This window comes from Misgurnus anguillicaudatus, chromosome 14 (assembly GCF_027580225.2).
Source record: "Misgurnus anguillicaudatus chromosome 14, ASM2758022v2, whole genome shotgun sequence".
Classification (NCBI taxonomy): domain Eukaryota; kingdom Metazoa; phylum Chordata; class Actinopteri; order Cypriniformes; family Cobitidae; genus Misgurnus; species Misgurnus anguillicaudatus.
In genome coordinates, this window is record NC_073350.2 from 28,287,117 (window position 1) to 28,409,012 (window position 121,896).

A 121,896-nucleotide genomic window follows, 5' to 3' on the forward strand; every position below is an offset into this window, starting at 1 on the left:
TGTCTGTAGGAGGAATGTCTGGGTGATGCAACAGGACAAAGACCCAAAACACCGGAGCAAGTCCAGAGGAGAATGGCTTCAGAAAAACAAAATCCGCCTTTTGGAGTGGCCAAGTCAAAGCCCAGACCTCAACACAATAGAGATTTTATGGATTGACTTGAAGAACGGCATACACATGAGACGTCCAAATATTGAAGCGTGAGCGCTCTTTTGCTGTTAACTGTCATATTAGCAGAAACTTTAAAAAGAGGGCGTTTACTGTGACCTTGTTTGAGGGTGAGAGGTGCACAAACACGCAGGAGAGAGTGAGAGAGTCCGGTTCTTCAAAGCACTGTAAACTTCCCTCACCACACCGTAAGGCCTGCCTCTCCCCTCATTCGATTGGAAAATGGAAAGACGCGAATGACGTCGTGCGCTTTTCCGCTCTCAGCGCTCCTTCAAAAGCGAGTGCTGCGACTGGCAGCAAAAACCGCAAGCCGTTCGGCACGCATAAACAGCACGCAAACGCTCCCTGCCCAAAAAATATCATTCAAAAAAAGGCGCCTGCAACTTCCATAAACACGTTTGATGTGGTTGGCCACTAAGTGTGTTCAATAAAGACATAAAAGATCAGAAGTTGTGTTATTTTTTTAGACACATTATGTTAGATGGAGATCAGATCACATTTTATGAAAAAATTATAAAAAAAAGTATGAAAATCTAAAAGATTCACATACTTTTTCTTGCCACCATATATAGTATAAGGAGGTATGTACTTTGATAAGTATATTGCGAATACAATTAGAAAAAAAATTATATTTAAAGGGCCCATAGCATGAAAACCTGGTAAAATGTTCGCTGCAAGCATGTCAAAAATAGGTAATATAAATGTGGCTCCCCTTGTGATATCAGAAGGGGATCTTATTATAATAATAACACTCCTTAATCTGCACTATCCAAACATGGCACTGCCATTTAGTGCAGAGAGTGAGAAAAAATAATTGACAGAACAACTGAGTTTCAATTTCAACAAACCACCATCATTGTGATCTGTGTTTGCATTTTAAAGGACACGTTTAAAGGACGCAGTTTTGCTTGGACCTACAAAGTGGCAATTTCAACTTGCTATAACAAATTATCTATATATACGATATTTTGAGCTAGAGTTTCATATATGTACTCTGGAGACACCAAAGATTTATTTTACATCTTAAAGGGGCCATTTCACAAGACCTTTTTAAGATGTCAAATAAATCTTTGGTGTCCCCAGAGCACAAATGTGAAGTTTTAGCTCAAAATACCATATAAATAATTTATTATAGCATGTTAAAATAGCGACTTTGTAGGTGTGTGCAAAAATGTGCTGTTTTGGGTGTGTCCTTTAAAATAGGGGTGCACCGAAATTTCGGTCGCCGAAATTTTCGGTCGAAAATGGCATTATCTGTTTCGGGCCGAAATAAAAAATCCAGCCGAAAAAGTCAACCGAAAATGAATGTTAACTGCGCCCCTCCCATCCGTGCACTAGCGCTTGGGTTTCACTCACAGTGATCAGTCGTCTCCCACCCCTCCCCTTCGTGCTCAAGCAGGTTTCACTCACGGTCGAGCTGTTTGCACGCGTCTGCAAAGATTAAGCATGTCTTGATGTGTAAACTTTAGAGAGAGTCGCGCTAATATGTCTCATACTGTAATCCATTAACATACATTCGGCGAATAAAGCAACGAAACACAACGTAACGTTTTTATGTGGAGCGACTGTTGCGCTGTTTGGGATCCACCCTCGTTCTCTATGTGTGCGCGCGCGTTTAATAGTGCACATACGAGAGAAACGCGTTTAAAAAAAAAAAACAAGCAAACATAAAATCTCTCTGTTATTGACAGGGCACATATAAACAAAATTATCTCCATAGTATTCTTTTTCTTATAAAAACATTTGTTTATGTCTTAAGTGTATGTATAGATTACAGTCAGATTAACCTACTTAAGTCTGTGTCATTAATGTTAATCAAACAACCCATGACAAAGAGACAAATAGCTCTAAAAATAATAATACATTTAATTTATTGTGTTATGATTCATTTAATTTGATTTCTGTACCTAATGCTAATTTCAGACCTTATTAATGTACAACTTTGTTCTTTTTTGTAAATGTTTGCAATTTCTTTATTGTTTATTAGATTTTTTCCCGCCTGCTTTTTGCTGATCCGAAAAATAATCTGATCTGTGCCTCAAAAACTGTAATGTGATCCGAACTGTGAGGTTTTTTTTATCCATCACACACCCCTAGTAAAGTTAGTACACAGTGATAGCCATAAATGCAATTGTACTTATAATTGGCATAATAATTTCTTTCGGTGTTTCGGTTTTTCGGCCTTGGTTTCCTTTTTTCGGTTTTGGCCAAGAATTTTCATTTCGGTGCATCCCTACTTTAAAATGCAAATGAGCTGATGAAATTCAAACACTGATAGCAGTGATGTTGGTTTGTTGAAGTTGAGGCTTAATTGTGCTGTGAATTTTTTTCTCTGTCTCTCCCTCTCTGCACTAAATGGCAGTGCTGTGGTTGGATAGTGCAGATTAAGGTGTGGTATTATTATAATAAGAGCTCCTTCTGACATCATAAGGAGAGCCAAATTTCAACTACCTGTTTTTTCACATGCTTGCAGAGAATGGAAGTTACTGGGTTGATCTTTTTCACATTTTCTAGGTTGATAGAAGCACTGGGGACCCAATTGTAGTACTTAAACATGGAAAAAGTCAGATTTTCATGCCATGGCCCCTTTAAAAAATTATTGAAATGGGGCCCTTAAAAGTAAATGAAAGTAAGATAATTACAAACACAGTTTTTCAATATTTTACTATGTTCTTCCATCAACTTAGCCGAATAAATACATATCTCTCTTTTCTCAATGCGTACACTTAAACTTAACTTGATATTTCGCAGAGTCTGCTCAATGTACTAACATTAGTACAGGCGTGTTGGTTATGTTGACTGTAGTTTAAGCAAGAGGGGGAGTAGTCAGGAGTGATGATGTTACTGTGCCCAAGGTCGAGTGCTACAAACTAAGTGCTCTTCCGCCATACAATATAGTTATATTTTTTACCATACTTCCTCGTGTAACTACTCATGTAACAGTCTTTGAATAGGGAAAACATGGAAGTGTTTGGTGGCTATTAAATTCATCCCTGTTTGGATCCTAATGAATGAATGGTGCTTGGCTAAATGCTAACACATTCACGCCACACTTTACAACAAATAAAGGCAGGGTGCATGAAAGCCAATGTTGATATTTGAAATCATCTAAACAAACACACCCTTACCCTAATAGAATCTGGACCTTCTTTTGATAGACCCGCCCCACACATACGCAACCCAGGCAACGATGTCATTTATTAGACATGCTGCTAATTGGCTACAAGTGTGTTTTGATAGTCGGCCTGTCTCCCTTTTCCAAAACGTTTTTTTTTTAGAAATTGTGCACCCCACCTTTAAGTGCACACATTGAGAAAAGAGAGGTCTGTATCAATTCATCCAAGTTGAGGGAAGAACACGGCAAATATTGAAAAATGATTGTGTTTTCCTTTAAGAAAAATTAAAGAACTACAACAGTTCAAATCAACAACTGTAGTTTTAACCTTTCTCAAACAGACATCCTTTTCTGCATTCTTGATGCTCTCTGTCCTCCTCTGTCCCTTGCCCCAGTAAACCATTTTGGCAGTGCCTTCTCAGCTTCTTGCTGGTTGACCTTGGACATCAGGGCGTTGTTCTTAAGAGCATCTGCAAAACCAAATACATTTTTAAGATAAAGAAATATTAAAAATGGCACATTTGTACTTTTTACAATGACAGTCTTTGGCATACAGTAGGTATTAAAGGATGGATACTCGAACCGAGCCAGCGGGACCCGACGGTACCCGACGGGCCGGGTTCGGATAGATATTTAGAAATTATGTTCGGGTTGTGCTCGGTGCAATAAGGCATTGAACATTTGAAATTTAAAACAGCTTATTATAATATGTAGGCAGCCAATGGGCCTGTTTATAGCGATAGTTCATCTTAAAATGAAACACGCGCATTCACACATCACCTTCTTATTCATCTAATGTTTAATAGCGGGTTGCAAAACAACTTCATAGGTGCATACTGCCACCTACTGTATCGGGTGCACAGAATGAGGGCGTAGGGGCTGCCGTTTCTCTGGGGATAATGTTGTATTAGAGGTAAAAAATGATATAAATACTGTTCGGTTTCTCGCACAAACCGAAGGTTTTGTGTCTTAAGTAGGACACGGATGTGTCGTCACGAGCTGCAGGGTTTTATTTGGATTTGTCTGTGCATGTTTTTTTTCTCTTTCGGTTTTTGTTACCATCCACTTATACAACTGACAGACTGAAACTGTTGGAGTTAAAAATCTACATTTGTGTTCTACTGAAGAAACAAAGTCACCTACCTCTTGGATGGCCTGGGGGTAAGCTGATAAACATAAGTTTCATTTTAAGATGAACTATCGTCATCCATCTTCATGTGTGCGGAAATGTGTTTATGTTGAATAACAGCTACTCAGGATCTGAAAAAAATCCATAAAAATGACAAAATTATATGAGTTAACAGCTACTGTTAAAGTTCACTAACCAAGTCTATACTATACAGTATGTACGCTAAAAAAAAATTCATGTAAAGGTAGGCATAGAAGTCAACAGTCTTGTTATAACGCTGCACCTAATTGCTTCCCTACATCCAAAATGACATTAAAACTTGTAATAGATATCAGTGATCAAACTGAGCAAACAAAATAGTGCTCTTACTAGATGCAGCCAAACGAAAACGTGATTTCCATAGGAGGGGACAGCAGTCAATATTTTACTTGAGTAAAAATACAGTAATTCGTGTTATCTAATATTATCAAACTAATGTGTCACAAAAAGCACTCACATCTGAACAAACATTACTTTTTAGAGCGAATCAGACGCCAATCGTCGATGGATTTTCTTCCTGCTGTGATTCAAGTGAACATTTCTGAAAGCGCGTTAACTTACTTTGTCAGCTCGCGTGCGTTTATCCGGGTCTGACGCACAGGTCGCGCGAGCATTTTCGTCTTCGAATACATTTCCCGCTTCTGTTTCAGTAGATTGATAGTTCACTTGCATCCACTCCTTGGCGTGTTTTTAAGTTTCACGTTACGAGCGAGAAGTGCTGCAGCCTGCAGATGTACAGATGATTCAGATCTTGCAGCAAACGGAACAAATCATTCAAACTGATTCAAACCGTTCAATCAATAGCTAGTTTAGAATCGACCCGGTACAAAACAGTAATTCATTTGCAATATTTTGTGAAGAACCGACTCGTTCAAAAGAGTCATTCATTCACAAATCAAATGCTTCGGCAAATTATGAAATAATAATAATAATCTGAAGTTCGCATTTCGTACTGCATCGTGCGTCGTGCAAAACTGAGGGCATGTCAATAGAAATATCATCGAGTTACGAGTAAAAGTAAAAATACCCACTATAACTGTTATCCTAAAGCGCTTCTTAAGTAAATGTTACGTTAACAGAGTAAATGTAATGTTTTAAAACTCTAACAATTTAAACACAAGGTTGATTTTCGCAACCTCGACCGTACGCATTCACCAAACGTTATCCCGGCGAGCTTCGCCACTGATTTAGAATAACATCCAAGAATATTTTAATGTTTGACTACTTGAATATACTTTTTATCAACAGTTTAATGTCATATATTGTAATAAAACAGATCTACTCACCACACTTCGAGCTTGCAGCACTCCAGTGAAGACAGCAATGTACCAGCTCTACGTTAACTGGCTCAGGAGAACAATGCGCATGTCCTTTCTTTCTTGGCGCCGTTTTTTTAAACGAATACAACATAGTGATGATGCAGGACAAATCACTTTTTAGCATTAATACTGCATTTTCTGTAGGATACACATATAATTCGAGTTTATTGCAATACACGTACACACACACACACACACACACACACAATGTCTACGGTTTAGAATTTGTATGGGCCTGTATCTGCATAAATATACCCCAAAACACAATGTGCATATAGCCCTTACGAAAATTTACCATGGTTTTATTGTGGTAAAAGTGTAAACATGTTTTTTTGGTGTATTGGTTACTAGCAAAACCATGGTTCTACTATGTTTTTTGTTTTTGTTTTAACTATAGTAAAACCATGGTTAATTTTCTACATGAAAGTATAATAGCCCATTGAAAAAAGAGACAGCATAGCTAACGAAAATTAAGCATGTTTTTTTGTGGTACAGTAAAATGTTTTTTGGTATTGATTAGGCCTACTATTGGCAAAACCATGGTTTTACTAGAGTATGTTTTTTTTTTTTTTTAAACTGTAGTAAACCATTTAATTTAATTTAATTATTTAATTTTCATAAGGGTATATTTTGGAAAACTGTAGCCCATAGACCCCAAATAAATAAAATCCAGTAGCCATTCACGCAGTGACGGCCGCGTGGTGACTTCTTTATCGAGGGCACATGATGCAAATCTCATCACAACATGTAGCCTGTCATGTGTGTGGCATGAATTTAGTGTAGTGCCTTGCAAGTATTTTGTGAGCGCCTCTTTAATTACAAATCCTTTCGATGTGTGTCCAGCAGGCACGATGCATGATGCACATGGTTCACATGACGCAACAAACACATATTTTGACATGATGAGCAACACACATGACACCCCAAACACAAATTTTTGAATCCTTCACAAGAGAAGTCACCAGCCACCCCTGCACCACACCATAGTTGGTGAAACAAACTGTAAACTTATTTCTGAAATCTGATTGGTTGATTGAAATGTTACCCCCGGGTCAACATAAAGTTGCCCTGAGGACATCAACCACTTGGCAAAATCAGGAGAGCCTAGTTGCTCAATGCTCTTCTCATGGACTTAAACTCATGGACTCAGCATGACTCAGCTTGTCTCAATGTTGGCTAAACATTCTAAACACTTTCAGTATTGAAGGTCTGGCCAGAGCATGATAGAGGCCTTTGGTGTATGGTGATAATTCACTTAGTATCTATCAAAACATAAAATCAGTTCTACATATGAACAAATCCTCTCAGTATAGCAAACATTGGAGACAATGTAAATAAAAGATTTTTGTGCAGTTTTGACTGTTTAATTTATTAAAATTACACTCAGACATCCCACCCTACAAAAACTGATTGGGAAGGAAGCTCACCAACAAGCCCCCGCAAAAAAAACATACATTTAAAATAATTAAATCATCAATATAAATTATATATTATTTTGTGTTATATTGTTTATTAGCCTACTTTAATATGGTTGCTCTTTTAACAGCTATAAAATATATGTACAATTATGAAGGACACCTTAAACTCCTTTGACCCTATATTTATAAAAAACTACACATATTTAAAATAAGATAAAAAGGAACAAATAAAGATAGGATCAAATGTTTTTGTTTTGTTTAAAAGCAGAGGGTTTACACACAGATACACTTTTATGTACTTGAAAAATAAAGTAAATATTGTATTATTTTCCAGTGTTTTTTTTGGACACTCTGTCATTTACTGTACATTGTAAATAAACTACTGTACAGTGGTTTACTGAGCTGAAGAGAGAGGTTGATTGTAAGCCTGCCCACAGTGAAAACTGATTGGTCTAGATATCAGAATACGGTGAATATGGTCTGTCACTTTCTCACTTTTGCTAATTATGTTAGATCGCTTTAGACTTGCAGGAAAATTTTAACCTGAGCCTGAACCTAACTAATTTTTGCAATGTTTTGTCATCATATTACAAATAACATTTTAAATGCACTAATACCCATGCAAGCTTTGGGTAAAAAATGCAAGGCTTCTGTTACATTGATGCAGCCGTCTTTACTTAGAAGTTATCCTGCAGTCCTTTGGGACTTCATAAACTATTAGGCTACATGTCTTGCTTTTAGCGTCACCATGGTTTGTGAAGTAAGACAGTCTGAAAACATAGGCATAAACCTTTCAGGATCCCTGTTTAAAACAGGGCATGAAATGACAATTACATATGGGGGTCCATGTCGGGAGCTTGTATGGGACTGATTGTGTTTGCCCATTTTGGTCTAATATGATTTGACAGAAAGGGTCCCATAAGTGTTTCCTTATTTAGAATCCATATACTCATGACCTATGTGGGTCCCACTTTGGGCCCATATAAGGAGTCTTTATAGGAATTATTGTGTTTGCCCATGTTTTACCCATATGGCTTGGCCCAAAGGGTCCCATATGTGTTTCCTTATTCAAAACACATATACAGGTGTCCTATGTGGGTCCCACTTCTAAACCATATAAGAAGCCTATATGGGAATAATTGTGTTTGCCCATGTTGTACCCATATGGTTTGGCCAAAAGGGCCCCATATGCGTTTTCTTATTCAAAAGACATATACAGGTGACCTATGTGGGTCCCACTTTCGGGCCATATAAGGAGCCTATATGGGAATAATTGTGTTTGCCCATGTTGTACCCATATGGTTTAGCCAAAAGGGCCCCATATGTGTTTCCTTATTCAAAAGACATATACAGGTGACCTATGTGGGTCCCACTTTCGGGCCATATAAGGAGCCTGTATGGGAATAATTGTGTTTGCCCATGTTGTACCCATATGGTTTGGCCAAAAGGGCCCCATATGCGTTTCCTTATTCAAAAGACATATACAGGTGACCTATGTGGGTCCCACTTTCGGCCCATATAAGGAGCCTATATGGGAATAATTGTGTTTGCCCATGTTGTACCCATATGGTTTGGCCAAAAGGGCCCCATATGTGTTTCCTTATTCAAAAGACATATACAGGTGACCTATGTGGGTCCCACTTTCGGGCCATATAAGGAGCCTGTATGGGAATAATTGTGTTTGCCCATGTTGTACCCATATGTTTGGCCAAAAGGGCCCCATATGCGTTTTCTTATTCAAAAGACATATACAGGTGACCTATGTGGGTCCCACTTTCGGCCCATATAAGGAGCCTATATGGGAATTATTGTGTTTGCCCATGTTGTACCCATATGGTTTAGCCAAAAGGGCCCCATATGTGTTTCCTTATTCAAAAGACATATACAGGTGACCTATGTGGGTCCCACTTTCGGCCCATGTAAGGAGCCTATGGGAATATTTGTGTTTGTCCATGTTGTAACCATATGGTTTGGCCAATAGGGTTCCATATGTGTTTCCTTATTCAAAACACATATACAGGTGACCTAGTATGTGGGTCCCACTTTCAGCCCATATAAGGAGCCTATATGGGAATAATTGTGTTTGCCCATGTTGTACCCATATGGTTTGGCCAAAAGGGCCCCATATGTGTTTCCTTATTCAAAACACATATACAGGTGACCTACGTGGGTCCCACTTTCGGCCCATATAAGGAGCCTATATGGGAATTATTGTGTTTGACCATGTTGGACACATATGGTTTGGCCAAAAGGGTCCCATATGTGTTTCCTTATTCAAAACACATATACAGGTGACCTATGTGGGTCCCACTTTGGACCCATATAAGGAACCTATATGGGAATAATTGTGTTTGACCATGTTGGACACATATGGTTTGGCCAAAAGGGTCCCATATGTGTTTCCTTATTCAAAACACATATACAGGTGACCTATGTGGGTCCCACTTTGGACCCATATTAGGAATCTATATGGGGATAATTGTGTTTGCCCATGTTGTACCCATATGGTTTGGTTAAAAGGGTCCCATATGTGTTTCCTTATTCAAAACACATATACAGGTGACCTATGTGGGTCCCACTTTCAGCCCATATAAGGAGCCTGTATGGGAATAATTGTGTTTGCCCATGTTGTACCCATATGGTTTGGTTAAAAGGGTCCCATATGTGTTTCCTTATTCAAAACACATATACAGGTGACCTATGTGGGTCCCACTTTCAGCCCATATAAGGAGCCTATATGGGGATAATTGTGTTTGCCCATGTTGTACCCATATGGTTTGGTTAAAAGGGTCCCATATGTGCTTCCTTATTCAAAACACATATACAGGTGACCTATGTGGGTCCCACTTTCAGCCCATATAAGGAGCCTGTATGGGAATAATTGTGTTTGCCCATGTTGTAACCATATGGTTTGGCCAAAAGTGTCCCATATGTGTTTCCTTATTCAAAAGACATATACAGGTGACCTATGTGGGTCCCACTTTTAGCCCATATAAGGAGCCTGTATGGGAATAATTGTGTTTGCCCATGTTGTAACCATATGGTTTGGCCAAAAGTGTCCCATATGTGTTTCCTTATTCAAAAGACATATACAGGTGACCTATGTTGGTCCCACTTTTGGCCCATATAAGGAGCCTATATGGGAATATTTGTGTTTGCCCATGATGTATCCATATGGTTTGTCCAATAGGGTCCCATGTGGGTTTCCTTATTCAAAACACATATACAGGTGACCTATGTGGGTCCCACTTTCGGCCCATATAAAGAGCCTATATGGGAATAATTGTGTTTCCCCATGTTGAACCCATATGGTTTGGCCAAAAGGGTCCCATATGTGTTTCCTTATTCAAAACACATATACAGGTGACCTATGTGGGTCCCACTTTGGACCCATATAAGGAATCTATATGGGGATAATTGTGTTTGCCCATGTTGTACCCATATGGTTTGGTTAAAAGGGTCCCATATGTGCTTCCTTATTCAAAACACATATACAGGTGACCTATGTGGGTCCCACTTATAAGGAGCCTGTATGGGAATAATTGTGTTTGCCCATGTTGTAACCATATGGTTTGGCCAAAAGTGTCCCATATGTGTTTCCTTATTCAAAAGACATATACAGGTGACCTATGTGGGTCCCACTTTTAGCCCATATAAGGAGCCTGTATGGGAATAATTGTGTTTGCCCATGTTGTAACCATATGGTTTGGCCAAAAGTGTCCCATATGTGTTTCCTTATTCAAAAGACATATACAGGTGACCTATGTGGGTCCCACTTTTGGCCCATATAAGGAGCCTATATGGGAATATTTGTGTTTGCCCATGATGTATCCATATGGTTTGTCCAATAGGGTCCCATGTGGGTTTCCTTATTCAAAACACATATACAGGTGACCTATGTGGGTCCCACTTTCAGCCCATATAAAGAGCCTATATGGGGATAATTGTGTTTGCCCATGTTGTACCCATATGGTTTGGCCAAAAGGGTCCCATATGTGTTTCCTTATTCAAAACACATATACAGGTGACCTATGTGGGTCCCACTTTGGGCCCATATAAGGAGCCTATTTGGGAATAATTGTGTTTGCCCATGTTGTACCCATATGGTTCGGCCAAAAGGGTCCCATATGTGTTTCTTATTCAAATACATATACAGGTGACCTATGTGGGTCCCACTTCGGGCCCATATAAGGAGCCTATATGGGAATAATTGTGTTTGCCCATGTTGTACCCATATGGTTTGGCCAAAAGGGCCCCATATGAGTTTCCTTATTCAAAACACAGACATGTGACCTACGTGGGTCCCACTTTCGGCCCATATAAGGAGCCTATATGGGAATAATTGTGTTTGCCCATGTTGTACCCATATGGTTTGGCCAAAAGGGTCCCATATGTGTTTCCTTATTCAAAACACATATATAGGTGACCTATGTGGGTCCCACTTTGGACCCATATAAGGAACCTATATGGGAATAATTGTGTTTGCCCATGTTGGACCCATATGGTTTGGCCAAAAGGGTCCCATTTGTGTTTCCTTATTCAAATCACATATACTCATAACCTATGTGGGTCCCACTTTGGACCCATATAAGGAACCTATATGGGAATTATTGTGTTAGCCCATTTAAGACCCATATTGGTTGCCCAAGAGGGCCCCATATGTGTTTCCTATTATGAGCCCATGCCCTCATTTCCCATTAACATCCCAACTAGGACCCATATAGGGAGCCTATGTTTTTTAACCCATGTGGGGCCTACTACACTAACCCAAGTGAGTCCCATATAAGATGCCCATAATAGGACCATGCCCACTTGGTACCCATGTAGCCCAAGTAAAACCCATGTGGGGCCCACATATACATGTTGGCTGGGAACTAGGATTCATTCATTTTAATACTGACCTAATACAATACGGATTTTGGCGGTAACGTTTTTTTAATGCCGTTTATCACGTTTTGGAAACAAACTCTTCATTTGTATCTGTCAGATATCTGGTGTGAAACAGCTTTTGAAAAGAAAAATGTGTGTTTCTGATCTCCTGTTTATTTCTCACTGCTGATTCAATGTCTGCATTCAAACAGCAGTGCTCCCTTTGAGCTTTTATTACATTTAAATAAGTCAAATTGAAGCTATTCTGAAGATCTCTTTCATCCACAGCCTCATGCTTCAGTTACAATCACGGTGTTGTACAATAAATACTCTGGTCTAGTCTGTACCTTTCCTTTGGATACAATTTTTTAATCTAACTTGATTTCAGCTTTGATCTGTGGATGGCAGGTGGATGACTGAGTTCATTGTGTCAATGTTTGAAAATGGGAATGCAACGATACAAAATTTCTGTACCTGTACAATATTTAATTATTTAGAAGGAAATCTAATACTGAATACAGGCCGATATATCGGTGCATCCAGTTAAAACCAAGCAGATTAAACTAGCCTCAACAATGACGTTTGATCCACTGTTACTGTTTTTATTTAAATGGACTTTCACAATCTTAAAGGGATAGTTAACCATAAAGAAAAAAAATGAATTTATTCACTACCATGTTGTTTTCTTTGTTCTGACGAACAGAAAGGAAGATATTTTGAGGAATGTAACCAATCCGATCAGAACCCCATTGACTTATATAGTAGAAAAAAAGGATACTATGGAAGTCAATTGGGCTTCTGATCAGTTTAGTGACAAGAAAGCTTTAAGACTGACCAAAACAAAAAAGTTTAATGATCTCTATGATATTCATGTTCATAGACAATAAAAAATCTCTTTAAAAATGTACAACACACCTCGATATGAATTTAGTAAAAGCAAAAGTATTTATAAAGCTCAAAATGACATCAGGAAGACAGATAGGTTAATACTCTACTCAAGGTTAAGGGCTTAGAAAATGTCTTTGCAAACAAAAAAGGTAGTTATGAGGTAGTGTGTACATTAGCACAGTAATCAGTAAGCAAAAATCAGTAATCAATAACTAGTTTTACATCAAATAAAACCTACCCTACTTCCTTAAAATGTCATTGGGTCCAAAAACATTTAATAACTGACAAGATATTACCTTGCATGCTCTTTAAACTTTATGACCTGAAAAAACAGCAAGAGATTCAGATTAATGTGTATCTTCAGCCCACATGTGTCCAGCATTCACATTTATCCAGGAAATTTGACGATAAATCTGTTTCTGATTATTCGGCCGAGCTATTGTTACAGCGAATATCACACGCCAGACAAACAGCTTCTATTCTTAACTACAAAAAGATAAAACGGCAGGCTTTTGCCGTGACAGTTTACAGCATTTGATACGCGTTTCTTCAATTGTTATTTCAGATCTGCATATAATTTCTTCTGTTTATATGATCACAAAACTGTGCATGGTTCTTTACAACTTTCTGATTAGGCACTGATTTCTTTTTCCACAAGTGCTCACCGTAATGTCATGCAATGCAATGGCAATGGCAGACGCTACAAGAGCACCCAAGCGCTTTGGAAAGGAGGCAGCAGTGTGGTCGCTTTCAGGTGTGAAATGTAAAGCGCCCCTTATTCAGGATTGTATATTTAACACCTTGCAAAATTCACCAATCAGAGAGGCTCACGAATTTCGAAAGCATTTTTGATTAAAATTAATTGAGCCTGATCTGGTGTTTTTCCGTGGGTGTTTGGCCATTTCCTTGAGTGCTTGAGCCTCGGAGCATAGGAGCGGGATCTATGACTAAGAATATGAAAAATATAAAACTGCTTTAAGAGATCAGTTAAAAAGTGAAATCTGAATGTCCTGGAAGAACATAATGTGAGAATTTATCTAGGTCATCGATTGAGAAGTGTGTGTCAGTGGATGATATGAAAGTGAGAGAGCAGTCCAGTAGACCCTGGGGACGTGAAGAGGAAAGAAATGAGTTGCGAGAGAAAGAGAGAGTCACAGAGATAGAGCAAGTGTTTATACTAATCAGCATTTTGTTCTAGACTAGAAATCACTTTATGATCATGGGTGATTCTCGTGAAATTAGACTCATGAAAAATTTTGATAAAAAAAGTAAATGCAAAGTAAGGGTATCAAAATAAAAAGCATACAGTTACAAACATCTCTTCACGTATTATTTTGCACATGATTTCAAATGACATCATACAAACCAGTTTTGTTGTTTTTCCACATTTAAGGGGAAAAAAAATTATTAACGCAACGTGTCCATGACTGGATTTGGGTTCCCTGACATGGAAATATTTATAATTAAAAAAATCTAAAAAATAAAAAGCTTCAGTGCATGTTATACTATAAACATTTACTGTAAAGAAATGTGATATTTGGTGATAGAGACAATAATAAGGCATATAAATGTGAACAATTTTCTCATCCTCCGCGACAATTTTCAATCATTGTTTAAGCCCTTAAGGAACTAACATTTTCAACAACAAAAAAAATAGTTGGAAGGGACATAATTGACTGTGACACTCAAGATGGCTACCAGCTAAGCAGTTCTTATTTTTTCTCTCCAGATAGTTAAAGGTTTGTTTATAGTACCTAGACAACTTTTTAGTTCTCATTACCGAAACATGAGTTTGTATTTAATGTTTTATCATGTTGCGGTAATGATAATGGTTATAGTAAGTTCAGACCTTAATCTTATATGTGCAAAAAAAATTGGCTTCAAGGGCTTTTAAAAAAAATCTGATGCTGGACACCTTCTAAATCTGGATTTCGTGAGAAACACCCTCTTGTCTTTCACTATAGTTTAAACACTACTACGGGCTCTTGTGTGTGAACTACATGAGAGCTCTCATTATTCATGAATATGGGCGTCAGCAAATGACCACCTGGTTAAATGGCAGCGGGTGTGAAGTCCAGACGCTCCATAACTCATACAAGTGACCCAGTTTATAAGGGAAACAGAACTGATTCTCTTATTTCTCTGCCTTTCATGTCTCTAAAGCAGATGGAGAAATCAAACCACTGATGGCATTAATAATTTGAGTATTTAAAATTTCTAAGCAATGTAAATGTGGATCCAGTTACAAACATCTTGCTCTCATAGCAGGTTGTGATGTTTTGTGGTTTAGTCTGGCACATATCCTGAATGCTGATAGCAAGTCTATGTAAATTAAATTATAGGCTCTATATAGCACTGCTTGAGTTTCACCACCATTATGAGGTTGTGGATAAACTGGAGAGTCGGGCAGAAAGATGATATTGTTCAGGAGACAAACAAAAAGGCCAATCTATCAGCCCACACTGTCAGATAAAATGGTCAAAAATGGTCCCTTGCTGCCACTGGGGAAGTACACTTAAAATACATACAAGCATGGGTCTTGAACATGGGGTCTATATGTGGGTCCTTCAAATATAGTTTTCATAATCTGACATTTCACACTGTGCATTCCTAAACCCTGGGTCAGGAGTCTCCAACCCTGATCCTAAACCTATCTGTAATTATCAAGCAACTCTGAACACCTTGTTTAGGGTCATAACAATCTAACCCTGCTTCGTTTCACATTGCATGCGTTTGGCACTGCAATGCAGGGTTAACCCCACAAAAGGTTAATTTCGGTTAATGCCCTCGGTTAAAAAGGTTAATGCCCTCGGTAAATTTCGGGGATAACCCCACTTCTGAATTACGAGCAGGGTTTCGTAACCCTGGGTCAATTTCGGGATAACCCATCTTCTAAATTACGAGCAGGGTTTCATAACCCTGGGTTAATTTCGGGGATAACCCCGCTTCTAAACTACGAGCAGGGTTTCATAACCCCGGGTCGAATTTCAGGGATAACCCCGCTTCTAAACTACGAGCAGTGTTTCATAACCCCGGGTCGAATTTCAGGGATAACCCCGTTTCTAAACTACGAGCAGGGTTTCATAACCCCGTGTCAATTTAGGGATAACCCCGCTTCTAAACTACGAGCAGGGTTTCATAACCCCGGGTCGAATTTCAGGGATAACCCCGCTTCTAAATTACGAGCAGGGTTTCATAACCCCGGGTCGAATTTCAGGGATAACCCCGCTTCTTAACTACAAGCAGGGTTTCATAACCCCCGGGTCGAATTTCAGGGATAACCCCGCTTCTAAACTACGAGCAGGGTTTCATAACCCCGGGTCGAATTTCAGGGATAACCCCACTTCTAAACTACGAGCAGGGTTTCATAACCTCGGGTCGAAAATTTCAGGGATAACTCCGCTTCTAAACTACGAGCAGGATTTCATAACCCCGGGTCGAATTTCGGGGGTAACCCCGCTTCTAAATTACGAGCAGGGTTTCATAACCCCGGGTCGAATTTCAGGGATAACCCCGCTTCTAAACTACAAGCAGGGTTTCATAACCCCCGGGTCGAATTTCAGGGATAACCCCGCTTCTAAACTACGAGCAGGGTTTCATAACCCCGGGTCGAATTTCAGGGATAACCCGCTTCTAAACTACAAGCAGGGTTTCATAACCCCGGGTCGAATTTCAGGGATAACCCCGCTTCTAAACTACGAGCAGGGTTTCATAACCCCGGGTCGAATTTCAGGGATAACCCCGCTTCTAAACTACGAGCAGTGTTTCATAACCCCGGGTCGAATTTCAGGGATAACCCCGTTTCTAAACTACGAGCAGGGTTTCATAACCCCGTGTCAATTTAGGGATAACCCCGCTTCTAAACTACGAGCAGGGTTTCATAACCCCGGGTCGAATTTCAGGGATAACCCCGCTTCTAAATTACGAGCAGGGTTTCATAACCCCGGGTCGAATTTCAGGGATAACCCCGCTTCTAAACTACAAGCAGGGTTTCATAACCCCCGGGTCGAATTTCAGGGATAACCCCGCTTCTAAACTACGAGCAGGGTTTCATAACCCCGGGTCGAATTTCAGGGATAACCCCACTTCTAAACTACGAGCAGGGTTTCATAACCTCGGGTCGAAAATTTCAGGGATAACTCCGCTTCTAAACTACGAGCAGGATTTCATAACCCCGGGTCGAATTTCGGGGGTAACCCCGCTTCTAAATTACGAGCAGGGTTTCATAACCCCGGGTCGAATTTCAGGGATAACCCCGCTTCTAAACTACAAGCAGGGTTTCATAACCCCCGGGTCGAATTTCAGGGATAACCCCGCTTCTAAACTACGAGCAGGGTTTCATAACCCCGGGTCGAATTTCAGGGATAACCCGCTTCTAAACTACAAGCAGGGTTTCATAACCCCGGGTCGAATTTCAGGGATAACCCCGCTTCTAAACTACGAGCAGGGTTTCATAACCCCGGGTCGAATTTCAGGGATAACCCCGCTTCTAAACTACGAGCAGGGTTTCATAACCCCGGGTCGAAAATTTCAGGGATAACTCCGCTTCTAAACTACGAGCAGGATTTCATAACCCCGGGTCGAATTTCGGGGGTAACCCCGCTTCTAAATTACGAGCAGGGTTTCATAACCCCGGGTCGAATTTCAGGAATAACCCCGCTTCTAAACTACAAGCAGGGTTTCATAACCCCCGGGTCGAATTTCAGGGATAACCCCGCTTCTAAACTACGAGCAGGGTTTCATAACCCCGGGTCGAATTTCAGGGATAACCCCGCTTCTAAACTACAAGCAGGGTTTCATAACCCCGGGTCGAATTTCAGGGATAACCCCGCTTCTAAACTACGAGCAGGGTTTCATAACCCCGGGTTGAATTTCAGGGATAACCCCGCTTCTAAACTATGAGCAGGGTTTCATAACCCCGGGTCGAATTTCAGGGATAACCCCGCTTCTAAACTACGAGCAGGGTTTCATAACCCCGGGTCGAATTTCAGGGATAACCCCACTTCTAAACTACGAGCAGGGTTTCATAACCCCGGGTCAATGTCAGGCACAACCCCGCTTCTAAATTACAAGTGTGAAACGATCCTTAACCCAGGGTTAAAACTGGGGTTTAGAACGAAGATAACCCAGGGTTAAGCCCAGTGTAAAAAGTCCTTAAATAAACCAAATGAAATGGATTAGAGGAAGCAGCAGCGTGGAAGTCAAGGCTGTAGCTAAAACATAAAACGGACTTTTATTTATTACAGCATTCCTCTGTTGAATGGATTTCACTGATGGTGGTCTAACAAGTGAACAGACATATACGCCAAGTGAGTGGGTCCACTATCAACAGTCTTAAAAACTGGTCCCACCCACATATAATGGTTCCGATGCCCATGTTATTACATATATACACAATGTAATCTACTAAAGTGACACAATTGGCAATCGTTTTTAAGAAATACCCAGAAAGTTTTAAAAAAAGGCATCTTTTAAAACTCTAATGCCTGAGACATGCCTGATGTGCAACAAGCTAAATTTACAGAAAGCACGCTTGCACGTGCGTCTCTTCTGGAACAATAGCAGTTGTGCTTGTGAGCCCGCCCACGACACAATAACACAATCAATTTACTGCGGTAAAAGCACCCAGACCATGAGTCACACTACAGACTGCATCTCTGGTTCAGTCCAGTCTCAACACTGTCGCAACAGACAATGTAGCAAATGATACGCTATCCGGCTTTGGGAAATGCTGGTCTTTGTATGTGAGGATTGAGGTCAGAAGGGCACGAATGAGTCATTTCTCACATGCAGGTTTAATAAAAACTCACAAGTAGGTCATGCACGTGACATGGCAGCTGTTTGGATATGTTTCAACTTGAAAGGTTTTTGATAAGAGCACTAATATGTAAAATGAGATAATCATGATAATTACTTAATTACCCATAACTTTTGGTTTATAATTGGCTTGATGGCTGATAATAACCAATAGGTTACTAACTAAATGAACTGTGACAACGATGTCATATTAAAATCTAACAAATGATTTATAAAAGATGAAAAAGAAGCATTTGCCATCATTTTAAGCATGTTAAGACACCTAGGTGGACAAGATTAGATAAATATAAAATAAAAATACATTTGTTAAAGTAAGCAATAAGGTACGAGAGGCTGTGCTGTATTGTGAATAAGGGATCACACATACTGATGTAAGATATGCACTCCAAATGTAAATGTTATGAGATCATGGGTTTTTGTGTGAAGCAGATAATCCTGTTCTATCAGATTCCTGAATGATGCAAAGTTTTAACACTTCTGTATAGCACAACGTGCTGAAAAAATGGCACAGAAGCTTCTAGTATAATCATCATCGTGTCAGCTCGACCTGACTCATGCTGGACAGGTCTGCAGCAGCCAACCAGAGGAACACATACTGCCAGGTGTCATAACAGTCTTTTACAGGACATGCTAACATACATAGAAACGTATGCCAAAATGTCATGTGCCCATAGTGTTCCTGTAGTGCATTACATTAGCAGCGCAAATGTTGTGGGTTTGACTCCTAGGGAACAGTCAAGACACATACTGAGAAAATATATAGCATAACACTGTCACTTTGCCAAATGCATAAAATTATAACTTATTCACACAGCACTTTGGTCCCAGAAACTGCTTCTGTGTGAACACAAACACGTCCCATAAATGTTCTGGGATCGCTCCATAAAGAGGATCTAGTAACATTGGCATGACATTTACAGAAAGCATTCTGTTTAAAAGAGGCAGAAACAATGCCGTAAGGGGCGTGCTGTACTGAGGACATGTGTGTTAAGTTATGGTTCAGCTATTTGACACAGGGATTTAAACGCAGATCAACATTCACGACAAGAAATGTTGGCAAATTGGACTAAAGCAAAGATCAGGGAGCTTGTCTCTATCCCCGAGAGAGATGATTAGCAAACGTCATACCCTATGGAAATAACCTACCAAGTGCAGGACTTAAAATACGTCATATGTCTTTACGGTATGTGTGTGAATGCACGCACAGAATCTGGAAAATCATTGGCAGTGTGATTAAACCAAAAATCAAACATTCCAGGACAAATCCCAGATGCATTTTCCGGGTATTTTCCGTAATCTGTGTGTGAAACGGGACAACCAGGACATGAAGCTCCTATTCCACCACATCCCAAAGATGCTCTATTAGGTTGAGATCTGGTGACTGTGGGGGCCATTTTGGTACAGTGAACTCATTGTCATGTTCAAGAAACCAATTTGAAATGATTCGAGCTTTGTGACATGGTGCATTATCCTGCTGGAAGTAGCCATCAGAGGATGGGTACGTGGTGGTCATAAAGGGATGGACATGGTCAGAAACAATGCTCAGGTTGGCCGTGGCATTTAAACAATGCCCAGTTGGCACTAAGGAGCCAAAAGTGTGCCAAGAAAACATCCCCCACGCCATAACCCCATCACCACCAGCCTTGCACAGTGGTAACAAGGCATGATTGATCCATGTTCTCATTCTGTTTACGCCAAATTCTGACTCTACCATCTGAATGTCTCAACAGAAATCAAGACTCATCAGACCAGGCAACATTTTTCCAGTCTTCAACTGTCCAATTTTGGTGAGCTTGTGCAAATTGTAGCCTCTTTTTCCTATTTGTACTGGAGATGAGTGGTGCCCGGTGGGGTCTTCTGCTGTTGTAACCCATCCGCCTCATGGTTGTGCGTGTTGTGGCTTCACAAATGCTTTGCTGCATACCTCGGTTGTAACGAGTGCTTATTTCAGTCAAAGTTGCTCTTCTATCAGCTTGAATCAGTCGGCCCATTCTCCTCTGACCTCTACCATCAACAAGACATTTTCACCCACAGGACTGCCACATACTGGATTTTTTCCCTTTTCACACCATTCTTTGTAAATCCTAAAAATGGTTGTGTGAAAATCCCAGTAACTGAGCAGATTGTGAAATATTCAGACCGGCCCGTATGGCACCAACAACCATGCCACGCTCAAAATTGCTTAAATCACCTTTCTTTCCCATTCTGATAGTCAGTTTGGAGTTCAGGAGATTGTCTCGACCAGGACCACACCCCTAAATGCATTGAAGCAACTGCCATGTGATTGGTTGATTAGATAATTGCATTAATGAGAAATTGAACTGGTGAGTGTACATTTATGAAGCGTACCCCTAGTTTAACTATGCATGATGTCATCTGCATATCATTTCAATATGCATATTTCCATCCCAATTGATGCAGAGACCCAAAATACCTTTCTGCATCTCATGACTCATCCCAAAGATACACACAGAAAAGTAAAGAAAGCTCAGAGTCAGAAAAAATGATATATTATTCACAGTGTCCATCTATATCAGTGGGCGTCTAATCCCACAGGCTCATATCTATTATATCTTTGCAAAGAGGATTCGATTTCACAGTTATCATGTCCAACAAAACCGAATGTCTGAGCAAAAATGTTTTATTCTAGACCGTCACACTGACCTACATTATGTGAGACTCTTATAACCGCACCAATGAGTCATCAATGAGAATCTACAGGACTCCTGAAATAAACATCACAACTGTTACACATGAGGGTGGATGTCACACGCTGCGCCAATTTCACACAATACAGAAAATTAACTGGCCAAGACACCTGGGTAAGTGATGTGCCCTACGCTGGGTCAATGCCATAATAGAGTATCTGTATTGACTACAATTTGGGAAAAAAAGTCAGAAAGTGTATCATTTCGGCCATTGATGACTATCGACAGCAAATTATGAGAAGTAATTGAAGATGTTTTAGAAACTACATAACTGTAGCTCTAGTTAAACTATTTTACTACAGTTTAACAGTACAGCGTTCTGGCTAGTCACAATAAAGACACATTTTTGACAATGTTTTAATATTAAAAATGCAAAGTCATGCACTCTGTATTGCTTTGGGGCATTTACTAATGTGTACATCCCTAACTTGTGACTAATCCGTATGAATTTGTACAATCACATTCGTATCTTCTGGCAAGATCTGCTTTCGCTCCAGTGACTTTCAGGTTAGAAGTAGAGTCTCAGTCATATATTTTTTATATGAATCACATCATAAATTTAATACAATATTACCACCATTTAATATATATATATGTCTTCTGTGAGATTAGGTTGCCATTTCCCTTGTCCATTATCAATATAGTCTCTGTGTACGCTTCAGTAATTTACAAAAAGTCAAAAATCAACCATAAGTACTAACTCATTGATGTTTTGGGTTTACAGTTAACAGCATCTCAATCTGATCTAAACAATCAATATCTCACATAAATCACTAGCAGGTTAAAACTTGCAAAACATGCCGTTTTGTTAAAGACCATATAGAGAAGGAAAAAAGAAAAATCAATTTTAGCTACTAAAGGGGATCAATTGCAAACATCAATATTTCATTAATATTTCAAAAAGACTCTTTAGTACTATTAGATCAACAATGAGTGTGTTCACGTGCACAGAATAACCGGATAACTAATCTGCTCATTATAGAAACTTGTTTTCATGCATTTACATGCAAATCATTAAACCAGATATGCAGAAAACTGCGTTTACATGGGATTTGGAGATTTGTCAGGTTTCTCGGAGGCAGTGACGTCACTGCATATATAGTCGTTCAAAAACTGACAGGAAATCTGTCTTAACTCAATCCCCACCAGCCATTTTTTGAAAAGGTGCCCGCCAGCATTTTTTGTGATTTTCACAAAAGTTTCACAAGATGCCTTCAAGGAAAATTGTCTTGGGAAAATAAATAAACATACAAATATATCAAATGAAAGAACAGACCCTCTGCTTTCAAACAAACAAACAAAACGGGAAAAAATGTTTCATCTTATCTATATTTTTTTCTTTTCTTTTAAACTCTTAAAAATGGGTATTTTTCATTTTTGTGAAGGAATTGTTATAGATTATATTCAGAATGATTATCAAAACATACACAGAGTTTAAAATTAATAAATAACTTTTGGCTTCAGAAAAGAGTTAAAGCGTAACTAAACCCCTGGTCAGAGCCTGACTCCACCCACTGGCAATATTTGAAAAATGCAAGAAAAGTGGGCAGATCCCAACGGAGATAGAGGAGACGAACTAAGCTCGTACCAAGTGTGTGATGAGATCGTAACAAGGGCGTGGTGAGCTTGAACCTGCTTACGTAGGGTCGTACGGCTTACGTCACGAGTCATTTTTTGGACCCACCATCCAATAGGAAAATTCAACTGCAGTAGCCACCGTTCAACCTGAAGAGGGCAGCACTCAGACGTTTTTACACCGTATATTGTAGTATTGAAACACTTTACATCCAAATGTCAAAAAACTTACTGAAATCAATGAATAGCACTAATAAAACCCCATTCTTACAGATCATGAACTAAAAAAAGTTGGTTTAGGGTTTAGTTACTCTTTAAGCTATCCTGTTGTATCTCTTCTAATGTCTGCAGAACTTGTAAATGTAACAAAAACTTTAAAGGATTAGTCCATTTTCTTTAAAAAAATCCAGATAATCTACTCACCACCATGTCACACAAAATGCTGACGTCCCTCCTTGTTCAGTCGAGAAGAAATTGTGTTTTTTGAGGAAAACAGTCCAGAATTTTTCTCATTTTAATGGACTGTAATAAACCCTAACACGTAACAGTTTTAATGCAGTTTAAAATTGCAGTTTGAAAGGACTCTAAACGATCCCAAACGAGGCATAAGGGTCTTATCTAGCGAAACGCGAAACGATTGTCATTTTTGAAAAGAAAAATAAAAAATATGCACTTTTAAACCACAACTTCTCTTCTATCTCCGGTCCTGTGACGCGCCAGCGCGACCTCACGTAATACGTCATCACGTCAAGAGGTCACGGATGATGTATGCGAAACTACGCCCCAGTGTTTACAAGTGTGGAGAAAGAGGACCGCTCCGGCGTTGTTGTATGTGGAATGATACTAGTTAATGTCTTTGTGTCAGTTTCATTTTTCCTAGGATCCAAACAGGGATGAATTTAGTAGCCACCAAACACTTCCATGTTTTCCCCATTTAAAGACTGTTACATGATGAGTAGTTACACGAGTAAGTATGGTGGCACAAAATAAAACTTTAGTTTGGAGCCATAGGAATGATTGGGGGTGGGCCAAATGCTAACACATTCACAAGCGCTGTGCAAAGACCAAAAGTGCACGCATCGAAAAAAGATAGGTATGTATTAATTCATCCAAGTTGAGGTAAGAACATAGTAAAATATTGAAAACCGGTGGTGTTTTCCTTTAAGCATAATCGGTGTAAGAACTAGATAAACCGACGGGTTTTTAAAATTGCTTCTTATATGACGTGATGGCACCTTAAGTGCTCTTGGTTTGCTTTTTCTCACAGTGAGTTTTTTAAAAGCATTAACCTAACACCTGCAATTCTGTCCGATTATGAAACATACAACAGAAAAAATGCAATCTTTTCAGTCGACAGAAGATTTCGCAAAGATCACCACTTTAATTTGTTGACCTTTAAAGGGCAATGAAACCAAGACAGCTTTCTGAAACACTGCGAACAGGAAATATCAAGGACCTTCAAATCCCTATAAATGCGAGACGGTCAAGACCGCGGTGGTGGTCTCATCATCTTTAGAGGATATAGGAGAACAGTGATGATCCTCTCAATGTCCTGATTTCCTCCTACACAATGACATGGCAACAGATTGTGAGCGCTCAGTCATTATGGTGGAAGGTGAGTCGACAAGCTAAAACCACATGCGTGAGAACAGCAGGACATGAGTGAGCACACACAAACAAACAAACAAACAAACTCATAATACAGGTTCTTCAGCCTTTAATATCTGAAGAACATTTCTGTTTCACAATTGGTCCTCTGTAACGACTCCAAAAATTTAAAAGGTAAATAATTCAATCAAAAACTTTTTTTCACTGCACTTTTTTGTTTTGTACAATTCTTTATATTTGGTGGATGAACTCTTTTGAATTGCAATAAAGATTTTAAGATTCAGACTCAAAATTTGTAGTTATTTAATAGTCTTTTTTAACCTTTTAAGCATCACCCCACCCTATTGAGTTAAATCTACACTCTTGGAGCTTTTAAACAATATACAGTTTGTCATGATTAGATATGAATTCATATGCAAATATTGAAGTAAATGTAGTCGTACTGCTGGTGGGACAGTGACATTTAGCAGAAAATAAATGTTTTGAAGCACACTCTCTTCATAAATGAATCAATTACTCTCCCTACATAATTTATTTTATAAAACATTGTTGAAATGTCTATTCTGGAGGCTTAGACCTTTCCAACGATATATAGTTTGTAGTAATGGGTTAAAATTTACATCAACAATATTAATGCAAACCTAGGTGTCCCGTATTCGGGACGGCAACGCTTAACAGTTTAAAGAAGATTTCAGCTCATAGGCCTCAATGGGGACCAAAATGGTTCTTCTGTGGCATCGCTTTGTAGAACCTTTTGCACCTTTATCACAGTTAAAGTGATGGTTCGGCCAAAAACGATGTTGGGCCCATGATTTGCTCGCCCCCAGGCTGTCCGAGTTGCGTGTGTCCATCGTTTTTCAGACGGGCACATTTTCGGATGTTTTGGAAAATATTTTAGATATTTCTGTTCATTGGGTGTGGTGTTGCGGGGTCCAGCAATAGTCCACGACCTTCAAGTCCAAAAAAGTGCGTCCATCCTTCACAAATTAAATCCAAACGGCTCCAGGATGATAAACAAAGGTCTTCTGTGGGTAATCCGTGCGGTGTTGTTGTAGAAATATCCATATTTAAAATGTTATTAACTTTATAAACTACCTTCCGGTAGCGCCGCCATCTTAGACTCAGGAGAGAGGATTAGCGTAGTGTACGCACTTTTCTTAGTGACATATGACAAATTCGGAGGGCGGGGGCACAGAGCAGCAGCAGAGAAACTCTGTACGCTGGGTAAGCTCTCATCCTGAATGCGCATCACTCCAAAATGGCGGCGCTACCGGAAGGTAGTTTATAAAGTTAATACAATTTTAAATATGGATATTTCTACAACAACACCACACGGATTACCCTCAGAAGACCTTTGTTTATCATCCTGGAGCCGTTTGGATTTAATTTGTGAAGGATGGACGCACTTTTTTGGACTTGAAGGTTGTGGACTATTGCTGGACCCCGTAATATTACATTTAATGAACAGAAAAATCTAAAATATTTTCTAAAATATCCGAAAATGTGTTTGTCTGAAAAACGATGGACATATGCAACTCGGACAGCTTGGGGGTGAGTAAATCATGGGTTTAATATCGTTTTTGGCCGAACTATCCCTTTAATTCATCAAGCAGGTAAAATCTATCTTTGTGTTATTACGGGGAAAGATACTTTTAAAAGCAATGCATTACAATATTAAGTCACTTCCAAAAAAAGTAACTAATTGTGCTACTTAGTTACTTTTCATGAAAAGTAATGCTTACGTAACCTTTTTAGTTACTTTTAAGTTACTTTTTCTTGGCTGAGGCTTGATTTCTTTCAGGCCTTGCAGGTGTTTATGACTGAAAAGTTTTGCATTCAGAAATTGCATATTTCATCACAAAAATGTTGAGCTCAAATTAATTAAACTAAAAAGTAACTTGCATTACTTTTTTGAAAAAGTAACTCAAATATTAATCTGTGCATTTAAAAAGTAATGCGTTAATTTACTTGTTACTTCAGAAAAGTAATATTATTACGTAATGCACGTTACTTATAATGCATTACCCCAACACTGGTTAGTACAGGTTTGTTGATAAATGTATTAAATTCATTTATATCTCTCCTTCATGCTTAAAGCAAACATAAAACCAAAACTGCCCATTTTACTTTGATAATACACAATGCTGCTCTTATATGTCGAACGTCACATGACCAAAGCTGAACCCTGGGTTAATAACATCCGCTTACCAGCATGCTATCGTAGCTTGTTATTTTTATTCGTAGTATTATTATTTGTGTTATGTTCTTTTTTATTCTAATATCTGAATGTATGTGAAAAGAAAATGCCTTTGTCAAAAGCTATAACGTATAAAGAAAAAGTTAGTACATTTTCTTTTACTTAGGTTTAAGATGTGAACAAGGATATCCAATATACATTGATTATTTTCATCTTTGGTAGCTCCTGAAGGCTTCATGTATGAAAACAGCACCATGTCAGCATAGATCATACAGAACCAAGCAATGTACTATGGTTAACAGGAATGTAGAAGTAATTGCGCATAACTGTATACCCCATCGTGCAAAATTATTTGACTTGCTTATCTTCCAAAATTATTTTTGTTTTGGAAAAATTTATCCCAAAAAATGTATTGGAAAATGTATCCCTCCCTCCTGTATTAACACGACACTCTAAAAAAAAATGCTGGGTTTCATGCGGGTCCTACTATTGGACACACCACTGGGTTAAAAATTACCCAAATTAAAACAAGCCATTTTTAACCCACCAGTGTGTTCTGTACGATATGAACCCAGCATAGGTTAGTTAGGCAGTTTTCATTTAAACTGCTTGTAAAGGACTTTTAATGTGTATTTTAACTGCCTTAATTCCTAAATTAAAATCAAGTTCAGTCCTGCATATTAATTTTTTTATTTCACTCTGAAATATGAGCTTATAAGGAAATAAAATTGGTTGCACACGTCACAGTAGCATTATTAAAAAAAGTATCTATAAAAACATTTTGCATTGAAAAGATTGACAGCTATAAGAAAAATCAGCTTCTACTTAAACACAGAAGAGAAGCCGAGACGACTTCCAGCACAAACCAGGAGGAAAGTTCTCAGCGCCTGGTAAACAATGAGAGCATCTGGGTAATTTAACCTCATTATCCTGACCCATCATTTATGAAACTCAATTTCAGACACAATAGTTGGATTTTAAATCATCTGGCACAAATCCAACAGCATCCATCTATTAGATTTCACATAAATGACCTTCCCAAAACAGCACTTGCCCTCTTAGATATCCACAAGCAGTAACAGCATCATCATCTCTTATGCAATAAAAAATGTGTGTGTGGTGTACGTGCAAAAAGCAGTACGTCTGGGAAGAAACAACTAGACAACCTAAGAAAGTCCTCTGATTTAAACATGTCAAACACATGCAACTACAGGTTCTTTCACATCTCACCCGCAAGATCCCAAGAGCAAGTCTAACAGTGATTTATCAACACAAAAATGTCTAAAACTAATTATTTATGGGTAGGCTACTGCACTCATAGTAAGAAAAGGTACAATAAGGTACAAAAGTTGTCACTGGGACAATACTTTTAAAAAAAGTACACTTTAGTACATAAAGGTGCATATTGGTACCTCAAAAGGTACATACTGCATCTGTACCTAAATGGTACATATTAGGACCTATTTAAAAGGAACTGCCCAAGTGACAACTTTTGTACCTTTTTTCTAAGAGTGTGGAGTATTACCTAGAATTAAAGGTGCCAAAACTGTCAAAGCTGTGGGAAGGTACTTTTTGTACCAAAAGGTCCTATAATAAAGCAATAAGCCCCAAGAGGCAGTGGGTTATCAGTGCATTTTATAACAGCTAAGGGGCGTTGTTAGGCACGACACGAAGCTGTTATAAAATGCACTGTAACCCCACTGCTTTGCGGGGTTTATTGCTTTTATAAAACTGTTACTTCATATGCATAACATTAGCAGGATTTCATAAAATAAAACAGAAATAAATTGTAATTATATTAGTACAAATATTACTCTTCCGCCAAACAAAGTAGTTCCTCAGAATCAAGTGTGGCTGCAACAGAGGGCAGTTCACAAACAACAAAGACGCAGCACAGACACAATGAAAATATGATTAAAGACTGTGGTGTTTATGAACAACCATAACGGGACGTTTTATAATGTACCATTTATATGTATGATACATACCAGCCCCAAAACAGCTTTTGTAACTTTACTCAAAAAGGCCCTCAGGTACTACAAAACTACAAAGATTGCTGGGTCACAGTGGTATCTGAATATTTCGCAGATGCTTGCCTTACAAATTTTTCTACTGTACATTTATTCACCCCATCTTCAGTTAAAAACATTTGGGACATCTTCCACATATTCTTTCATACATGTATGTACATATATAGGGGTGCGCAGGGCAAAAACTAACGCCGGGTTATAGTTGTAACACGGACTGTTTACATTGTTGCACAAGGTTGAGCGTTTTCGTTTTCCGGTATTGTTTCACGCTGCCAAAAGCAAATTATTGGAAATGTATAATGCTTTTCCATTTTTCATCATATGTTTTTTTTTTTCGGTTTCTAAGTTGGATTTGTAAGATACCAAATCCAATGCTATGTCATATTAATCAGTGTCTTTTTGACTAAAACAGCATTGTTTTGAAATGTCTGCAGGTCTTAGCAACTTTTTTGTTGGGATTGAAAATATTTTGACCCAGCGGGGTTAATTGTAACGCTGTGTTACAACTAACTCCTCAGCATTTACGATATGAAAACCGCTAACGTTAGCGTAATTCTTGCTGTTGTTTTAAATAGGCTACACATGAATGATTGCTGGCTGCCAACAAAATAAATGTGCCTGTCTGATCAAAAATCATGTGTAAAATTGATTTTAGTTCATATCTTTAATATTGATTGAATAAGGTCACGTCAAAAATTGAAATCATAATGAAATGAATGGCTTAAATCAGACTTTGATGCTCATTATCTCAGAATTTGATTTTTGAAACTGTAGTATGGTTATTACAGTCTGGGTCACATATAAAAAAAATGTTTTGTCATAATAGTGCTGCTTTTCTCATTTATAATTGAACTATTGTTAGAAAAGGGCTGGATGAATGAATACAGTGTGGATACCTGTCTATTATAGACAGATATATAAACAATATCCACTTCAAGTGTATAGACAAAATAGTATTGAAATATTTGCCTGCAAACTTAATTTTTAACAAGTGTTGCAACTAACCCCCTGCCTGTTACAATTAACCCCACCTATGGGGTAAGTTGTAACATTTGCACTTCTGTCATGTTTGGTGTAATTGTCCAAGAATGGTAAGTACTAGAAACAAACTTCAAATGTTCATTTGTAGCAGAGATGTGTGTGTTGCTTTTGTAAAAATATAATTAATCAAACTAAAAATTTTTTAATGATTGAGCCAAAACCAAAAAGTGTTGTGCCCCGCTCTCCACTACATACAGTATTGTTCAAAATAATAGCAGTACAATGTGACTAACCAGAATAATCAAGGTTTTTAGTATATTTTTTATTGCTACGTGGCAAACAAGTTACCAGTAGGTTCAGTAGATTCTCAGAAAACAAACAAGACCCAGCATTCATGATATGCACGCTCTTGGGGCTGTGCAGTTGGGCAGTTGGTTGAAGGGGGTGTGTTCAAAAAAATAGCAGTGTCTACCTTTGACTGTACAAACTCAAAACTATTTTGTACAAAAAATTTTTTCTGGGATTTAGCAATCCTGTGAATCACTAAACTAATATTTAGTTGTATGACCACAGTTTTTTAAAACTACTTGACATCTGTGTGGCATGGAGTCAACCAACTTGTGGCACCTCTCAGCTGTTATTCCACTCCATGATTCTTTAACAACATTCCACAATTCATTCACATTTCTTGGTTTTGCTTCAGAAACAGCATTTTTGATATCACCCCACAAGTTCTCAATTGGATTAAGGTCTGGAGATTGGGCTGGCCACTCCATAACATTAATTTTGTTGGTTTGGAACCAAGACTTTGCCCGTTTACTAGTGTGTTTTGGGTCATTGTCTTGTTGAAACAACCATTTCAAGGGCATGTCCTCTTCAGCAGAGGGCAACATGACCTCTTCAAGTATTTTAACATATGCAAACTGATCCATGATCCCTGGTATGCGATAAATAGGCCCAACACCATAGTAGGAGAAACATGCCCATATCATGATGCTTGCACCTCCATGCTTCACTGTCTTCACTGTGTACTGTGGCTTGAATTCAGAGTTTGGGGGTCGTCTCACAAACTGCCTGTGGCCCTTGGACCCAAAAAGAACGATTTTACTCTCATCAGTCCACAAAATGTTCCTCCATTTCTCTTTAGGCCAGTTGATGTGTTCTTTGGCAAATTGTAACCTCTTCTGCACATGCCTTTTTTTTAACAGAGGGACTTTGCGGGGGATTCTTGAAAATAGATTAGCTTCACACAGACGTTTTCTAACTGTCACAGTACTTACAGGTAACTCCAGACTGTCTTTGATCATCCTGGAGGTGATCATTGGCTGAGCCTTTGCCATTCTGGTTATTCTTCTATCCATTTTGATGGTTGTCTTCCGTTTTCTTCCACGTCTCTCTGGTTTTGCTCTCCATTTTAAGGCATTGAAGATCATTTTAGCTGAACAGCCTATCATTTTTTGCACCTCTTTATAGGTTTTCCCCTCTCCAATCAACTTTTTAATCAAAGTACGCTGTTCTTCTGAACAATGTCTTGAACGACCCATTTTCTCAGCTTTCAAATGCATGTTCAACAAGTGTTGGCTTCATCCTTAAATAGGGGCCAACTGATTCACACCTGTTTCTTCACAAAATTGATGACCTCAGTGATTGAATGCCACACTGCTATTTTTTCTTTCAACTAATTCAACTAATTGCCCAATTGCACAGCCTTAAGAGCGTGCATATCATGAATGCTGGGTCTCATTTTTTTTCTGAGAATCTACTGAACCTACTGGTAACTTGTTTGCCACGTAGCAATAAAAAATATACTAAAAACCTTGATTATTCTGGTTAGTCACATTGTACTGCTATTATTTTGAACAATACTGTACATATAATGGAGGTTTATTTGTGTGCATATTAATTTCAAAGCATTACATGTACCATTGATTATAACTCAAGACTGAATATATCAAAGAAATCCTAGAAATCAGAGAAAAAAGTGAATTGGAGATTAATTGGAAGTTCTGTCAATGTATCTGCAAGACAAATATTATGCAGAAAATGTAATAAAAAAATAAACCAAGGGGCTTTTGGTTTAATGCAGTGCAAACAAAGTAAACAGAAAAATTAAATGTAAAAAAATCTACTGGGAATACATATAGATTACAAAAATTTTTGTTATTATTGTGTTAAAAATTACATACTTACTTAAAATGCACCATTTACATAACATATTTATTTCCAGATTTAAAGAGCAAACGCCACTTAATGCCGGTGCTTCCATGAGAACAAATAAATAAAAATATCCGGATGCAATTTTATGAGAAGAAAAATAGGTTAGTGTGCTACAATAATGTAGGTCAGTGCCTTCTGCTTTGCCTCACCTGCAGTTTTCAGAGGGTGAGCAAAAGCTCAAATGACTGATATCTTACTGAAAACAGAAGATCTGAGGAGCAGAAAAATCTTTTAATCCCAACTGAAAAGAAGAACTGAGCTCCTCAAACCCCTTACATGCTTAACAAACACCATGAATGAAGTGTTTCGGCGACCGGACAGCATGGTGTCGAATAGGAGAGGGCTGTATAACCCTGAAGCTCAACGGGTGTGACCCACATTCAGGAGTCCTGGTTCTGTCTGTAAAATCAGATGCTGTCTAACACACACTAAAAGATAGTTTATCATCAACCTCACAGAGAAAAGTTTTATTCCTAAACCTAAAGTAAAACAACAGTGTACATTTAAATGAATTGTAAATGTGGAGTTGTGGTGGAAAATGTGAGTTTGAAGCTGGTTAGCTAATCTGTGTAATCAAATGTAAGATTTATGTATTAAAATATTTGCTCTTTTTAAGTATTTCTATTGTTTATCCTTTTGTGCTGTCGCCAGGATTAATAATTTATGACACTGCAAATGCATATTATAGTAATTTACAGAAGACATTGGTTAGTTTATTAGCTAAAATTGATGTGTTAACTAATGAGACACATTAATAAAGCAGAATTGACAGACTCTCTATTGCAATGTATTACTGCCAATGAACCGGGCACGTGCATGTATCGCTAGATTCGCTATAGCAAGCGTCATTATTACAATTACCCATACACATAAATTAAATTTGTCCTCGATCACAAGCAACATAACACTTTAAATATCAATTTGATACCCAGAGACATCCAAACTTTTTAAATGTCATTTTAAATGCAAGAAACAGAGGAAGCAAATAATAAGAAATTTTATTCTGAACACAAATATATACATGTAGAAAGAAAGATATATTAGATATTAAAAATTCGGTACCTCTTCAGTGGAATTTTCTTCATAAGTGTTAATACATTCAATTTCTATGACACAACATATATACTGCATAACACAACATATATTTGTTTTACATTCAGTTTTTAAGAAGAAAGGAAAAACAATCAAACTTGAATATAGGTGAATTAATATTACACTTTTTCTAACACAAAAAAGTCAGCGTTTCCTGAGTGGTTCCTCTGAGAAACAATTGTTCATATAAAACATAAGATCACATAATAACCACACAAAATGTATAGGGTAAATGTAAACCAATTACAATCAATAGGGATCTCTCACAAAGCCTGAGCAGAATAGACTTCCATTTAATTTTTGATAACACTTTACAATAAGGTTGTATTTGTTAACATTAGTAAAGCATTAGCTAACACGAACCAACAGATAATGTTAGGTAATGCAAATACAATTGTTTATTGTGCATTAAAGGAACACTCCACTTTTCTGGGAAAATATACGAATTTTCCAGCTCCATAGAGTTTGATTTTTGCCATTTTGGAATCCATTCAGTCTATATGCGGGTCTGGCGCCACCGCCTTCAGCACAGCCTAGCACAATACACTGAATCAGACTAGACCACCAGCATCACGCAAAAACGAACAAAACAAAGAGTTTCGATACTCTTCCCACTCAAAACTTGACTCCTCCGCAGCCACACCGTGCACCAAGCCCGACGGAAAACCAAAAGCCGCGATTCTCCAGGCTGACATGGCTAGGAACCACACTCTCCCCTGGCGCAACAATCAAAGACCCCGCTGCAACATGGCTACAGGAGGCGCAATGACACTACCCAGTGCCCGAAAATAGTCCCCTGCGTTTGAAAGTTACTCAGGGGACTATTTTTGGCCGCTGCGTAATAAAATTGCGCCTGCTGCAGTCATGCCACGGCAGCAAAGTCCCCGATTACCACGCCAGAATGAGAGTACAGTTCCCAACCATATCAGCCTAGAAAATCGCAACTTTTAATTTTCCATCGGTCTTAGTACACGATATAACTACAGAAGAGTCAAGTTTTAAAATAACTCTTTGGTAGCACAATGCTAATGGTCTAATCAGATTCGGTGGATTGTGCTAAGCTGTGCTGAAAGTACTGCCGCCAGACACGGAGATCAGCTGAATGGATTCCAAAACTGCAAAAATCAAATGTTTAACTCTAGGGGAGCAGCAAAATGAGCATATTTTCAAAAAAAGTGGTGTCTCTTTAACGTTACAACTTTTAATTTTAGAAATGTATTAGTAAAACTGAAACTAAAATGAGCATTATTCATTGTTATTTCATGTTAGCTAATGCATTAACTAATGTAAAATGTTACCTGATTGTTTTGTTTTGAACAGAAAATGGTTTTATGAAAAATTTACACGGAAATCTGTTCTGCTCATAAACAAATAATTGCTAGTTTCAGTCCAAAATTATCCATACTGAACCAGCTAGACAAAACTATTGCACAAAAAACAAATTAACTAAAAACCAAGACGTGTTCTGCTGATCTTTACAATATTGTGCAAATGACACAATAGAGTCTAAAGAGGGATCTCACGGCTGACTGGCAACACACTTCAAAGATTTATTACAAATCAGCGCCAGGGAGTCCAGGGAGATTCTCCATCCCTCCACCCTGTTGATCTGACATTGTGAAAGTTATTGCAAGCGTTTTACACAATCCTACAGAGGTTTGCCAATAGCAGAGTCGCTCGATGTACCAGCCAACCACAACAGCTCGAGCTTTGCCCTCTTAATCTCCTGTATATGTTTTGCATATCCACCCAATCCCACTTCCCATTTCTCACACAGATCAAGCAGGAATGTCCTCTTCCAACCTTAGGCCTCAGACGAGTCCACCAATCAGATGTCCGAGATGTTATCTTGGCTTTCGGAGGTGATTACAACTGATGCACTCGCGCATGACAGAGAAATCTGATTTCCAACATCAACATTCGGTTTAAAGCCGCATGACAGGTTCACAAACAGACAAAGTCGGGAAACTGGGTCAATCCCTCTGAATCATCAGTGAGTAAAAACTACGGATAAAAGAAGAATGTGCCATATGTACGCAGTTATTGATGGTATAAAGGGTTGCGGTGCACATAATGTGGTCAAATTATCCATTGAGAGTGTAAAAACAAGGTAATAATGTGTATGGGAGTTTATTCATCTGTATGACACTGTTTAAGGAAAATGAGCATGCCAATGTGTTTTCAACCTGTGAACAAAGGAATGATGGGGAGGGAAAGCGCCCTGATTGGCTCTCTCCCAAAGCCTCCTGATAAGACACCTACATCTCAAACTGCTAAGAATCAAAGCCGTTGGTGAAATCGTACTGGAACTTATTTTGGAAAGACACCAACAAGCTCAGTTGAATAAAATGTGGTAATGATTTGAATATGTAGCATAATACTGATCTGGAAATAAGTGTGCCAATATTAGGACCTATAGGTATTTTTGGCCCTGATCAAAATGTGCAATCAAAACTCTGAATGTCATCCAAAGCTTAACGTTTAATAATTGAGTACTCAGTCATCAGGTATAGGAGAGTTGCAGTTGCCGTGGTAGATGTGGACCGGCCCATCGCAGTGATAGTACAGCTGGAAAACATCACCGTAGCCATGATCCCTCCACCACGTGCACAGCTGTCGGTTCCAGCCGCAGGCCAGAGGATAAAACAGCTCTCTGTGCTCCATACCGATCATGGTGAAGAAATCCTGATCGCCCAGATGCCCTCTGAAGTGATACTTCTCTGCGAGCTGTGCCACCCGCTCGGGCTCCAGAAGCTGGTTATATAAGGTTGAGCTACGCATGGCATCGAGGTTCAGAAGCATCACGCCACTGTTAAAGCCTGGCAGACCCTCCGGTGGTGGGTCACCAACACGAGCCTTGGGATTTTCTTTGCGGTATTGCCAGAAAGTGTGTCTGTAACAAATAAAGAACAGCAGTCAGAGTCGGAAAAACAGAAGAATAAATATATTCAGAGAAACATCACTATTAGTATTGCTCAACAAACCAGTAAAAGATTGTTCACAACAAAGACAACAACAATAAATGCAAAACTTCAGTGTGCGAGCTTAAAATAAAAATGTTTATAAAAAAATCCATCTAATACAGAAAGCCCTCCATTCCTGAAGACCCTGGAAAATGCAGAGATGTGTCTACAAAAAGCACGACCCCAGGCTCTGGGCTTGAGGCGAACTTATGAAAATATCTGGCATGTTTACTGATCCAAGCTTTTAAGCGATCTCACTATTCATCAAATGCAGAGCATGCTGGCTGCTGGTGAAAGCCCATCACGCCACACATCTCCTAACAGAGACCGTCTACAGCTTTGATCACCCCGTCAATGTCTCCTGCAGAGGATTCCTCAGAAGATCTCCTGAAGTTCACAGACGCTCCCTTTTGCTCTGCATCTCTTTTAAAAACAACAAGTTGCCCAAGCTAGGGTGAAAACGACAAAAAGCCCTCTGAAGCTTTGGTTCATGGACCATTCACTTGACAGCAGAGGAGCCCAAACGGAGTAGGACACAAGCAGAGGGCTTTTATCTTTCTCTTTAAGGATCCACAGGAGCATCTCAGAGACATGCTGAAGTCAACGAGAACACAAGTAAACAAATATAAGACTGAGTGCAAGTCTGAGAGTCTGAAGGGCCTGTCTGAATTGTTTTGAAACAACATAGTGAGCTATCAGATGTTTTTTAAGACGTTGTACGGCTGTACATTGAAACATCAGAGTTCAAATGTGTGGTATAAAGCTCATTCCTTTAACCTAAAGACTGTCCAAAATACTGACAGATTGAATGCATGAATTAATGACTGCATAGATGAATAAATGCATGGATGAATTAATGAATGCATGAATGAATAAATAAATAAATGCATGCATGGATGAATTAATGAATGCATGGATGAATAAATGCATGGATAAATAAATGCATGGATAAATGAATGCATGGATGAATGAATGCATGAATGAATGCAAGGATGAATGAATGGATGAAAGCATGCGTTAATAAATGAATTAATGAATGCATGCGTTAATTAATTAATGAATGCATGGATTGAGGAATTAATGAATGAATCCATGAAAGAATGAAATAATAAAAAAAATAAATGGATGCATGGATGAATTAATAAATAAAAGCATGGATAAATCAATGCATGGATGAATGCATTAATTAATTAATTAATTTTTGATCATTGTATAGCTCTGCATAGAATGAAATTAAACTACTTTGTTTGTATGAAGACAAACATAAAAATAGAAGAACAATACGATGGAAGATGCTGTATATAAACATTAAAAAATAAATAAAAAATAAAGATATAGAGGACGAACCAATTTACATAAGGTAGCCAATTTACAATAGGCACAGTAATTTTGAATAAATGAATAAAAGAATGCATGCATGGATGAATGAATGAATGAAAGAAAGCATGCGTTAATAAATAAATTAATGAATGAATGCATGGATAAATGAATGCATGGATGAATAAATGCATGGATGGATGAATGCATGAATAAATGAATGCACAGATAAATGAATGCATAGATGAATGAATGAATAAACACATGGATGAATGCATGAATTAATGAATTTTTGATCATTGTATAGCTCTGCATAGAATTAAATTGGACTACATTTTTTGTGTGAAGACAAACATAAAAATAGAAGAACAATACGATAGAAGATGCTGTATATATATAAATTAAAAAAATAAATAAAAAATAAAGATATAGAGGACGAACCAATTTACATAAGGTACCCAATTTAAAATAGGCACAGTAATTTTGAATGAATGAATAAATAAATGCATGCATGGATGAATGAATGGATGAAAGCATGCGTTAATAAATTTATTAATGAATAAATGCATGGATGAATGAATGCATGGATGAATGAATGCATGGATGAATGAATGCATGGATGAATGAATGAATAAATAAATGCATGCATGGATGAATGAATGGATAAAAGCATGGATAAATGAATAACTGCATGGATGAATAAATGAATGCATGAATGGATGAATGAATGAATCCATGAATGAATGAATAAATAAATAAATGCATACATGGATGAATAAATGGAAAAAAGCATGCATTAATGAATGAATAAATCAATGCACAGATGAATGAATGAATGAATAAACGCATGAATGAATAAATTAATGAATTTTTGATCATTGTATAGCTCTGCATAGAATGAAATTAGACTACTTTGTTTGTGTAAAGACAAAAATAGAAGAACAATACGATAGAAGATGCTGTATATAAAAATTAAAAAATAAATAAAAAATAAAGATATAGAGGACGAACCAATTTACATAAGGTACCCAATTTAAAATAGGCACAGTAATTTTGAATGAATGAATAAATAAATGCATGCATGGATGAATGAATGGATGAAAGCATGCGTTAAATGAATTAATGAATAAATGCATGTATAAATGAATGCATGGATGAATGAATGAATAAATAAATGCATGCATGGTTGAAAGAATGGATGAAAGCATGGATAAATGAATGACTGCATGGATGAATAAATGAATGGATGAATGAATGAATAAATAAATAAATGCATGCATGGATAAATAAATGGAAAAAATCATGCATTAATGAATGAATGAATAAATGCATGCATGGATGAATCAATGCACGGATGAATGAATGAATGAATAAACGCATGAATAAATTTAATTAATGAATTTTTGATCATTGTATAGCTCTGCATAGAATGAAATTAGACTACTTTGTTTGTGTAAAGACAAAAATAGAAGAACAATACGATAGAAGATGCTGTATATAAAAATTAAAAAATAAATAAAAAATAAAGATATAGAGGACGAACCAATTTACATAAGGTACCCAATTTAAAATAGGCACAGTAATTTTGAATGAATGAATAAATAAATGCATGCATGGATGAATGAATGGATGAAAGCATGCGTTAAATGAATTAATGAATAAATGCATGTATAAATGAATGCATGGATGAATGAATGAATAAATAAATGCATGCATGGTTGAAAGAATGGATGAAAGCATGGATAAATGAATGACTGCATGGATGAATAAATGAATGGATGAATGAATGAATCCATGAATGGATGAATGAATGAATCCATGAATGAATGAATAAATAAATAAATGCATGCATGGATGAATAAATGCACGGATGAATGAATGAACGAATAAACGCATGAATAAATTAAATTAATGAATTTTTGATCATTGTATAGCTCTGCATAGAATGAAATTAGACTACTTTGTTTGTGTAAAGACAAAAATAGAAGAACAATACGATAGAAGATGCTGTATATAAAAATTAAAAAATAAATAAAAAATAAAGATATAGAGGACGAACCAATTTACATAAGGTACCCGATTTACAATAGAAATGTTAGTTCTTTAAGGACATTTTAATATTATTTAGACACAGCTTTTTGTTCAAGCACATGTAAGGTAGTATGTTTATCATCTGTTTTTTATATCTTATTTTGCATTCCATAGATGAACGTCACATGATCATAAAGTCAAAATGACATCTGGGAGTAAATTACTCTTATAGTATTAGATTTTTGGGCGAATTATTCCTTTAATAAAAAAGTAATAATCAAATGTATGCATTTGCAATCTAAGCACCCAAAAGGAAAAACTGTCAGCGAAAAGACTGCATAAAAGCAATAAAAGGTGCATTACTGAAGCAGTGACACTTATGTGCAGCAGCCCTTTAATTCCAATCCTGCAGTTCTGGGTGAAAGAAGTTAAGACAGAATATTTAGGACACCCCCTGAGATTCTTCATCAAAATAAACATTCATGATGAAATATAGCACTATAAAAAACACAGCATCTATGATCTAAGGGCAAGATGTATGTACGGCTGGGCCGCCCCACTGACTGCAGTTTTGGAAAGATCCCAATTATAGCCGAGTTGTTTATTAAGATGGAATTTCTGAAGTCAGGATCTATTATAGATGAGGAAAGAGGACTGAACAAAAGTACATCGACAGTGTGGGTTGACACAGCAGAACGACAACTTCCTGTGCAGAGTCAACTTCCTGTCACCTATTCAACTCAGCTTTAGAGGCAGTTTATTAACACCATCAACTCGCCCTCCGTTTAATGACCTTCTCTATAAACATCAGACGGGCTTTCCTGCGGCCCTTCCACATTTTACGTCCAGTTTCTGTGCATCTGTGAGGATGCATACGTGCATGGCAGCATGCATCTACAGCGCTTTGTCGCAATCAACATTTGGACATATCGGCTCAACACAGCTCTGGCCAAGGAAGGAAGGGGCATTTATAATGGCCAATGACAAACAAGAACAACATTTACAAACATACATCTAACATACAGTTTAGCATAAATTTTTAGGAATGTCTGGAGAAAATGAAGGGGATAAATTGAATCCATGGACATCGAATGGACCAAGCGAAACAAAGACAAAAATCTGATTAAAAATTATATTTTAATGCAACAAATCCAGAATTCCATGCACACATGCAGCATTGTCAATGTAACACTGGTCTGTCAGTAACTTCACCGAGGGACTTTCAAACACATACAATAGACCATAAATCCCCTACATGTCAGTTTAGCAATCGCTCAAAATCTGTCTCACCAGCTTTAAGCTTCAACACACACCTGCCACTGGGAAAAAGTGTGATGGGGATGCCAAGCACCTGAATGAAATCTGTCAAACAGAAGCAAAAAGCAAGAAGTTTAGTGCTTCACAGAAACAAAATGTTTTCCCTGTTTTCCAGCTTTGAAAACAAAAGCTAATGCAGAGTTTCATAATGTCGGATGAAGAGGTGTAATTTAACTAAAAACGACTGTGTTAAGAGAGCTTTTAAAAGCCTCAATTAAACAGCAAAACAAGCAGTAATGCAGTGTATAAAGTGCATTACTCTGCTCTAATTGAAAAGAAACCTGAACAATGCACGATAGTGCCAAAAATATAGCAAGGGAAAGGGAACAAGTATACATGTTATGACAAAAACAAAAAAAATCTGCACGCTGTCTAGGCTAATCATATACGTTCAGATGTAAAAAATTATCGAAACACATGCATATCGGGATATTTTGTTTGACAATGCTCTATCGATTCTCAATAAAAAAGCAATATCGTTTTTTTCATACAAGATTCATAGCAGTTGTTTCACTTTGAGTTTATATATGGACTGCTAGATAGTATCATTTATCTCTAAACTTCAAGAGTGACAGAAAGTACTTGTTCGCTGCTAGTAATGGATGATAAAAGTATTTTTCCAAAACACACACAAGTGTGAAATCCTTTCTGGATCATCAGGTTGATTCAATGAAGGATTCAATGAAGTTGACACTCTACTGCATTACGTCATTAAAGCATTGGATAAACACAATGGGCCTTATCATACACCCAGTGCAATGAGCGAAGCAAGTATCTTTTGCTAGTTTCAACCCGGCGCAATGATCATTTTCACGTTTAGCGCCACGTTGTTTAAATAGCAAATGCATTTGCGCCCAATTTTGCGCCCAAGGGCGTTCTGGTCTGAAAATGAGCATTGCAACTAAAATAGACTACGCCATTGACCAACAAAAAACTTGGCCTAGAGTCTAAAGTCAATGGCGCAATATTGTTTTTGTTATTTAATGAGCGTGTAATGCGCCTATAAACAGGACGACAATGCACGTTTGATTATTACATGGATGTGCAGCAGCACATAGACATTTTAAAATATGATAAATCAAAAAATTAAAATGAAAAATATTGTTATTGAGCATCTTGGACATAAATGAGGACTGATTATGAGACGTTAGAAGGCGTAAAGAGCTGCTTCACCTGTAGCCTGGTAAGTAAATAATAATAATAATAATAATAATAATATGTTTTTTATGCTATAACACGAATTTATTGTATATGATGACTCTGTACCTGTGGATATGGTGAGATGAGAAACATTTTTAAGTATTGCTTTTTTTAAAAAAAAAACATGGCGCTGTCCGAGTGCTGAAACGACACTCCGCACGTTTGTTAATTCTTTCTCTCTTGTTTGTTACAAATAAAGTATTTTTTTACAGAACAAACCTTTTCTTGTATATTTGCAAATTATTTTATGAGATTACAATGATTATGTAGGATATCAATGCATTTACAGCAATTAAAAGCCTGCTGTTTTTACTTCCATGACTGAACAAAACGGCTTTTAAAGGTTTTAATAAAAAAAATGTTTCATACAAATGAAAACAACACAATTTTTTAACATTAATCTTAAACTGGTGGTCTTCTTCCTCCACTTAGTTTTTCAGTTTACAAATTCCGCTTTCTAAATGAAGAGTTTCGTTGCAAAACGAGATAAATCCATTTTTTAACATTTTTGTCAAAACATGTTTATTATTATGTTATCATGTTATTATTTTGTTTTATGGTGCTACATTGCTGTATTTTTTAAGTTGTGAAGGTTTAAATCAAAACAAACCAACTGCAGTTGCATTGAAATTAATTGGAATGCACAACCAAAAAATGAGATTTCTGAACAATAAAAAAAACGGTGGTTATCAGGTTTTGCAACGAAACTCTTCAAATATGTATTAGGCATGGCGCCAGGCGCAACTGGCTTTTAAAGGAGATGAGAGCTGAGCTCGTCTCATTGGTTTATTGCATGTTACGCCCAAAACACTCATTACTCATAACAAGAATAGGAACAACACTTTTAGACCGTGCGCTTGGCGCATAAACCATTTTTCCCATCATTAAATTAGCAAAAGTGGAATCGGGCACGCCCGTTTAGACCGTGCGCTTTAGACAATGCGCTTAGATTGTTAAAAAAGGGCCCAAAACATTTCTAAAATTACATTATTGTATGTATTAATGTTCAAGGAATAGTTCACCCGAAAATAACAATTCTGTCATCATTTTCTCGGAAGAACACAATAATGATGATCTTCATCATCATTTATGACAATACTTCCATAGTATTTGTTTTTCTACTATGGAAGTCAATGGTTACAATCAGCTGGCTGCTTACCATCATGTTTCAAAATATTTTATTTTGTGTTCATCAGAATAAAGAAATTCATACAGGCCTAGAACAACATGACAATAAGAAAATGATGACGGACTTTTCATTTTTGGGTGAACTATCCCTTTAACAAATACAACCTTATTGGTTGGTTGGTTAGTGTTATCATAAATAAAAATATTTCTTATGCACAAAACCTTGCATCCTTACAAAAACTCAAATGTCAGAAAAACAAAAACAACAAGAACAACTGCTGCAAATGTTAAGGCGGAAATATCTGGCATTCTCTGCAGAGTAGGGATGTCACAAGAACCGATACTTCGGTACAAAGTCGATACCAACATTTTTTTTAAACATGACGGTACTTGCTTTCTCTGGTACCGGAGGTACCGAGGTTGCAATACTCTTCCGGGACTGATGGGGGCAGCATATACGCGCGTGTGTATTTGACGCTCCACAAGAGTTAAAGAAGAGGAAGAACGCCTCTTACGAGCACACGGGAATCTTTCTAAAGTTGTTTGTCGCTATCAAACATAGAATTTGGCAAAGCTCTTGAAAGACAGACACCACAATCTCTTTAAAGAATTCGAGGTAAGTTTTAATTCACATTAACATTATATACAAACTGTAAAACTTTAATTTTATACTGAAACCCAGACCCTATATTATGTTTGTTTGAGGCAGCTGGCATTAATGCCGTGTAACCAGCTAACTTTATGCTAGATGTTAATGTATTGTGTAAGTCAGTTATTTGTTAATGACGCTGCATTTGCAACTTTAAAAACTATTTATAAATGGGCGACCATGCATCGCCATTTAGTCATCCTGTCAGCAAAAAGTAGCCTAATGTCACTGGATGAAGTATTAAAATGTTAAGGGTTTTTAATAACTATTTTCATCCTGCAACAATGTGAGTGATATTAAACTAATGGTTGCATTCAGAGTATGTGTATGTGCACGTGCGTGTGTTTATAAGTGCACCTTAGCACCTGTAGCTTTAGCTGATTTATTAGTCATTGTCAGACAGTATGTTAAATAAATAAAATGTATTTCTTATTCTCTCTCTTTTTAACAGTATCAGCCAGAGGAGGATGTACACCAAGAGAGTCAGGAGAAAAGTCAACAAACATTAACACAGACAACCTAAACAGAAGCTCTTAAAAGTTTTCTATAATGTTGAAATGTTTTAATAAAAAAATAATGTTTAAGTATAATTGTTCTTTTTTTTTTACACACTGTGGTACCGACTTAGGTACCGAGTACCGTGTACTTTTTGTGGTATTGGTACCGACTACTAGATTTTTGGTACCGTGACATCCCTACTGCAGAGTGTATGAACAAAATCAGGAAGAGAAATCTTATGCAACAGGTTTCTCAAACATTAACCAACATGTTCAGATGAATTTTAATGTCTCATCAAGTGATGAGCAATTTATCTGTAAAGGCAACCACTGAATGAGGCCACGGGAAGCCTGATCCGTCAATACTGTGCTCTGGATGTCTCACATTAACTGGAACAGAGCAGAGGAAAATGTGATATTACAGGAAATATCTGAAGAAGTAAAAACAGGGAAATAATTCACTACGAATTCTTGGCGATATCGAGGAATAAACCACATGATAAGAGATTTCTAATGTGATCAGGATTTATCTTTCAATCATATCTTTATTTACAGAGCATTTACATGTGCATTCGGCAGACATTTTTATCCAAAGCCACTTACAGTGCATTTCAAGAAATGCATTTTTATTAGTATGTGTGTTTACTGGAAATCAAACTCATGATCTTTGCACTGTTAAAGCAATGTTATACCAACTGAGGATTACTAATAGTAATCATAATATGCTTGCCATAGCAATTAAGACTAACTACTGTAGCATCCTTGTACTGATGTTTTACAAAAACAAAACCCACAAATACCACATGCATGTACTGGTGGTCTACCCAAGCAGATAAAGATCTGGGCTGGCAACCAGAAAGTTCAATCAAGGTCGATTTAACCCTGCACCGGGCGTGATTTATAACTTGTGCTCTTAAAACACAAACCTCCAGGGAAAATATTCTGCCTGACCGTAATTGACTTCTGATAAAGTTACCACAGCTAACTGACGTACTGCCGACAAATCCATGCGCACGCCGTCTACCTCACAAACGCTTACAATTCATCATCACAACAAATGTTTTTATCAGAACAAATGAGACCACCTTCGTTTCCAAACAACGTCAAAGGCACCAGAATTAAAAGAACATGGATTGAGGCTCATGGGGGAAAACACAAAGAGGTTATGACGTGGTACCAAATACAGTAAGTGAGAGCGGGATGGGCATAAATGCGGTAACTGACGCAAGTCCAGAGTCCGTGTGTTTATGTACTAGACATGGAATTTTAGCAGTGGCTCTCTTTAATTGGCAAAGCCTGGTTACACATGAGCACTGATAGCAATCTGTTTGTATGGAGATCAGTCAGGACAACCAGAAGCCCTTACTGTTTCTGTAATCGCTTCCTATGCCGGAAAAAAGCTTGGCATTAGCTTGAAGCTCTTGCACAATAACTGGAACAATATAGCCATATTCTGCGATCGGTTGAGCTTTAATGAAGACATTTAATGATATTGTAGCACCGATGTGGGAAAAATTAAGCTTTGGATATTTCAATAATTTATGGGGAAGACAGATTAGGTTCTTTCTGAAAAACAAACCCTGAAACAATATAGAGAGCATAAGGGTAGTGGTAGGTAATACTAAAAAAAATGGTTGCCTTAAAGAATTGCCTGCATATTCACCCACTCCCATTTGACTTTGCTAAATGCATAAACAAAACCACTTTTCAGTATATCTCAGCTTGCTGAATTAGCCAACATTTTAAACAGACATTTCAAGGAAATCTTCATCAGACAAGGAGAAATTCCAGGTATTTTGTGAGCACAGAGAGTCTGAAAACATTGCCAAACCCGCACATGTTAAGATTACTGAAAAATGATGCCCAGCTGAGTCAGATTTATTTGGTGCTTGTGCAAACATTTCAAAATTTTTGCGCCTGAAGCTTTCATTTGTTTAAAAAAACTAAATATGAATAATTTAATGTTGCAAGAAAGAAATACATTTACATTTATGCATACTTACGGACTAACAGTGCATTTAAGGTATACATTTTCCCTGAGGATCAAACCCAGCACCTTTGTGCTGCTAGTGCTCTGTCGGTTGAGCTACATGACCGGTGCCCATTTTTTGACCGCTTTTGGAAAAAAAAGCGAAGCAGGGATGCACCGAATGTTCGGCATACAAATTATTCGGCCAAAAATAGCACAAAAACGTTGAAAAGGCTGAATATATTTTACCGAACAATGGAGTCTTTGGTGACGCGATCAAATGTTAACCAGCAGCAAATGCAGCAAACATGTTGGGAAAAACATTTTAAAGTGTCTGACAAAGACGCGAAAACATATAGCACTACAAGTTTTCTTTATATTAAAGTTTTTTACACCAACCAGTCAAACATGTTACTGCAATTTTGGCACACACGTTTCTGTGAAATGGGACAAAATTGAACCAGGAGACTTTGTCACAAGACACAACAGATCTCACAAAGCCCATTTTAAACCTTAACTCAATTTTCATCAAATGCGTAGTTACTGCGCTTTGGCTTTGTAGGGCAGTATAGCTATCTGATCAGAGAAGTGACCAAAAAGGCCCTATGATGACTGCTGAAATGGTTAAAAAAATTCATTGTGAAATAAATATAGTAAAATGACATTGTGAAAATTGAACTTGTGCAAATAATTAGGAAAATGAAAAAAATCTGTTTGGTTGTTCGGTATTTTGATTTTTATTTTATTCGGCTTCGGCCAAAATTTTCCTTTCGGTGCATCCCAATGATGAAGACTTTATTATCCACCCTGCCAGATACCAACAGTCCAAGATTTTATATCTCTCCCAAATAAAGATTTTCCATTCACTCATTTATAGTTATCACAAAACCTCTTCAGTGTGATATAAAACCTCAACCTGTCTGTTTTTATTTCACAATAATGCCAGGCTAACAATACTTTCAAGCCTGTAAATATGTAATATGTAAATACCGAAAATATGATAATATGACTATAATATGAAATTACAGCAATTACAATTAATTATTATTATTAAATCCTACAAGCAATGCATTCATTTGTAATTTATCATTCAAGGTTTACAATGACCTTCACTCGTGCAAGGAATTCACACAAAACCAAGATTTATTCCCGGCGGTTTCCAGGACACACACACAGCCAATAGAGATGTAGTGTTTAAGTGTTTTTTACTGAGTATGTGTGAAGTAAGAGACTCTGCTAGTGCTGTAATTAATGCAGGTGAACCCCTTCACATCTCACAGCAGAGGAAATGAGTCTGGAGCACACATCTTAAACGACAAGTGCTCATCGTGACAAAACCAGGGACTTCTCCCAGACACATACAGTACAGTGCACAGACAGACACAAAGAACATCAGTTTTAACATTAGAAGTAAAGCACAGAAGCTTCTGTGACGGTAAAGAGAGAACATACAGAGAAACACATTTCCACAAACTATTTCCATCGGCTCTGTTCCAGTGTGGAAACTATGAAAACAGACAGTTAGTGCTAGATACTGATTAGTCAATACTCCATCCAGTAACGCTAAGACTATGACTGTGTGCAAAATAGCCCCCATAACCTTAAATGACAAGTTCGGTATTTTGCACTTAAAGCCCTGTTTTCAGATTGTTTATGATGAAATAGAACGGTTCTGACTGAAATTTGGACATATGATGCTGTCCCGAGAATTTTCGGGTGTTTCTTGTATCACCTCCCACCTCTACAATGGGTGTATAGGTGCACTAAAAACAATCCTTCCTAAAATGCATTAAACTTTCGTTTACAAAGACGTGAAACTCACAGAGTGGTCAGGGGTGTTCACTGATATGCTCACACAAAAATCGCTGCAAAAGATGCTTTCCAACAGGTGTTTTAGCATTCGTTTTAAACTTGTGGACCTATTTTTCCAAACGCCTCACACCCGTATATTCTTCAGTTGAGAGCTTGAATAATAGACACTCCAGCACAGTTGGTGGCGATAATCCGCCTTTGCCAATTGCAAGAATACAAACAACGTTCCCAGCGCGGAGTTATACCGTACCTCACAGCACATCTAATACAAGTCAATGGAGTTGGACAAAAACTATGATAAAACCCGTTGGAATGCGTCTTTTGCAGCGATTTTTGTGGGGCATATCAGTGAACACCCCTGACCACTCGGTGAGTTTCACGTCTTTGTAAACGAAAGTTTAATGCATTTTAGGAAGGATTGTTCCTGTGCACCAATATACCAATTGTAGAGGTGGGAGGTGATAGAACAAACACCCGAAAATTCTCGGGACAGCATCATATGTCCAAATTTCAGTCAAAACCGTTCTATTTCATCATAAACAATCTGAAATCAGGGCATTAATTGTAAAATACCGAACTTGTCCTTTAAAATTTCTTAAAGCCAATGCCAATGCTAATGATATTTGAAATAAACATGCCCCTACCCCAACAGAATCTGGACCTTCTTTTGATAGACCCGCCCAACACACACGCAACCCAGGCAACGATGTCGGCTAGTAGACACACCCCTTGCTGCTGATTGGCTGCAAGTGTGTTTTGGTACTCTGCCTGACTCCCTTTTCCAAAGTGTTTTTCAAAAATCATGCACCCTGCCTTTAAATGGTGCAATATTTTAGGGGACCACAATCATTTTTGTGATGTCCGAAATGGGCATTATTGGGTGCACCCACAATTATGAGTGTACAGCCGATGTACACTCACAGCTAGCTGCTAATCGTCCACTGAGGCTCGCGGTGAATGAATTTTTGCGTCTTGGTGGAAGGTGGCCCTGCCTGTGAAAACCCAGCTAAAGTTTTTAATTTTTTAGTTACTTACTGTTTTCTACATAAAACCATACAATGTAATGTGAAAGACCATTCTGTGAAAATATAACCCGGATATCTTTAATAATGACTGAGTAAGAAATCACGTCACAGATTGAAATTAATAACTTTAATGCTCCTAATCTGAATTTCACAGACAGGGTCACAAATCTTCTAGTGGCACTTAATTAAGTAAATGTGTATCATTTTTTAAATGTATGCATTTGGCAGACATTTGCAAAGTGACCTACAGTGCATTCAAAGCATATATTTTATCAGTAAGTGCGTGAATCAAACTCATGACCTTTGCATTGCTATTGCATTAAGCAATGAAACGATGTGCATTATTTTTTATTTTTTTATTACTGTACTTAATACTACATAATATTCCTTATAGTGCGTAATAGCTGTAATTCAAACTTATTCGATCATTTAATTATAGCAAGCAATCTCTCCCCAGACACGGATGCATGCATTAAATGGTTTAAACCACAAAGAAGTTGTTCTGCCTACAGCCGACATCCGGCTGGCGAGCAGACTAAACTTTCATACAGTACATTGTCATGTGCATTCAGCAGCACGCAGCATCCTGTCCTCCACCCACCCCGAAACGCTTGCTTACAAACAAACTTCAGGTCCTGTCATGTTTGTGTTTGGCATAGGATGTGCACACAATGAGGTTTGGAGGTGAAAGAAAGCCAAAACAATAACTTACATTCCTGTCTGCCTTCTGTCAGATAACAAGATGTCAACACATCAAAGAGCAACACCTAGTCTACACTGGATAAAACATACTTTTCGATTTTTGAATGCATATTAGCCTTGAATTTATCTATAAACTTGTGTGCTTCACAACAACATTCACATTCAAAAGATGTAAGCATTAGGGCCTTTGAGGTAAACTAAACACTACTGGCTGTTTTAAAACTGGGAGGGGCCACTTAATATGTCCCGCCCTATTTTACTGATTCAGTGGAAATTACGTCAACACATCAAACAATGCTGTGCATTTAAAGGCACTTTAAGAACCCCTCTAATCCCATTATGGATATATACACAAAGAATATAAGGATGTAATTTGTAGTTTATTAACATTTATATTTATGCATTTGGCTTGCGCTTTAATTCAAAGCGACTAAGAGTGCATTATAAGGTATATATTTTATCATTATGTGTGTTCCCTTGAATCGAACTCACAACCTTTTGCACTGCTCACGCAACGCTCTACCAATGAGCTACATAAATTTCAATATCAAATTGTGAATTCTGTCAAGCATGATATTTTAACTTGCGTTTTATTTATGAACAACCTAATCTTAGGTGTATTTGTTAAAAGGTGTATTTGTTAAAAGACAACATTTTCTAGTAGGGGTGCACCGTGATTGATTCGACCACGCATTTCTATTATAGTTTGGTGAAAAAACAACATATAAAACTGCTAATGTATGGTTCTGAAAACACGCTGTGTGTGTTTAGGTGAAAGTAACTGTCCAAATCAACTCGTAGTATGCAAATCTGTTGCCAACCCCACAGTTCCTCCTCACGTGTTGGTGTGTGTGTGTTTGAGTGTGAGTGTTGCGGACCGTTTAGCGTGGCAAGCGAAGGAGAAAAGCCGCTAATAGATGCACCGCCAGCTTCATTTAAGTCTACTGCAGCAGCAATGCTCAAGAAAATGTGAACAAAACTGTAACTATGTAGTATATTGTGGTATAATATTGCAAGTAGTCTTAAGTGAAAATTTTGGCAGAGGTTAAAAACTGCTTAGGTTTTTATTTTTGTAAAGAAGCCGGTTGTGTTAGGTGTTTGTAACTCAATAAATAATTTTATTTTCTTCGAATGTGACAGTAGCCTTTTTGTCCCCGTAAGCATACACAGACACCAAAACGTACCGAAACCGTGACCCTAAAACCGCAACACACCGAACAGTGAATAATTTGAACCATTGCACCCCTAATTTCCAGCCAATATGCTTTACGTAAGCAATAAGGTACGAGAGGCTGTGCTGTATCGTGACTAAGTAACGGCTGAAGGGCGTTGTTAGACACGACGCGAAGCGGATTACCCCTTCAGCCGTTACTTATTCACGATACAGCACTTGCCTCGAGTACCTTATTGCTTTTATAAAATGGTTACAACTAGGGATGGGCGATATGGCCTAAAATCCATATTGCGTTATACATTGCAGCCTCTTGCGATAGCGATATGTATTGCGATATAATGATTTCAATAGACTTAAACAGGTTATATAGACCCTTACAAAAGCCAAACTGCTAAAAATGTAAGTAAAAGTAAACCGTTATGGCCAGATTAGTCTTGTTACCTCTCTTAGCTGGAACTTTTGCCTGACACACTCTACAGCAGGGGTGTCCAGACTTTTTTGTGTGGTGATCTACTTTTAAAATGATAAAGCTGACAAGATCTATCTGCTAAAAAACACAGTTAATTATTTTTATAACACTAAACACTTTAAATGCTTGTGGGGACTATACTGCATATATATATATTTTTTTCATGTTTCACAATTACTAGACCATAATGCCAATTTCGCGCGTGGAGCAGCAGTTAACTTATGTAACTTATGGCTTGAATCCAAAAAATAGATGTTGCATCGGTCTTTTTCACGAGTTTCTCTGTTTCGCTGACACTTTCATCCATGTTTATTCGGTTTATTATGTTTATTCGGCTGCAGCTCGTGGCTCTAAAGTTCGCGGGTAGATTGTGTCATCAACACGCATTATCGCGATAGTGCAATAGATTTAAAATCTCTATCGTATGCTAATTTTCTATCGTTTATATTGCATATCGTTTATATTGCCCATCCCTAGTTACAACACAATATTAAATTAAAAATATATATTAGTGCAACTTTCATGAAGTTAAATTAATAAAAGCATTCCTTCCGCTAGAAAAAATAGTCCCTGACTTCGAACAACAACATGAAAGCTCAAATAAAAACAATAAACTGTTCTCAGACTTTGTCTCATTATATGTTTATGTGTTGCTAAGGGTGTTGCTAAGGGCGCAGTGATATTAAATAGAACCGTTGGGTGAAGCGGTCATAGCAGTGTTTTATTGTGAATAAAGCACACCTATTGACCAATCAGAATCAAGGATTGGAACTAACCGTTTTATAAAACAAATCACAGCGCTTAAAGGTCCACTTTATAGATTTTTAGCAGCTTTTACACAGTGCACCTTTAAATAATAAAGCATTAACTTTCTGAATGAGCTTTCTGGCATTTAAGGGGATATATCATGAAATCTGACTTTTTCCATGTTTAAGTGCTATAATTGGGTCCCCAGTGCTTCTATCAACCTAAAAAAAGTGAAAAAGATCAACCTAGTAACTTTGATTGGTAAACCATTCTCTGCAAGCAAGTGAAAAAATAGGTCATTGAAATTTGGCTCCCTCTGTGATGTCAGAAGGGGATAATACCGCCCCTTAATCTGCAATATCCAACCACAACACTGCCATTTAGTGCAGAGAACAGCTCATTTGCATATTAAAGGATACACCCAAAACGGCACATTTTTGCTCACACCTACAAAGTGGCAATTTTAACATGTTATAATAAATTATTTCTATAATATTTTGAGCTAAAACTTTACAAATATACTCTGGGGACACCAAAGATTTATTTTACGTCTTAAAAAAGTCTTGTGGAATGTCCCCTTTTAAAATATTTATTTGCAGTGCTTTTCAGTTCATTTCTCCATCCTTTCAACAATTTAATATTCACATTTTACATTTACTGGATTAGAGGATTTCTATCCGCCCCAGGATTCAGTAACAAAAAAGTGCAATTTAATATGTATCTGCTTAATATTCAAAATATGCATCAGTGCAGAAAAAACAAAACAGTCAAAGACACGTTTGGTTAGAGGCACGTTCCATTCACATATTTGCTTTACATATGTTGACCGCGCCTTCATCTCTGACAACATCAAAACAACAAGCTGCATTGACACTTGAACAAAAGCAAGATGAGCATTAGCAGACATCAATGTGATATATAAACAGCTCAAACTGCATACAGTACATTTTTCTATAGGTCTATTGGTGCTTTTCGCAAATGACTCCTCCACTTGTAACACCTGGTCTGTCTTAAACACCACACTTATGACCAAACAATTCATAAACAAGAAATTAAAAAAATATAATAATAATTGTTTCACTTCCAAAAGGAGGTAAAGGATGTTTGTAATTGTTGGCATATTGAAGCTCTTAATCCGATTAGAGAATATTCCCTGCTGGATGTTCGCACTCATTCCAAGCCATGTGCTTGGAGAGGAATCCAGACCTCTGGCATGCTGCCATTCACCATTTTGCGCCCTGGTCAGAAGAGGCCCGTGAAAGGGTGAGGTTCACAAACCTGATATGAGGGCTCCAGAAATCCTGAGCTCCAATTATCTTCAGACATTATAGCAAAACAACAGACTTATAAGCAATTCAAAGCACAGCATCCTGCTCCGTTTTCTCGGCATCAGCTGCAATGATATCAGGTGCTTGAAAGATCCAGCACTTAAGAGATTTGAGACGTTTAAACATGCTGTATCAATGGAAACTAAGTCTTAGGAACATTGAAACAAGTGCATGGCCCAAGTGACTCAAACGAAAGGCTTGGAAAGGACCCGGCGGTAATTAAGGTGGCCTTGAGGGTCGTTGTTTTGCTACAGGTGGCAGATGTTATCGTCAAACCTACTATACCAGGTCCTGCCGTGCTGACGTACTACTGATATATCTGAATGGTTCATTATGCTTTTAATGCTTTGAAAGTGTTTACGTGGTTGTGTGTGTGTAGTCAAGAGAACTGTTGTGGAAAACTTGCACTCTATTGTTGAGAAAAGCCCCACAAGGGGAAAGTTTTTCCATCAGCATGGCTCACTTCCTTTATCCAGAAATTATATTCATCACTCGCACAGAGATGGAAAGTTTGATCACCACCACCACGGCAGCTGTAGGATTTTGTTCACTTCTTTGTTTTTTTATCGAAAGAGTAAAGAGAACGATTAAAAGTCTAATGAGAAAATTTTATGAATTTCTTTTCATTTTTAAACAAGCAAGCTACAATGCATGCATAACACTCATGTTGATTTAAAGGGGTCATATGGTGTTACTAAAAAATTTGTTTGTGTGTGTGTATTTGGTGTAATGCAATGCGTTTACACGGTTTGAAGTTCAAAAAACACATTCTTTTCTACATACAGTACACTATTGTTGCCTCTGTATGCCCCACCTTTCAGAAATGCTTTTTCAAACTTTTACAAAGCTTGGAAAGGACTCGTGCTTTGATTGGCAGCTATCCAGTGTGTTGTGATTGGCTGAATACCTCAAGCGTGTGACGGAAATGTTACCCCACTACCATATTTGGAATATAGGCCGACAAAATTGAGACTTCAGTCTTTGCGACTTACGGATCTTCTACTGTATGCATGAACTGTTGCCTACAATCTGATTGGCCAGCTAATCTGTATGTTGTGATTGGCCTGAATACCTCTAAAGTCAGCAGGAAATGTGACGCTCCTTACCATGTTTGAAAGATTCGCTCACAATGCAATGCTAACAGGAAATTTCTATTACAGGCTGTGATTTGGAAGCGGGAGGAATTATGATAATGACGGTCTTTACTACATCACCAATCCCAGAAAGTAAACTGTTGCCTACAATCCATGTTTGTTGTAGTCCAAGAAAAGAGATTTACGTTGGAGACGATAACTTGCGTCATCGTTTACTTTGGAATTTGTACCTTTTGCATATCATTAACAAACTAACACACACACACACCAAAGGAAATGTAAAATTGTGAATCGGATAATTGGTGCTTTTTAAGACAACTCAAACACGTATTTTAGTCTGGGACTGGACTTAAGCCTGTGTGTGAAACCAGGCCTTTATGCCTTTTATGAAATTTATGAACTAGAAAAAGCTGTTTAGGCAAAACGGCCGTTTAATAATAAGTTTTATTGCGATATGTTACTTGTTTATCTTTTTTTCTACATTGGACTGTCTAATGCTTTGGGCAATTCATCTTTACTCGAGTTTGGATTTTGATCAAAAATAAATAACTTCACAAACTTGGTCTGAGAAAAAACATCTATGTGGAAATAACTAAAAACATTTATTATTTGTGTGAAACTACAGTAAAATATAAATAAAATACTGCAATACTTCGAAATACAGAATTTTTTATCCAACCCTAATGGGATGCAATGAACCCCCCTACATTATTACAAGCAGTATGTGGGTTGATGGGGTGGTTTAAGGCCACAAGCTCCCTACACAGCCGATCCCTTCCTCTCGCAAATTCACAAAACCACCGCAACACACTCACAGACAGCAGCGAGAAAAACAACCTCTTTTGTGAATTCCTATCACAAATCTAAGCTGTCTCCTCATGTTTCGGTGAACGAACACTGAAGCTCTTAGGAGCGGTTTTAGTAGGCTAAAGTCACGTGATTGCCGGTCTCTGTCCTGGTAAAAAATGGGACTCAGTGTGACTTCCCCAGGCAACAAAACTGAACTCAGTTGTGTTTAGTATGCTGTGTGAACCAGAAGCACAGGTTGTCCAAAGTCTCTTTCAGGATTAAAGAAAGTGGTTTTGTTCAATCTGTGACAGACTCTAGGAACGTGATAGGGGTGCCAATGTCATTGTTTTGCCAAACTCAAGAATCAGACTGCACCTCCAATTCTTTGCAAGTTTTAAGAAATAGCCATTCGAAAGTTTTTACTTTTTACGAACACATACCTGTAAACCGGCTGCATCTCTCGTGCGATTCCAATGACAGCTTTAGGTGGGAAATGGTTGAACTCTTGGAAAAGGTCTCTGATGTTGCTCCTAAATTTGAGATCCAGATCCAGCTGAATAATTCTCGTCAGTGCTGCAGGCATAGGAAAAAAGAAAAGTACAGCAAATCAGTCATCTAATACCAAAATGACCTCATCCTTTAGCAGCCTGCGGTCCCATTGTGCATACTTAACATGCATTCTGGCTTTGCATAGCAAGATACTCTTCGAACTGTTGGTCTACCATTGCACTAGTTGACCTTAAAAGAGAAATCTGACCTTACAAGAACAATTTGTAACAATTGGACACTGTGTTGCATTAAGCTTGCATGGCATCTATATTTTTACATTGACAATAAAGGACACCTATTATGCAAAATCCACTTTTACAAGGTGTTTGGACATACAGTAAATGTGTATTGGCAGTGAGTGAACACAACAACCCTACAATGAAAAAAATTCACCCTCTTCTCATTAGACATGCTGTTTTGATTCTCTTGTTAATGTGACGTCACACTGATGAAGCCCCGCCCACGACTACTGACTGACTGTTTAATTTTACCCAAAAGCTTTTCTAAATGTGTTTGTTAGCACGTTGTAGCACTAATGCGGCTAAAGATACTATTGTTATTCACAGAAATCAGATCTATTATTTTTAACCACAGACACATTGTCGGCACATGAGACTTATATTACATCTTGTAAAAATGGCCCTTTAACAGAAATAGCAAATGAGAGAATGGGATTATACCCTAGTAGGACTTCACACATCAGATAGTCTCTTGATCTCTTATGAAAAGCCACCGGACAGTTCAGTCACAACAAATCCCTCAAGAAAACATTCTGGATGCACCATTGTGAAGCAAAGCCAAGCGCGGACAATGACACGCAATCGGAAAGCAAAACACTGGGGCCTGAACTGCGCCTGTTATAACTTGAACAAAGAATAGAGAGCGAACGAACTGAGCCCCCAATTCACTCAGGAATTTCACATCGATGCCTTTCAAAACATGCAGCGGAAACCGAGTCAATCAATATCAACAATCTACCTCGGTTATATACACACATTTCATGAGCAAAGATAAAACACACACGGGAGCAAGTGCTGCAAAACGTATAATAAAACAGAAACTCAGCACATCTAATGAGAAAAGGTGAGCTAGTTAGTAACACATACAAACTTTTCTTGTCAGTACAAAAACTAAAAGCTGTCCCTACTAAAAAAATCCAGCTAAAAAGACCAGCATAAGCTGGTAAGATAGTTTTAGCTGGTCTCCCAGCTTGGTTTTGCTGGTGTAGCTAGCTGGTCTAGCTGTGTTTTGGCCACTTTTTAAGCTGGTCTAGCTGGACTTAGCTGGTCAGGCTGGAAGACCAACTGACCCACCAGCTTTGCCAGGCTGGGAGGATCATCTTAAACCAGCTACTGCCACTTTAAATGCTGGTCTTATTAAAACCATTCCTTCTATCCGAGTTTGAAGTGCAGACAACAATTCCTTAAGTTAGCCATTTACAGGAAATTTCATCAAAATGCTGCAAATTTGGGTGTCTAAATTATTATTCAATACTGTTTTTATGTGAGGTTTTAGTGCCCGGTTTTGCACAGTTAATCCACACTACATTTTTTGCTGAAAACCATATAGCGTTATAATATTAGCCATCATAACTGTTAACATTTAAAATAAAAATAAAAATTACTGATATCTCTTTTTCTACTAGTACATTCCTATTACAGTTTTCCTGTATTCATTTAGCTCAATTGCATTAGCAGCAACGCAAAGTCATAGGTTTGATCCCAAGAAAACAAACGAATAAAAATTAAATTAAAAATTAAAGCTTGAATAATGGTTGTCAACTCACAGTGTTGGGGAAAGTTACTTTAAAAAGTAATGCATTACAATATTAAGTTAATCCCTAAAAAAGTAATCGCATTCCTTAGTTACTTTTCATGGAAAGTAATGCTTACATTACTTTTAAGTTACTTTTGCATTACTTTTTCTTACTTTGCAGGTGTTTTTTATGACTAAGAAGTTCTGCATTCCAAAATTGCATATTTTCATCGCAAAAATGTCAAGCTCTGGGGCCTCATTTATAAAGCATGCGTACGCAGAAAACGGGTCTGAAAATGTGCGTACGCCCCACGCAAAGGTTGTGATTTATAAAAAACAAACTTAATGGGAGAATGGGCTTGCAGGGTGGGATCTGAGGATGATTCATGTACGCATACTTGCAGGTGATATGGTTTATAAAGGCAACATTGCTTTGTTTTATAAGTCTCAATATTTTTGGCATATGCCATTTTTGGCTTTTGTGCATACGTAGACTTTTAGTAAGGATCCTACGCATAGTTTTATAAATGAGGCCCCTGGTCTGTAATCTACATTGCTGACTGAAACTGTTCATGCATAGTGTGTGTAATTCTGCTATAATACATTCAACTTAATGCAGTAAAACATTTTTTACATCTAATTAATTGAACTGAAAAGTAACTCGCATTACTTTAAAAAAAAAAAAGTAACTCAATGCGTTACTTTACTCGTTACTTTAAAAAAGTAATATTACGTAATGCATGTTACTTGTAATGCGTTACCCCCACTGTCAACTCAATTAGAAAAAACAGCATGATAAATCAGATGAAACCATGTAGGGATGTCTTCAATGTTCCCAAACCATGTGTCCAAGTATGCCATATGAAAAAAGGTGAGACAGAGGTTCAGTGTGTGGACCTTAGTGTATGTTGACAAGCAGATTAAAATGTGCCTTTAAAGCCCTAAAGATTGTGCTAATTTATCTCATTTGGGCCTTAAGCACCCCTGAGCAAAAGCAGCTTTTGACAAATAGAGGTCAGCGTGAAGTTCACCAGCGATATCATGACCCAAAGGTACAGTCATGGCTGAAATTATACAAACAGCGTTATACAGAACACTGAGGTGCATGTGAGTCAATCAGTTAAACATAACCTGGTCATCTGAAATAACTTGAGGCATCATCATCATCATGAGACATCATTATCATCATTGGTAGCTTTTGGCTTTCCTTTCCTCTTAGATATAATCCTACAGCAGATATACAACATGTTTATATTTGAGAACCTTATTAAGAAGATAGGAAATGATATACTAAGCCCCGGTCGAATTGGCAACAGGGACAGTAATCCACTTTATAATTTGGTCTTGACTAAAAGTATGGAGCAGGTTGATGGCCATCTGTTCTCTGTGGATTATTGCTTCACTCTTCTTGCCTTCCTACAACAAGTGCGACTTAATGCAGGCCTGAGCTGATATACACTCCCCTAAAGGATTATTAGGAACACCTGTTCAATTTCTCATTAATGCAATTATCTAAATCAACCAATCACATGGCAGTTGCTTTAATGCATTTAGGGGTGTGGTCCTGGTCAAGACAATCTCCTGAACTCCAAACTGAATGTCAAAATGGGAAAGAAAGGTGATTTAAGCAATTTTGAGCGTAGCATGGTGGTTTGTGCCAGACAGACGGTCTGAGTATTTCACAATCTACTCAGTTACTGGGATTTTCACACAACCATTTTTAGGGTTTACAAAGAATGGTGTGAAAAGGGAAAACATCCAGTATGTGGCAGTCCTGTGGGCGAAAATGCCTTGTTCATGCTAGAGGTCAGAGAAGAATGGGCCGACTGATTCAAGCTGATAGAAGAGCAACTTTGACTGAAATAACCACTCGTTACAACTGAGGTATGCAGCAAAGCATTTGTGAAGCCACAACACGCACAACCTTGAAGCGGATGGGCTACAACAGCAGAAGACTCCCACCGGGTAGCACTTATCTCCACTACAAATAGGAAAAAGAAGCTACAATTTGCACAAGCTCACCAAAATTGGACAGTTGAAGACTGAAAAAATGTTGCCTGGTATGATGAGTCTCGATTTCTGTTAAGACATTCAGATGGTAGAGTCAGAATTTGGCGTAAACAGAATGAGAACATGGATCCATCATGCCTTGTTAGCACTGTGCAGGCTGGTGCTGGTGGTGTAATGGTGTGGGGGATTTTTTCTTGACACACTTTAGGCCCCTTAGTGCCAATTGGGCATCGTTTAAATGCCACAGCCTACCTGACCATCGTTTCTGACCATGTCCATCCCTTTATGACCACCATGTACCCATCCTCTGATGGCTACTTCCAGCAGGATAATGCACCATGTCACAAAGCTCGAATCATTTCAAATTGGTTTTTTGAACATACAATGAGTTCACTGTACTAAAATGGCCCCCACAGTCACCAGATCTCAACCCAATAGAGCATCTTTAGGATGTGGTGGAACGGGAGCTTCGTGCTCTGGATGTGCATCCCACAAATCTCCATCAACTGCAAGATGCTATCCTATCAATATGGGCCAACATTTCTAAAGAATGCTTTCAGCACTTTATTGAATCAATGCCATGTAGAATTAAAGCAGTTCTGAAGGCAAAGGGGGGTCAAACACAGTATTAGTATGGTGCTCATAATAATCCTTTAGGTGAGTGTAGGTCAAACTTTTTATGTGCATAATACCAGGGCAGTAACCACAATAAAAAACTTGTATACTCCAATAATCAGAAACTTTGATATTGAAGCAATACCAAAACCTTTCCATGCACATTTACCCCACCCATCACATGAAATGCACAACATAAGAAAAACAATGTTTCTAATGGCCACAGGGTTAAAATCTGCCACATAAGATCACACTCTTTAAGAGAGATCACAGTTCAATGAAACATATTTCTTTGAAGAGCATTTTCATAATCATGTGGTAGGTCATGCAGGCACACTGTGTCACACGATCCGAGTGAAGTTCACTAATGGTGTTTTCTTGCAACCATTAGACGCTAATGTTTACAACATTAGACCATTACACATTAGCTAAATGCCACCTGAAGCAATGCAAAGGTCATGGGATCAATTCCCAAGGAACACATGTGACCCTGGACCACAAAACTGAGTAAATAGCAAGGGTAAATTTGTAGCAATAGCCAGCAATACATTGTTTGGGTCAAAATTATCAATTTTTATGCAAAAAATCATTAGGATATTAAGTAAAGATATTATGTCCCTATCGTAAATATAAAAAAAACTTTATTTAGCATTAGTAATCTGTGTTGCTAAGGACTTCATTTGGACAACTTTAAAAAGCGATTTTCTCAATATTTAAATTTTTTTGCACCCTCAGATTCCAGATTTTCAAATAGTTGTGTCTCAGCCAAATATTGTCCTACAGTATCTAACAAACCATGCATCAATTGAAAACTTATTTATTCAGCTTTCAGATGATGTATAATCTCAAGATTTTAAAAAATAACCATTATGACTGGTTGTGTGGCCCAGAGTCACATATAGTGAAGTCAGTCTATGCACTTTTTTATCTGCAAGATATAGACCATTTCATCGGACGCATGTGCGGTCACGCAATTGCACGTCTGGTTAGAACTTTACTTACAATTTTTGTTTGGTTATTGGTCTGACTAGCTGCTAAACTGAACTCTTAAACAAATACCTCGTCGAAAATAAGAAATGTTTTGGTTTTCTATGTAATCTATGTGTTGTTTTTTTGCTTGTTATATAAATAAACTACTTTGTTGTTATTTATTCTTAGCAGAGTTTACCGGAAGTTACGTGATGACCACGGAAGCCGCTTGTTTATGTTGTTACTGTTGAAACCTTCTATATTGAAATACTTCAAATGTTCATATTGCAGTATGCATATTGCAATGGGAATAACTGAATGACTTTAATACTTTATAAAAGTTGTGTATAGTAGATGCAGACAACAGAGAGATTAGCGAGACAAAGCAAGTGATGTTTTCTTTTTCAAAAAAGAATGTAAAATGTGCACTGTATAGTTTTTTAGTTTTTAAATATATTCTAATATAATGTAAATAGATGTTACAAACATAAAGCATTATCATATTGGATATTGCATCACATAACAAGTTACCGCAAATCACATTTTCCCCCAATATTGTGCAGCCCTGGTCTTTGGATAAAAGCATTTGCCAACTGCAAAAATGTAGTCACAATAACAGGAACTACTGAAATCACTTCTTCTGAGGCAGAGGAAAAGTTGAACGATTCTTTAAAGATGAGCTTTCCATTGCCTGTAACCTCAAACACATGGCATCGCTCCACAAGCAGATTCATGGCCAAACAAAGGTCAATTATTTTCACAGCTGAAGTTGTCACTTGGGCTATGCAGTTAACGTATCAGTACACCTCCAGGCCCGATTTGCCTTTAATGAACAGCCAATTCCCTCACAGTAATATGACAGGAATGTTTCTATTTAAAATGACTGCCGGACATGTGCTTCCTTTTGCTGCTAACAGAAAACGATTCGATATCATGATTCATGCACTTGCAAAAATGTTTGCACACTAAGACCGCGGTCTTCTAGGATTCATGGTTTAAACGGAGATGAATGGTGTCAGTTTCATCATTAAGATGAATTATTTTGCCCCTCAGCTGGATTGTATTGACCGCCCTGTTGGTAGAGAGTCAATGACCGGAACAAACCTTGCAGGCGAGAGAGATGAGAGCATACAGACCTCAACAGGGCGTAATGAGGACAGAATTCCTCAATTTTGATCTAAACAGTCAGTTAGTGGGTTATAATTATATTAAAACCTACTTACGTTACTTTAATCCCATACCGCAAAAAAAATATTTTTAAATATATTTCAAAATACAAAAAATATATCTGATGAAATATGGAATATGTTTACAAAAATATAATTTCTCACCCATATATTTTTGGCCATTTTTTATATTTTGAAAAATAAATACATTTTAAAGCATTAAAAAATATATTTAGCCCCTCATATATTTCAATCCAAGGAAAAATATTCACGTTGCATTGAAAGAAAAAAATTGTTTTTAATACGAACCTGTAAACATAACAGTTTTAAAAAGGTTACAATTAAATATAGTTTCAACTTCAAAAATATGCCTTATAAAATTAATTTGTATTTAGCATATATTTATAATATTTTTTGTAAATAATACATTTTTGCGAAATGTATTTAATTGCCCTTTTTTTGTTTATATACAGTACAGGCCAAAAGTTTGAACACACTTGACTAAAATGTGTTAACTATGATTTTAAAAATCTTTTAATATGAAGGTGTATGGTTAAATGCATGAAATTAGAAAAAACGATACCTGTGCCAAACAGATTAATTTCTGTTATTAGAAAACTAAAATTTTATTTTAAAATACTATTTTTGAAATAGATGACTTGCAATGAATATTACAGAAAAAGCTGTCAACAATAGCCCAGATTAAGTGTGAAGTCCTTCAATATTCTTTAAAATTTAGTCTAAAGTAAAATTTCAAGAAGCTTCTTGATAAAATGACATGAGTAGGGTTTTGCAATTTCTAGGCAAAGGGTGACTGCACTTCAGATGATAAAATATAACAGAGTTTTGATTTTTTTCACCAACATAATTCCCACAGTTGCATTTGTGTTATGCCATAGTTTGGACGACTTTATTATTATTCTGTTATGTGGAAAAATATATAAGATATTATATAAGATAATATATAAGAAATAAAGAGTGAGTGTGCCCAAACTTTTGGCCTGTACTGTATATGGTTAAAAACAAAAATATTTTTCCAAATTTAAAAATATATTCAATTGAGCATTACTTTCTACAAAATGGGAATGGGAATAATAGGTTTAGTTTGTTATAATAAAAAGGTGACAACAAAGGTGTCGAAAACAAAGACTACAACAAAGCAGATGATGAACAAAACCAGAAGAAATATACAAAATAGAAAAAGGACGTCAATGCTGGGTCGAGAAAATGGGTCACATCAAGAAAGCAGCAAAGACACAATGCTGACAAACTTCACACAAGTGTCTTCACTTAAAAAGTGTGTTTCTGCCTATTATACAGTTCACAAAAAAAGGAATGGATGAATCAGCATCAAACAGCTGTGAAATTTCCATTTTAACTGACCCGCAGGTAACAAGTAAGCTGACCTACTTCCTGTCCGTTTGTCTGACTCTCACAGAAATCTAAAAGTCTGTCCACAAGTAACAACACAGCTCTGTGGAAACAACATAGACGTTTCTAGATGCTTTTGACTCTCTCCTGGTCACTTTTTCCTCCGTTCGTCTCCCTCAATAGCACAAAGACAAACACACATTTGTGCTTTGGCACCCCTGTGAATATAAACACTCCAATCACAAAATCTAAGACAACCCACTGAAACAAGCTGAATAACTCACAAGGGTTTCTGAGTGAATATTTGCCACAAACCGTTTTTGAAGAAAAACGTACAAACAAAACAATATCGATTTACAAACCTCAAAAGCAGAGATATGAATTGAGTTTTGAACTAACAAGAGGAATTTGCAAGCAAATCGACCCAATAAGCACACACTGCTGTTTTTCAGAGTAACGCCTGCGCTGCTGGTTAAAATATTTTGTTTTTCACAGGTGCCATCCGACATCTTTAAGGCATTCTGGTAAGAAGTTGCCTGAGGTGAGTAAACTCGTGCATGTCTTTAAAGGTCATCGCTCATAGAGAACACAACATCAGAATAAGTCCAAACAAACAGGATTGACAAAAAAGCTGAACAATATTTTTCTTTTTAATCTGTAGAGCCACATTAAACTATATATTTACTTACAAGAAGCAAAACATTACACTTTTTACAATGTATTATGCCATGGTTGGGTAAATATAAACAACAATAGGTCAATTGAACCTAAAATTAATCTAAAATTCATTATTAATTTTGTCCATATTTTACTCAAACATAAGTTAAAAACGACCCAGTATTTCTAGAATGACAGCTATATGTTCAGTGTAAAAGCAATCCCACATTGTAATGAATGTTTAGTTGCCTTCAGTTTTTAAGTTTAAACAAATGGCTGTGCAGTGTCAAAGTCATTTCAAATTAATCTTAAATTTTGACTTGTGATTTGCTAATAGTGAACGTGCAATATGTTAAAATTGCTTAATATAAAGTTAAAGTGTAGCCAAAATTTTACATTTGTAAAGTCAATGATTATACTTCAAGGCAGGGTTGAAAATCTCTTCACATCCTGATAGCAATCAAGTGGTCTAAGGGGCAGTTTCCCGAACAGTATTAAGATTAATCCAGGACTAGGTCTTACTTATATTAGGACATTTAAGTGATTTATACAAACATACCTTACAAAACACAGTACTGGTGTGCATCTTGATACTAATGACAATGATATATGTTATGATATGTCAGTGCAAAATGTTTTTAAATTAAGGCCACTTAAACATGCATTTTAGTCTGGGACTAGGATAAGCCCTGTCCAGAAAACCACCCCTAAATGTATTTATATACAGCGGGGAAAATAAGTATTTGACACATCAGCATTTTTATCAGTAAGGGGATTTCTAAGTGGGCTATTGATACAAAATTTCCACCAGATGTAGCCATCAAGCCAAATATTGAATTCATACAAAGAAATCAGAACATTTAAGTATACAAGTTGAGTCATAATAAATAAAGTGAAAGTTCTCCAAGAGCCAAGAACCACTCGAACAGGTACTTTGCATCAGCAGGTACAGTTGTTTAAAAAAAAAGTATAAGCAATGCACTGAACCGCCATGGCATCCATGCACGCTCACCATGCAAGACTCCATTGTGGAACGAAAAGCATGTTGAGGGTCGGTTAAAGTTTGCAAAAGAGCATTTGGAGAAGCCTGTGGATTATTGGGAGACTATAGTATGGTCAGATGAAAGAAAAATTGAACTTTTTGGCAGTCATTCTACACACCATGTTTGCAGAAGAAATGGCACTGCCCACCACCCCAAGAACACCATACCAACAGTTAAGATCGGGGGTTGACGCATCATGTTTTGGGGCTGCATTTCAGCAAGGGGTACTTGCAGACTTCATATTATTGAAGGCAGGATGAATGGAGAAATGTACCGGGACATTCTGGATAAAAATCTGCTGCCATCTACCAGAAAGCTAAAAACAAAAATAGGGTGGACATTTCAGCAAGACAATGGTCTCAAACACAAGGCCAAGGCAACAATGAAGTGGTCAGTCAATCACCTGAACTAAATCCCATAGAAAATCTATGGAGAGAACTGAAGATCAAAGTTCATAAAAAAGGGCCAAAGAAACCTTCAATATTTAAAGACCATTTGTGTGGAAAAATGGGCCAGAATCACTCCTAAGCAATGCAGACGACTGGTCTCTCCATACAAGAGGCATCTAGAAGCTGTAATCACCAACAAAGGCTTTTCTACAAAGTATTAAATAAAGTGTGTTCAATACTTATTCCCTGTGTCATTTCACTTTATTTATTATGGCTCAACTTGTATACTTGAATGTTCTGATTTCTTTGTATGAATTCAATATTTGGCTTAATGGCTACATCTGGTGGAAATTTTGTGTCAAAAACCCTGATAAAAATGCTGAAGTGTCAAATACTTATTTTTCCTCTGTATATGTATATCTTCTGTGGAAGGCGCAGGACCATAAAATTTTGTTTCAATCACTCCGAATGCAACGATAGGATGCCCACACCCGGCTGGACGGCACAAAGCAGTATACGGTTTTTGTCATGCTGATAAACCGAACTTATATTGAAATTAAAAGAGAGGCAGCAAGAGACAGACAGAGAGAGCTGTGGATTACTCAGCAGTGGCGTCACAAAGGATGATAGACCGCCCCGTCCCCTCCCTCTACCCAGCACTGTGCCATGTGCCAGCACAACACCTGTGAGCGAGTCGGGTCATCTGACACCACCGGTGGCCTCGTGTTCAAATCTTTTCATTGGTTGACTGATTGAGGGGGTGCATTCAGGATGGCCGAATGTACTGACCTTTAGACTGTGCGACAGGAAGAAAGAACGGAAAGTTTAGATGAATGCGTGTTCTGTAGCTGCCGCTTTATATTGGAAAAACTGGGCCACATGACCGTGAGGCCAAATTGTCTTTGCAAAGTGCTAATTTAATCAAAGTAAATAATTATTGTCACTTTTAAAAATGGGTTTGACTTTAGTAAACATACTTTCCCTTTAGTAAACAGATCATAAGACTCAGAAAAGTGAGAGAGTGAGAGAAATCACACACTTCCCCTTTTAATAGTAAAATAAAAATTATAAATCTTATAATTTACTCACCATCATGCCATCCCATATTGCCATATATAATCATTTGGCACTCACTGTGATGGATCACAAGCCATAACAATATAATTTTTCGGTACAGTGTAAAAAAAATCCTTAAAAAAAACGATAAAATTGCGGCAGCTGGGGTGCCGTAAAAAATACAGTAAAATAACAGGCACAATAAATTACAAACATTTTCCGTAATAAAAAATTATGTAAATCTGTAAAAAAAGGTCAAATTCGGGCAGCAGGGGTGCCTGAAAAATACCGTAAATTACCGTAATACACAAATAAATTTTTCTGTATTTGGTCACCTAGCTTACCTGCAGGCATAATGCGATGCATTGCCACAGACAGAAAGAAGATGGCGTCGCTGTAGTATGCACCAGACCCTGCGCTAAAATGCTTCTGCATGGCCTCCACGATGGGGAATAACTTCTCTGTAAGCGAGTCCACATTGTGAAACACCACCTGGAATAGATGACGAGTATGTTTGTGTTAAATAAAGGCACTGTTCATATAAGCCTACATTAAACTACATTTTTATGCAGAATCTGTGACAGATTGGGCTACAATGTGCATAATTTTTGTGAATCTGCATGTGAATGCATTTAGCAGATGCTTTTATGCAAAGTGACTTACAGTAAATTCAAGCTATACATTTTATCAGTATGCGTGTTCCCTGGGAAATAAATCCACAACCTATAATAAACTGAGCTACAGAAACAGACATACAGACCTACAGTTGAAAAGATATTGCACAAATATGTGCATACAAATGATTAATGAATGAGACATTGTGAGGTTTCTGCACTGATGAACAGAAGTGATTTGTATGTCTGTCTTTTGCTGGGGTCTTAAACCTTCCTGCCATATAGGTCTTGTTCTCAGATGTTCACCAATGAACCTCGACAGCCTTCGTTTACTGTTCCCTCCACTGGAAACACACAATACCTGTTTGTCTTTGCTAAAATCAGGCCCCTAATCCAATGCAAGGCTTTGGCGTCGACTCGACTCATGCAATCAGATAATGCGTATCTGTCTCCAGCTTACACAAAGAGGATTGTGGGGTTAGTTCATTATAGATTTTCCATTAAGGTTTTGATTCCAGAGGAAATTTTATGTTAAGTCCACTAAGTTTTTGCACTAAAACATTTAAGTTCGATCTAAATCATGCATTTTGCAAAATAACCTTTTAAAACTTCTAGAACAAAAGCAAAAATATTAAGATATATACCGTTTACATATAGTTATATACATAGTTATATACAACTAGAGGTCGACCGATAGTGGATTTTACCGATATTGATAACTAAGTTGGTCCCTACTTGCTGATAACTGATTAATCGACCGATTTTAAAATAATAATAATAATAATACCTTACATTTATATAGCACTTTTCTCAGTACTCAAAGCGCTTTACATATGAATGGGGGAATCTCCTCTACCACCACCAATGTGCAGCATTCACCTGGATGATGCGACGGCAGCCATATTGCGCCAGAACGCCCACCACACACCAGCTTATTAGTGGAGAGGAGATAGAGTGATATAGCCAATTAGTATGAGGGATTATTAGTAGGCCAACGGGCAAGTTTGGCCAGGATGCCTGGGCACACTCCTACTCTTTTTCGAAGGACATCCTGGGATTTTTAATGACCACAGAGAGTCAGGACCTCGGTTTAACGTCTCATCTGAAGGGCGGACATTAAAATGGATACTGGATAAAAAAACAAACATAACACTCAAAGTGAAACAGTGATGAAATGTATTACAAAATAATAAAACAACAATACTGAACCATGAAAATGTGCTAAAAATATATATTAATAAGTATTGAAGTAAATACTTTTGTGAAATATAAAATTGAAAATACATAAATGTACATTATACGTGTAATATTGTACTTTATTTGCTTCTGTTTACACATTAAATGATTTTCTAGTCAAAATAACAAAGATGGTGGATGGGTGGGTTTGGATGGATGGATGGGGATGGATGGATGGGTTTGGATGGATGGATGGATGGATGGATGGGTTTGGATGGGTTTGTTTGGATGGATGGATGGATGGATGGATGGATAGGTTTGTTTGGATGGATGGATGGATGGATGGGTTTGTTTGGATAAAAATATTTTTTGCTGATAGCCAATTGTCCCACCAATGATCTATCAGTGCCTGTATCAGTCTACCTCTAATACAAACTAGTTACATTTTTAGAAAAAATATGCGATCAATCCATCCATCCATCCATCATTGGCATCTATTTATCTATCAATCATTGGCATCTTTCCATCTATCATTGGCATTCATTCATCTATCTATCTATCCATTATTGGCATCTATCATCCATCCATCCATCCATCCATCTATCATTGGCATCTATCAATCTATCAATCCATCATTGGCATCTATGAATCTATCAATCCATCATTGGCATCTATCAATCTATCAATCCATCATTGGCATTTATCTATCATCATTGGCATTTATCTATCATCATTGGCATCCATTTATCTATCATTGGCATCCATCTATCCATCATTGGCATCCATCTATCCATCATTGGCATCCATCAATCAATCATTGGCATCCATCAATCCATCACTGGCATCCATCAATCCATCATTGGCATCCATCAATCCATCATTGGCATCCATCAATCCATCATTGGCATCCATCAATCCATCATTGGCATCCATCAATCCATCATTGGCATCCATCAATCCATCATTGGCATCCATCAATCCATCTATCAATCCATCTATCAATCCATCCTTCCATCCATCCATCCATCCATCCATCCATCCATCCATCCATCCATCCATCCATCTATCCATCCATCTATCTATCTATCTATCTATCTATCTATCTATCTATCTATCTATCTATCATTGGCATCTATCCATCCATCTATCTGTCATTGGCATCCATCTATCATTGACATCTATCTTTCAATCATCGGCATCTATCAATCATCATTGGCATCTATCAATCCATCATTGGCATCTATCCATCTATCAATCTATCTATCCATCATTTGCATCTATCCATCATCTGTTCATCCATCCAGTAAATATTTCAAAAGAAAAGAAACAAAAAATTCATGTCTGCCCATGCAAAACTGGGCTTAAAAACATTACTTTCAAAAAACCTCTCTGCTCTACTACATGGTTTTGTTTTAGTACACATGGAGAAACTGCATGAGGCCAAGCTAAACCTTCCAGGAATTCAAATCAGTTTTAAACCCAAGTCACATCCACATCCTGTAATCTCTATTACTTGCACATGAAATACTGTGGTAATAATTAATGCAGTATTGTGAAATCAAGGGCTTCTGGCAGTATCACAGGTACTACGAGCTCAAACACTTTTATGTCCTCCTGACAGTATGAAATAGTTCTGGAGGTGAACAGCTCCTCCCATTAATAAGACTGCACTTTATTTCTGCAAAACAGTGAAAACCTAAATGTTTAATCAAGAATAAGACTTTAAATAACACATATACTAAAAAACCGCTTGCACAATGGGTCTAAGTTGAAATGTTCTCTTTCATTCTGGATGGCAGGAGCAGTGACTGTAACATTGAGGGTATTTTACAGTATTTAACACATATTTGTAAAAACAATTTTAACAAAAAAAGAACACAAAGAAAGGCCTTCTCAGCTACCGTAGTTGCAACTCTTGCTTCATCAGAACAGTGTGTTCAACACATCACTGTTTGTGCAATGTTTTGTCAGGGCTGAACACCAAGCCCAGCTCATTTGCATTTAACAGGACACACACACCCAACATGGGCACACATCTACAAATTGTCAATTATAACATGCTGTAATAAATTATCTATACAAGACTATACGAGCTAAAGCTTTAAATACGTATTCTGGGGACACCAAAGTTTTATCTGACATCTTTAAAAAAAAGTCTTGTGAAATGTCCTCTGTAAATGCTAGCTTATGGCTAAAAAACAACTTTTGGATTTACAAGGTGAAAAAGCTATTTCAAGAGATTAAAACAATCTATTCACAGTGGTAGAAGTAATACAATCCAGTAGAATATGTTTAAAGAGCACCAATTATCCGATTCACAATTTAACATTTCCTTTGATGTGTACGTGTGTATTAGAACATGTTAAGGATATGCAAAAGGTACAAATCCCAAAGTAAACGATGATGCGAGTTATCGTTTCCAATGTAAATCTCAGTGTAAAGAGCAACAAGGATGAATCTCAATGACCCCTGAAAGCAGCTGACAGTTTTATTTCGCTGTCATTCCTTCATGTGTCTGAATCATCGTTTGTCATGTGGGAGAAAGTGTGGGTGTTTATCAACCTTACTTGCTTCTGCTGTCTGTGCGGTGTAGGTCGAGGGTAAAGCAGATGATCTGAAACTGCATTAATCAAATATTGCAGCATGATAGCGTGGCCAGAGATTATTATTATGGGATGTTCCATTAAGCCAAATGCTCTTATAGCACACGTGTGTGTTGGAAAAGACTGGATTAAAGGAAGGTAATCTGCAATTCTGTAGGCTCACGACATCTCTGCTAAACTGGTCATATAGTTTATCGTTCAGCTGTAGAAAAAAAATGGTCCCAAGCTGTCACTGGGGAAATTCCCTTTGAAAAGACCCAATTTGTACAATTTGGGTGCAGATATGTTAAATTTGGTGTACATTTGAGTTACTAATATGGACTATTTAGGTGCAAATGTCTACTTTTGAAAGGGTACTGCACCAGGGGCCATTTTTTTTTAAAATTTTTACAGTATATAGATGTTGCTGTGCATTAGTCTGCAAAGAGTTACTGTGAGTAGGGCTGTCACAATGATTAAATAATCATCTCATCGTGATTGTTTGACCTTATTGCGATGATTTCAGATCACCGAAATGATTGCATATCTCTCTAAAAACACAAGGGGGGGCTGCAGCGCCTGTATAAACAAGACAGTATCAGATGGCACTCCTTGACTGACAATGTAACGCTATACATTGCAAAGCCATTTAATACAGTGGAAAAACGGCATTTGAAGAAATGCTGCAAAACGTTGATAAGCAGTATGAATTGCCACGTAAAACATACAAAAATTTGTATTTTACAAAATTTACAAACCAGCAATTCCAAATTTAAAGGAACAGTATGTAAGAAATTTATATCAATTAATCATAAAATGGCCCTGATATGTCACTAGACATTAAGAAATCATTTTCATTTCAAATACTTATAACACTGACAACAGTGGTCTGGCCAGGATATTGTCATTTAAAAAGTGGAGTTGTCATTTTGTGTATTGGCCACAGTTGGGTGATTGCAGTACCAGTTTTAGCCACAAGTTTTGTGATTGCAATACCAGTTTTGGCCACAATCCTACATACTGTTCCTTTAAGTCAGGTTTTTTTTTCAGATTTGGAAAGATATGTTCTTAACTAATTACTTTTAAATGTGTTATGTGTATTATTATTTGCTGCCATGTAAACATTGCAAAATATTTACATTTTAAATAATCACATCAATGTCTGAAAATTTGTTATAATCATCACAATTTATTAGACAATTAACCGTCAACCAAATTTCATAATTGTGACAGCCCTAACTGTGAGTTTATAACCTCGGAGATCTGGTTTAAACTACAATACACGTTTGCCAGGTTTACTTAAATCCTTCACAGCACGATCAGACTGAAGATCCTGAAAATCCCAGAGGAAACGCACACAAACATTATCACAGAGTAACAATGCGCCCAATTCAGCAACAATACAGTCACTGGAGGAAATAAATTATTTACTCTAGTATGATTTATAGTACCACCATTAACACTAGTTTATTAAAATCTGGCTTGCATGATGCATCATTGATCAATGAACTACAAATAAGCACCACAAGTATACAATAATCACATAGATAACACTTTAAATACAGGGATTTCATAAACCGATTCTCCATAAAGCCACTGAGTTGTATAAGGGCAGATCCTGCTACATCTGAAGTCATTGGGAGGTGCTTTTGAGAAGCATAGATCAAGAACAACACCATCAGAAAGTCACTTTATAGCAGGTCTCCCAAAAAGATGAGAAATCTTTCAAAAAATGTACATTTAAGCATTTGGTGCATTTATCCAATGTGAGTACAGACCATTCGAGCTATGATTAAATCAAGTATGTGCGTGTATAACTTAGCAAAGTATGTCGCTGAAATCAACAAGCAAGCAAACAAATAACTTGATCTTCTGATTAAAAAATTCTAAGACACAAAGTCTCTGATAACCGCTGGTCTAATCAGTCCTAAGGAAGTATGTGGTGGATGAGAGCTGCATGTTATTGTTGTATGAGCTGATGTAAAGGAAACATCTGTTGTGTGACCTCGCTGGTCTTGTGGTGTGGGGTTGTGAAGATGACGTGTGCAGGTCAGATCTCTGCTGTCCTGCACTGCCACCTGCTGTACTGAAAAAGCTTTTCACCGTTTAGCGAAAGTAAACAGTAAATGTGTTTGACACCTTGCACAATGCAGCCACTGTGAATAATATTAACCCTCTACAGCACAGCGTTGCCCTCAGGCAGCAAACTACCTTTTTGAGCCTCACACCGCCCCTTTAAATATATATATATATATATATATATATATGTATAATATCACCTGTCATGTATGTCCAGTTAAATGAGGGGCTGAAGTGGTTGTGACCTTTTGTTTGGGGGTGGAGAAGTGCTTTTTGTAAGCAAAGCCATGTGGGATGCAGTGCCACCAATTGGCAGGATAAATGTCACTGATTGTTTAAATTGAAATAATTGTACAGAAAAAATATGCATCAGTATGTAAGGAGGTATGTTTGATTGTCTGAAGGCTTTTTTGTTTTTATTTTCATACGCAGACTGTGGTTTTTAGGGTAGAATTGTGCTATAAGGGTACTAAGACACCAAGGTTTTCTGTCTCATAAGTTTAATAAAGTAACAAGCAAAATGCATGAGAAAGTTTAACTCTAACAAACACAAATTATTCCCGTTAAAGGCGGGGTGCATGATTTTTGAGAAACGGTTTGGAAAAGGGAGTCGGGGAGGGTACCAAAACACACCGACATCATTTCCTGGGTTGTGTATGTGTGGGGCGGTTCTATCAAAAGAAGGTCCAGATTCTATTGGGGTAGGGGTGTGTTTGTTTAGGTGATTTCAAATGTCAACATTGGTTTTCAGAGATAATGCAACCCGCCATTAATCAAAAAACATATTACTAATTAGTTTTATGGGCAACATTGTGCAGTGTGCCTGAACAAAAGTAGTCTAGATCATGCCAAAATGGTGCATAACACACACACAAACATGCGCACAAACACAAATTTGTTGGTTTATATGTTTATATGAAAATGTGGATAGCATTTACACATGCAATGTTAGTTAGTTACAATATATTATATTGCTTGTTTTCTTATGTAATTGATCATATTAAAAACCTTGGTGTTTTTGTACCATTATAGCAAAATGTCGCCCTGAGGCAACAAAACAAATTCTGGGTAGGGCTGGGTATCGATTCAGATGTTCCAGATCGTTTCGATTTCGATTCGCAAGCTATCAAATCGGTTCGATTTTGCTTCTCGATTCGTTTCCGAATCTTGGGTCAATTTTTATACTCGATTTTTGATTCAACTCAATGAATATATTATATATTATATTATGTTATATTATATTATATTATATTATATTATATTATATTAGAATAAAGACTGAATGAATGAATGACAGGCTCGCCTCTCCCTCCTTGGTAACATTGCGCAAGGAAAAAAAGAGGGTGATATCTAGTGGTGAAAGCTAGTAATTAGATTAACGTTAATCTTACGTTCAATGTTTGCGAAAATAAATATGGGGGGAAAATTCGATTCGTGGGCTTTAAGAATCAATTTTGAATCGGCCACGTAAAAAAAAAGATTTTTTTGCCCAGCCCTAGGTCAGACCCCCAAGCTCGCAAGAAGTGGGGTAAAATAAAAAAATATAATAATATACACCCAAGGTGGTTATGCGGAATGACGCGAAACGGAGTACCGTTACACCGTGGGTGTGCATTATTTTCGAATAATTCAAAGGACCGATGTCAATTATTCCGCTTATACCACAGTTAACAAAAATATTGCTCTGGTGCCTATTTTTAAAACATTTTAAAGGTTAGGTGTGCGGTTATTTGAAAATAATCAACACCCATGGAACATATCTCAACCAATCAGAATAAAGCATTCAATAGCCTCGTGATATAAATTAAAAATGTATGACAGTATTGGTTTTTTTCTGTTTTTAATATTAACAAACTGTCAACTGCATACGCTATTACAAACACTTACAAAAATATTGAAATATAACCAATGTGCATATTGCACTATGCATATAATAATGGTTTGTATGAATATTAATACTGAGCAAGCTTGCTTTGCTTGTCCAAGGCCCAAGATTTCAGAATGCAAAGATTTTAAATGCATCAAAGCATGTAACAAACTAATAATATCAAAGCAAGTACATACCTGGTACTGGAACGATGCTTCCAGCAAAAGTTCATGTAGCATCCTCTCCCCCAGCTCCTGACTGCCAGCATCAGAGACAAAATGCAGAACCAGCATCTCATCCTCTAGAAAGCGTCCATGTTTGGCTAGGGAGCGCATGGCCACCTGAAACTTATTCTGCAGGTTCAAACTCTTGTCGACCTTAGTGAACATCATGAGAGCATGAAAGTGCTTGATTCCCATCGGCTTCTCCTCCAAATCTTCTTTAGTTCCCATCCTGCTTTCAGCATGTCCAGACCTGATGTCCAAGGACAGATCTGCATCTTCTCGGTTGGTGTTGTGGCTCGCTTGCGTTTCCTTGATTCGTTTTGTGGTGCTGGAGAAGTTCTGGTTTTCAGATCCAAAGTAATAAAACGCTACGACTGCCATAGCTGCAGCCAGGAGCAACACAATCTGATAGGATTTGAATGTGGTGATCCGTCCCATGGTGACTAAAAGCACCCGCAGGACATCCATGGTTTGACTATCAACATCCACAGGTCAGAGTTCCTCATCCCAGACCTTGCCTGTGTGCAAGATTAAATGTGTCAATTACGGTTTTTTAATGCTTATAATAGCAATTGTACTGGTTTTAATGGAAACTGTTTAATGTTTATGTTGGTCTCTAAACAGCTGATGAATCATAAAAGTTGGTCATTCATTTTTGAGGTATGTCCTAATTGCTGAATTTTAGGTTTCATAAAAGTCCGTCTGTGTAGGTTACATGACCTGCAAACGTGCAAGACATTTATAAAGATGCCAGTTAAATAATATAACGTTACCACTGTTGGGGGTAACTATAATATGTATCTACTGTACATCATGTACATTGAAGCATTTTGCTACACTCCAGCTAAGGGATAAAAGCAGTTAATGCGAATGCGTGATCGTATTGTGTCACTTACCGACGTCCTCACATGATGCATAAAACAATGCACATTAAATCCAGAGGTCACGTACCGTTCATCAAAGTTAACTGTGCAACAGACGACCACCAGGTCTGAGGGGAAATTATGAAAACACTCGCGTGACATACGCTACACGGAAGTTTAGTATTTTCATAATAAGAGACCCAAACTAAAAACAAACGTTTAATTTTGAAAATTCAACTCACAAAGTATTAAAAGATTAAATGTGAAATTTAATAAGGAAAACACAGTGGAAAAGTTTTGTAAATATAATTTATTGTTCGTTTTTTATTTTATTTTATTTAAATATCATTTAATCTTAAAGTATATGAAGAGTTTCGTTGCAAAACGAGATAAATCCATTTTTTTACATTTTTGTCAGAACATGTTTATTATTATGTTATCATGTTATTATTTTGTTTTATGGTGCTACTTAGCTGTATTTTTTAACTTATGAAGGTTTAAATCAAAACACACCAACTGCAGTTGAATTGATATTAATTGGAATGCACAACCAAAAAATGAGATTTCTGGAAAAATTAAAAAACGGAGTTATCTCGTTTTGCAACGAAACTCTTCATATACTTACGCTTCCTTTATCTTTTAAATTATATCATTTTTATTGTATTTTTTATTTATCCATTTAACATTGTTTAGGATTTATTGCATCACCCTGTAATGCAGTATTAATACATGCAGGCAGTGTTGGGTGTACCTAGTTAGTAAGTAATTAGTTACTGTAATTTAATTAATTTTACCTTGAAAAAGTAAAGTAAGGGATTACTCACTTTTGATGTAAAAAAATGTATAGACTGTAGAACACTTATGTATACTGTAATACAATAGTCGATTTAACATCAAAATTTAAAGCCTAAAGTTAAAATGCATGTTTTTATGTAACCTTCTCACTTTAAACACTTTGGTAAGTTAATAAGAATAATGGTGACACTCTAGTTTCCAATTCGTATTATTAACTGGTTGTTTATTAGCATTAATATTACTGAGATGTTGGCTGTTTATTAGTATACAGAAAAAAATGATACATTCAATTTACTAAATTTTTTAAGGTAAGTGGTTGCAATAAATTTATTTAAGCTACATTTAAACAAAAAAAGTGAAAAATAAAATAAAATCAACTTTTGTTTAAATGTAGCTTAAATAAATTTATTGCAACCACTTACCTTAAATTGAGTAAATTGAATTAATCATTTTTTTCAGTATACTTAAATAACCCATATTAATGCCTTATTATGCAAAACCTTATTCTACATCCTTAACACTCCCCATTTCTACCAATACTTAAAACTAACAACTACTTTAGTATTAGTAGTTGGAATATTGAGGCAAAAGGTCAGTTTCTATTTTATAAAATACATTACTTTATCATAAACGCTGTGTAATCATAATAAAACATTAGAAAAATATAGCTACCAACCAACTACATTATCATTTAATGTTTTGTTTAAGTTTGAGATTGTTTTGTCATGAATTTTCTTTGGGGGGCCACAAAGGGATAGACCCTATACAAAAGGGGGCACACTCTAAAAAGTTTGAGAACCACTGCCTTATTCAAATGGTATTATATAGGCTTATATCACAGGCCTGTTGAATGTTTTATTCTGATTGGCTGAGAAATGTTCCATGGGTGTTGATTATTTTTCTGTAAACTGCACACCTAACCTTTAAAAAGTAAAAAATAAGCATCAGAGTAATGTTTGTGGTAACCATGGTATAAGCGGAATAATTGACGATGGTCCTTTGAATTATGTGAAAATAATGCACACATGCATTATTTTCTTAAAATTCAACGACCCGTCGTCAGTTATTCCTTAAGTAATGTCCTTTCTTTTTAAACTGCCTAGCCCATGAACTCATATTTAAATGTATTACAGATCCTTCAGCCATATTTAAAAAAATAAAATAAATAGTAAAACATGGTCTAGCAAGTCTAGACTCTATTTTCTAACTACTTTCTTTGCAGGGGTAATTTCTATCACATTTTTTCTCGAGTAAAAGACACATGCAGCATCAGTAAGACTTTTTTCTTAAATACGTTTATTTGTACATAGTCACATAACACTCAAAATATTGACGACAGACTGAATACAAAGCTACTTTTGAACTGAGGTGCACAATGAAACCAAATAGAAAAATGAGCATGAGGCTTTGTAACTGATGGCAGTTTACAGATGGTTTCGACCGAATGCGGGCCAAAGATGCCTTACATTTACAAATGATCAAGAAAAATACTAGGGCAACTCTTCTTTTTTCCTTTTCATTTTTTAATCTCATGCAAGGAAGGATGTAAAGAAAAGTATTTGGCCCGCTATATATATATCATTTGATAATATTGATAAAGAAAACTATTATGACATCATAATTCAATAAGAAAATGAGTACAACGCAACAGCAATACTGAGAGAGAAACGTAACCATTTCAGAATAGCACAGAAATCTCCATTTGACCTTCCGTTACAAAAAATATTTTATATTTTCCTTCTAACAGTCTTCACATCGTAGCAAATAAATTTTCCTTTGAATTCAAATGGTCTTTTTCTCTCTTTATATTGGCGTAGTAAAGTTCCTATTTGAAGCAAGGGAGTCCTCACCAAACCATTTAGACATTCACAATCGGTATAAAATTGCCAATGCAAGTGAACCTTCAGTGCTATGTAACATTGACGGCTTTGTTGTTGACACACAAAGACGGTTCAAAGCAATGATATTCAAGTACAACTGAAACTTCCTAAACATTGTCATACAAAAGACTCAGTATTTTATATTCATCTCAGTATTTCTGCTTTGCGAGTCATTAAATGATTTAAAAAAAACTAATTAGAAAGCTATTGATCACATTAGACGTTTGGGCTATTTAGCGGGTCCAGCCCATGATCTGTAACCTGTACAGACAAGAAGACACAAATAATCGAACAGAACCATGCATTAAATGGCTTTAGGAGAACTAATGTAAGGCTGCGTCCAATGACTAACTTCTAATGTAGCTGATCTCCGCTTTAGGCCGTAAAGGAGCACATAGTATTATTCTGCTTAAAAACACATGCGGGAGACTCGAGCGTCTGTCTGAAGTGAAGGCAAAGATAGAAAGTACAGAAAAGAAATACTGCAAGAACCACCTGCATATACAGTCCGGGACCAAGTGTATCTGGTCATATAGTCACTGCATATAAGAGTATGTTTACAAAAAAGCTATCCTCATGTACAGTATAGCAAATTAATGCATATGTGTGAAATACTCAGATCCACATTACCGGTAGATCTGAAACAGTAAAAAAACTAATTGCTTCTCATTATGATTTGCATTGTTAGATGTCCATTATTTTAGCAGACTTGTATAAACTATAGATTGTATGCGTAAACAACTCAGTTTCCTTCAGCTTTTCCAACATGCATAAATTAGGTCTTCATAACAAATGGGGATTAAAAGCACTGACTGACCATTTCAGGTGGTTATGCAGGTATGATCAGGACGCTTTCACAACACAAAAAAAAGTGGTGTAGAAAAGAAATAGTGTTCAAGGGTATCCTGCCAGTAGCTATATATCCATTTAAATAGCATGATTGCACCTAAAATTTACATTTTCACAGCTTCGAAGTATAATGCAGAAATACAGATGTCCATCAACAGGGGTTTGGATTAGTCACGCGTGTACAGAAAGAGAATATGGGGATCTGTGCCCAACACATAAGGTAATGAGATACCTCTGTGGTGTTTTGTTGGAAATGACCTGTCTGGGACTCTTTCATTTCCATCTGTAGCTCAGTGGTTTAAATTGCAGAAGTCATGAAGGTCACCATGATTCGGAAAGCTGGTAAACTATCAGACAAGGGGAGTGACTTGGCTCCTACAGCCCCAAGCAAGGCACTTAACCCGACTCAAGAGGGCGCACAAACTAGCTTTCTATCAGTTTCTCCATATCAATATCATATATTCGATTTGTGCAAGACAATAGAGATACTCTTCCACATCAGACATGTGTCCGATTAAACATCAGAGACCAACCCCACTTTAAAACATTCACTGTACATTGTCCACTGTGTATATGTACACATATATACGCATGTATGTATATAATGTATATGTAGTACTGTGGTGGTGTAGTGTCACTGGTAAACTATTTACCATCGTCATCCACTCAAAGCATTTCACCGTCCAAAACATCCACTTCGTCTATAGAAACTTTCTATATACCGAATAACAACGACGCACCACCTGTCATGCTGCTTTCTTTTGCACAAACAACGACCACGGACCTGCATCCGTAAAAGTGTCAACATAGACGGAAAACTCAAGCCAGCTTTAGTGTAGTGGGGAAATTGCTCAGAACGCAAGGGATAAACCAGTTTTTGTTTTTACAAAACTGCTGGCATGCAAGGGCACATGGATGATATGAATATATTTATACTATGCAAGTGTATTAAGGCTTCATATCTGCACTGTCAAGGAGTATAGACGGACGATCATTACTAGAAGCACATCGGACGACTTGGAAAACACAGAGAGCCGCTACAGATAAGTACTCTGGAGCCCGAAATCCATAATTAAAAGGGTTAATATTGAAATAACCCTGTACTGACACAAAGTAAACGCATGTACTTAGTATAGTGTTTCTGCTCAACTGATAAAGCATGGCGCTAGCAACGTAGGGTCACAAGTTTGATTTCCAGTAAAAACTGAGCTGCATTAATGCATTATTGTAATATGTGGGTGTAGTATGTTATGTGCATTATTTAACTTTATTATAGAGACAAAAACGGTTCTAAAGAATATGTAGTGCTAAGACCAAAAACGTAAACGTTAGAAATGCATAACAAATCGAAAATGAAAAGTATGAAAAGTAGTTACGTCCAGTGCAAACTAAGATATCGTGTTAGCTCGCTGTGCATACGAGGAAGAAATTAGAACAAAACCTAATCATCCATCTATTATAAAGGCCTGTGCAGTTAAGTGAACTCAACACAAGCACAACTCAACATCAGGACAAAATCAGCACCATCGGTTTCTTACTGCTATGCCTCGCACTGCCTTTCAGGGGATTAGCGTTGGTTTCGAAACGAAAGGCCAGGTAGCAGACCCGAAAGTTTCATACCCTGTTTTTTTTTTTCTTATGAGTGTTCTCAGAGGTTCCGTGCATATAAGAAGGCATTTGTAGTTTTGAACAGGAAGACATGGACACCCCCGCAAAAGCTCCTGAAGAGTTCTTCTCGAACAAGTTTTGTTTTGCCTCAGAACAAAATATAATTTATAATATTAATAATAAGAATTAACTTCAGGAAAAGAGCAGCAAGGGGGGGGGGCAGTGGGATAAAACGACAGGCTATAATGTACAACAATGTCGGGCAAAAGGAAAACCTAAAGAACAGGACAAAAAAATGTCCTTCAAGGTTGTTTTAGTGCTCTGACGGTCATTTGTACATGAGGTTTGAGTGCCATGATGCCCTATATGGCATAAACGGGGCAGGATGTCCTAAAAAGAGGGTCTCGTTTCTGCCCGTTATCCGACCCAAAGTTCCACCGGTGGGCTGGGATCCGTTTCAGCTCAGTTTTGGGCATGGTGTCGGATGGTATGGAAGATCCAGTCCATCTTAGTGGTCCATCCGCCATGGTGAGCGTCATTCATCTGCTTCATGAAATAGTCCAGGGCCTCCTGCTCGGTTTTGTCCAGTGCCAGGGTCTTGCGGATGTAAGCGATGTCGTCAAAAGACTGCAGCTCTGGCATGCCTGAGCCCAGCATCATGGAGAAGAGGTTTATGAACAGGTTGGCGTGCTGCCTGATAGCTAAATAGGCCTTGTAGCACATCTCCTGAAACCTGTAGGGGGAGATGAAGAGGCATGTTTAACATTTAACAATTCAATCTGTAACATACAATAAAACTTCTTTCTAAGAGAGCTATGGAGCTGTTAACGTGATGAATGTACATTTTTATACTAAAGCACATGGTATGTAACATTAGCGTGGTCCTTATTTTTCAACTTTTAAAAGTTCATGCCCTCATCCCACCAAATATATTTAAACTAAATTAATAAATAAATTGGGCAAAAACTTTTCAATATTAATTCATATTTAGAGGTTTGTCAAGACCTTTGAAGTTTAACACATTTGCGTATTATGTGATACTTTGTGCTAGCATGTATAATTGTTTAATAATATATACTTATGGCAGCAATGTACTTATTTGACCATGCTCCATGCGGGGCCTGGCAATCAAAGGGGCAAGGCGTACGTATCATGATTAAAATGAAAATATATATTTTTTAAAAACACTCAAATAAAACTTAAAGGAACAGTATGTAAGAAATTTATATCAATTAATCATAAAATGGCCCTGATATGTCATTAGACATTAAGAAATCATTTTCATTTCAAATACTTATATCACTGACAACAGTGGTCTGGCCAGGATATTGTCATTTAAAAAGTGGAGTTGCAGCCCTCAACTGATGTTTATGTTGTCATTTTGTGTATTGGCCACCAGTTGTGTGATTGCAGTACCAGTTTTAGCCACAAGTTTTGTGATTGCAATACCAGTTTTGGCCACAATCCTACATACTGTTCCTTTAATTTTGAAAAAACTATGAAAGAAAACGAGCACATACTAAATTATTAATGAATTAAATGTTTTTAACAGATACCTCTAACGGGAATATCTGCGTGATGAAGTGAAACTAAAGGGTGTTGCAGAACGTCTGGCGAACGATGATAGATAGTGCGAAGATTGTAAAAGCTGATTATTTCCCACTATTTATTACATTATCTTAAATAAGTCTAACTACTGTAGCATGTAAATAATGCACATAAATAACGTGAGCAAGAGCGTTCAACAATTATATCGAATCAACAGGCACGTGCAACCAAGCCAGCAGGTTTTTTTGGACGACCTAGTTAAGGCGGTAGGGTTTCCCATCTAAGGCGGGCTGCCCGAACTGCAAAGTGCTGCGGGAAACCCTGATCGTTATAAGAACCTCTCTAAATGTAATACTTTTCATAGTCAAATTAATTCCCAAATAATAAAATCAAGTCTATATCAGATTATGATTTTAAGATATTGTGTGCATCATCCCAGTATACAGGCAAAAGATGGCATAGATTAGTGGTTACCAACCTGGGGTCTCGGTTCCTTAGGAGGGCACGTGCTCAGGATCTAATATGCTTTGAGCCCAAATAAATATGCTAAACATGTTCCAAACATGTTTTTTATCATATGCTTACAATGACAAGATAAGGTAATATTATCTTGTGTAAAAAAAAATGTTTAAAATGTGCCCCTTTATCTCAACGTGCTTGTCTGCATAATGGCAAAATCAAATGGAAAAATAAATGTAGAGGGTTGGGGGGCTCAGACTGTCGTATATGTATTTGGTGGGGGGCAAGGAAAAATGTTGGGAACCACAAGAAATCAATATTTTATGCTTGCATAATGCTTTTACAATTACATTTCACAACTTATAATCAATGTGTACAAACACAGCCACACCAGAGAATTAAGACCCAAAAAGACAAATATCCAATCCTCTGAGATACACCGATAGAAAACAAATGTTGCTTTTCTAAAGGCCTCTTTTCTTTTGAATGGCACTCTATCTGTCCTGATTAAAGCGGAGATCTGTTAAACAGCGGAAGTCTGGAGCAGACGCCGGAAACTTGGCAGGCAGCTTGCTGTCAGAGTATTGTTGAAAGAGGAAGGACTGCTGAGATTGGGGTCCAAGTGGCCCATTTTAAACACATGAAAGCCTCAATTGTTTAACTCAATCCCTAATTGCCTTGGATAGATAGCCACTTACTAAGTTAATGTCTGAACACACAAGAGATACGTTTCTTTAAGCTTATACAGAAGTTAATTGACAATAAACAAAAATACACACCTCTCAAACTCTCTGGTTTTAGTGCATTCTTGTGTTCCTTTGCTGATCACGATTAAGAAGTCTTGAGTTAAAACGAAGGGCACACGCTCTCGTTTGTAGCCAAACTTCTTCTTCTTGTGGTCCAAAAAGTGACCGAAATCTATATGAAACAGCTGCGGGGCAAAAAAAAAAAACACTTTGTAAATATAAGGAGCATATCAATTACGACCTCAGCATTCAAGCCTAGATTAAGATTGAGTTCACACCTGCCCGTCGTCCTTCACCATGATGTTGCTATTGTGTCGATCACCAATCCCCAGAATGAAGGTGGCCACACAATAGCCAGCACATGATCGTGTGAACAAGTCGATAGCCAAGTCGTACCTATATACATAATTTTATTTAACATGATCATTCAGGATTAAACCACACAATGCAAAACAATGTTTTAGCCACAGCTCTATTTACCTGATGTTTTACTACGCATTTGACAGACATATATTTTAGCACTGTGCTCCTTAGGAATTAAACCCAACACCTGCTAATGTTCCCCCAATGCTATGCTACAAGAATTTACTTAGTATTAGTAAAAAAAAATCCAGATAATTTACTCACCACCATGTCATCCAAAATGTTTTTTGAGGAAAACATTCCAGGATTTTTCTAATTTTAATGGACTTCAATGGACCCCAACACTTAATAGTTTTAATGCATTTTAAAATTGCAGTTTCAAAGGAAACTAAACGATCTCAAATGATGCATAGGGGTCTTATCTAGCAAAACAATTGTCATTTTTGGCAAGAAAATGCACTTTTAAACCACAACTTCTTGTCTTCTTCCGGTCCTGTGATGCGCCAGAGCGACCTCACATGATTGTGTAATGACGTCGAAAGGTCACATGTTACATATATGAAACGCACATTTGCGGACCATTTTAAACAATAAACTGACACAAAGACGTTAATTAGCATCATTCCACACACAACAACGTTGGAACGGTCCTCTTTCTCCACATTTGTAAACACTGGGGCGTAGTTTCGCATTCGTCATCCGTGACCTCTTGATGTGATGATGTATTACGTGAGGTCGCGCTGGCGCATCACAGGACCGGAGGAAGACAAGAAGTTGTGATTTAAAAGTACATATTTTTTATTTTTCTTGCCAAAAATGACAATTGTTTTGCTAGATAAGACCGTTATGCCTCGTTTGAGATCGTCTGGAGTCCTTTGAAACTGCAATTTTAAATGGCATTAAAACTGTTAAGTATTGGGGTCCATTAAAGTCCATTAAAATGAGAAAAATCCTGGAATGTTTTCCTCAAAAAACAATTTCTTCGCGACTGAACAAAGAAAGACATCAACATTTTGGATAACATGGTGGTGAGTAAATTATCTGGATTTTTTTTTTTTAAGAAAATGGACTAATCCTTTTAAAGAAAATGGACTAATCCTTTAACAGCTGGATTAGATAAAGCAAAGCCAGTGATGACGCTAGTAACAGCCAGGATGTCCAAATATGGGCATAAACCACTAAAAAACCCAAAATCAATTTAGTTTCGAATGTCAGTGGATGAGAATCTTTGGAAAAAACGTTTAGTAAACATCACTCACATCTCGCCCTTGTTCTTGTCTTTTAGCCACTGATGCAGCGTTGAGCTGTTAAACTGCAGTGCTCCCTTTAAACCTCCTTTACATTGAATCTGCATGATGGTATGGGAACTCCTCACCACCTCTATAAGACCCACACAGTCTCCAATAGAGAGGCAACCATAGGGAAGCATTCTGCATTACAAACAACATAAGAAACAAAATCATTCGGTGATTCAAAACAGTTCATCATGGGAAACGTTCAAGAAAAACATGATGCCACTTCTCCAAATCAATGCTGATTATATAAGGTATAAATTAAAATACAAATGTCTACAAACATGAGCCAAAGCCCTGAAATTTTAATATTATAAGGCCTTTCTCAAGAAAATAATGGTGATGGCTCACAAATTACATGTTTATAGGTTTATGAATACATCCTTTGGTTACCAGGCAAGAAGTTTAAGCTCTACGTGACACCATTTCACATACCTCAGGTCCAGCCCTTGATTCTGCCAAATGTTCTCCATTATCCTGATGATCTGTAGTGTCAGCATGTCCTGACGCAGGTCTAAGAGAAGGGAGAATGTGGAAAAACGTGCGTCAGTTTCGTTCCTCTGAGCAAAATAAGGGCATTCCCAGAAATCAGTCTCACCATCTCCGTTCTTGAAGATGATCTCATTGTTCTGGAAGAGTAGTTCGGACATTATGTCAGGGTTTTCCCAGTTCAGCCACAGAGGTCTTTTGGCCGAGGACATGATCCTGCAATCTTCAAGTCTGCCACATGAACAAAAACAAATGATTGGAAAAGATACATTTCATTATGTACTGTCCCTGCTAGGTGAAAATAAATTTTTGCAAGTGCGATCGCTGCACGGCATGAGACTCACCGTAGGTTACCGAGCTGGTGGGCGGGGTTGAGCGGAGAGGTGAAATTTTGGAGGGCATCCATAAAGTCCGGTCTCCTCATCTGCTCCACCAGGAACTTCATTTGCACCTAAAAACCGAAATGAATATCAGTCAGCATGTCAGTATGGTGACGTTAATGGCACGAAAATGACGTACGTATCACATTAAAGTGATGTTTAAGGTAACGCCTGAATGCTTTATAAGACGGATGCTCTAGCAGACCTAATGTTACAGCTAACAGCTCTAGTTTCGCTTGTAATGGCGTAAGAGCTTTCCAGTCTAACCCCTTACGTATCCGAGTACCTATCTGCTTTTAGATGAGGTCAAGGTTAAAGGCTTAACTTACCTTTTGGGTTTCATCCTTCTTTTCCTGCTTAAGGATGTCTGTGAGGTTAATAAGCTTCTCCATGGCTTCCACTTGTCTGCTCAGGTGCTTCAGGTACATGCCACACGCCCGACAGTACGACTCCAGCAGCAGACCAAACCGCTGACTCACTGTTTTATTGTGCATCTCCGACCTGAAAAATATGTTTAAAATAAGCTGTCTGCTTGTTGGTCTCACAAAGAGAACCACAGAAAAATTTAAGCAACAAACAGTAATTACATCTGAGCAAAATGTGCAGATCTGGCCAATTCCAGCACAAACTCTGATCTTTCAACTACTGAAGGCAAGTGAACATAGCTCTATGTAACTTTGCCAAACCCTTAACAAACATTATAAAATATACACGTTCATAATAAGCACAGTTAACAGTAGTGATGCACCGATGTGAAAATTTTGGCCGATGCCGATAACCGATATGACCCTTGTCTGTTATGGCCGATACCGATATTTGCCGATGCCGATATCTCTGTATAAAAACACATTTTAATGATAATCAAATAAAGAGCTATTTTCCAAAAAAAAAAATTACTTTTGTAATTTATTCCCAGAAATGACTGATTGGGCACCTTTACCCATGTGCAAAATGTCATCAATTAGCTGATTGATATGTAAGCTTATTCTTTGTAAGCTTCGGGATGCTTATTTTTTAAGTGGGTGATCAAATTGGTTGTGTTGAACAATTTGTCCCGAACTCCCCCTCGTATCACCCGGCCCTCACTCTCATTGCACACAGCAGCAGGGGTGTCCGGACTTTTTTGTGTGGTGATCTACTTTTAAAAATGATAAAGCCGACAAGATCTACATGCTAAAAAACACTTTAAATGCGTGGACTATACTGCATATATCTCTACATTAGATTTAGGGCTGTCACCATTACTCTATTTTTTTGAGAAGTTGAAAAAAATCCTGGAGTTCATGTACTGTATAAAATAGCAGAGACACGGTTTAGTAAAACAAACTAGAAAGAAAATGACAATAGTATCAGAAGCATAAATCAGCACAATGCTGCAGCTCTCTCTCTCTCTCTTCCTCCCTCGTTCGCTCGGGCGCGCGTACACACACCGGGCGCGTGCATCAGCTGCATGAAGGAAAGAATGCGATTGCATCCTGGTAAATTTCGGAAGTTTACACTGCAGCGGGCAGGCATAAGATTTATAAAAACACATTTGAGAAGAAAAGCACAGCAACTCAAAAAGACTTTGTGTTTCACAATTACTCTAAGACAGTGGTGTCCAGACTTTTAGCCGACAAGTTCTACATGCTAAAAACACTTTAAATGCGTGGACTATACTGCATATATCTCTACATTGGATTTAGGGCTGTCCACCATCAGAGCATGTGAGTGAAGCAGAGCGGTGTGACGCTCCGCTAAATATTCCGTTCTACTGTTAAAGCGCTCACCGCCCAAGCAAGCGCTCCGTTAACTTTCCGCTCACGCTCGCAAATAAACCAATTCCCGCTCAGATCCCGCTCCGATATAATTTTTTTAAGTAAGCCAAATTGTTTTCTTGGATAATTGCATTTAATTAAAGTATTAGCTGATAAATCGCAGTTATGTACAGTTGTGTGTTGGCTATTATAGTTTAACTGATACGGAGCTCCGGATATAATTAAAATTAACAAATTGTTTCCACGACATTCACATGTTTTACTAATTTTAAGTAATAATAAATGTAATAAGTAATTACGAAATATTATAATAATTCGTTCCCCTTATGAGAAAGATTAACAAACTATTCTGTTATATAAATCAATTATTTGAAAAAACTAAAATAAATTGAAGAACAATTTCTTAACAAGAAGGTTTTTAAAGTGCAAATTTACAGTGCATCAGTAAATACAGAACACAGCTGTGTCTTAAAGAAATTAAAATTAGACAGTATTTATGAACCTGTAAATGTACAAAACGAATGCAATACAGAAGGCCATGAGTATTTATTTATGGCATTTTCAATAGTATATTGGTAGATAAATTAACGTGTATCTATATAGTATGAAAACGAATAAATCATTATTTTGGCTAAATTCATCTGGATATATCATTTTAGTCAGACTGATTTGTCATCATTTCAGAAGCTTAAATGCTATCTAAAACAACTTACATTTTATCCCGAGTGTTACTTGGTCAAAAATATTTTGAAATATAGCCGCGAGAGCAAATTATAGCACAAAAATGTTTAGCACACACGGACCGAATGAAAAGCCGTTAATTAAGCGAACTCACTGTAAATTAGAGGACGTGCTGAATCAGTCGAGTCGGCAGATTCTCATCAATGTTTATAATGTTCCACGCATGCTGTTGATGAAAAAAATAATATCTAAATGTCCAGGGAAGAGTCCAGTGTTCAGTCAGTTAATATTAAATGCGTTTTTGGCTGAAGCTTTCTCATCCACGGAGCGGAGAACTATAAAGATTCTTATTTTAAATGGTTTTAATGCTGGTAAGCAATCAGTTAGCCTATATTATGGCGCTTTGTATTTGTGTTGATCAGTTAGATTAAAGTAGCTATTCTCGAACTAGCAAATTACCAAAGGGCATTCTGGGATGAGCGAGCGGTGCTGAGGGTATTGAGCGAGCAGAGCTGAAATTTCGGAAATGCGCTCTGCGCTCTGATGGAAATATTACCGCACCGCTCACATGCTCTGGCGGGCAGGCATAAGATTTATAAAAACACATTTGAGAAGAAAGGCACAGCAACTCAAGACTTAAGTTACGTGTGTCACAATTACTCTTGGAGGCATTGAGCAGCATACACAGTTAATTTATGTGCAATCTACCGGCATTGCCTTTGCGATCGCGATCGACGTATTGGACACCCCTGTCACAGCATAGCGAGGATCTTCTTCAGACACTTTGAAGAACGACCAGGCAAACGACAGAACCTGCTTCAGCACATGTGTAACTTATGCCCTTGTGCAAAAACAAACGTACTCGCCCCCACACTCACGTCTCCTACACACACACGTCAAATACACAGGAATGATTATCGGCCTGTTCACATCGGCCCTATTTTGACATCGGACCGATGCCGATGTGTAAAAAAATGACCATATCGGCCGATATTATATCGGCGGCCGATATATCGTGCACCACTAGTTAACAGTAATAAAAACATTTTATGAATCAGGTGAACAGATTGCAAGAAAGCAGCACATGTTGTCTTTTAAACATTGCATGAGAATTTTAAAAAAGCAAAGTACCCGCAACTAAGCTCTTGGTGAGCCTAAAAGAGCTCTTCCTACAAAACACACGTCATATAAAAAATAAAAAACTAGCACCACCATACTTCACTGACAAATAACAAACTGTTCATGACAGAAAATTTACAACCCAGTCCATCAAAGTGAAGGATAATTGTAGCTTAACCTCTGTTGACTCGATCATTTCAGGCCTGAAACCATCATAATAAAGGCTGCTGTATAAAATACTCACAAAAAGAGAACAGCATAGTTAGGTAAAAAGGGAAACAACTTACTTTAAATGCCAAAAGAAGAAGTGTCCAATCCTCTGGTTGGTAAGAGCTTTTTTTAGCAGAAATCGTACCAGGGGGTTATCGAGATACTGCTCATACTTCAAAACCTTAAAAAGAAAGAAATTACTTTAAAATCAGCGTGTAAAAATGAGTGGGCATCTATAAAGCATTACTTTCATATAATTAGGGCTGCAACATTTTCATAATCGATTAATCAGGCGATTATTTTCCGATTAATCAGTCGATTATTTTTCGATTAATCGGATAAAATATAAATATTTACGTAATTAGATGTTTCCACATATTATAGCTAAATAAGGCACTAAATATTACTAATATAATATTTTTTATTTACATATTTTAAGCCTTAAATAAAAAGATTTGTGCAGCTTTTAAATAGTAAAACATCTTTAAATGTCAAAATATCAATTAACAAAATAAATTAAGTCTTCAGGGATGTGCTTAGAATTTTGACACAGATTAATATACTAATTTTAATCTTTAGCTTTAGACCTTGATGAATATTAAGATTATTTGTTATTAACAAAATAAATAAGCCATTATGATATAAAAGTGGTGATGCGTTATTATGCTGCGTTCACATCAGCCGCAGTAGAGGCATCAACCACGAGTGATTTCAATGTTAAGTCAATGTGAAGACGCGTTGACGTGCGTCTGGAGGTCTCGTGACGCGAATGAGGCGTTAAGTGCGGCGCGGTAGACGTGATTCCGCCCTTATTCGCATGTCTAGTTCGTGCGAATGAAAAAAATTGAGCATTGCTGCGGCAAACGCGCAAGTTGAAATTTGTTTAACTTTGGCAGAAAAACGCGCCGCGTTAACCAATTAGGAGCTTGCTCTAGTAGTTACATGATTACAGAAAGCGAGCAGAGTCGCAGAAGCCCCTCCCAGGTGCGTGAATTTCCGAGTGAATGTTTCGATGACTACAATTTCACGTGCGAATGAAGCGAGTAAACTCAAAATGTTCAAGTGGCAAACTAAACCAAACAACAAATACAAAGTCACTTACATTAAAAGAAATTAAACCTTTATTAACCAGCGTTCGTTTGCGTTTTTGCTTCCGTGCTTTTAACCAAGCTGGTCGTCCTTTTTTGGGGCTGTTTACACTTTTAAGATGTGTTTTCGTTGAACGGATCACAAGTGGACAAGACAGACACATCAAATTTACACCTGGTATTTAAATCCGTCTCTTTTGCCCCCTTTGGACCGCTTCTGTCCTGAATACTTTGAGTGGTTGGTCTATGGAGACTCTATTAACTACTAATATTATATCCGCTGCTTGTGTTGTAAGTAAACATGCTGCACAGTGTTTTGTACATGTATATGTTAGAGCTTTCTCTGATATTTCAGCACAATTGATGAAATAAGATTACGCAACTTTCACACACTCGCAAAATGAAACTACGCGGCGATCAGCTGCTTTAGTTTTATCAATGAAAGGCTAAAAATAGCGCTGAACACAAAGACGTAAAACATTGTGTTAAGTACCTTAGATTAGATAAATAGGTGGAGAGAAGGCGGTCACAGCTTGTGCACAGCAGGATATGAATAAAACGTGACTGACTTTGAGCAGGCAGCTCGCGCTGTATGAAGAAACACCACCTGACATGTGTGCATGTTGGCTGACTGTGGTGCGGGAGCATGTGACGTCACAGACCAACTAATCGATAATTACATTTGTTGACAACGAATGTCAATCGATATTATTGATTAATTGTTGCAGCTCTACATATAATGTTTTTAATTTGTCACAAAATAAAATGGTCACAAACAATGAATCCGCCTACCTGGACCAGCTGAATGAGGTACTGAGAGAGTTTATCATCAGTCAGATACTTTTCAAGGCACCGGACTGCAAAGTCTCGGATCATTGGATCGGGATAGTTACAGTCGAGTAACTCCATGGCTTGCTCTGGCTTTATCGCCGGCCAGTCTTTAAGAAGGCAAAACATCTGTGCAACTTCATCTCTAGAATTCCACTTCACCGCCAGCAGAATCTTCGGCAGGATTTCTGGTATATTTACACAATACTGCCTACAGTAGAAAAACGAATTCAGGTTAACACATTTAAACGTGCATTTAAACGTGGCCTAGTGGGGGCGCTAGACTGCCTGTGCCTCCATAGGAAGTCTTTTTCCTGCTCAGTGATTTCAGAAAGTGGGTCCCTGTTGCTCAGCTGCCGAAGTTGCTCTATGTCTACATCCGTCATGGCGTGGTCTCGTGCCAGCCTACTGCTCTGTAAATCACATGAACAACTCTATCAGCCATAGAATTAACCTTGAATATGATTGGATATTAAATATGTACAATGACCATGGAAATCCTAGTTGGATGTTTAAAAATTACTGGAATATAAACATTCAGATGGCTAAAAAAAGTAGAAAGTCACTGCTGAGGCATTGACTAAAGAATGAAAGACATGTTTCCCGTCCCGTCAGGAAGAGTGTGCCTATAATTAATTAAGTAGGATGTGTGTCTGTGAGCTCACCTGTCCAGACTGACAGTAATTGTATCCCATCTCTCTGGAAATTATCCAGTTAGCGTGATCTTCGATTGTGGTCATGTCAGGGTACTTAACAGGAGAGCTAAAATGGTCAAACTCCAGCTCTAAGCATGGGGTTTCCTAAATAAAAAAAACACATTTAAGCAAAAACTATATAAACCTTTGCACAAACGCTCATATATATCCTCTGCATTGGTACACTTGCTGATTATTCATGACACTTTAGATTAGACAACACTAAGCAATCTTATTAAAGCCAGCGCTGAAAGATGTTATGCAAGAGCAAACCTTGTTAGGGTTGGAGCCCGTGACCCCGATGGGATTGAGGAGGTCTTCTAGGCCGTGTGGTACAGGCCACAGGTTCAGTGCCATCTTTCCTGAGACCAGCGTGTGTGTGTAGTCGAACAGGTTGACGTTCCCCCAGGCCAGTGGACAGTGCTCCTATAGAAGTTCAAATATGGGTTTCTCGGTTAAAGATTCATTTCAAAGCAAGACTATAAATAGACTTGAATAAGAGTACAGACGGTATAAGTAAAAGTTAATTGGTAAGGTTAACCAGATAATATTTTCACCAGTGGTTCCCAACCTGAGCTCCGGGCCGCCCTTATAGGGGCTACAGAGTTCACATATGCTTTCAGCTCAAATAAAATGCATAAAAATTTTCACTAATAATTTGCTTCGTTTTTTACAAATTCTATGCTTACAATGCCAAGATAAACTAGTTAAAGGCGGGGTGCATGATCTCTGAAAGGCAATGTTGATATCCTAAACAATAAAATCTGGATCTTCTTTTGACAGACCCGCCCCATACATACACAACCCAGGCAACGATGTTGGTTAGTAGACAGACCCCTTACTGCTGATTGGCTACGCTCGAACTGATTTTGCCAAGTGGTTGATGTCCCCAGGGCAACACACTGTGCTGACCCAAGGACAACATTTTTCGGAATAAAACCTAAACCTACCCCAAACCCCAACCCTAACCATAACCAAACCCTAAAATCAGATGGACATGATAAGTGAAAAACAATGGTCTAGAAACAGCTAATCCTGGTTTTAAGCCTAAACTTAAAACAAACTGTAAACTTATTTCTGAAATCTGATTGGTTGATTGAAACGTTGTCCCAGGGTCAACATAATGTTGCCCTGAGGACCTCAACCACTTGGCAAAATCAGGAGAGCCGATTGGCTACAAGTGTGTTTTGGTACTCGGCCTGACTCTCTTTTCCAAAGTTTTTTTCAAAAACCATGCACCCCGCCTTTAAATAGTCTCTACTATTAAACTAATAAATACTTCAATTTGCTTGGTCCATCTCAACGTGCTTTTCAACATAATGGCAAAATCAAACAGAAGGATAGATGTATAGGGTTGGGGGGACTCAATACTGTCATATATGTATGTGGGAAGCAGGAGCCAATGATAAAAGGTTTGTGGTCTACACTACACATTCAGTCAATCCACCCCCTTTATGATTTTGGAAATGTGTATTTTGTTTTTTCAATGTAGTTGCTCTACGTGTAGTCATTACCTCTTTTGCTCCCTTCCTTCCTTTCACAGAACAGATGGAGAGACAGAGGCGAGCTGCCCGAGGAATATCAGGAATGTACATATCATAGGTCAGCCACTCGTTCCACCTGGAAATGTGACATGAGGATGGGAGTGAATGCTACAAAATATTCATTTCTAATGTGTAATTTCAAAGATTTAAGGTCTCTCTCACTGTAACAAATTTGTTTACTTAAAAATAGCCCATTTGCATGTGGATGTGACTACGTTGTAGGCATGGGCCGGTTACCAGTTTAAAGGTGTACCGAGGCTTTAAAGAGTCAAGGTTTCAAAACACCAAAAAAATTCTGTGATATCGTTTCTAAGGTATGAGCTGTGTTTACACTAAATTAATTAAATCATTAAAGGGGACATATCATGAAAATCCATGTTTAAGTGCTATAATTGGGTCCCTGGTGCTTCTATCAACCTAGAAAATGTGAAAAAAAAACAGTATCTTAGTATTAGGTTATTGAAATTTGGCTCCCCTTGTGTATGTCAAAAGGGGATAATACCGCTTTTAACATCACAAGGATTAGTCAATTTTCTTAAAAAATTATCCAGATCATTTTATCACCACCATGCCATCCAAAATGCTGCTGTCTTTCTTTGTTCAGTCGAGAAGAAATTATGTTCTTTGATGAAAACATTCCAGGATTTTTTTTATTTCAATAGACTTTATTGGACCCCAACACGTAACAGTTTTAATGCAGTTTTAAATTGCAGCTTCAAAGGACTCTAAACGATCCCAAACGAGGCATAAGGGTCTTATCTAGCGAAACAATTGTCATTTTTTTCTCCACACTTGTAAACACTGAGGCATAGTTTTGCATACGTCATCCGTGACCTCTTGATGTGATGACGTATTACGCGAGGTCGTGCTGGCGTGTCACACGGCTGGTGCAAGACGAGAAGTAGTGGTTTAAAAGTGCACTTTTTTTCTTGCCAAAACTGACAATCGTTTCGCTAGATAAAACCCTTATGTCTCGTTTGGGATTGTTTAGAGTCCTTTGATACTCCGTTGAAAATGCAAGTTTAAACTGCATTAAAACTGTTATGTGTTGGGGTCCAATAAAGTATATTAAAATGAGAAAAATCCTGGAATGTTTTCCTCAAAAAACATAATTTATTCTCGACTGAACAAAAGAAAGACAGCAACACTTTGGATTACATGGGGGTGAGTAAATCATCTGGATTTTTTTTTTTTTAAGAAAATTGACTAATCCTTTAATCTGCACTATCTAACCACAGCAACGATATTTAGTGCAGAGATTAACTTATTTGCATTTTAAAGGACACACCTAAAAAATGGCAAATATTTTGCTCACACCTACCAATGGCAATTTTAACATGCTAGAATTAATTGTCTATATGGTATTTTTAGCCAAAACCTTACATACATAATCCGGGGACTCCAAAGATGTATTTTGACATCTTAAAAAAAGTATTGTGAAATGTCCGCTTTAGCCTAAGTCATGTAATTGATTAGATTACCTTTAATATATATATTTCTTTTCTTTTCAAGAATATTACACTGTAATTATGTTATAACTAAAATTTAAAAGCTTTTTTACCTGACATATATGTTGAATGTTGCTTAAAAATAAAATGTATCGTGTCCACTTGTCTGTTTGTATACGTAGCTATTTGAAAATAACACATTTTAGTGTTGCAATAGCAATACCGCAACACCGTGAAACGTACATAAGATAAGGATCTCATACCGACCCATGTCTACTACAGTGCAGAGAATGATTTTGAAAACATATTACATTCATAAAGAACCTGTATTCATACATTACCTCGGGTTTGAACACGGGACACGTTGTGTGTTTACGTTATCGCATAGCTGTTCTCCTCCATGGTAGATCCCTGTTCGCACATAAATCTGAAATAAAGAATAACAATCTTTAAACAAAAAAAAACAAAAAAATGCCAGAAAGGTCATGCACTTATGAAAAGAAATGCTTGCATATACAAACAGCTTTCCATCTTTCACAATAAATGTGGAACTTAGTATTGCTCGACAACAAAATGACCAAAGTTTCAAGTAAGCACCTTGTCAATATCCCGAATGTTCACATTGACGTATGTGGCGCAGAGGATGCGTATCCTCAGAGTGCTGTTGATGGTCCAGAGGGATTTGGTTGAAGCTTCTCCGTTCATGTAAGGCGTTGCGGTGGAAATGCGTCGGGCGTATGAGGGCATGAGGAGGGTGTAGTTGTCCATGGGCAGCTGGGTGTAAAGACTGTCCTTGGACATAAGCATGAGGTTTGGCATTCGACCCAGCATAATGCAACTGCGCACATACTGCGAGAAAAGAAAAAGATAGAGGCCGATTTCAGAAATAAAGTCCCACAATCAGCACATCTCACAGGCTTTTCAGTCATCCATAATGTGCACAGCTATTTTTAGCCGATTCTGGCAGTGCTGTTTGTTGTGAAGATTTCAAATCCAGCTGAGATATGAAGACTACTCATTTGCATTCTGTGTACCGTCTGGTTTTAGGAGCATGAAAGCCTGGTATACAAAAACATGCCTGGATATACAGAACAGATCATTCTGGTGTCAGATGGTTTACGGATCAATGCTCAGTATGAAAATAAAAATCTCCTTTCAGAACACACAAAACTTGCACCTGTGTGAACTGAAAATAAAGCTATTATATAAGGACTGCAGGTTATTTATGAAAGCGCACTAGATGTGTTTGGGATCTTCAGTGAGGCTAGGAAAACAAATACCTTGTACTGGCTGATGGGGAACTTCTCCAGAAGGTACTCGTCGCACCCGCAGACTTTGAGGATGTACTTGCCCTGATATTCCTGCACGCACATCTTCAGCTGCTCGGCTGACAACAGCATGCTTCTCGTTTTCTTCCTGATGGCTTCGGCGATCACCTGCTCGGGTACGCAGTCGTGATTGATCTTGAGCGTGTACTTTTGCTTGTCGTTGTTGGGAGAGACGATCACCCAGATAACCACAATGATTTGACCTGCCACACAAAAACATTTTTTAAGGTTTAACAAAAATGACACTATTGGATTGACTCCTTCAGGCATCAAGCATGTGAGATCAAACAATTCATCCTGCTTGGCAACAGAGCACATTAAAGTAAAAGACTACAGATTAAACAACTGCCGATAAAGTTGTCAAAGGGAATTAATGTAATGGACTTGTTGTGCGTATGTTCCTCCGGGCAGCATCATATGCTTGGTGACTATAACTTATAACACAGGCCTATTGACATGCGAAAGAAAACGAATTTAAGAATGACTCCACATTAAGAAGATTATGACTAACTTCGGGCTATACAACATTAAGGAAGGGTTATTTTCAGCTTAGCATCTGTGGCATTCCTTCGATTACCACAGGCAATAATGTTGACTTGTTCTGCGGGTTCGCAGGCAGTGCTACAATTCAACAAAATATGCAAACATCCCATTTCGTTAGCTGTGCTATAATATGCACACTACTTTGTGCAAATAAAGACCTACCTTTGTCTAATTTGCTATGTATGTGCTTTGGAAGCTCTGGTGAAGACTCCACATTAGGAGGATAAACGTATAGTGCCCGACTCTGTGCTCCATTCGCATCTCGCAGTTCTACTGAATCTTTGCAGACGTTGAGAATATTTCTCCTGAAGTCTTGGACTTCGGGATCCTTCACTAGATCAAACTCGCAAACCGGCATACCGATGGCAAAACCTGAAAAACATGAAATCATCTTAGAAGAGATTGCCCAAATAGTTTTAAAACTATTTAAGTTTGATGTGTGAAGACCTACCAATTTCTCGATTGAGGATTTTTTCCTCTCTGTTCCCTACAGGTTCGATGACCTTCAGGAAAGGCTGGAACAGCCGGAGGTCACAAAGTCTCTTTGTCTCATCGTAAAACTCCTCACGCTCCGCCTCTTGCGTTACACTGACGAAAATATAGGAGGTCTCCTCCTGCAGCAGGTGATGGAGGGGATACTTCCTAGCCTCCTTAAAAAGTTCATGCTTGATTGTGATAAGGGTGGCCTCTCGGAGGCACTCTAGTGTTAGGATCATGCCATTGGGAAGCAAACAGTCCACCTGAATTCTGGGGGGCATCAAATGGATGCCCCATAGTTCTCCGGAGGACGGTCTTGGAGGCATGATTTGTCGTCCTCACGGTTTTCAATTCAGAAAAATGTGCAAACCTCTTCTTCTCCTGAGAGAAAATAAAGGATAAATAAAGTGGGTTTTGGCTAAATCGTGTGGTGCTTTTTAGTATCAGTAAAATAAAGATATTATATGAAATTTTCTAACACTGCATTGTAAACCCCTCCTCTGCTCAATGGATAAACAAAACAACCTGTCCAATAACAAACAAGTTAGGTCTTGAAAGGCAACGTCGATGATAAACAGGAACACAGACAGAAAATACCAAAAAATAAACCTATTTATGTGATGCTGCTCATAAGTTGCGTAAAGCAGTCTTTCTAGAAAAGTTTTTTTGTGATAGTTGCGGGCAAAAATCCTTGAACTTGCGGAACATTTTCTTAAAAAAATGCGATGGAATATGCGGGATATTTATGCAATTTTATGCTATAAAATTGGGGGAACTTGCAAAAACTGTGTGAACTTGCAAAAACTGTTTGCGGCTTTTCATTGATGTTCACGTCGTGTAATTATGTCACTTCCTAACTTTAACATGACAACAGGGGACATGGCTGCGCATGTGTGCAGTAAATGCAACATTTTTCAACTTTCTGCTAAAATATATGACTTTTTGCTACGAAAATGCGAGAATTATGAAATTATGCAAGCCTCGCATTTTTGTGAGCAGAAATCTGCAGTTTATGCGGCGAAAGTGGAGCGCATTTAAAAATGCTGACTTTGGTTGATTATGCATTAAATCATGTGATCGCTTAAATCGCGTTTTCTGAAGGGAATTGTAAAGGTGAACAACTTAATAAAAGACATTCATTGTTAATATTTCTATCTACATTAGGACTGCAACGATTAATCGTGCAAATGTGCATTTTCTCAATGAATTCATTTTAATGAATTACGTTGAAATCCCGGCACATCCCAAAGCCAGAGGGCGCTCTCGTGCAGAAACTCCCTTTGTGCCACAGAAGAGGTAGCTTTACAAATGCTATTCCAGGAAATGTCTATAAGAATTATTAAATCGCTGTTCTTCAAAATGTTTCAGGGTATTTTCATGATGATAAAGAATATTTTGAATGATTTTGTTTAACGAGTGTTGATTTTTTAAATGCACGTTATAAACGACTCCGACTCATAATGATTTTAGATTGATCAGGACTTTCTACTGATCAAATGCCGTAGTACATGCACAAGCTGTGCATGAAACACAGAATTGATTTAAAATCGATTCTGAATCAATTTCAGAGGCATTTTTAATGGGTCACGCGATTAATCGTTGCAGCCCTAATCTACATAAGCTAAGGGGACGTTTACACAACCACAGCGTTTTGGGGTCCTGAAAGCGTGAACTTCATGTGAAAGTTTTTAAAAACAATGCCTTGTCGTGTAAACTATGTAACCGCAAATCTACGATAATAATGACGTCATGCTCATTTGTTTATTCAGTCTAAAGGTTATTTATTACTCGGTAAAAGAATGCATGTGTGCGCGGTGTGTAGTGTTGCTTTAATGGCCTGGCATGAACACAGCATTTTAATCATACTCGCAGACCGCGTAATGCAGATCTTTTTGACAGCGATGTCATGTGCATCATGTTTTAACAAGAAAACAAATGCTAGTTTTTACTACATTGTTGTCATGTAAACATAGCCTTAAACTGACTTCCTCACGTTACTAAACCACGAGGCCAATAGGGTCATTTACACTGACGTGTTGATAGCAAAACACGCTGCCATACAGCAGCTTACAGGAAACGAAGTACTACCAAACATCTTAGTCACTGTGCAATGACAAGAATGTATCACTCTGTGAGAGAGGCGAGTTATTTCCACTTATCATACAGCCAAAAACATTTGGCACTTCATGCTGAAGTGGATGACTTGTTTTTCCCAGCTAACATCACCTAACAACTGCCCGACAGACATCCTGGATCTCTTAGGTCAATAAAAGCAATGCCATCATATTGGACATACAATATCTATCATTCATCACAGTGCAATTATTATTGGGCCATTTCAATAAAACAGCAGGTCCTTTGTTAACACCGATAACGTTTAGATATAGTTCATCTGGTTTAATCATGTAAAACACCATGCAAATGTTTATTACGGAAGTTTGCAAACCATAACAATGCCGGTTCCTATCACTCCACCCTTGCGAGCTTCAAACATTACCCATGCTACATTTCCACATTACATTGTTTTACATCAGCCTAGCAAATTCTGTACAGATACATATTTGCACAACATCTTGTGTGCATTCGATACATATTTACATAAGCACACATATCACCATAAAACTTACCTTGAATTGATGTTAGGGCCCCTTGTAAATGTCCATCATAATTCAGACCTTGATCTGAGTTGCTTGTTTTGAAACGTCTCTCTCCACTGAATTTTGCTGTAACAATAGCAAGAAGCATATTCATTGTCTAGTAAAAACCCCTAATTCATTCAATGCAATCTAGGTCGACAATATCAACCACAACAAACTTCTACAGCAGTGTGTAAAGTGACAAAGTTGTTGTTAATGGGAAGATAATAAGATTAAGTGGTTTGTCATCGTTGCATATGAATAGACTGAGCCACAACATGCACAATGAAAGTTTGTGTTTAAAAAATAGTCATGTTTTGAAACAGTACATTTAAATAATACCTATGTTTATTAGTTTTAACCACAGACAAATCAAACCACACTGTTGTTGTTATCATGACAGAGCACTAATATGGATAATCTGACTATAACACGGTTTAATACTACACTGCCAATCAGCATTTTAAAGTGTAACGTTAACTAACAAGCTGATGTTTTGTAATAAAACACTTTTGTGTTTCAGTTCATGAAAATACAAACTATGCGGTGTTACATATTTGTAAAGCAGACACGTTTGGGTTTTTTATATCTATGAAATTAATTAGCCCGCTAGCCTTCAAACTAGCAACAATGTACAACAAAAGGTAATTTAAACGAAATGTGCATAACACCAACTGTTGTGTTTAAATATGATAAAATAAAACTAAATCTTAGCTGTGGGAAAAACAAATGAACACAGACATGTTATATGTATACCTTTAGCCGCCTAGCTGCTATGCTAGCTATTCCGCTAAAACTCGACAACTTTCAAATAATATGCGGTATTACCCCGCCAATTACGTTTTTGTAGTTAACAATCGACGACCACACACACCACTAACGCAGTGTTTTAGAAATAGAAAATAAAAATATTATAAATAAATAAATAAGCGTTGCTAAGTACCGCCGAGTTGTCTTGGCAATGCCGTTGTTGGTGTTCACTCGCTCGTTCACATCTGAAAATCCAGTCCGAGGCTTGCAGGCCGTCTAGCCGCCACGCTCTGACACGCACCGCCTCTCCATCACAACAGCGGCGGCGGCTGATCGCGAGCAGTGTTTTCCTCTCGCTTTACAAGGAATCATTCACTGCCAAAAAAGAAAAAACAAATACATGCTGTCCAATATCCGGCGAACTGGATAAAAAGCGTCAGAAAGATTGTCACGGTTAAATAAAGAAAAATCCTGTAAATACATAAGCAGTAAAGTGGCCGGATAGGTTATGAGAGAGGGAGGGTGGGTGACTGCAAGAAGAGAGAGGGAGAGAGAGTGAGTGAGAGACGGAGAGAAAGGCTGACAAACCCATTGAACTCTTTTTTTTTCTCGATTGATCATCCCACTATGACAAGAGACAAGCAGATGTTCAAACACATTCAAAATAAATAATGAAAACACAGTAAAATATTATGTACCTTGTAAATTGGTATTATTATACTCCTATCCTATAAAATCCTACATAGGCTATGTCTGTCGATCATCCCACCAATGCAGAAAAATACAAATATATATAATTTTTGGCATTGTACATAATTGATAATAAAGAAATTGCACTGTTGAATGCACGCGAGTAAAGGTAGCAGCATAACATTTGGGTTGTATTTGTGTCTGTTGTATTTGTGTTTGTTAAAATATAAAACCTTAACACATCACATGTGTTATTCGTAGCTTTCCCACAAACAAGTTTTTTTGTTTTATGACTAATTTCTCCAATAATAATTAGTTTCTCGTTCTTATGTCTACCGTTACTGTTTCGTTTTCGTTTTAGCTCATTCTAAAACGCCCTAAGTAATAAAAATAAAAAAAATAATTTACGTCATACTTTACGCCAACGAAAACCATTAAAAACTGACAGATTTTTTTTTACACTTTATTTACTGCATTTACTGTCATTATTCTAAAAGGCATACTAGCTGGACTACAGCTGGACGTTTTCGCGGATAAATAAAAACATGTCTTAAACATAAAAGGCTTGTGAAAGGGTAGTTTGGTGGGTTTGTTCATTTGTTTCTTTTTGATCAATTATTTTGTTTGATTTAAACATTATTTGATGTTCACTGACCCGCTCATCCTCCCAATGCGTGTGAAGAATCGTCAATCAGATTCTCACATCGATAGGAAATGGACTGTACTACCTTAAGCGAGGGTGATGCCAATATCGATCGCACGTGAATAATGAACAGTTTAAAAATATTGTTAAATTAATTTATACCATGGATTTACGTAAAATAAACAATTCTCATACTACCTGGGTTTTTTTAATGTGTTAAAATTTGAAACGTTTCTAAAAGCGTTTGTGATGGTAAACCCCCCTCTGTTGGACTCTTGAAGCATGCGGCGCACGTCTGGCTGGAAGAAGTTGAGCAGAGAGCTTGAAAGGATGCGGGGAAGATGGCGATGGATGTAAAGAACAGAGATGCATTTTATTCAGGTGCCGACTACTCCAATATCTACAACTCTCAGACTGTAAATTATGGAGATTGCAGTCAATATTTTCCTCGGCTGTCAGGTAAGATACAATATTGTTTTCGAGATGGTTTCAATGCACTGCGCTTAAAGGGATGCACTGCACATTATTTTGTTGCTCTGTACAATACCCTAAATTGCGACAGTTATGGATCATCAAACGTCATTTTTTAATAATATTAGTATTTATTAGTGTAAAGGCCGTGATGTCAGCCTAAGTATTCACTGACAGATTGATTTTGGCCTCTCATATATCTGCATTGCAATAGGATAAAGGTGTTAATACACTCTGGCTTAATACACTAGATAAACATATTTTTTAATGTTTGTTTAATTTTGTATTAAGAAATGTCTGGTCAAGCATAAATGTTATGTTTATGGCATTATATATGTCAAAATATACATGCTATATACATGAAGTTTTTCAATTTGTGGATAGGAATTGGATAAAACCTTTATTTATTCTTTAAAAACACATGGCAGGTTATTAGGATATTTGGTAGGAGTTGCTGGCCATTTTCATACCTAAAGATCACTAGATTGAGTATTTTTAACTTTTTACTATTAGCTATAAATCTTTAACAAACATGAATGAATACTCTTTTACTTTGCAATTAATTTTTAACATCAAATTGGACATACATACTGCTTGTAGCTGCAGAAATGCACACATATATTGCATTTTACAACATTTAGGCTGCATCCTGTTCATGAGCAAATCATGGTTGGAGGAGTGATAATGGCTTTTATTAAGCTACTTTTGGTAAACCACCACATAAAAGCACTCAAGTGTTTACACAAAAAGGAAGATGAAATAAATTTCTATTAACCTGGTCGACAAACACTGCATAAATTGTTTTCCTTAAGCACAGAGAGCAACCATGCATGTCTCCATAATTGATGCTTTCAAAGAACAATTGTACAATGCACCAACAGCTTAGAAGTGTTTTGCACTGTTGAGCGGTGTAAAACAACCTGCAGCATCAAGTGATAGCCCTGCTTTACCTTCTCATGTACCCAGACTACCTTGCATTATACATGCCACATGTGAACAATCCTCCGTAAATCTAAAAATATTTCATGCCAGCTTTAATGAACCAACATATGTTATGCTGTATATAAAGTTTGATGCTAAAATCTATATATATAGAGAGACTAAATATTTATAGGGAGAGATAGAAGGAAACAGAATGAAGGTACAGTATTATATGTGTATCTGAACTTGAACAGGGTTTATGTGGGTTCTTCTTAGACCTATTTCTGTATTCTCTGATGACCAGGAGTTATCAGGTTTGTGTCCAGGCGCTAAAGTCAAGATGAGAGGAGTGTGAAATGGTTGGACATTGTTCATTCAGGTTATATTTTGTGTGATGCGGATCATTATGATGCACTTTCAAAATATTGCTATATTAATCTAAATCAGGGCTCTCCAACATTTTTGTGAGCAAGGGCTACCACAATGGATAAAACAATTTGGGGGGCTACTTTTTTGATAAAGCCTAGTCTCAAAACCTTTTTGTTTAACTTTTTTAATTTTACTTGTTGATTTTATTTTATTTTACTTATTGATATGTTTTATCAATGTTTAAAATGTTAACATACATAAAAGAAGCCAAGTTAATATAAAAGTAATAAACAAATATTAAAATTGAGGCTATTATAGGGACTTTTTTTGAAAATAGGTAAATTTTCCAGCTCCCCCAAAGTTAAACATTTCATTTTTACCGTTTTGGAATCCTCTCAGCCGATTTCCGGGTCTGGCGGTACCACTTTTAGCATAGCTAAGCATGATCCATTGAATCTGATTAGACCATTAGCATCCTGCTCAAAAATAACTAAAGAATTTCGGTATTTTTTCTATTTAAAACTTGACTCTTCTGTAGTTACACTGTTTTTACAAAGACAGATGGAAAATTAAAAGTTAAAATTTTCTAGGCCGTAAACAGTCGCCTTTGTAACTTTCAATAGCAGGGGACTATTTTTGGGCACTGCGTAATATCATTCCGCCTGCTGCAGCCATGGTATGTCAGCAAAGTCCTTGATTATTACGCCAGTTTGAGAGTATAGTTCCTAGCCATATCGGCCTAGAAAATCACAAGTTTAAATTTTCCGTCTGTCTTAGTACACAATAAAATATTTTTATTTTTGGGCGCATGCTAATGGTCTAATCAGATTCAATGGATTATGCTAAGCTATGCTAAAAGTGGTACCCTAGACAATGGCACCATGTTGGAGACCACTGATCTAAATGGTCCAGCATATCAGTTTTAGATTTGTATGAGTTTGAGGAAGGACTACCTGTTTGTCTGAACTACAATCATTCATTTAGCAACTACCTAACCTTTTAAGAAACTTGTAAAGCATTCAAGTCTGTATGTGTGATACAAAAACGTTTACATTTCTATGTGTTTTTTCAATATGCTTTAAGACAAACCATGTGCCAATTCATCAGTCATAAGCATTGCTGCGTATTTTTTCCCTAAAACGGCAGTTTACCATAACTATCACAAACATGTAACCAATCATGTCAACTCGTTGACGGAGTGGATCAGGAAATCGAGCTGGTGTGACTAAATGGCAATGGGGGTTAATTTGCATATTCATAAAAACTTTAAAGGGAACATTTCACAAGACTTTTTTAAGATGTAAAATAAATCTTTGGTGTCTCCAGAGTACGTATGTAAAGTTTTAGCTCAAAATACCCTATAGATCATTTATTATAACATGTTAAAATTGCCACTTTGTAAGTGTGAGCAAAAATTTGCCTTTTTGGGGGTGTTTTTTATGCAAATGAGCTGATTTCTTCACTAAATGGCAGTGTTGTGGTTGGAAAGTGCAGATTAAGGGGCAGTATTATCCCCTTCTGACATCACAAGGCGAGACAAATTTCAATGACCTTTTTTTACATGCTTGCAGAGAATGGTTTACCAAAACTAAGTTACTGGGTTGATTTTTTTCACATTTTCAAGGTTGATAGAATCACCATTTAGGTGCATATTTATATATATTGGGAACCAACATGTACTTTTGAGGTACTATTATGTACCTTTGGTACCAATATATACCTCTAAGCCACTAATATGAACTCTTTAGATGCAAAGGTCACAGCTTTGTACCTAAGTGATAGCTTAGGGACCATTTTTTCTGAAATTGTATTCCTTGTATAAAAGTACATGTTCCTCTGCAAGTGCAGAGAGTTGATAGCCAAACAGGAATACTGGAGGAAAGGAAAGGGCAACTGCTTCATTTAAGGCCTATATCTTAGTTTTGGTCCAGACATCCAGACCGCGGCACTCTATTGATGACACCGTCCAGGCAACCGGAAACAAAACCATTTGGCGCATTCCTATGTCTATTTTGGTTGGCTGTATCATTGTTGTCATGATCCTGTCGGAACTGATACACTGGAAATATCGCACAGCCATGAAACAGCTGACTGTCCAACCCCCACTCGTTCAGCCGTGGATCTGCCGGAGCGTCAAACATGCCTTCAGCTCAGTAGGCGAGAGTCAGCCCTGATCACATCTAAAGGAGGCCAGGCAAGAATGTCTTCTTGCTAAAGAAAGTGTAAAAGCCTCCATTTGATCCAAATTTAATCTTGCTGCTGTCAAAGAAAAGATGATATCTCATTTGTAATTTATTTCCTATAAGCCATCTGTTTCATGACACAATCATGCAGTTGGTCATTTTACACTATAATTATGAATCCATTATGTTTTCCCAAAAATCTTATCTTTGTAATTTAATGGAAATTCTATCATTTGGCTTCCAGGTGCAGATCCGGTTCTGAAGCCAAACCCCAGTCTTATGTGCCAGCCCTTCCAGGCTATGACCCCAACTCAAAACCTCCGACCACCACCTGTGATAATGCCCCCGGACCCACTGCGATTCCCCCTCTGTACTCCTCTTACGGTTAAGCCATCCCCGCACCTCCAACTGCCACCCAGTCCGTCCATTCCAGCACACCCTGTCCTCAGTCCAAAACCCCCAGATGAGGACGGTCAGGCGATGGGCGCTGATCAGGAAGCCACACTGGAGGAACTCTGCAAGCCTTTGTACTGTAAACTGTGTAACGTCACACTAAACTCTGCACAACAAGCCCAAGCTCATTATCAGGTAATCTAAACACTCCTGTTATTGTCCACAAAGTATGAAAGTAAGATACAAAAGTCTTGAATGAATTCACATCCTTGTTCATTTGAGCACAGTGGTTAGTGAACAAACTGCTTGGTGTCTAAAGATGTAGAAAATGGTTAAAGGGGGCGTTGAAAGCGATCTCATGCATTCTGACTTATTAACACTGTTAAAGGGACATTCCACTTTTTTGAAAATATACTCATTTTCCAGCTCCCCTAGAGTTTGATTTATACTATTTTGGAATCCATTCAGCTGATTTCCGGGTCTGGCGCTAGCACTTCCAGCATAGCTCAGCACAATCCACCGAATCTAATTAGACCATTAGCATCGCGCTAAAAATAACCAAAGAGTTTCGATATTTTTCCTATTTAAAACTCGACTCTTCTGTAGTTACATCGTGTACTAAGAACAACAGAAAATCAAAAGGTGCGATTTTCTAGGCAGATATGGCTAGGAACTATACTCTCATTCTGGCGTAATAATCAAGGACTTTGCTGCTGTAACATGGCTGCCCAAAAATAGTCCCCTGCCATTGAAAGTTATTTTTTGGCGCGATGCTGATGGTCCAATCAGATTCAATGGATTGTGCTACAATCACATGCAGAAACAGCATGTGTTATGTGAGCTTGATGGTTTTTGTTTACAAATCTGACTTTCAGTATCCTTTCAGTAAGTTGTTTATCATGACTGTCTGGCTACTGGTTACAGTCACTGCCAAAGAAAGGACGGGGTAATCCATGTTTTGTTTTGAATACAGGGGAAAAACCACAGTAAAAAGCTGCGCAATTTTTATGCTGGTAGCCAACAGCCGCCTCCCATTAGAATACCAGAGGTAGGAGAGCCTGTTTCCCATCAACCCTCATCTGCTCCACCCACAGATTCTGCAAATGGGAATCCTAAACAGGTACATTTAGCTCTTTATTGGTAAATGGTTTCTGTCTCAATTTGTTTTTCTTTGTCTGACTGTGTGGGAAGATACTATATCACATTAACGCTGCAATCCATAACTTTTCCCCTTTTATTGCCATCTCTGTTTGAAACATAAAAAAGGCAGGTTACTTTACATACTCATATTGATGTTTGTTGGAAAACAGCTGACATTTTCTGTAAAATCCGACCCGACAGCTCAACTTAAAATTAATATTATAAGCTTACTGTTGTGAGTCAAGTTAAGGCAAGGAGACCGAACTTGCTCCATAATTTTTTTTGGTTATTTGTTACCAACAAATATTACATATTGCAGCCTTAAAGAAATAGTTTATCCAAAAAATAAAATAACCCCATGAATTGTTCACCCTCAAGCCATTCTCTATGTATATGATTATCTTTTTTCACCACTATGTTTCATACGCTACGTCATACGCTGGAAATGCATTTTCTCGTGAACATTAACAAAAGCCAGTTATTTTACTTTGTAAAGTTTTAAATATTGATATTTTTCTTACAAAATCACATTGATTGCCCTCAAAAGGTCAATATTAACCCCCTGGAGCCACTTGGATTACTTCTGTGACTGTGACGGATGGACTTTTTTTTATCAGAAGCACCATTTTATAAAGCTTGGAACAGCCAGGACATTTTCTTATATAACTCTGATTGTTTTTGTCTGAAAAAGATAATCATATAAATCAAAGATGGCTTAAAGGTGCAGTGTGTAAATTTTAGCGGCATCTAGTGGGGAGGTTGCAAATTGCAACCAACAGCTCGTCCACAGCTGACCCCTCGCTTTTGAAACGCAGAAGCTACGGTAAATGCCACAGGACAAACATGTCTATCAGAGGCAACTTATTAAACGAAGTTTGTCCGTTAAGGGCTTCTGTAGAAACGTGGTGACACAAAATGGTGGCTTCCATGAAAGGGGACCCCCAGTGTATGTAGATAAAAACGTATTATGCTAAGGTTATTAAAACATAATTGTTCATTATTTGAAGTCTTTATACACCCCTGATAATATAGTTATGTATATTATATTGCATTTCTGTCAAGAGATTCTTCTAAAAGTTACACACTGCACCTTTAAGGGTGAGTAAATAATGGGGTAACTTTAATATCTGGGTGAACTATCCCTTTAACCCTTTTCCCGCCATTGACGAGTTAACTCGTCTATTAAGAGAAAACGCTTTCCTGCCAATGACGTGTATTTCCGGATTTCCGCAATACCGCTATTATCCACCAGGTATATAGGCCTATATCTTCCGCAATGTATAAAACCCAGAAGTATCGCCCTAGGGCAAACAGCTGTATGTCCGTGTAAGTTTTGAGGATCGCTCTGAATCTGAGTCCTTCACTAAAATGGAATTATCTCAGCTTTTTGCTCAATATTTGGTGTTGTTGAAGAAACCTACCCATATTTGAGAGGTGATTAAAAGAAAACTAATCAAGGTAGGATGAAATGTTTTTCAGTTTGTTTGTTTGAAAGCAGAGGATCTGTTTTTTTCTGGAAGGCATTAAACTTTTGTGATAAACATGAAAAATGCTGCCGCTGGCTGGCAACATTTTTAAAAAACGCTGGCAGGGAAAGAGTTAATTATTCACAAAATATGCCGTTAGCTTAGCTGGCGACTGCCGTATTCCTGTGGGCGGAGCTTAGTCAATAAACAGTTCTAGTGACGTCATTAAAGCAGGAAGTAGAGACCTGTAGTCCAAACCGGCCGTTCGCTGTAGGCTTATAAGACGAATTCTGTTAAAGGACAAGTTCGGTATTTTGCACTTAAAGCCCTGTTTTCAGATTGTTTATGATAAAATAGAACGGTTTTGACTGAAATTTGGACATATGATGCTGGCCCTGAGAATTTGCGGGTGTTTGTTTTGTCACCTCCCACTTTTGCAATGGCTCTATGGGTGCACTGGAACAGTCCTTCCTGGAATGCATTGAGCTTTCATGTACAAAGACGTGAAACTTACCGAGTGGTCAGGGGTGTTCACTGATATGTTCACACAAAAATCGCCGCAAAAGACGCACTCCAACAGGTTTTATCGTAGTTTTGTCCAACTCTATTGACTTGTATTAGATGTGCTGTGAGGTACGGTATTACTCCGCACCGGGAACGTTGTTTGTATTCCTGTAATTGGCAAAGGCGGATTATCGCCACCACATGGGCTGGAGTGTCTATTATTCAAGCTCTCAACGGAAGAATATACGGGTGTGAGGCGTTTGGAAAAATAGGTCCACAAGTTTACAACGAATGCTAAAACACCTGTTGGAAAGCATCTCTTGCAGCGACCTTCTGCGCGAGCACATCAGTGAGCACCTCTGGCCACTCGGTGGGTTTCGCGTCTTTGTGGACGAGGGTTTGATGCATTTTAGGAGGGATTGTTCCAGTGCACCTGTACAGCCATTGTAGAGGTGGGAGGTGATACAACAAACACTCGCAAATTCTCGGGGCTGCCGCATATTTCGAAATTTCAGTCAAAACTGTTCTATTTCATCATAAACAATCTGAAAACAGGGCTTTAAGTGTAAAATACCGAATAAATATCTGACAGTGAACTTTGAGCTTTATCATTTTACAGGTATTATTTAAGCTATTATAGCAACATTACACACCAATATGGTTTAAAAAATGGGATCAGTAAGAACGTGACCTTTAAATCTAAAAATAGCTTTAAGTGCCGTTTGATCATGTGGTGCTACACAGTGTCCAATCATTAAGCCCCGTGTGCTAGTAATCAGTAAATTACCAGTGTGCACATCTTTCATACTGGCTTTGCTCTCATTGTTCTGTCTGCAGCCGCTCTCGAAGGGAACGAGCAGAATCATACTGGCGACCGAGAACGATTACTGTAAGCTTTGTGATGCTTCCTTCAGTTCCCCGGCCGTGGCACAAGCTCACTACCAGGGCAAGAATCACGCCAAGAGACTGCGGCTGTCAGAGGCACAGCAGAACGCCACATCATCGTGAGTCTGTCACACCCATAACCTCCCAGATAAACAGATCTCATCTTTTTGCATTTTGTCAAACGAAAGCATCTGGTTTCTTCAGTTTTGAGATGCAGTAACAGTGGAATTATAGATATATTGGGCTAAAAATCTCCATTAAGCACAACCTGCCTTAAATTGTGTACATTAATACATTAATCCCTGCGCATTTTCCATTCTAGTTAAAGGAATAGTCTACTCATTTTCAATATTAAAATATGTTATTACCTTAACTAAGAATTGTTGATACATCCCTCTATCATCTGTGTGCGTGCACGTAAGCTCTGGAACGCGCTGCGACGCTTCGATAGCATTTAGCTTAGCCCCATTCATTCAATCGTACCATTTAGAGATAAAGTTAGAAGTTACTTCGAGTACTTCGACTCGGCACAGTAACACCCTCCCTCTCCCATTATGAGAGGGAGAAGGGGAGCGGACTTTTCAGGCGAGTCGAAGTACTCCCAAAAGTGCTATTACGCCATAAAATATAGTTCCTCTTTTAAATCCGCTTAGAAAAGCGCTACGTTTTATTTTGTACCACCAAACTTGCTCGTATAACTACTCGTCTTAAATAGGAAAAACGTTGATGTGTTTGGTCACTTCTAACTTTATCTCTAAATGGTACCATTGAATGAATGGGGTTAAGCTAAATGCTATTGAAGCGTCGCAGCGCGCTCCAGCGCTTACGTGCACGCACACAGATGATATAGGGATGTATCAACAATTCTTAGTTAAGGTAATAACATATTTTAATATTGAAAATGAGTAGACTATTCCTTTAAATCTGTAGACTTGTTATGTATTATATGTATTATGACCCTATGGCCTAGTGAGGATTGGTTTGAGGAAGAGCTTTTTCCTGTTTGCTTTATCTTCGGTCTGTTTTTGCAGTGATAAGTTGGCTGCACGTTTAAAACTCTTTGTGGCCAAAGTTGATAAGAAAGTCACAATGATACATCCTGTTAGCCTCTAAACGCCTGATCATATCTGAGCAAACATGATGCCTACTGCTAGCTCTGTTCATTTTCATATATTCAAATGTTTAAGCAAAAGCATACACAGGTAAATATTGTTGTGAATAAAAAGAATGTCATTCCTCCTTTTGTTCATTTGTAAGCATGTCTTTTACTTTAATGGTTCGCTTGAAGTGATTTGATTTGACTAAAGGATAAAAAAACTTTAGTTCATACAAAACTAAAGACACAGCATGTTTTTCAGAGACTTGCCTGACACTCAGAGACGTCCCAGGAAAGATGGGTACGAGTATCGGTTAATGAAGAACCGCAGGGCCCACAACAATACTGCCATGCCAGGTACATTTACATTTATTTACATTATTATTAATACATTTAAAGTGACTTTATTTTTCAGTGGCGGCCAGTGACTTCTCTTTTCGAGGGCGCTCGATGCGAAGTCGTCACAACATGTATGTAGCCAGTCATATGTGTGGTTCGTAATTTCAAAATATGTGCGTCGAGTGATCTTATGTACATCACGTGTCTTGTCAAAATAAGTGCCTGCTGCAGACGCGTCTAAAGGGTTTATGATAAAAGAGACGCTCGCGTTTGCCAGATACTCACATAATCTCATGCATAATCAGAGTTTGCTGTTAAGGGAGTGTCTTGCGTGTATTTTGTGAACGTGAGCGTCACTTTTATCATAAACGGTTTTGAGGCGTGTGCAGCAGGCCCTCATTTTGATAAAACACGTGATGCACATGGTTCACATGATGCAACAAACACATATTTTAAAAACACGAGCAACACACATGACACTCCGAACACATATTTTGAAATTGCGCCCCTTGGATGAGCAGTCATGAGCCGCCACTGTAACTTTTATCAGTATGCTTGTTCCCCGTGGATCAAATGCCCTGACCTTCATCATGTGACTCATATTTTATGCTTGTGTGCAAGATGGCAGCGATGTTTTAGTTCACATGTCTAATTTTGACCCCAGCTTGTCCATCTGGTACCTTTTTCTGCTCGGTTGTGGTGCAAAACCTCCATTTGGCAGCAGAACGGTTGGCAGCTGTGTGTGTTATGTGCTAATGTAGCGCAGTGCGCTAGTCTCGCTAAATGCAGGCCGGACGCCAGGGCTTTGGTGTGTGTAAGCCGATACCCCACCCCGCGTCAGTTTGAGATCTCTGACGTCACCCACGTGTTGGCAGATTTCGATCAGACGTATGGCCCCATTGCCCCTGCCCTCAGATAGACACATATAGGGGTGGTTTCCCGGACAGGGATAAGACTAGTCCTAGAGTAAAATAAATGTTAAAGCTGTCAAACTGAAAACAACTTGCACTGATATATCTTAAAATACATCAGTGCTGTTTGTTTTGCTTCAAAATGTACACAAGTAATGTTTTTAGTAAGACATGTTTGTTGAATCTAGTTATATTTCATAATTAAACTAAGGTCTAGTCCTGTCTAGTCCGGGAAACCACCCCATAGAGTATAGCATTTAGTAGTCACATCAAACAAGTGACTGAACTATTTAATCTGCATATAATTTTATGGACAGGAATAATACAGGAGGGTGTGACTGGAATAAACGACAGCAACCGCTGATGACAGGACTGCGTGTAACAATGCAACAGTTGAGAAAGTTTAACATTATGCAAATTAGCAAGACACGTGCTCCATCGCCTTTGAAATACTGAAGGGAGAGTATCTGATGTTTTATTTACTTCATCTCGCATGTTTTAGGTCCTTACTACAACCCACGGCCGAGGCAACGTATCCCACGAGACCTCGCCATGTGCGTCACTCCCAGCGGGCAGTTTTACTGCTCCATGTGTAACTCAGGTGCCAGCGAAGAAGCTGAATTTCGTCTACACCTGGAGAGCAAGCAACACAAAAGCAGAGTGTCGGAACAACGCTACCGTAGTGAAATGGAGAACCTGGGGTACACTTGAAAAACATTGGCCACTTTTCATTTCAGAATGAAGCGATGTTATTGTTTTAATGTGAGCATAAAGTGTTAAAGAGTTTCATTTTGTTACTCTAGAAGCTATTAGTATTTAGTTAAGACAAGAATTTACTAAACACTGAAGAGTTTCAAGTTTTTTTTGTTTTGTTTTGCACCAGGCTTAAAGGATATTTTTTATTAATAAGGGACTAATTTGAGGCTTTTAGATTTAACATAGAGAGTAAGGATGCTTAAAGGGATAGTTTACAAAAAAATGAGAATTCTGTCATCATTTACTCACCCTCAAGTTGTTCCAAATCTGTATAAAATTCTTGGTTCTGCTGAACACAAATGAAGATATTTTAAAAACAGATTTGGGGCACCATTCACTTCCATAGCATTATTTTTTCATACTATGGAAGTCAATGGTGCTCCAGATCTGCTTGGTTACAAAGATTTTTCAAACTCTTCCTTTGTGTTCAGCAGAACAGAGACATCTGTTCAGGTTGGTAACAGCTTGGGGGTGGGAACATGATGACGGGGTTTTCATTTTCAGTGAACTATCCTCTTAACAGTTGTGGGGGGTTATACATCCCTATAATTACAGATCTAGGATCAGTTGCCTAATAAGCTAAAGATGATTCATTATTACAGTAAAGACAGTGAAGTCCTATCCTAGACAAATAATTACACAAATAATACTGGATGGTGCACTTTTGTAATTTACGGTACATCTTTTCTCTCCTTATGGACAGCTTGGGGCCGAAAATCTAAGACCACACTGTAAAGAAAAGATTTGGAAGTTCGAATTAAATAAAGTAAGTTACCTGGCTGACTTAAAATGTTGAGTTAATTCAAGTTTAAAAAATAACAATTTTAAGGCTGCCAGAGTAACTTACTTTTTAAAGAGCACCTATTGTCCGATTCACGTTTTTACATTTCCTCTGGTGTGTAAGTGTGTATTAGTACGTTGACGATATGCAAAATGTTCAAACCCCATAGTAAACGATGACGCTCGTATCGTCTTTTATCGTAAATCTCTTTTCTTGGACTACAACAAACACACGGATTTTAGGCAACAGTTTACATACTGGGATTGGTGACATAAAGAAGAGTGACATTATCATAATTCCTCCCGCTTCGGACTCACAGCCTGTAAGTTAACTCCTGTAGCATTGTATTGTGCACAAATCTTTCAAACATGGTATAGAGCGTCACATTTCCTGCTGACGTCAGAGGTATTAAGGCCAATCACAACGTTCAGATTAGCTGGCCAATCAGGGACACAGCGCTTTTCATATCTCTGCTACAAAAATGTACAATATGTGGAAAATAATGTTTTTTTAACCATAAACCACGCAAACACATTGTATTATACTATGTACACAAAATAACTTTGTTTTTTAGCAATGAAATAGGTGCTCTTTAAGAACCAACCATTTTTTTACAGTGCACATTAAAAATCTAGGATTCAAATAATAAAAGGAAAAACTAAACAAATTAACATTTTGACATGGACACTAAAGCATATTTAAATTAAATTAAGTTTCTGGTGACTAATGAAAAGAGCAAAAATGTTTTATTAATTTATACACGAGTTCAGTTTTCCTTGCTGAAATTTCTTAGCTGATAACATCCTTTGTAATGAATTAATATTTAAGTAAAAAACAGAAGCATTTTAATTGTCTTAGACTTTAGGACCCCACTGTTTATTTTTATCATTCACTATATTTTTTTATTTAATTACTGTACTTCCAGCACCTTCAATGCAGACTGGATGCTTTTTCTTTATTTTGCATACAGTTGATGCCTCAAAAACAAAAAAGACAAATCAGGCAGCACTTAAACAAACAAAAGTGGCAACTCTTATTCTGAGGCGTGGATTTACTGCGCTTATTGAAAAGCTACAGAACACTGCTGCTGTTCAGATTAGGACGATGACGGACGGTTTTCCCAGGAGAATCCTCACGATGGTCCTATCTGCTCAGTGTACTTTCATAGCGATGACAATAGATCTACCCGGTCTGGATTTGCACACGTTTCATAGTCTATCCAAACATCATTTGATCTGTTTAGGTGGTATATGTGTATATCTTATATTTAAAACCATCAGAATTCGTTGGGTGATTGTTGTTTGTTATTTTCGGTCTGGGTTATCCCCAGGGAAGCTCTTTCCTCACTTCCCAGTTATTTTACTAAGATTACTTTGGGACTATGCCTCCTACCTCACATTATAAGAAAATGAAATATCTCCGCCTTATCAACCTGCTCATAGTTTATTGCAAGTTGGTCTACCAAGATAATAAATAGTAAACCAACCAACCAGGTTTATAAAATAAAATAAATTTTTATATTTTGCATCCCCAACAAGATAGCATGGCCTTTGAGCAGTTACTGTGTGGAGCATGTTGAAGCAAACTCTTAGTTTTAATATTTTACATTTATGCACGCTTTATTGTATGCAGAATCATTCACCTTTACAATTTTAACACTACAAATATTCCATCGAAGGCATTTACGATATGCTAAACAGATGCTGTGTTTTGTTTTACAGTTATTATTTGTTGTGTTGCTTTCAATATTTTGTCCATTGTTACGATGTTTGCGATTGTAGTCCTACCATTCTTCCCTGTTTGATTTAATGTTAGTTATGTGGTGTTCAGTTTATGAAATGCATGAAATAATCGCTGCTTGTACATATTTTTATTGCTGTCAAAAAAGGAGCGCTGCACTTAAAGCAAAGGACAATTTCAGAGGTGGATTTCCTGAAACATTTGCACTTGCTGAAGAACTGGAAAAGACTTTGTTCGGGATGACACGTCATGTAATATTAGATAGATATTTAAAATAATTCAGATCAAATGTTTACATAAGGAGGACTCTATCGGACTCTTTTCCATGGCAGGCTGTGATGTAAACACGTTACATTTTCCTCAGAGCGTAAAGCTCACTCGGCTGTGATTTGCACATTTCAGGAGCTCTGTTTTGTTGTCGTTGCACTGTTGCTTTGCATATGTTTTAAGCAGAAGGAACTCCCAGCTTAATGTGATTATAAATGTTTTGCATAGTCAAATACTCACCATTTTAATCAAATCCTTTTCTATAAACGAATATGTGCTGATGTGTTTTATGTGTATATACACGGACATACGTTTAAAGGTGCATTGTGTAATTTTTAGAAGGATCTCTTGACAGAAATGCAATATAATATACATAACTATATTATCAGCGGTGTATAAAGATTTATTTATTATCTTCAAATGAGCCGTTTTTATCTCTTTTTTTTGCAACCCCAGATCAGAGGGGGTTGGGACACTGTAGAAATTGTGAGTAAAAAAGGAATGAAATAATTTACTAATCTCATAAACTTGTAATTTATTTGCAATGGAATATAAATGGAGTATCAAGTGTTGGAAGTGAGACGTTTTGAGGTGTCGTGCCAAATGTTGGCTCGTTTTGGGTTTCATGAGAGCCACACATTCCAAAAAAAGTTGGGACAGGTAGCAATAAGAGGCCAGAAAATTTAATGTACATATAAGGAACAGCTTAAGGACTAATTTGCAACTTATTAGGTCAATTGGCAACATGATTGGGTATAAAAAAGCCTGTCATAGTGGCAGTGTCTTTCAGAAGTCAAGATGGGCAGAGAATCAGCAATTCCCCCAATGCTGAGTTTCTCAGAGAAAAATTGCAAAGAGTTTGAAGTTATCATCATCTACAGTGCATAATATCATCCAACGATTCAGAGACTCTGGAACAATCTCTGTGCGTAAGGGTCAAGGCTGGAAAACCATACTGGATGCCCGTGATCTTCGGGCCCTTAGACGGCACTGCATCACATACAGGAATGCTACTGTAATGGAAATCATAACATGGGCTCGGGAATACTTCCAGAAAACATTGTCGGTGAACACAATCCACCGTGCCATTCGCTGTTGCCGGCTAAAACTCTATAGGTCAAACAAGAAGCCATATCTAAACATGACACAGAAGCACAGACGTTTTCTCTGGGCCAAGGCTCATTTAAAATGGACTTTGGCAAAGTGGAAAACTGTTCTGTGGTCGGACGAATCAAAATTTGAAGTTCTTTTTGGAAAACTGGGACGCCATTTCATCCGGACTTAAGAGGACAAGAACATCCCAAGTTGTTATTAGTGCTCATTTCAGAAACCTGCATCTCTGATGGTTTAGGGTTGCATGAGTGCGTGTGGCATGGGCAGCTTACACATCTGGAAAGGCATCATCAATGCTGAAAGGTTTATACAAGTTTTAGAGCAACATACGCGCCCATTCAGATGTCGTCTCTTTCGGGGAAGACCTTGCATTTTCCAACATGACAATGCCAGACCACATACTGCATCAATTACAACATCAAGACTGCGTAGAAGAAGGATCTGAGTACTGAAATGGCCAGCCTGCAGTCCAGATCTGTCACCCACAGAAAACATTCAGCGCATCATAAAGAGGAAGATGCGACAAAGAAGACCTAAGACAGTTGAGCAACTAGAAGCCTGTTTTAGAAAAGAATGGGACAACATTCCTATTCCTAAACATTGGTCCTCCTCCAGCTGTTCCTTATATGCACATCTAACTTTTCTGGCCTCTTGTTGCTACCTGTCCCAACTTTTTTTGGAGTGTGTGGCTCTCATGGGGTCCAGGGTGAGCCAGTGTTTGGCATGGCATTTCAGAATGTCTCACTTTCAACATTTGATATGTTGTCTTTGTCCTATTGTGAATAGAGTATAAGTTTGTGAGATTGGTGAATTGTTCTATTCCTTTTTTGCTCACGGTTTCTGCGGTGTCCCAACTTTTTCTGATTTGGGGTTGTACATACACCGCGGGTCGCTTTACATGGAAGTTGCCGCCATGGTTTTTACCGTGGCACATTTTGTCACTAAGTTGTCTCAGACGATGAAATGTTTGTCCTGTTGTGGCAACCATAGCTTCACTATGCGTTTCGAAAGGAAGGGGTGAAATGTGGACTGAGCCATTGGTTGCAATTCGCTTACATACAGAGGACCTTTAAAGATCAATTTGGATTAATGCTCATCGAATATGTTCATATGGCAAATATCATTTCTATTTTTCTGTGAAAATCTATTTGAAAGTATGTTGTTTTTTATTTTAATGTGATTTGTAACTTCACTAGATAGGTTCAATATATATATAGACCAACCCAGGTGAAAAAGTAGTACACTTCTATAGTGTACTTGGGGTGCTTTGTTTTCGCACACTAATTTTGTAATTAGTACGCTAAAAATTCATCTTTAGTACTTTCTCCAAACACGTTTAGTGGAATTATGACCAAAAAGTTATATTTTGGTCTCATCTGACCACATGACTTTCTCCCATGACTCCTCTGGATCATCCATTGGCAAACTTAAGACGGGCCTGGACATGTGCTGGTTTAAGCAGGGGAACCTTCCGTGCAATGCATGATTTCAAACCATGACGTCTTAGTGTATTACCAACAGTAACCTTGGAAACAGTGGTCCCAGCTCTTTTCAGGTCATTGACCAGCTTCTCCCGTGTAGTTCTGGCCTGATTTCTCACCTGTCTTAGGATCATTGAGACTCCACGAGGTGAGATCTTGCATGGAGCCCCAGTCCGAGGGAGATTGATAGTCATGTTTAGCTTCTTCCAATTTCTAATGATTGCTCCAACAGTGGACCTTTTTTCACCAAGCTGCTTGGCAATTTCCCCGTAGCCCTTTCTAGCTTTGTGGAGGTGTACAATTTTGTCTCTAGTGTCTTTGGACAGCTCTTTGGTCTTGGCCATGTTAGTAGTTGGATTTTTACTGATTGTATGGGGTGGACAGGTGTCTTTATGCAGCTAACGACCTCAAACAGGTGCATCTAATTTAGGATAATAAATGGAGGGGAAGTGGACATTTTAAAGGCAGACTAATGGTGCGTTTACACCAACCGCGTTTCAGGCGTCAAAATCGCGTCTACCGCGCCTAGTTTGCCGCTTGAACAGTTTGAATGCATTCACGCGTGTAGAGCGGAGTAGACGCGCGGAAAAAAGTAAGCATTTGACGCGCGACAGAGGCAAAATCCGCTTCTTGTGGGAGGGGCAAGTGCTATGCGGTTGTCTGTTTGCAAGATGACTGATGTTGATGCATTTATCGAGAGAGTTACCGGTTTGTATTTGGTAACCTTATTATAGGTGGAAAATAAACAGCGCGGGTCGATAAACGATTTAGACGGAGCTGCCTCCACAGCAGCAAGCAGGCTCCTGATTGGTTAACATGGTGCGAAATTTCTGCCGAAGTTAAAATTTTTCAACTCAGGCGTCAGACGGCAATTCGCGTCAAACACAAAATGCACAAAAAAGCACCATTCGCGTGTACCGCACGTACTGCGCACAACGCTCAATTCCCGCCTTTCGCGCGAGCTAGACGCGCGAATGAGGTGGAAACGCGTCTTCCGCGCCGCACCAAATGCCTTATCCACGCTGCGGGACCTCCACACGCGCGTTAACGCGTCTTCACATTAACTTAACCTTAAAATCACTCCGTGATTTCTAAGTGGGAGAACTTGCAAAATAGTAGGGTGTTCAAATACTTATTTTCCTCACTGTAAATACATTTTTAAATACATTTTAGCACATTTTAGTTCATATTTATGGTGTCTCAAAATAGCACAGTGAAGTACACTTGGATAATCTTAAGAACATTTTAAGAAGTACTAGAGATGAATTTTTTGTGTGTTGATTATAGGATTGGTGTGCGAGGGTGGAGCACTTTAAGTACACTATGGAAGGTTTTTGTTTACATCATATGTGTGTGAACTGTGTATAGTAACATTGTATGGGTAAGTGCACACACATGCATGTATATATTTAAAAAAAGTTTTCATGTATATATACATTTGTATATTTATTTATAATTTATATTATATATAAAAATAAATACTTAATATATAAATATATTTTTCTTAAAATTATACATGCATGTGTGCATATTTATATATACATAATTGTTGTGCACAGTTCGCGCACATATATGATGTAGACAAAAACTTTTATTCTGCTATAGATTAATCGCGATTAATCATTATGCATCCCTAAGACCAATAATTTAGGACCGGACTCAAACCTGCCCGGTCCACGCGAGAACCACAGCTGTAAAATGTTGTTCTGCTGTTCTAGCAAATGTATATTTTTCCAGAGATTCACCAGTGACAGGCCATATCCTGTTGTGAAAAGAGATCTGTATTTTTTTGCGGACAGGAAGTTATGACCCTGTGTGGAAACAGACTTTCCCTACGGACGCCAGAAGGGACACCGAATGGACTAAACAA

The 121,896-nt window shown here is 37.8% G+C and overlaps 3 protein-coding genes and 2 long non-coding RNA genes across 6 annotated transcripts in view; 1 reads left to right on the plus strand and 4 right to left on the minus strand.

The window, feature by feature from the left end:
• Positions 1–13,625, minus strand: part of LOC129427534 (uncharacterized) — a 22,362-nt gene extending 8,737 nt beyond the window's left edge. The window contains exon 1 of the long non-coding RNA XR_008638677.2: positions 13,240–13,625. This is a non-coding gene — a long non-coding RNA (uncharacterized lncRNA). The remainder of the gene's footprint in view (positions 1–13,239) is intronic.
• On the minus strand, positions 2,606–5,946 carry LOC129432666 (uncharacterized). Its single transcript, XR_008640203.2, has 4 exons — positions 5,736–5,946; positions 5,011–5,174; positions 4,425–4,541; positions 2,606–3,751 (listed from the first exon to the last, which is right to left on the minus strand). It is a non-coding gene; the product is annotated as an uncharacterized lncRNA (long non-coding RNA).
• A 20,627-nt stretch (positions 13,626–34,252) lies between the features above and the next one.
• Positions 34,253–76,546, minus strand: xxylt1 (xyloside xylosyltransferase 1). Of its 2 annotated transcripts, none has more exons than XM_055184076.2 (5): positions 76,398–76,546; positions 75,475–76,019; positions 67,304–67,451; positions 55,820–55,952; positions 34,253–36,061 (listed from the first exon to the last, which is right to left on the minus strand). In XM_055184076.2, the coding sequence occupies exons 2-5, from the start codon at positions 75,967–75,969 to the stop codon at positions 35,665–35,667; spliced, it is 1,173 nt and encodes a 390-aa protein (XP_055040051.2). In that variant the 5' UTR covers positions 75,970–76,019; positions 76,398–76,546; the 3' UTR covers positions 34,253–35,664. The 2 variants fall into 2 exon arrangements, with proteins under 2 accessions (XP_055040051.2, XP_073732287.1); XM_073876186.1 differs by having other exon boundaries at positions 76,453–76,531.
• A 1,886-nt stretch (positions 76,547–78,432) lies between these two features.
• Positions 78,433–102,432, minus strand: pik3ca (phosphatidylinositol-4,5-bisphosphate 3-kinase, catalytic subunit alpha). The gene is made up of 21 exons (XM_055183501.2): positions 102,071–102,432; positions 101,119–101,214; positions 98,466–98,872; positions 98,177–98,386; positions 97,424–97,674; positions 96,741–96,992; positions 96,485–96,570; positions 94,666–94,771; positions 93,425–93,577; positions 93,122–93,256; positions 92,745–92,869; positions 92,421–92,667; positions 90,618–90,721; positions 87,103–87,274; positions 86,738–86,844; positions 86,503–86,624; positions 86,340–86,418; positions 85,872–86,042; positions 84,528–84,645; positions 84,283–84,434; positions 78,433–82,229 (listed from the first exon to the last, which is right to left on the minus strand). Exons 3-21 carry the CDS (start codon positions 98,815–98,817, stop codon positions 81,959–81,961), a joined length of 3,213 nt encoding a protein of 1,070 aa, XP_055039476.1. The 5' UTR covers positions 98,818–98,872; positions 101,119–101,214; positions 102,071–102,432; the 3' UTR covers positions 78,433–81,958.
• Positions 102,433–103,430: 998 nt separating this feature from the next.
• On the plus strand, positions 103,431–117,916 carry zmat3 (zinc finger, matrin-type 3). The gene is made up of 6 exons (XM_055183502.2): positions 103,431–103,669; positions 107,399–107,742; positions 108,521–108,667; positions 111,495–111,661; positions 112,901–112,995; positions 114,391–117,916. The coding sequence occupies exons 1-6, from the start codon at positions 103,552–103,554 to the stop codon at positions 114,597–114,599; spliced, it is 1,080 nt and encodes a 359-aa protein (XP_055039477.2). The 5' UTR covers positions 103,431–103,551; the 3' UTR covers positions 114,600–117,916.
• The last annotated feature ends 3,980 nt before the right edge of the window (positions 117,917–121,896 follow it).

Coding starts and splice junctions, on each gene's coding strand:
- pik3ca (XM_055183501.2), bottom strand. CDS start 98,817: ATGCCTCCAAGACCGTCCTCCGGAGAACTATGGGGCATCCATTTGATG. Junction 96,993..97,423: donor TCCCCATCAGCCAGTACAAG/GTATTTGTTTTC, acceptor CTTTTCTCGCAG/TATGTGCGCAGTTGCATTAT. Junction 96,571..96,740: donor ACATTCGGGATATTGACAAG/GTGCTTACTTGA, acceptor TCTTTATTTCAG/ATTTATGTGCGAACAGGGAT.
- xxylt1 (XM_055184076.2), bottom strand. CDS start 75,969: ATGGATGTCCTGCGGGTGCTTTTAGTCACCATGGGACGGATCACCACA. Junction 67,452..75,474: donor AAGCATCGTTCCAGTACCAG/GTATGTACTTGC, acceptor CATCTATTCCAG/GTGGTGTTTCACAATGTGGA. Junction 55,953..67,303: donor GCATCGCATTATGCCTGCAG/GTAAGCTAGGTG, acceptor CTATGCCTGCAG/CACTGACGAGAATTATTCAG.
- zmat3 (XM_055183502.2), top strand. CDS start 103,552: ATGGCGATGGATGTAAAGAACAGAGATGCATTTTATTCAGGTGCCGAC. Junction 103,670..107,398: donor ATATTTTCCTCGGCTGTCAG/GTAAGATACAAT, acceptor TTTGGCTTCCAG/GTGCAGATCCGGTTCTGAAG. Junction 111,662..112,900: donor CAGCAGAACGCCACATCATC/GTGAGTCTGTCA, acceptor CATGTTTTTCAG/AGACTTGCCTGACACTCAGA.